At 44.9% G+C, this 144,179-nt stretch overlaps 1 long non-coding RNA gene across 2 annotated transcripts; it reads left to right on the top strand.

The window, feature by feature from the left end:
* The first annotated feature begins 37,105 nt into the window (after positions 1 to 37,105).
* Positions 37,106 to 111,684, top strand: LOC115092521. 2 transcript variants are annotated; one of them, XR_003857017.1, is made up of 3 exons: positions 37,106 to 37,250; positions 77,243 to 77,373; positions 111,597 to 111,684. It is a non-coding gene; the product is annotated as an uncharacterized LOC115092521 (long non-coding RNA). The 2 variants fall into 2 exon arrangements; XR_003857016.1 differs by lacking the exon at positions 111,597 to 111,684 and adding an exon at positions 94,999 to 95,119.
* The last annotated feature ends 32,495 nt before the right edge of the window (positions 111,685 to 144,179 follow it).

The raw sequence follows: 144,179 nt of genomic DNA, 5'->3' as shown, positions 1-144,179 counted from the left end.
GACTCTGATATCAATGTTAGCATCCATCTAGAGACCAATGACCTCGCTAGAAATGGTATCCATAAAGTACAGAATGACTTCCGAAATCTATGGAAAAAGATCAAACATATGGCAAAAACTATTGCCTTTTCAGAAGTATTACCTGTTCATAGAAAAGGATAGGCCATATAGATAATTCTAATTCCTGGCTCAAAACCTGGTGTAAAGAAAGTGGTTTTTGTTACGATCGTGGATCCTTGGGCCAGGTAGAAGGTGATGATGTAGCGCTGGGAGAATCTCACAGTGGAGTTGTAGCCGGGAGGCAGACTTGTAGAAGAGATCTGAGAGTTGAAGCAGAGATCCGAGGGAGTCTTCTCCACTGGAAGCTCGCAGTCCCCCCAGGAGGAGCCCATGAGGACCCGAGCTGCTTGGACTTAGGCGCAAAGAAGAAATTGAAGCCGGGAGATCAACAGGAAGTTCACCACTGGAAGCCCATGGTCCCCCCGGGAGGAGCCCGTGAGGACCCGAGCCGCTTGGACTTAGGAGCGGTCTCTGAAGGACGAAGAGAGAGAAATACTCCAAATCAAGGCGGGCTGCAGAGATGCCAGAAGCAAGGTCAGGCCAAGGATCAGGGCAGGCAGCGGACAGCAGAAGCCAAGGACGAGCCGAAGTCAGGAACCGGGAAGACGATCTGAAATCAAAGTCAGGAGACAAGCCAGGGTCAGAAGCCAGGAAGACACAGGAAGGAAGAGAAGACAGCAACTAAGCAACTCAGGAGAGTGGAACCTCGTTGCAAGGCAAGGGAGAGGACAGCCAGGCAGGTTTAAATACCGGCAGCGTCTGACGTCATCCTGGAGGTGGAGCTGTCCTTTCCCGTGCTGTTCACTTTAAATTTCAGAGCCCCTGCGCGCGTGTGTGCCTAGGGGGGTGGGGCCGGCTGCCAAGCGTCGGTGGTGTCTCAATGAGGGAAGCCACGGAAAGGGCCTAGTGATGCCAGACGGAGTGCTGCGGTCCCCGGAACGGCCTTGGGGTGAGTGATGGGGCAGACCACAGACCTCCATGGGCTGGACCGCAACAGTACCCCCCCCCCCTTACGCCCCTCTTCCTGGGGGCCTGGGTTTTGCAGGATGGTCTAAGTGAAACTGGCAAAGAAGGGTTTTATCCAAGATGTTGGAGGCTGGCTCCCAATTATTCTCCTCGGAGCCATACCCTTCCCAGGAGAGATGATACTCCCATCTTCTATGAAGGAACCGAACATCCAAGACTTCCTTCACTTGATAGATGACGTCTTGTTCAGCTGCTGGTTTAGAGGGGTCTGGAGGTTTATCGTGGAAGACCGACAGAATCAAAGGCTTGAGTAAGGACACGTGGAAGATGTTGTGGATCTTTAATGTGGACGGAAGGCATAGACGGTAGGAGACAGTGCCCACTCGCTCCGCAATGGCAAACGGGCCGATATACCGAGGAGTCAAGCGCATGGAGGGAATCCGCAATCAAATGTTCTTGGTGCTCAACCACACCTTATCTCCAGGGCGAAATACAGGAGCAGGATGTCGCAGTTTGTCTGCATGTTTCTTTAAGGTAGCAGCGGTCTGCCGTAATTTCTCTAGAGTTGACTTCCAAAGATCACGTAGCTGTCGGGCTGTGAGTTGCGCTGCAGGAGACGGAAGTGTCAGAGACAAGGGCAAGGGAGGTCTGGGTTGTTTTCCATAGACCAAGTGGAAAGGGGACCTATTGGTGGCAGAATGTTGATGGAAATTATAAGAAAATTCTGCCCACGGCAGTAGAGCCACCCAGTCGTTTTGTTGGTCCCCTACAAAGGCTTGAAGGAATGCTTTCAAGGTTCGGTTCGTATGTTCTACTTGGCCGTTGCCTTGCAGGTGAAAGGCCATGGTGAAGTCTAGCTGGTCCCCGAATCTCTTGCAGAGTGCTCTCCAATATTTGGCCATGAACTGCGGACCTCTGTCCGAGGTGACATGGAGAGGGAATCCGTGTAGGCGAAAGATATGCTGAGTAAAGAGTTGCGCAAGTTCAGGTGTGGTCGGTAATTTGGTAAGAGGCATAAAGTGAGCCATTTTCGAAAATCTGTCAACCGTGACCCATATCATGGTTTTTTCCTCCAACAGGGGCAAGTCCACTATGAAATCCGTGGAGAGATGAGTTCATGGCTCAGTTGGAATGAGTAATGGTTGGAGGAGACCCCAGGGGTGGCCAAGCAAGGGTTTTTGTCGAGCACAGGTAGGACAAGAATTAACATACAGATGTACATCTTTCTTTATTTGAGGCCACCAATAGTATTCAGTCAACAGTTCTAAGGTCCGGGCGACTCCAGGATGACCTGCGGTTAAAGAGTCATGAGCCCACGATAATACTTTCTTGCACAGGCACTACCGTCTTGCCTAGGGGTACTACCTCTGAAGCTGCAAGGAGGACTTTGGCAGGGTCTAAGATGTATTGAGGCAGATTGGGGGTATCTTCAGTTTCTGCAGTGTGAGAGAGGGCATCTGCCCAAACATTTTTACATGCTTGTCTGTAGTGGAGGAGAAAGTTGAACCGGTTGAAAAATAGAGACCAGTGAGCTTGCCAGGGGTTGAGGCGTTGGGCCCAGCACAGAAACTCTAAGTTCTTGTGATCTGTATAAACAATTATGGGATGTTGGGCCCCTTCAAGCCACTGGCGCCACTCTTCAAATGCCAGCTTAATAGCCAACAGCTCCTTGTCCCCGATATTGTAATTCTTCTCGGTGGGTGAGAACTTCCGAGAGAAGTAGGAGCATGGCAAGGATTTACCTCCACAGGATACTTGGCTTAGGACCGCTCCTACCACAATGTCGGATGCGTCCACCTCAACTACAAACTGACATTGTGGGTCTGGGTGATGAAGGCATACATCCCGAAGAAAAGCTCTCTTTAGCTCCTGGAAGGCTTCTTGCGCCACCTGAGACCAATTTCTGGCATCTGCTCCTTTTTTGGTAAGAGCAGTGAGCGAAGCCACTATCCGGGAGTAATGCGGTATAAACTGGCGGTAGAAGTTGGCGAAGCCTAAGAAGCATTGAAGGGCCTTCACCTCCATTGGGCAAGGCCAATCCTTAATAGCCGCTACCTTATCCGGATCCATATGGAAGCCTGTGGAGGATACAATGTACCCAAGGAATGGCAGAGATTCTTGCTTGAACTGGCACTTCTCTAGTTTGGCAAAGAGACAGTTGTCTCGTAGTTTTTGTAACACTTGTCGAACATGCAAGTGGTGCGTGGCCAGATCCTTGGAGTAAATCAGGACATCATCTAGATATACGATGATCGAAGTATGCAACATATCCCTCAACACTTCATTCATAAGGTTTTGAAAAACCGCCGGGGCATTATACAAGCCGAAGGGCATGACCAAATATTCATAATGTCCGTCTCTCGTGTTGAAGGCGGTTTTCCACTCATCACCGGGTCGTATCCTTACCAGGTTGTACGCACCCCAAAGGTCCAATTTGGAGAAAATATGGGCTCCTTGCAGTCGGTCTAGGAGTTCTGGAATCAGCGGCAAAGGATACCTGTCTCATCTTGTAATGGCGTTGAGGGCACGATAGTCGATACAGGGTTTGAGAGATCCATCTTAGCTACAAAAAAGAACCCGGCTCCGGCCAGAGATTTGGAGGGTCGGATGAAGCCACAATCTAAGTCTTCTTGAATGTAGCTAGACATAGCCCGGGTCTCCAGAAGTGATAAAGGGTATACACGCCCCCTGGGGGGTATGGTACCTGGCATCAGGTCTATGAAACAATCGAAGGGCCGGTGTTCTGGGAGGAGCTCGGCTTTTTCCTTAGAAAAAACGTCCATGTAGTCCCGGTAGGGTTGGGGTACAGACACTGAGGTGGTCAAGAGCGGAACACAGGGCCGTGAGACTGTGGCCAGGCAGGAGTTAAAACAGGAAAGACTCCAAGATGCAATTTGAAGAGTATCCCAGTGGATAACTGGGGAATGTTTCTGAAGCCAGGGCAGACCCAAAACGATCGGATGAATGGCTCTCTCCAGTATAAGAAACGATATTTCTTCTGTGTGCAGGAGGCCCATGCGGAGAATTAAGGGCTTGGTGGTGGTGGAAATACTCCCCGGGAGAGGGGTTCCCTGGATAGAAGAAACCCGGAGCGGTGGGTGAAGTGGCTGTACAGCTAGCTGTAATTGCTGGACAAGATCATAGAGAATAAAATTCCCTCCAGCTACGGAGTCCACAAATGCTAACGTACGAAGGAACTGCCAGGGTATTCTAAAGTTACCAATACGATGCATTGGGAAGCGATATTCGTGTTTCCTAGGGTCAGCTCCCCGATGAAACCTAGGACCTGGTGTTTCCCGGCCGTTCGCCACATTGAGCCAAAAAGTGTCCCTTGTTGCCGCAATATAAACAGAGGCCTAGGGAACGCCGGCGTCTTTTTTCCTCCTGAGAGAGGGGACCTCATCCCAACTGCATGGGTTCCGGCCCTTGGCTACCTGAAGGCTTTGGAGGGGACGCCATCAGGTGTGAAAATGCGGGTGCTAAGTTAGTCGGTCTTCAGGTAGATCTCCCCTCATGGACGCATAGTTGGAGTCGACGGTCGATTCTTCCTGCCAGGTCAATCATTCCATCTAAGTCATCGGGAAGGTCTCTTGCCGCCAGCTCGTCTCTGAGGCATGGAGACAAACCTTCCAAGAATATCCCGTGAAGGCTGTCCTCCCTCCAGTCTAGCTCGGTGGCCAAAGTGCAGAATTCAACCGCGTATTCGGCTAGCGAACGGGCACCCTGTTATAACCATAGTAATTCCGTAACCGCCGTAGACTTTCAAGCGGGCTCATCAAAAATCTGTCTAAAGGTAGACACAAATTGTTCCAAGTCTCCTAGGATGGGGTCCTTACGTTCCCATAATGGTGAGGCCCAGGCTAGGGCCCTGCCCTCCAACAGGGAAATGATATAGCTGGTCTTAACCAGATCCGACGGAAACTGTGATGGAAGCAGGGTGAAGCGTACGAAGCATTGGTTGAGGAAACCACGGCACTGTTTGGCCTCCCCCGAATACCTGGGCAGGGCTGGCAGCTGCGTGGAGGTCACAGGTCCAAGGCTTTGCATCTGAACAGGAGCAGGCGGTGTTACCGGGGGCGTAGCATCCAGACGGGTTGCCAGTCTCTCTACTGTGGCTGTCAGGACATCTAAGCAATGTTGCTGCTGTTGTAACCGCTAAGTGATACCAGGAATGGTCTGGAGGCCAGCAAGGTCCGCCGGGTCCATGGCCTTGCAAACTGTTACGATCATGGACCCTTGGGCAGGCTAGAAGGTGATGATGAGGTGCTGGTAGAATCTCACAACGGAGTTGTAGCCGGGAGGCGGACTTGCAGAAGAGATCCGAGAGTTGAAGCAGAGATCCGAGAGAGTCTTCACCACTGGAAGCCCGCAGTCCCCCCGGAAGGAGCCCATGAGGACCCGAGCCGCTTGGACTTAGGAGCGGTCTCCGAAGGACGAAGAGAGAGAAGTACTCCAAATCAAGGTGGGCTGCAGAGATGCCAGAAGCAAGGTCAGGCCAAGGGTCAGGCAGGCGGTGGACAGCAGAAGCCAAGGACGAGCCAAAGTCAGGAACTGGGAAGACGATCTGAAATCAGTCAGGAGACAAACCGGGGTCAGAAGCCAGGAAGACAATCCGAAGTCAAAGTCAGGAGACAAGCTGGGGTCAGAAGCCAGGAAGACGCAGGAAGGAAGAGAAGACAGCAACTAAGCAACTCAGGAGAGTGGAACCTCGTTGCAAGGGAGAAGACAGCCACGCAGGTTTAAATACCGGCAGCATCTGACGTCATCCTGGAGGTGGAGCTGTCCTTTTCCGCGCTGGTCCCTTTAAATTACAGAGCCCCTGCGCGCATGCGGCACGACTAGGGGGGTGGGGCAGGCTGCCGAGCATCGGCGGCATCTCAACGAGGGAGGCTGCGGAAAGGGCCTATGAGGCCCAGACTGAGCACCGCGGTCCCTGGAACGGCCTTGGGGTGAGTGAGGGGGCTGACCGCGGACCTCCGTGGGCCGGACTGCAATAGTTTTGGATACACTGGAGGCTTGTATGGAGCAGTAAAAGGTTATATGGTAAGGAGGATGGCCTACATTTGTCTGTCAAATCAAATACCAGATCACTCCAATCACCTGCAAATCCTTAGTAAACCAGGACTATACTAAATTTCTTCAGCTATTTCACATTGTATTGTATTGTGACCACCTACTTCCTACCTCTTACAATTTATTTGAACATTATTTCAAAATTGCAGCCAATATTCAGCAAATCATTAAATTTTAAAAATTTTATAAATCTAATTTTAAGAAAAAGGGGTTGTTGGAGATTGGCAGTTAATGATTACAAGAAACAAAAAAATTAATTGTCGTGGGACAAGTATAAACATATGAAATCAACAACCCCTTCTTCATAAAATTAGATTTATAAAATTTATAAAATTTAGTGATTTGCTGAATATTGCCTACAATTTTGAAATAATGTTCAAATAAATTGGTAGAGGTAGCAAGTAGTTGGTCACAACACAATACAATGTGAAATAGCTGAAGAAGCTTGGTATAGTCCTGGTTTAATAAGGATTTGCCGGTGACTGGAGTGGTCCGGTATTTGATTTGATTTATATAAAATCACCTGGGTGTTGGATTTTAAATATAGGTTTGTCACGTAGATTGCTACATTTGTCTGTGGCAGGAAAGAGGATGCTAAATGAGAAAGTCAGATCATACATTATCAGGCATTTAAACTAGAGACCGGGGGATGACAGGAGGTGGCCAGTGAAATAGGGAGGTCACCCCCAAAAAATACAAGAAGTGGAAAGAGACAGTAACAAAATCAATCTGATTAAAAAAATCAGAAAAGGTGACTAGGTGTAGCAGCTGGAAAGCTATGACTACAAATGCTCATAGTCTTGGAGGTAAAATGCCAAGAACTGCAAACCCTAATGGTGAAGGTAGACTTGGACATTGCTGCTGTTATGGAGACATGGTTCATTGACTTTCATGATTGGGATATGGCCATCCTGGGCTATTACTTGTTTAGGAAGGACAGAGAGGACAGAAAGGGTGAAGGAGTATTTTTAATGTCAAAAACAATATCCAAGCAACTGAATTGCAAGGGACATGGGATAGAGAAGAAGTATTATGGACCGTCCTAAAAAAAGAAATGATGCTTCCATTTTTACTGACGTGATCTACAGGACTTCTTCTCAAACAGAAGACCTGGATTGCGATCTGATCAAAGACATCCAAAAGGTGGGAAAGAAGGGAGAATTGTTGCTCCTTGGAGATTTTAATCTGCCAGATATGGAATGGAATATCCCTTCTGCGGAATTTACAAGAAGTATAGAGATAGTAGATGTCCTTCAAGGGGCTCTGCTCAAACAAATGATAATGGAACCAGTGAGGGAGAGTGATATATTCAACCTAGTGCTCACTAATGGGGATAATATCACTAATGTCCAGTCAAGTGCCTACCTAAGCACCAATGATCATCAGACAATATGGTTTGATATTGCAAAAAGGATATATAGAAGTCACATGAAGAAGACCCAAGTTTTGAATTTCACAAATACAGACTTTGTCAAAATGGGGATAACCAGGAATAAGAACTGGAAAACTGGAAGAAAATGGGTGAGGTGAGGTGGAACAATAGTGGGCCAAATTAAAAGGAGCTATTACAAAAGCAACAAATCTATAGGTTAGAAAAGTAAGAGAAAAAAGAAACCAATCTAGTTCTCAAAGGAGGTGGTTGACAAAATAAAGGCAAAAAGAAGAAGTATGAAGAATCCCAAAAAGAGGAACACACAGAAGAATATCTGGTGAAGCTGAGGGAGATGAAGAAAGAAATCAGGAAAGCAAAAGATCATGTGGAAGAAAGGATTGCCAAAGAGGTAAAGCGAGATGACAAAACATTGTCATCCTGAAGTGGTATAGTGAAACTATACCTGAAGTGGTATAGTGAAACTGAGAGGTGATGAAGAGCAATGGATGGAGAGAAATGAGGAGAATGGCAGAAATATTAAACAAATACTTCAGTTCAGTGTCACTAAAGAAGACCCTAGGGAAGGACCATTGTTGGTTGACAAGACCATAGATGGGGATGGGGTAGACAAAACACCTTTACACATGGATTACAAACTGGTTGACTGATAGGAGACAGCATGTAATGATAAATAGAACCTAACTGAAGAGAGAGCCATGTTAAGCATTGTACCACAGGAATCAGTTTTGGGATTGGTTCTGTTCAATATTTTTGTGAATGATATTGTAGAAGAGATAGAAGATAAAGTTTGTCTATTTGCAGATGACACTAAGATCTGCAACAGAATTGACATACCTGAAGGAGTATACTAGAGAGAATGAAAAGTGATTTAAGAAAGCTTGAAGAATAATCAAAGATTTGGTAGCTGAGATTCAATGCCAAGAAGTGCAGAGTCATGCATCTGGGTTGTGGTAATCCAAAAGAGCACAAACCAAGCGAGAGACCATGGGGTAATAGCATCAGGCAATCTGAAGACAGTGAAGCAATGTGACAAGATGATAGTTAAAGCCAGAAGAATGCTGGACTGCATAGAGAGAGGAATAACCAACAAGAAAAAAGAGGTGATAATGCCCTTGTACAGGCCCTTGGTGAAGCTTCACCTGGAGTACTCTATACAGTTCTGGAGACCATATCACAGAAAGGATAGAGGTGGTCCAGAGAAGAGCGACCATAATGATGTGGGGCCTGTATCGGAAGACACATGAGGAGAGTCTGATGCATCTAAATATGTATATCCTGGAAGAGATGAGGTGCAATGGAGATATGATACAAACCTTCAGATACCTGAAGGGTTTTAATGATGCACAAACTTCGAACCTTTTCCGTCGGAAAGGAAACAGTAGAATTAAGGGTTACAAAATGAAACTCCAGGGGGGACAACTCATCATTGAGAGTATGGCGGATGTTTGGAATGCCTTTCCGGAGGAAGTGGTAAAGAATAAAACAATCAATGAATTCAAAGGGACATGGGCTAAACACTATGGATCCCTAAAATCTAGAGGATGGAAATGAAGAAGAGGGTGTCTGGGATAACCTGCATGAAGCGGCAGTTACTACTCTTAACAGAAGGTATGGAGTTTACTACCCTCAATCAATAGCCTTGATGCTTTTGACGCAACTGCAACATCACTCCCTCTTTGATGGGGGGGTGGGAGGGAGGGGAACTGGATAGAGACAACATGAGCCCTGACTTTTACGGTCTGGGGTACTGACATGCAGATATAAGGGAAAAAGCATAGGATGGCTTCTATGCAGTGGCGTAGCCAGAATTGATTTTTTGGGTGGGCACAAGGTTGACATGGGTGGGCTGTAGGCATGCAGGTCTACTAGTTGTTTTTTTACTGATAAATAATGCCATATACTGCATCCTAGAATGGCTTTCTAAGTAATTTGCAACAGCCATTATGCATCATGTATGAAACTTTAAAATAATTTACTTCAATTATTTCTAGCACTTACCAGCATTAAAAATTCCTTATTAATCAGAATTTATTTTATATGTATTGCAGTTTATAAATGCACAAGTATAGAAAACAATCAGATCCAATCATGTAATAAAACAAAAATTAATGTATTCTTTCATGAACCATCTTTGCAGAAAACCAGAAATCTTCATAAATACAATAAAATATAATTAATCATTAGAATAGGTGCAGCGCAGAGCTAGGGCAATTCACATTACAACTAACATGAAAAGAAAATTCAAATTCTGGTGTCACCTCAGCAAAAAATAACCCTCCACTGCTATTTTGTGAAGTAACACAAACTCTTGCAAAGAAAGAGGCATCTAGAACCTTGCCATACAGTCACAGCACTGACTCTCAGGATTCAAACAGCAACCTTATGAAAAAGCAGCAATGCAAATACTACACCAGGCCCTAGAACATTAATACATCACCTACTGGAATAACAGAACAAGCTGGACTACTACTACAGAGAAACTACTCGCTAGCAGAAATACTGCATTTCAGTCACACGCACAGGCAAAACAGAGACCGATCTTTACCTAATATAGAAATGAGACCACAAATTAGAAACAGAAACATGCAGATAAAACCAAAATAGAAAGCCTGAGAAACTAAAATTTCTGAACAGTGGAATACTTAAGAGAGCAAAATACAAAAATATAAGAAAATAAGAAATACACATTCCCAAAGATGACATATTTAAATTGCTTGTAATAATAAGGCTAAAGTACAACAGATTATCAACAAGACAAATCACAATGAATTACGTTTTTTTGTATCATTAAGTAGACATCATACATAGTTGTAGATGTGAATGCTATTCTGCATAACGTTTTACACCAGTAGTATATTCATGGGTCAGAAATGAATTTTATATGCTTAGAGAGTCCAAAGTGAAAAGAATTCAAAGTTGATGTAGCATGACATTTCTCATTGTATTAATTGTTGCAGAATTTCTTAATGCATCATAGTAATGACAACATTCAATTTCTTAAGATAATGTAGGAATGTGAAGAAACGCATTACTTCCATATTGGTGAAAATGCCACGAAAATCATCTCACATACATTCGGCTCCTTGATGAAGGCAGACGCCGAAACACGGTCCGTGTTGGGCTAGTACACCTCGAGCCTTGTAACATCTTTAACTCTCAGGCGTTTCTTCACATGCAAAAAAAGCTAAGTAGCTACATTATCTTAAGAAATTGAATGTTGTCAATACTATGATGAATTAAGAAATTCTGCAACAATGAATACAATGGGAAATGTCATGCTCATCAACTTTGAATTCTTTTCACTTTGGACTCACTGAGCATATAAAATTCTTTTCTGAACCATGATTATACTACTGGTGTAAAACGTTATGCAGAATAGCATTCACATTTACGCCTAAGTATGAGGTCTACTTAATGATACAAACATAATTCACGGTGATTTGTGGTACTTTAGCCTTCTTATTATTACGATTTTATACACGGCTACTACCTGTCCATAAATTTTGAGAGAGCGGTTGTGTTGCTTTTATTTAAATTGCTAATATCTCAAAATAATTTTTTTTTTTTACCTTTGTTGTCTGATCTTTGTATTTTTCTAATCAGTTGGTCCTGGTCTCTTTTTCCCATTTTTTCCCTTGTCGCTCATTTCCTAATTCCTTTTCAGTGTCTTTCTTCTATTACTGTCTTCTTCCCTTACACACACACACACACACACACACACACACACACACACACATACACGTTTTCTCTCACAAACTCCCCCTCACACACTCACGCTCTCACTCTCATATGCTCTCCCACACACACACACAAGCTCACATTCTCTGCAGACACACATACAAGCTCTCACTTTCTCACCCCTCCCCAGGCTTATATTCTTATGCACACACAGATGCACATCCAGGCACCCATTTTCACCCACACACATAAACCCAGGCTCCCATTCTCACCCACAAATCCATGCTCCCAGTCTCACCCACACACACACATATTCAAGTTCCCATTCTCACCCATACATATACACATTTAAGGTCCCATTCTCACCCATACATACACACATTTAAGGTCCCATTCTCACCCACACATACACACATTTAAGGTCCCATTCTCACCCACATATTCAAGCTTCCATTCTCACAAACCCAGGCTCCCATTCTCACCCATATATACACACATTCAAGCTCCCATTCTCACCCATACACAAACCCAGATTCCCATTCTCACCCACACATACACATATTCAAGCTCCCATTCTCACCCACACACAAACCCAGGCTCCCATTCTCACCCACACATACACACATTCAAGCTCCCATTCACCCACATATTCAAGCTTCCATTCTCACCCACACACACCCACCCAGACTCCCATTCTCATCCACATATACACATTCAAGCATGTGCACAGCTTCTGCTTCCTCCCCCCAAAGCAGGAAGATCAGCTGGCCTCTCCTGCTGCCACCGGCCTCCTGCTATCTTCGGGGTCGGGCCGTATGGCCTGCCGATCTTCCTGCTTGGGGGGGGCTTGGGGGGGAGGGGGAGGAAGCGGAAGTTGTGCGCTGCACTTCCACTCCCCCCCCCAAACAGGACGTTCGGCGGGCCGTATGGCAGGAGAAGCCAGCTGATCTTCCTGCTTTTGGGGGAGGAAGCGGAAGCTGTGCACAGCGCTTCCGCTCCCCCCCCCCCCCCCCAAACAGGAAGATCGGCAGCGCTTCCCCATGTGTGCAGTGATGGCGCGCGAGGCGTGGGTTCTCTTGTTCGTAGTCACGAGGATGGGATCCCGCAACAGCCTTGCAGTTCCGGTGCCAGTTGGGTGGGCCTGGGTCTAAGTTGGGTGGGCAGCTGCCCACCCGTGGCTACGCCACTGCTTCTATGGCCAAGTTCCAAAGCAAAGCACATTCAAGCAGCATTGTATGAATTATCAAGAAGGCTGCTCGCCCAGTAAAAATGTTGCTAGCAGTAATTTTATGGGTTTGAAAGTTGTTTGATTTTGATTGATTGTAAATATTACTACTCTTATCATAAGGCTTGGGGGTAAATGCACAGAGAGGCATTTACTACCCTTGAGAGAAACATAAGGTATCCTGCACGGAGCGGCAGATGTTACCATAAGAAGCTTGCTGGGCAGATTGGATGAGCCATTTCATCATTTTCTACCATCATTACTGTGTTACTATGTTACTATGATTGCTTTATATTACTTGGCTATTGAATCCTGCCAGTGGGTGGCAGAAGACATGATGGCATTAGTCCTCTTGTCTCTTGATATATAATCTCATTTGCAGGTTTCATGGTGGCCTACATGCCTGGTTATATCCACCAGTACTCATGAATTCAGCAGAAGAAATTGCCAGTGCAAAAGTAAGCCTCTATAGCATTTCCATTGCTAACCTTATGGTGAGTTAACATTTTTTATCGTTAATTATTTAGCAAATTATTGTACTGTTGTATTGCTGTTGTGATTTGCTTTGGACTTTTAAGGGGTCAATGTTCAAAGCCGTCTACGTGGTTTCATGCACGTAAATGGCAATACTGAAATTGCCCGGTGTTGAGTGGGTATAAAAGTATACACATAACCCAGTTACACGTTCCAGGGGGCAGAGTTGGGGCTGTCTTGTTACTCATAGCATACTTTTTAATTTTAAAAAGCATGCATGTATAAGTGTTCACATGCATAAGATATGCCCTCCAAATAGGAGGTGTAAGTTTATGCACATGAATGTGTGTGCTTGTATTCGACCAATTATTTGAGAATTATCAAAGGGAATTCATGCACATTAGTTTGCTTTGATAAAACCTGGTAAAGTCTGGGAAAGGCTGAAGAGGTTAGGGCTGTTCAGCTTGGAGAAGAGACGGCTGAGGGGGGATATGATAGAGGTCTTTAAGATCATGAGAGGTCTTGAACGAGTAGATGTGAATCAGTTATTTACACTTTCGAATAATGGAAGGACTAGGGGGCATTCCATGAAGTTAGCAAGTAGCACATTTAAGACTAATCGTAGAAAATTCTTTTTCACTCAACGCACAATAAAGCTCTGGAATTTGTTGCCAGAGGATGTGGTTAGAGCAGTTAGTGTAGCTGGGTACAAAAAAGGTTTGGATAAGTTCTTGGAGAAGTCCATTAACGGCTATTAATTAAATTTACTTAGGGAATAGCCACTACTATTAATTGCATCAGTGGCATGGGATCTTCTTAGTGTTTGGGTAATTGCCAGGTTCTTGTGGCCTAGTTTGGCCTCTGTTGGAAACAGGATGCTAGCTTGATGGACCCTTGGTCTGACCCAGCATGGCAATTTCTTATGTTCTTAGGTTCTTAAGCTGAACAGCGATAACCTCTTCAGCCTTTCCTCATAGGGAAGTTGCTCCATCTCCTTTATCATTTTGGTTGCCCTTCTATGTATCTTCTCCATTGCAACTAATTCTTTTTTGAGATGCGGCGACCAGAATTATACACAGTATTCAAGGTGCGGTCTCACCATGGAGCGATACAGAGGCATTATGACATTTTCCATTTTATTAACCATTTCCTTTCTAATAATTCCTAACATTCTGTTTGCTTTTTTGACTGCTGCAGAACACTGAGCCGATGATTTCAAAGTAATATCCACTATGATGCCTAGATCTTTTTCCTGGGTGGTAGCTCCTAATATGGAACCTAACATCATGTAACTACAGCAAGGGTTATTTTTCCCTATATGCAACACCTTGCACTTGTCCACATTAAATTTCATCTGCCATTTGAATGCCCAATCTTCAAGTCTCACAAGGTCCTCATTTAATGTATCACAATCTACTTGTGATTTAACTACTCTGAATAATTGTATATCATCCACAAATTTGATTACTTCACTTGTCTTATTCCTTTCCAGATCATTTTTAAATATATTGAAAAGCACTGGTCCAAGTACAGATCCCTGAGGCACTCCACTGTTTACCATTTTCCACTGAGAAAATTGACCATTTAATCCTACTCTCTGTTTCCTGTCTTTAACCAGTTTGTAGTCCACAAAAGGACATCGCCTCCTATCCCATGACTTTTTAGTTTTCTTAGAAGCCTCTCATGAGGGACTTTGTCAAAAGCCTTCTGAAAATCCAAATACACTATATCTACCGGTTCATCTTTAGCCACATGTGTATTAACCCCTTCAAAAAAATGAAGCAGATTTGTTAGACAAGACTTCCCTTGGGTAAATCCATGTTGACTGAGTTCCATTTAACCATGTCTTTCTATATGCTCTATACGATTTTGATCTTTAGAATAGTTTTCACTATTTTTCCCAGCACTGAAGTCAAGCTCTATAATTTCCCGGATCGCCCCTGGAGCCCTTTTTAAATATTGGGTTACATTGGCCACCTTCCATTCAGTTACAATGGATGATTTTAATGATAGATTACAAATTTTAACTAATATGTCAGAAATTTCATTTTTTAGTTCCTTCAGTACCCTAGGATGCATACCATCTGGTCCAGGTGATTTGCTACTCTTTAGTTTGTCAATTTGGCCTACTACATCTTCCAGGTTCATAGTAATTTGATTCAGTTCGCCTGACTCATCACCCTTGAAAACCATCTCCAGAACTAGTATATCCCCAACATCCTCATTAGTAAACATGGAAGCAAAGAATTCATTTAGTCCTTCTGCAATGGCCTTATCTTCCCTAAGAGCCCCTTTAACCCCTCGGTCATCTAATGGTCCAACCAACTCCCTCACAGGTTTCTTGCTTTGGATATATTTTAAAAAGATTTTATTATGAGTTTTTGCCTCTACAGCCAACTTCATTTCAAATTCTCTCTTTGCCTGTCATATCAATGTTTTACATTTAACTTGACAATGCTTATGTTTTGAAAGGATTTTTCCATTCTGTGTCTATCACAAAATTCCTTTGAAAACAAAGGTCCTCTAAATTCACAGTGTTGTCAGTCAGAAACCTTTCACAAGCACTAAATTCTGTACAAGATAAAAGAACAAAAATGTCTTCTGTTGTTGTAGGGTCTTACAGGGTTAAAGGTAGGAGTGGGGTGGGACTCCATGCTCTGAATCTGATGTAGCTGCTTGGCCAGCTAGGTGAAAGCACTCGATTTCCACCCAGGCTGCTGGTGGAGGAAGGCTCGTCATGCTATGGCTGTGAGAGCATCCATTTGTACTGACATCAGAAACTGCTTTAATCCCACAGCAGGGAGGGCTTTCTGACATCACCGATTTACCTGTCACCGACTGCTTAGTGGATGCTTCTAGCTTGAGACATGTGCAGGTTGCATTGACCAATCCAGGTCAGCGTGAGAATGGATTACTAGGTAAGTGTAAAACCTCTTTTGTTATGTAGATGAGCCCTATAGATTTTTCACCGAATCTGTTCTTGGGCTTTATACGAAATGCATTCCTTTAAGTAGGAGAAAAGAAGTAAAACATTGAAAAACTGATAGATTGTATATATAAACACATATACATAAAGAAGCCAACATTTTAAAATGACTGCGTACTAAACTCAATAAAAAATAAAATTACCATGCCCTGGACACAGTGAAGGAGTTTTTCAATATTGCAACCTGCTCTTCACAGGTCTACTATTGAGCCATCTCTCTCCACTACAAACTACCCAAAATTCAGCTGTACGACTTATCTTTTGCCAAAGTTGCTACACCCATATAAGCCCTCTTTTCAAATCACTGCATTAGCTCTCTGTTCTCTCCCGCATACAGTTCAAGCTCCTCTTACTCACCTACAACTGCCATCACTCTGCAGATCCTCACTGTCTCTCCTCTCTTATCTCTCTCCACACCCCTCTCCTTGAGCACTCTGCTCATCAAGGAAGTACCTCCTATCTATGTCCTTCTCCTCTACTGCCAATTCCCAACCCTGTGCTTTCCACCTGGCTACACCATGTGCTTGGAACAGACTTCCTGAGCTGGGACCTCATGCTCCCTCTCTCACCTTGTTTAATTCCCATCTACAGACCCACCTTTTTAAGCCTGCTTTTACATCTTCATTTGTTTTACCTTCAACCTCATTAACTAATTTTAACAATTGTCTGTTGACCTGTATGTTTGTCTTGATTAGACAGTAAGCTGTACTGAGAAGGGACTGTCTTTTGTGTATACTTTGTAAAGCTCAGCATAGGTTGAGTAGTGTTATAGAAGTATTAAGTAGTAGTAGTAGTATAGAAGCCAACCTTTTTTAAATGTCTGGGGGTGCTAAACTTAATAATTTAATTACCTCTCCCTGGCACAGTGAAGGAGTCTCTTCAATATTGGGGGTATGTAAACACCCACTGCACACAGAGCTGGCATCTATGTGTATATGTATGCAATTTATATATATATATGTGTTTGTGTGTGTATATATATATATATACACACACACACACATAAATCATGTCCTACTTAAATTGTCAGATAAGGAGGAGTCAAGCACCAGGGACTTTGCTTGTTAAGAATGACATTATCAATCACTGTAATATAAATATATAAAACCCCTAGCTCAGAGCTGCTTATATTTAAGGTGCATAGCAACCATAATGGCAACCTTTGATATTGCATTCAACTGCAAACTCTATTCTGCAGCATTTCATGCCGAAGACGCTGGAATCAATTCAGAAATTTCTCACTTGCACCTCATTCTCACCTAAGCCTGTCCGAGTTCCAGCAATTGCCAAATTGGTCAGTTAGCTTGACCAACTGGGCTATTTACAGTCCTTGAATTTCCTCTGTGGTGGAGCGGGTCAATATCTGAATAGGAACTGCTGTGCTGGAATAAGGAGGATCCACGTGGCCCTCTACGAGCAGTGTTTCTCACCCACCATCCTGTGGACTGGCAGCATTCTGACAGACCTCAGAACAACGGTGAATGCAGGAGAATCAGGAGAAAGCAAGACCTGCTCTGAACCCTGCCCCCCAGCCAGCACCCCGTGGACCTTTTGTTTCCAGTTGGGGGCCAGTTCCCATCTCTGAGAGGGGAGCAGCAGCTGCTGAATGTTAATGAGCTGGCATGAGACTGGGTCAGGCCTGCTCTGCTTTGCTTTACTTCAATAAGGGCGGGCAGGGAAAGGGCGACGGGCAAAAAAGGTGTGTTTTAATAAGTGCGTCGAGTATTAAGGGAGCGCTTCAGAAAGGCGTGCCTTAATAAGAGCGACATGCCGCCTTTTTGACATTGCCCTCCACCTGCCCCCCCCTGTTAATGTAGCTTCACGGGGGGCAGAGGGGCGGTGCCCCCCCCCCACCTGCCTCACTCGGCAATCTAGGAGGGCATCTAAGTCTGGCACATCAGCCCCCCCCACCGGCCCTCTCGAACTGAGGAAAGGTTGCAGGCTGGGGAAAGGGGGGGATGGGCTTTCTGTCTGGGTTTGTGTCTGGAACGGCGGCGAGCAGTAAAGGGCGGCGGGCGGACCCTTCTCAATCCCGCCTCCGTTAAGGCGAGACTTTTTTTGTGGCGCACCCTCATAAATCGCACCCTTTTTTTGGCACGCCTTCTTTCTCCGGGCCTTACAAAGGTTTCTTGGATTCACGAATTATTATAGGAGCTTTAAAGCCAACTACTCTACATTAGCTGCTCCACTCACTGCAATGACCAAGAAAGGAACCAATCTCCGGGTTTAAAGCCCCCAAGCTCAATCAGCCTTCCATGCATTAAAGGAAGCATTCTGCTCTGGTCCCTGATTATGAAACCCTGATCCAAGCCGCCTATTTGTTTTTGAGGTCGACTCATCCGCTATCGGAGTCGGTGCGGTGCTAAGCCAGTACTCCTCCAAGGATACACTGGTACCGTGCTCTTTTTATTCTCATAAATTTTCGCCTGCAGAGCAGAACTACACCATCGGTGATTGTGAACTCCTAGCCGTTAAACTAGCACTCTAGGAGTGGCGCCCTCGGCTGGAAGGCGCCCAACACAGATTTACTATATTCACAGATCGCAAGAATCTGGAGCACCTCAAAGAGGTGCAATTATTAAATCTTAGACAAGCCTCAAAAAACCTTTGCGCAGACGCACTTTCACGCTCTCTTGAGCCTGAGGACTCCCCAGACATCCCAAAACACATCACTGATCCGGCCTGTGTGTCCCTTGCAGTAATTACAACAGTACCTGCTGGTAAAACGTTCGTCTCACGTCAACTATATGAACGCGTACTCCTCTGGACCCATGATTCAAAACTAGCTGGACATCCTGGTCGAGCACGAACTCTGGAAATGCTGAGACGTTTTTACGGGTGGCCCAGCATGGTAACAGACTCTCGCAACTACGTGGACTTATGTCCAATATGTGCACAACAAAAGCCACCTACCAGCCGGCCATTGGGACTTCTCCAGCCACTCCCAGCACCCACTGAACCATGGGCCAGCATATCTATGGATTTCATCACTGACCTTCTTCTATCTCAAAATAACACTGTCATCTGGGTCATCATCGACCACTTTTCCAAGATGGGACATTTCATCCCACTCCAGAGCCTTCCATCGGCCTCTGAACTCACCAAGCTGTTCTTGAGGCATATCTTCCGCCTACATGGGATACCTAAAGAAATCGTATCAGACAGAGGTCCACAGTTCGCCGCGAAGTACTGGCGATCCTTATGTCAAAAATTTAACATTCAGTTAAGTTTCACCTCAGCATACCGTCCTCAGGCAAACGGCCAAGACGAAAGAACTAACCGGACCCTGAAGGCCTTACTAAGATCTTATGTAAATGACCAACGGGACAATTGGGCCGATTTACTCCCCTGGGCTGAATTATCATATAATCCACATCTTGCTGCTGCCACAGATGTCTCCCCATTCTCTGTGGTATTTGGACGCCAACCACGACCACCCTTGCCTTACCACTTTCTGTGCCTTCGCCAGCAGTGCAGCTCACGGTGCAAAGAATCCGTAACGTGCAGAATCAAGTAAAAGAACGACTCACCCAAGTCGCAGAACGTTCAAAGAGAATCGCTGATGCTCATAGACTGTCAGCTCCACTCTTTAGACCCGGTCAAAAGGTATGGTTAAGTACCAAGCACATTAGACTGCGACTCCCCTCACATTGTCTGGCACCAAAATATATTGGATCTTTTCCTATCCTCCGGAGAGTGGGAGCAGTTATCTACCATCTACAGTTGCCATGATCCATGGGTATCCACAATACCTTCCACGCTTCTCTACTGAAGCTACTCATGCTCTCCTGGACTTCCCGCAAAGATCCTCCTCCGCCACAAGTGTCCACCAAGTCAGATCACACCCTCCAGGTAAGAGAGGTCCTCGACGTACGGCGACGTCAAGGCCATTGGGTATACCTTCTCTCCTGGGAAGGGTATGGGGCCGAGGAGAACTCCTGGGAGCCCTCGCAAAATATTCTGGATAAAGACCTCCTAAAGGCTTCCATAGGGCACATCCAGACAAGCTTCGTCCAAGGAGGGGGAGGCCTAGAAGGGGGGGGTACGGTTGCGTGTCCTGTTCATGCTCAGCCCACGCCCGGGCCTGCTCTCCTCTCTAAAACCTCCGCGGATCCCAGGTCAGCCTCTCCAGCAGTGGCAGCGAATCCTGCCAGGCCTCGGCGTCCCGCAGCAGCAGTCGCCGGGCCTTCCTCTTCCAGCCAAGCCTCAGGGCGGGGCTCGGCATCCTCCATGGCGTTGGACCTGCCCCTTAAAGGGCCAGGGGCGGGTCCCAGCTCTGTGGCATGCCCTGATTAGCTCCAGCTTAAAAGGAAGTTCCTGCCAGCACTTCCTTGCCTTGGCAATCGGGTTGATCACCTCATGATTTCTAGTTTGCCTCTGCGTTTCCAGTCTGTGTTCCAGTCTCGTTCCAGCCTTGTTCCAGTCTCACCAGTCTCACCAGTCTCACCAGCCTCACCAGCCTAAACCTCGTACTCAATGCTTCGAAAACGGAATTCCTGCTCATATCACCGGAAAACAATAACTCACTTCCAAAACCACCCACACTCCTTCAAACAACCCACGTAAGAGATCTAGGAGCTATCTTAGACAATCGTCTCAACCTCAAAACATTCATTAACCAAACCACCAAAGATTGCTTCTACAAATTACATATTCTGAAAAGAATTAAACCACTTTTCCACGCTCAAGACTTTAGAACAATCTTGCAAGCAATAATCTTTTCTAAACTAGATTATTGCAACTCATTACTACTAGGCCTCCCAGCTTCTTATACCAAACCCCTTCAAATGGTTCAGAACTCTGCAGCCAGAGTGCTTACAAATTCCAGGAAAATTGACCACATCTCCCCCATCCTCAAAAACCTCCATTGGTTACCTATCCACTATAGAATCATGTACAAATCCATCAACATCATATACAAGACCATTAACCAACACACACAACTCGATCTACAAATACCACTTAAAAAATACACTTCCGTCAGACCCATCAGGGAATACTACAAAGAGTCACTCCAAATTCCAAATGCCAAAACCTTCCAACATAAATCCTTGAGTCTCAGAGCCTTCTCTTCAGCAGGTCCATCTCTTTGGAACTCTATCCCACCGGATTTGAGACAGGAACCATGCTCTCTAACATTTAGAAAAAGACTAAAAACTTGGCTTTTCAAAAAAGCATTTCCAAGCCTTGAATAAAACCTCCACTCTTCAACACAAACTCGCATGCAATAACTGGATCTAAATAAGAATCCAACTACCATAAACTTACGCACATCATTACCTGCGGAGTTTTATCATATTATTATCATTCACTACTGTGTCATATTTATTCTCTTGGTTACTTATTTTACCGTTTCATATTTATGTACTGTCCCATTTATTCACATAGGCTTATTTATTCACTCCGCTATACTACTACACTAATTGGCTGAAATGTAAATATTGCATTGTTCAATCTCTCCCCTCTTCCAGCTCCAAGTTAATTTTCCCTGTTTTATTGTTTTATTGTAACTTTCTCACCCTTCAATTGATTCTCTGTATTTAAAGTTCACAGTTCTATTGGGAATATTGTTATCACGTTACCTTATGCTTTTCACACATTGTTAATTGTAAACCGGGTTGATGTGATGCCAGTCATGAAACTCGGTATAACAAAAACAATAAATAAATAAATAAATAAATTCCAGTCCTGTTCCAGTCTCGTTCTAGTCCTGTTCCAGCAACCTTCTATTCCAGCGTCCTTCTGTCTCCTCGTCTCCCCAGGTAGTACCTCTCGAACTGTCTTCTCGGTACTGACCTCGGCCTGTTCTTGACTACGTTGATCGCTGCCTGCCTCTGACCTTGTGCCTGTTTCTACGACCACGTCTGCATGCTGCCTGGAACTGATCTCTTCCTGAATTCGACCACATCGGACTGCTTCCTGGAACTTGACCTCTGCTTTGGCTGACTACCCACGGACTGACTTCTGGTATTTGACCTCTGCTTTGGCTGACTATCCACGGACTGATCACTGGCCCTGACCCTTGCATTGACTAACCATGGTACCTTGACTCTGGCCTTGATACTAGCCTTTCATTCAGAGACTCTCTTCTGTCCTTCTCAGGTACCCTGGACTTCTGGCCTGAAATCGACCATGCACCCTTGATCGTGGTCAGCACACCTCTGAACTTTCTCTCAAGGAGATCCTGCGAGGCCCACCTAAGACCAGACGGCCCGGGTAACCAAGGACTCAACTCAAGGGAACCCCGAGTTGCTAGTGGTGAAGATCCAGCTAGCCTTTGTCTCCTCCTGTGCTCCACCTCCTGGTGGCAGGCGCTTTCTGGGTCCGACCAGGGAGCCTACCAATCCTGCACTAGGCCAAGGGTCCACCTCCCAGCGCATCAACCACCTGTTAAAACCTGTTGAAGATGATTAATATCCCCGCTCGAACCAAAAAGAAAAGTTTTTGGACTGTGAACCAGGCTGAAAATCTAAATTCCCCTTTATGGGTAAAAAAGGCGTGCAAGAAGTTGATAACTGCAGTTTTCTCATCAATGTTTTCCATGCCCATCTAAGAGGAGAGACCAACAGATTAGAAACAAGAGCAAAAGGAAGGTGGCTAGAAGAAGCATGTAAAACATAGCACAGATTGAGATTATGAACAACCAACTAATCACTATCTAGAGCAGTGAAAAGAGGGCCCCCATTTAACCAATCCTTCACTAACCTTAAAAGACATGCCAAGTTATATCCACCCATATCAGGAAGGCCCATGCCCCCTTGCGACCAAGGTGCTTTCAGTCAAGCTAAAGCAACTCAAACTTTTTTGCCCGCCCTTAAAAAGCACAGAAGCAACTTGTCTAAAGCACGAATATCTTTCCCCATCAGATGAAGAGGCAACATCTGCAAAACATAAAGCCACTTAGGGAATAGAATCTTCTTAAAAAGATGTACCTGAACTCTCAGGGATAGTGGCAGAGTATGCCAAACATTTATTTTATCTTTAGTAAGAGTGAGCAAAGGAGAAACATTAAGAGTATATAAACGGTCCAAATTCTGGGAAACAAAAATTCCTAGATAACGAAAAAACCTTTCCACCCATTTCAAGGGAAAAATGCCCACCCATTGCTCCCAAAGTGTATTTGGGTATGCCATAGCTTCAGACTTGTCTTTATTTAATTTAAATCCAGAGAATTCCCCAAAGACCTGGAAAAGCTGCAGAAGTTGTGAAAGAGAGGACATCGGATTACAAAAGAAAACCAATAGATCATTTGCAAAGGTTGCATATTTAAAAATAGTGGAACCCAGTGGAAATCCCTGAATCCTCACAGAATTCTGGATGGTCATCAATAACGGTTTCAGAGATAACAGAAATAACAGAGGTGAAAGGGGGCAGCCTTGCCTTGTGCCTCTGTACATAGCAAACGCAGAAGACAACTCCCCATTAACTATGATGGCCACCATGAATCCCCTTAAATTAAAAAAAATAAACACATTTAAACCCATGTATTGGAGCATCATAAATAAATACTGCCATTTCACTCTATTGAATGCTTTTTCCGCGTCGAAGCTGACTACCAGAAAAGGCAAGTTACTTGTAGTACAAAGGAAAATGGCAGCTAATAACTTATGGACATTAGCCATGGCATACCGCCCCCACACAAACCCTATTTGACCTACCCCAATATAATCAGGCAAGATTAACACCAATCTATCTGTCAAAACTTTTGCCAGCAATTTCTGATCAAAATTTAGCAAAGAAATAGGGTGATCGGATGCAACAAAGTGGGATCTTTCCCGGTTTAGGAAGCACAGTAATAACCGCCTTATTCATATCAGCTGGAAATTGTCCACTACCCATCAAAGCCTCAAAAGTATTACTGAGTAGTGGAGGAACATCATCCACTAAAATGTTATAAAATTCTGCAATAAAACCATCAAGACCGGGAGCCTTTAAAGGCTTCGCTGTCTGAATACCCACTCTAATCTCACTAATAGGGCGATTTAAATGCTGTAGGTGACTTTTCTCAAATGACTTGAGACCCAATGTTGACAAAAATCCCCTGCACTTGGCATCATCAAAACCCCTAGAGGAATATAACTTGGCATAATATTCTACAAACTGTTGTAAAATGTCCTTAGTAGAATAAAATACGTTCCCCCCCCTGTCCACGTACATGAGATACACCTATCTCCCTTAATCGGACATGCCAACTTCCCCGATTTATTAGCATGATGATAAAGCTTATACTTATAAAATAAAAGACTCTTTTTTTTGCTCTCTGATGTAAAAGAGTATTCAAAGCAGCTTGAGTGGAAAGATAAGCCTCCCTATGGACAACAGTATTTTTAGAGAGTAAAGATTGTTTACATTTGGTCAGAGTGGCTTCAAGAAGCAAAATCTGCTTATCTACCCGGCAGCACTGCCTTGGTATTATAGCAAGAGAGGACCGGAGTATTATCAACGTGAATCCCATTGGTAGCTACATAATCCGCCCACTTTTGCTTCACATAAGACTGAAAGGCATTTTCATTTAATTTATTAAAATTTATTAATCACCTAACACTTAAAAGGCCTAGGCGATATACAAAGATACATACATAATAAAAGCAAAAATAAAATACAGACAATAAATTTTAGCTTCACAGAAACCAAAGAGCAAAATACCAAATGTTGATGGTACATAAAGGATCATGTTTTAGACATCAGAGCATAATTCCGAAAATGGAATCTCAATTATTGGGTCGTCATATTTACATTAACAAGCAGATTGAGAACATTTGTACCGCTTCATTAATCATTAAACGCAAGATGAAGCAGATATTCCTTGAATGACGTTTTGAATGAAGAAGGTCTCTCTCCTAACCTAGTTAATCTAAGCCAAATAGGAGCAAGATTGGAGATTTTAATATAACAATACCAGTGTCATCAACCTGAGAAAGATGATCCCTAGAGACCAAGAAATAGTCTATACGGGAGAGGGTGGCATGCACTCTGGACAAGTGTGTAAAGTCCTTTTCCAGAGGATGTAATGTACGTCACACATCTAGTAACTGCAACTAGACCACACATGAGTTGAGATTTATCCAAGGAAGGGTCTACCACTAAATTAAAGTACCCCTTACAACCATTAACCCTCTCCTAAGAGATAGTAATCTTTGAGTTACCTAAAGAAAAAAAAAATTATACACATTAGGGGCGTAAAGATTACAAAGGGTAACCTGCTCCCCCCCATCTTCATTACCAAAATGAGAAAACGCCCATGTGGGTCCTTAAATTCTTAGAGAACCGTCATGGTCACATTTTTATGCACTAAGAGGGTCATTTATCAAAGTGCTATATGGCGTTTTCTCCATAACGCATGGTGTGATGCAAATTAGGAAAAGGGGAGGGATTGGTGAATTAGGCTGGCTTCATAATTTGTGTTATTGCACTTTGTGATGTTTTTGCAAATAGCATTTTAAGTGGCTGGAGAGCCAGCCTAGCTGAGAGAGAGAGAGAGAGAGAGACTGACTAGCTATAAGGCCCTCATAGTAGATAGGTATTTATACTTCTATATGAGGCTCACCTAGTTACGCGAGGTGAGGTTTAGGTAGGAGTGTAGGGGTTAGAGGCCACTTTGACATTCAAAGTGAGATCTACAAACAGAACAGTGCTCTCTTGTGAAGATTTGCTGACCTTCGGAGTGAGGAAACTCCTACACTCCTACCTAAACCTCACCTCGAGTAACTAGGTGGGCCTCATATAGAGGTATAAATACCTATCTACTATGAGGGCCTTATAGCTAGTCAGTCTCTCTCTCTCTCTCTCTCTCTCTCTCTCTCTCTCTCTCTCTCTCTCTCTCTCTCTCTCTCTCTCTCTCTCTCTCTCTCGGAATATAACAATTCTGGCACTTATCACAAAGTGTGAAAAAGTTATCACAGTTTGTGCTACTACCTTTGCAAGCGCACTTTGCGATAAACTGCCTATTACCATAAAACATGCCCCTTTTCTGATCACATGTGATATTTAGTGTATTTTGATAAATCCAGGCCTAAGATAGCTATCCCTACAGACCTAGTAGAGGCAGAGGCATAAAAAATGTGCCCTACCCAATCCTTCTTAAGCTTTTGGTGTTCCCTATCATTAAGATGGGTTTCTTGAAGAAAACCAGTATCTCCTTCCTGTTGTTTCAATGAAGCCAAAATGTTGTTTCCTCTTAATGGGAGTTCCAGTACCATAAATATTCCAAGACACCAACTTCAGAGAAAGTTTGCCCAGGATATAATCGAAGAATGAGAAAATGCCAAAGGAAAACAGGACCCAGCCAGCTTTTCTTAGCAACCTATAATACAATAAAGCCCAATTTATAAAAAAGAAGACCCCACCCAATACATACCCCCCAAACCCCTCCCCCCCAACTCTCGCCATACCCCAAACCAGCCATCATTGGACAAAGGATCACCTAAGATACCCTCTCCTTCCCCTCCTGCCACAACCCACCTCCAAAAGCCCTGAGAGACAGAAACAAATAACCAAAAAATCCTGCCGCCCAGTACAAATCCCTCATCAAGGGGATAACTAAGATCAATACTCCCCATCCACAGGTCAGTAGACTCGAAACAGAAAAGACATCATTGTCACTGTGAAATATAGGCACCCTGCGTTCCCGCTATAGAGTGAAGCAGTCTCATGGCCGATCAAATAAAAGAAAAATGAAACTGGAAGATGTCCCCCATAGGGCCACGAACCCCCAACCAATGTAAGGGGGGAAAGAAAAAATAAAAAAAACCCAAATCAGAAGCAATCAAAGTCAGCATGCAGGCAGAACTTATTGAGATATCTCTAAGCAATCTACCAAAGAGGTAGCCTCTGCTGCAGATTGAAGCCATTTTACCCCCTCAGGGAGAGTGACTTGAAGCTTGGCTGGATATAGAAGCATGAATCGCAGGCCCAGTTTGTGTAGTCTCGCGCATGCCGGGGAAAACTCTCCGAATCGCTGACAGTTTCGAAGAATAGTCTTGAAAAACCAAAACAGGTTTATTATTATAAGAAAGTCTTTTACCAGATCGCAGCCCTTGTAGAATTGCGACTTTATAAGCAAAGTCTAGCAGTTGCACAATAACAATACAAGGCTTCTCAGCACGTTCCCGCCACGGACCCAACCGGTGAGCTCTCTCGATGCGCATCGGGTCCCTGGACACATCTAGGCCCAGTTCTGCCACTAGCCATGGCTCCAAAAATGAGGCTAAAGTAGAATCAATCAATATCTCTGGGAGCCCTACGAACCGCAAATTATTATGGCGTAACCTGTTCTCCAGCTCCTCTAAGTGAGCCTCCTGTCTCTGAAGTGCTGTATTTAAACTATTCAATTTGGCGTTGGCGGTGATGACTGCGTCATTATTATCCGAAATTCGCTGCTCCATTTCCCCCATGCGTGAGTCACAAGAAGCCATGTGCGTTGTTACCGCTTCAATTTTGTTGCACATTTTCTTGAATTCTGGTTCCAAAGCTCCGAAATCATTGCGCTGGTAAGAGTTCATATCAGCGGCTGGCGAGGCGTCCACCATCTTGCCTGAACTGGGATGGGGTTTCTCTCTCTTTCTCTTTCTCTCGCTTAGGGAGACGAGCAGACATACCATGAAAAAAGAGTTCAAGATGAGAAACAAATCAAGGATTTGCAGATGAGATGAAACAGCATCAAAAAACTCGAGTTGGAGGTAGATGTGGCAGGAGGTAGCACAGAGCCGAGCAAAACATGTCTCACGCGGTACAAGGCATCACGTGACTCCCGCCAAGAATCTCTTTTATGTTTTGGACAATGGGTGTAGTTATAGATTCATTTTTATTTTTTGTTGCTGAGAGATAACATGGAAAACAAATTTTCAAAAAGAGAGAAAACCATAAAAATACTTAAAATTATATTCCGGATCATTAAAAACACAGCCTACGACCAGCAACAGACTTTCTGCCCTTGTTTTGTACTAATGTAGCAAGCTACTATAAAACAGATTCCTTCTCCCATGAGCTTATCATGCGTTGGAGCCTTCCAATATGGATCAAGCTGTATCTGGATCTTAGTGATGTGTTTTGAACTTGTCAAAAAGGGGTTTTCAACCCTGCAGAGACTGCAAACTTCCGCAGCCAAGGTGAAGGAATATAAAAATATGTCCAATCCCCTGTGTGCTCTCCTGTGAATGACAAATGTTCTACACTCACAGTGTTAACAAATTGGGAAAGGGGCTGTATTATTTAACCTGCCCAGAGAACAGCACCACATAGCCAGCAGGGGAGGAAGCCAAAGGAATGCTGGGAGACCATTTAAGATAGAAAAGGCAGAATTTTGTTGGCTCAGTTTGTGTGTGCAGGGCAGGTATGGCTGGGAATTGGAGCCAGGAGCCAGGAAGAGAAGAGTGCCTCTGGCAGCCCTGCAATATGTTCTTCTCCTGAAAAGCTAATTATCAAGAGGGAGAGACAGAAGTCTGTGCGTGATGAAACAGACAGACAGCTATTTTTGCTTTATAGCTGAGCTTCATGTAAAACAAGAGTTAGAGTAGCCAAGAGCTGAGAGACTTCTTTTCCAGAGATATCCAGGCCCCAGAGCACATAACTGGATCACCTTCCTAAGAGATGGAGTTAAATAATCTAAACTTTGTACAGAGAGTATTTTAGCAGAGGAGGGAGAAGGTTTATTTCCTTGCCTTTGATCCCCTTTTATTCAGTAACTCATCTAAATTGCTTTAGCCTTTCAGCCAAAGTAGAAAATAAACCCTTGTAGGCAGGTACTGGAAAGAAAAACTGGTAGACCATGGTTTTTCTGTAAGAGAATGAAACCGGGCCAGCTTTCTGTTCAGTACCAAGTAAACCATTTGGGGAAGCTCCCCAGGAAAGAGAGACCTTCCACATACTGCAGTGCTTATCTATTTGGTTTATCGTTTAGCCAGCTCCACCATCAAGAGAGACTTCTTCATATTCTTAATTTTTTTTTTCATGTAATTTTCTATTTGGGCAGGGTGCACTCTTTACAAACTGGTGACATTGGGGTGGATCTGTTTCTTCCCCTCCCCTTTTGAATACTCAGGGATAAAGACAATTTCTGAAAGCTGTGTACGTCACTGCTTTTCCCCCCAACCTTTTATCTATTAGTGTTCCTTATTGTTTTTACTATCCATATGAGTATGTTGGTTGCCCTGGCTAACAGGCCATACCCAGTGTTATTTCTGCATTGCTTGATATAAAATAGGAAAACTGCAAGTTTATATTATACTTCACTACTGTACTTTTCCCATTTAATGATCTGGTTGGATTTACTGTCTACTTACACAATATTAGTAAAAGGGTTAATTACTGTTTGAGTCTGGTGTGATGATTTTATCTGGGCTGTGGTGCCACAAGTGAGGGGACGTTTGGGAAGGGCACAGAATTGTGGTATCGGAGTCACGGGGACCCTGTCTCATCCCCCACACAGGGTAAGAACCTGAAGATAAATCCTATTAGTAAATATAATTTCTCATGTGGTACTAACCACCCCAAGCATAGGGGTAATTCATAGTCAGGATCAAAGGGGGGGCACACTAATATTACAAGTGGGGAAAGTATACAGACTCCTTAGGCAGACTGCTTCTTCGGTGAGCTGCCTTTTCTTTCTGCGTAAGATCTGAATAAATCCATTAACGATATCAAATATTGCTACTGGCAGTTAGAAGAGGAAAAGCAATAGCGTTCTTCTTTTAATACATATAATAGAAACCGGGATAGCAATACACTCCCAGAAACTGGTCAGTAACCAGATATAGCTCTGCGGGTACTTCTGGCTCCTTTTTCTCACAGCTAAGAGCCAGAAGGGGAGAAGCTCAGAGGGCGCAGTGCGGAGCCCACGGACAAAGGCAGAATGAACCTGATTTTTCTTGTAATACCTTCTCTAGGATACCGAACCGGAATACATTACATTGAAAGGACACATTCAGACCACGATGTGTATAGAGACCAAGGGAATATAATAAATTTCCTAATCATAGTGGGGAAGGGGGGGGGGGGGAGAGAAAAGCAGTGCACACAGGAACTGTTCAAGGCATAAACCTGGGCCCTAGGTGTTGGAATCAGGGGTGCTGGTGGGGGGCGGGGGTTGCAGCTCCCCCTGAGAGTGCAGGGCTTCAATTAGACACCAGTATCCCCCTCCCCCCCCCCCCACATTATAAAAGTTCCAGCTCCTCTGTAAATAAGGGCTGCTGAAGAACTGAGGCTGATAAAAGCTTGCTACCTTTTTTTATTTTTTTTTCATACTCTTTATTTAACAATTTCATTCAAAACAAATATCAAAGCAAAAGACTTACAGCATAGGCAAACAAAGGACATACAATATAGAAGCAGCTCGGTTTACCCCGAGCAAACACATCCTTCGCCCTCAGTTCGCGTTCTCCAGTTCCAATAAGGATCCCAGGCCGTAGCATATTTCATTGGATTTCCTCGAACTGCAAAGGTAATACATCCATAAGGGCAATATCTGCAATACAGTTCTTCCAGAACACCGGTGACAGGAATGATTTCCAGTGGTGGGCAATAGTCAGTTGTGCAACATGTAAAAGGTGAGTGAACAGCTGTTTAGTATGTTTAACCAGGTCCACATTTTCCCAAAAGACACAGTAAAGGCATGTAGGAAATGCTCCTCTGCACAATCAGTTGTAAATTGTGCTGCATCAGTGCCCAAAATCACCACATGCGAACATGCATACCCACTTCTCCACATCCCCTCTAACAAACACGGCTAACAATTTACTAAATTTTGCAAAAAACACAGGACATCGATATGTATGATGTAATAACTTGAATCAATAGCTCACTCTTTTTGTTACAGAGACCTCCAATATTGAAATCTAGATCTGCCAATCTTCCTCATCCAACGCTAAATAAAGATCAATATTCCATTTGTTAATCATGTTTCCTTTCGTTTCAGGTTCGTTTATGGTATGCAATAAAAAATATATACAAGACATGATTTTCAAGATCGGAGGTGGCTGGGTAGAATATTTTCAAACCCATTTCTGTGCCGCAGCGAGCCCTATCTCTCTAACCATTTAGCTATATCTCTGAGAATTTGCAAGTATCTGTAGTGTGTGTGCATATCTAAATTATATTTCTAACAAAAGGTCCTCAAAAGATATAAAACTCGTACCCTCCCAAATTTGTCCCAAAAAGATTCAGCCCTGCTGCTCACCAGGCAAGCAAGTCCGATGAATGAAAATGTGACCAGTGAGAGCTTAGCATTATTAATAATAGGCAATAAGGAAGATAAAGCTCCTTTGGCACTACCACTATTTTATTGATTGCTTGCCAAACCTTTAGAGTATGCGCAATAATTGTTTTTTTCTACATGCCCCATTTATAGTTGGTGAATTTGCAGGATAAGTAATCAAGAATACCATGTTATTTCCCATGGCCTGCAAACCTTCTAATGTGTACCAAAAGCATCCTTCTACATCCTCCAACCACCACTGTATGCCTATGACTCTAGCCACTAGGAAATAATAATATAAATTAGGCAATTCAAACCCACCATGATCTTTAGGCATATTCTTCAGTATATTCTAACTAGTATGATGTTAATTTGAATAATAGCTTGCTCTTTTTGTTATGGACAGAGACGAGGAGTTTTATCTCTCCAAACAAAAGAGGAGATAGCTGCCCCCCGCCCCCCCAGAGAGAATGAAACACTGAAATTGGTATATTGCAGGACAGATGCTGAAATAAATATAATAAGTGAGGAATAACCATCATTTTAACCAGGCTGACCTACCCAACAAAACAGAGGGAGAGATCCCCAGCTGTCCAAATCTTATTATCTTCTGGATGACTGAGGGATAGTTGACGTTATACAAATGTGCAAAATCAGATGTAACATTAATCCCTAAATATTTAATCCCATTATGGAGAAATGAGCCAGATGCTGAGGTATTTTCACTTTAGGCCTCACACAAAAAAACTACAGCTTTAGTATAGTGGAGGAGTAGCCTAGTGGTTAGCATAGCAGGCTATAACCCAGGGTAAACCAGCATTCAATTCCCCCTGCTGCTTCATGTGACCTTCAGCAAGTCACTTTACCCTCTGTTGCTTCAGGTACCGAAAAGCAGAATATAAATAGTTAATTTTATAGCTTGAGCATTTATAGTAAATTCAGTAATTCTGGAGCTGCCCTTGAAGCTTCTATAAGAAAAAAAAGTATGTGACGTCTGCATGCAAGGTCGTTTTGTAAGAAGAATCCTGAATTGTAAAACCAGAAATTCTCTTTTCTCCCTGAATCAGAACTGCCAACGCTTCTATTGCTAAATGAAAAAGAAGGGGGAGGAAGAGGGCCAACCCTGCCTGATCCCCCTAAAAATGTGAAGAAAAAAAATCAGAAAGCCCTTCATTCACTAAAATCTGAGCCCTCAGATAGCGCTTTAATCCAAAATATACGTTTGTCTGGGAGGCCAAACCTCCAGCACGCTGACAGTAGGAACCTGTGATAAATGTGGTGGAGGGCCCTGTCTGCCTCTGAGACGGTCGGCCCAGGAATCTCGAACTGTTTTGTTTTGGGTTTTTTTTACTTGAATTATTTATATGGGTACCTTTGTATTGCTTTTACTCTGCTTATCGTACATCGCTTTTATTTTTATGTAAGAAATATGATCAATCAAATTAAATAAACTAACTACGCTCCCTCCTTTTTTGGGTGCCTCGTTTCTTCAAACAGGTTTCCGTGAGGACACACACAAAGGGGTTCCTCTAGATTTTGTACATATCTACACCTGGAAAGAGTGTGCCAAGGCTCTGGAAGTCAAAATGATGAAAACAATGCGCTCTCTATCCCCCTCCCAGGAAACACAGGTTTGAAAGTTAGTATAAATGCGTCCTGTTATTTCTTTGGCATTTAATGCATGAAGTCTGCCTGCTGTATCTTTGGGGATGGAGATATCCCAGGGGTTACAAACTTTGTGGCTGAAGGGGGTGCCCCTGCCAGGTGTGCAGTGGTGGGGGGGGGGGGTTTTATGTGTTCCTGCGGCAGGAAAAGGGAGAGAGGAGGAGGGAAGGTGTCTGGCTGCAGGGGAGGGAGAGAGGGCAGGGTGAATGCTGGGAGTGGGGGGGGGGGGGGAGGGGGGCGAGGCAGAAGAAAAGGTGGTGGTTGCATGATTACGGGGAGAGGAAAAGTCGAAGGGGTGCGACTGTCGCATCCAGTTCCGATTTACACTCTGGTGTCCCTGGACTCCCGAGTTTCCCTATGGAAAGCAGGATTAAAAGTCCATCGATGCATACCACAGGTCAGAGCCAGGACTGCGTTCGCCTAGCAGGGGTGGCCTGGGTCAGGAGGCAACGCTAAGTGTGACTATGGGAAGGGGGAGTGGGTGGGAAGGTAACTGCGGGAGAAGGGAGAGGGAAGGTGGGCATTGTAGGACTGTGGGAAGGGAATGCCTGTGGGTGAGGGGTGGGGGGGGTGGGGGGGGGGGTGGGGAGAGAGGAGAAACAGCGACTACAGCAGTAAAATCTGTGGGATCCTGCCAGCAGGCCAGAAATGAAACCTGACCAGGGAAACTACGGACCAGCACCAAAACCTGAGACACGATGTCCCTGATATTGTATTTTCCCTAACCAGTAATTTTGCTTTACTGTTATTTAGTATTATTATTATTGTGTAAGTTTTTCATCACTTTCCTTCCTCTTTTATATTATTGATCCTATATATTTCTCTGGCAATGCATGTAAAAATGTCATGCCAATAAAGTTATCTGAATCTCCGGCAGGGAGTGGGAGAGAGAGCTCGGAGGTGTGTGAGACCGCAGAGAGGGGGGAGGAGAAAGTGGGAGTTGAGGATAGGAGAGTGTAGAGAGGGGGAGGTCGATGATGCAGGGATGTGGGAGACAGACGGGGAGAAACTGCTGTCACTGTGGGCACTGTGGAGGAGACAGAGAGAGAAAGAGGGGGGAGAGAGACCAGCAGCGTGGGTACTACGAAGAGGAGGGGGTGGAAAGCAGGTGGGGTGAGTACTATGAAGAAGGGGAAAGGAAAGCGGGCTGTGTGGGTCTACAGGAGTTAACGGGCTTCCTCCTATCCCTGCGCTGACAGGAGGAAGCCTCCATACAGGGATGTGTAGCAGCTATGGGTTCTCACCTGTCTCTGCCCCACCGTGTGCCAGAGGTGTGGGCTCCCTCCTGCCCCCTGCCTGTCTCTCAATGTGCTGAAGACGCAGGCTCCATCCTGCCCCTGTAGGATCCACAGGGGCAGGATGGAGTCTGCTCTCTCTTGCCCCTGTCCCTCTCTATATGATCATGAGGTGCAGGCTCACTTCTGCCCCTCCCCCTCTCTAAATGTGCTGGAGGTGCAGGCGACATCCTGTCCGTACCTCTGCCCCTCTCTCTGTGTCGGAGGTGTGAGTTTCCTCTTGCCCCTGCCCCTCTCTCCAGGGCCGATGCAATAAAGGGCGCCCAGCCTAGTGCACGGGTTTACATGTGGTTGGGCGTGCAAGATTAGCACACAATGCAGTAAGGAGATTAGCACACCCAAAACGTGCGCCATAACAAACGCGAATCTGACAGCGCCCAATGCATGCAAATTCCATTACCTCCAGATGCAGGAAAGTGCTGGGCACCCAAAGCACACCTTTTAACGTAGGGAATTTGACTCTAGCCCCAAAAGTGGCGTAAAGTCAACTCACATTCAAGGGCTCATGAGAAACATTACAGAATATGGTCCTCTGTACTGCGATGAGTCTGTCATTCTTAGTATTATCCAGGCTCTTGAATTTATTGTTTGCAGTGGTGAAAAATATATGCAAATTGATTGGCTCAAAAAGAAGCACACGTTTCTTATCAGCACACAATTTAGATGCTCGTAGCAATGGGCGCCTGATATAATAAACCGCAGCACTGAAATCGGCACCTCAGCAAAATAACCAAATCGAGCGCAATCAAAACGGATGCTCGTATTGAGATCCCACTGCAGTCGTGGACGCCCGATACAATAACCTCTTTTTGAAAGCCAGAGATGCCCATTCTCCCATTGCGCGCCCTTTTTTTTTTTTTATGCTTCTTCTCATTTACATATTGCATCGGGGGGGCGCACAGGGATGTGGTTGCCCGCGCGTTATTTTCAGCACGCCTCTTATTGCATCGGCCCCCCTCAATGTGCTGAAGCTGTGGGCTCCTTCCTAGCCCCTGCCCCTCTGTGTATGTGGCCTCCCTCCTGCCTTTGCCTCTTTCTATGCGAGGCTGAATTTAAGATTTTGGCACCCTTATGTGGAATGCAGTGGTGCCCGTCCCTTTGAAGCTGGGCTAGTGCATGATCCTAAGGCAGGCAGAAACAGGCTCTGACCTGAATATCAGCAGGCCTTCAAAACCTTAGCACCCTGGGCAGTTGCTTGTGCCTAAATGCAGGCCTGTCTGTGTGCGTGCCGGAGATGCAGGCTCCCTCCTGCTCATGCCCCAATCTCTATGTCAAAATACTTCCTAAACTTTCAAGCCCAAAGGCACCCCCCTACATTAGCCAAAATGTTATGCAGCACAGCAGCCTCAATGGAGCAGGCACGGTGCAGACATGGAGAGGGATCGTATGGTCATGCATATCCCGAGACTGCAGCATTTCGGCACTCCTATGCGCCTGCACCAGGGGAATGTCTCTAACAAACGTCTCTTCAATCTGGCCTCCCAAGCTGACACTCACACTTGGCTGCAATGGAGGAATACTGACGTGGACACCTGGTTACATCGGAGGAATCCAACTGCAGCATGGCGGTATCACGATGGCAATTGCTGATGAAAGGTGACCGCAAACTATTTATGAAAAGCAAAGTGTGAGCCACAGCGTCGGGAAAGAGTTTCGTAGAACATTAAGATGGTCGAGATATTGAACAATTAGGCGTAGTGGGCTATAGCCACTATTTCAATCTTTGGAGCATGGAAAAGTGCCCTCACCGATGTTTATGGCACAAGTCTGGGTTTAGCAGACCGTTCTCCTGGTTTTGGAAATATGATTATCCTATTTTACAATAAGTTAAGTATCAGCCAGTTCGGAACTATTTAATAACTGCCAAAGTTTTTCTAATGGTAATAATACTAAAGATCTCCTGTAACCATTGCCCACATGCTGGTATTAGCAACACAGAGGAAGATTATTGTTATGTTCAATTATTGGTAGTATAATTTATTGAATGAGTGAGGTGGATGTGTGGTGTGAATGTTAGGGATTTTGTGTGTTTTTATGTATTGGAATGGTGTGAGAAATTAATGAATTTAGCGAATTTTCAGTCTCAACTGAATTTTGCTATAACAGTTTTAACAAAATAATTTTTGCCATGTGATATTTGTTGTGATATTATGAATACATTAGATATATTAAAGTTTCTATTTAATATTTATAGATTGCACTTATTGAAACTGTTCGTTTCGTATAGCATTGTGGTTTTCTGACCACATATCAAACAGTGCAGGGTGGTCGGGGTAGTCTTGTTTTGCCACATGTGGCTGCCAGAGCCCCTCCACTGCTGTTATTGCCAACACTCAAGAGTGAGTCACATCCAGTGCTTAGTGCACGCTCTCCCTGTCTCACTCAGCCTGCGAGTAAGACGGAGGCTGGAAGGACTCAAGGAGGCCCAAGATGAGGAGGTGCTGTGTGCAACGTATGCGCTGCACAAAGCGGCTGCCCATTAATTGCCACCCTCCGGGGCTCATATGGCAGCTAAGAAGAGGAAGAGGGGGCATGCATGATTACACGTGTTCTCAGAAAGAAGCCATTGCATGTTTAAGAGGCACTGCTGGTGTCTCTTGTTGCTCCAAGGTGCTGAGAGCAGATCACAGGTGCTGGCCTGGATCTGAGCATCAGGCAGTGGTGACTTTTCCGTGGCGCAGCTGATCAGGTCTGAACAGAGTGCCATGGTGCACTGGCTGAGATGCTCTATGGGCCAGAAGTGCCCCACCCCTGTCTGAATAATCTGGAGGTGTGGGGTCCCCTTCTGCCCCTGTCTCTCTCTCTCTGTGTGTGCTGGAGGTGCAGGCTACATTCTGCCCCTCTTTCTATGTGCCAGAGGTGTGGGGTCTCTTTTGCCCCTGCCTCTCTCTCTCTCTCTCTCTCTCTCTGTGTGCTGGAGGTGTGGGCTCCCTCCTGCCCCTCTCTCTGTATGCGCCGGCTCCCTCTTCTCCGCCTTCCCTGGGCTCCCGGGGAGGGAGGACGGGGGCAGTGGCCTCCAGTCTCCGCCTCTCTCCAGGATTAGGCTGGAGCAGCCGGTGCAAGCGGCAGCTGCAGCTTCATCCTGCGGCTGGGGGGTGGGGAAGCACCCGGAGCAGGGATGGCTCGAGCGGATCGGCCGGGTCCTGGTCCCGGGGAGGGCTCTGCCTGCAACAGCTGGATCTCCAGCTGCGGCGTCTCCGGCCGGACTGCCTCCAGGACGGACCGCTGCGCTCGCTCAGCATTCGGTAACCATTTTACAGCTTCTAATTCTTGCATTGTTAATTGCATTAAAAAAAAAAATTTATGGCCGTTTCTTCATTGACAAACGTACAATAATTATTTTTTTTTTTTTACGTGTAGAGAGAACTTAGCCTATGGTTTATTACACAGCGAGGAAAAAAATGGAATGAGGTGATAAATGGGTCTAGTTACAAGTGTGCATTGTATTTATGTATTTATTTATTTGGAGGGGGAGAAGCAAGCAGGCAGGCATTTGCTACCTTGAATTCCGCTCCGTGGCTTTCCTAATATCCAAGGCAGACTCGGCATGCAGCAGCCTTTGCAGGGAGGTGCTCTGCTGTACAGATGTGCATTCCGCCTGCTCTGCGGAGCCCTGGCAGCAGCGGTGACTTGATTTGCAAGGGGGGGGGGGAGGGGGTGAGGGGAATTCCCCCTAAGTGCACGAGAGCTTGGACGAGATCCAGAGCGTAGCTTTTCTGCGGTCCTGGCAGATGAATGTGCATGCACAGGTAATTAATCAAAGCCCTGCAACCTGATCTAGGTGAAATACTCCACGCTTTTTATTTTGCGAGACAAAAATCTGCTTGCCTTGGCAGCAGGGAGAGAGGATGACCCGAGAGACGGGGGTGGGGGAGCCCGCACGATCCTTCGGGTCCTTGCAAACAGGTGGTGGTGGGGGATCCCTTGTTCTGCAAAATTGTTAAAAATAAATAAAGGGGCAGCCTTCTGGATCTTCCCAGACATCTAGACTGCTCTGCTCGCTGTAGGTCAGCTAGGGTTGTAATTGAAAAAGAAAAAAAATAATGAAATCAAATAAAGCTGGGAAAATCATATTTCTAACACTGCTCTCTCCTTCCGAGGGCGAGTTTGCTGAAACAGGGAATACATTATTTCATATCTTTTTACATGAAAAAATGATAACATAGGATGAACCATTGTGGTCTTTATCTGCCGTCATTTCCTATGTTAAGTTATGGGACTCGGTATGCAGTGGGGAAAACGCTTTTCTCACATATTGGTTGATTTAAAATGTGCAGTTTCAGTTTGGGCTCTGCATTCGCCCTGTTAAGTGTATGCAATCTGTCAGGGCATATTTGCAGTGTATATGAAAAATACATGTTTAGTTCTTCTCTATAAACACGTGATCATGGATAAATGATTTAGCATGTTTCTTCTTCCCAAGCTCCTCCAAAATAGGAAGTCTTTTGCACACCCCAATTGCTTTGGCATTTTGCCACGTAAGCAATAACTTCATCTTTCAAACCGATGCTTGCTTCCCATCCTTCAGTCTTAAGGTGTCTGCCAAGCAGCACTGCAGACAAGAGGCTGAATTTCTCCTGCCGCCCTACTCCTAAAACGTCTTGTCTTCCGTGGACTCGGATTTCCGAGGAGCAAGAATGCGGATCTTTAGGAATTCCAGATCTGATGCGAGCACTTCATCTCGCATACAAATTCCTCTAATCCAAAAAAATCCGTCGCACTCCTCAGTCCTGGCGGGCCTCCAGGAAAGAAAAAAAAAAAAAAAGGGCGCTGACGTTTCCTCTCTTGGCCTGCAGGTGGCAGAGTAGAGCCCGAGAGCGGCGAGCCGCGTTTCTAGCCGAACGTGCAGAGCCTGGAGGCGGAGGTACCGTCCGAGACCACCGACACCCCCCCCCCCCCCCCCATGCGCGAAAGCTTGGCTATGTGTGCGGGGACCACCTCTGTGCTGCTGAGGATGACCGCGGCAGAGTGCCTTGCTCAGAGCTTCCTGCACGCTTAATGTGGCATGCGTGCTCCTTAGCGCCAACAGAGATCGTGAAATGCGACGGGCACGAGCTCTTAAACGGCTTGATCTTCGCCGAAAAAGTATAACGCAGCCTATTCCGTTTGGACCTGTAGCTAGGTGTAGAGGGCCCGGTGTGGAAAGGATCACTGCAAACCCTGGCTGCTGTTGCCACCGGGACTTTGCAAGGCACTAGATTTCATTAGTGCATTTTTGCTGTAGGTTTCCCTTTTATGGGCCCCTCCCTCCTGCACGTTTCCCTTTATGGCCCCCTCCCTGGATGTTTAGGGACAGCCGCTGTCATTTTGCAGGAAAAGGAAGGTTGATAGCTGCCAAAAAAAAAAAAAAGAGGAAAGCCAGTTCTGCCATGAGTTGTTTATTCTCAAACCGTAACAGGCCGATGCAATATCGGTGCACGTTAGCGCCTGCTTCCTTAACGCACGCCGATTCACCTCTTCAGGGCGCCCAGTGCTAAATGCAAATGGGCTGTTGCTGTAAAAAGGAGGCGCTGGGGGAAATTGCGTGCCCTATGGCCTCCTGGTCAGTGGGCGCCCAGGAGAGGTGACTGTCAGACACTTAGAAAAATGGATGCTGTAAAATTGAGTGTCCGTTTTCCTAACCTGACCCTTGACACTTTTTTTTTTTTTTTGGGGGGGGGGGGGTGCATTTCTTCGGAGGAAGTACAGAAAAGCAAGATTTTCTGCTTTTCTGTACACTTTTTGGGCTCCTCAAGACTTATCGTCAGCGCACATTTTTTTTTTTTTTTTGCATGGAGGGGGATTTGATAATAGCCTCATCAACATGCATTTGCATATGATGAGTGCTATTACCTATGCGCACATTTTGGACTCGCTAACCCCTGTTTTGAGTCGGGGGATATGGACACTTGTTCAAAATGTGCCAATGCTATACCGTGTAGCCAGCGCATGGTATAGCATCGGCCTGTAAGTGCATTGAATCTGTGTCAGTTTTCCTTGTTAAACATTTAGGGGGTACTGCAGCATCACACTGTTCACTGTAACCTGCCCATGTAGCCTATTTTGCTCTGCTTCTGACCCTCGGAGAGATAGGATACTCCCTATTACCTTCTCTAGTTACCTTCCTCAAAACACCTGGCCCTGCTGCTCACCGCTGCACAAATAAGAGGCTTATTTGAGGATAGTTGTTGTAAGTGTAAACAGATGACAATGTGCCACTGCGCCGTGGCCTGAGCCACGTGTCCTCTCTTTTTATTGCGATGCACACTCCGCGTTACTATAAGAAATTGGGGGATGGTCAGTGGGGTTTGCTCAGCCCCTTTTCCAGATATACATAATGTAAATGGCTGGAGGGGAAGGAGGTACATACTATGTGATGCAGGGTTCCCTGAATCTGGTCCTTTTGGGGGCTGGAAATGGTCAGCTTTTCAGGATTTCCACAATGCATATGCATGAGATATGTTTGCATGCCTTGTCTCCATTGTAGGCAATTATATTTTGCTTATTCAAAAAACAGATTGATTTGTGGCCCTCAAGGACTAGATTTGGGAACCTCTGCTTGAGCAAAGAATTGTAGTTGCTGTGTTAATCCACTGGGATACATGGAATTAAGGGTCAACGAATAGGTTGAGGGTGATATTTTTTTATTGGAGTAACTTAATATGTCTGTGACAAACTTTTGAGAGTTCTCCTCTGCCCATCAGGATAGTAAAGGAAGGAAATGGAGAAATGTCATCGATAATGTGGTCAAGGACAGGGGTCGGGCTTGTAAGCCACATACAAATGCCACTCTCTTGCCTTATTCAAGTCCAGTGGTAAAATCTCAGCTTTTTGAGGTTGCTTTTAAATTTGAATCCCAGTTAGCCCGATTACAGCCTTCTTGATTATAATCATTGTCTTAATAAATGAAATTCCCAAAGTTTCTTTTGCTCTGTATGTGTGTCTTGCTTGGATTGTAGGGATGCTCTCTTGTGTGTTTTTATATAGGGCTGCATACATTGAATAGCGCTATAGAAGTGATAAGTAGTAGTACCTCAAGGTCCAGACAACTTTGATGGTTTTCTTTTTGAAATAAACTGGCTGTGAACCAATGTATTTAATGTAGAAAGAGGGTTCACTAATGCAGAGCTTAATTTCTCCAGTACGTAGTGTTACAAAAGAATAAGATTGGGAGGGTAGTGCTGTATTGTCCATTGCTAGCAAGTTATGGAGACTAAATAGTTCCAGCGGAAGGCTGTTACTTTGGGTTTCTTGTGGTTTTCACCAATGAATGCCATTCTTTAGCTTAGTTTTTACACTTTTGGCTTTTCTGTTTTTATTTATGACCTTGTTCTGTTGAGAGAATCCAGCCATTTCAGATTACAGCGTCAAGAGCAAGGGTGATGACATTTTGTTGATGTTGGCATTCAAAGGTTGGGTGGGTTATCAAGAAGGTGCATCACTTGCTGATTGTTTTTTGCATGTAGAACGAATATTTTGGGTGGACAATAGCCTGATGAAGTCCTGCTTACGAGACTGAAACATTGCTTGTTTGGAAAACAATGTAAGAAAGCATTGTGTTATACTATGCAATTTCAAACGGAGTGCTTGGATCATTGTAAAAAAGGGCACACCTTTTATTCTAAAACATGGTAAAGATCTGAGAAATAAAATATATTAATACAAGAAAAACAAGAGCCCTACGAATAAGACCAAAAGAGCAAACATCAGAGCCAAGAAACAGACACATTTACAGTTGTGCTCATAAGTTTACATACCCCTGACCGAATTTGTAAGATGCGTATCATTTTAAGAAAACATGAGTGATCAGACAAAACATGTATTTCTAATGTGTTTCAAATTAAACTATTTTGAATCACAGAATAGCACAATCATTAAACAAACCATAGCAATAAGGGAAATAATAAAATGGTCTTGTTCAAAAGTTTGCATGCCCTTAGTTCTTAATATTGTGTAGTGCCTGCTTTTGCATCAGTGACGACTTGCAGTCTTTGGTGATAGTTATGGATGAGGCCCTTTATTTTCTCATGTGGTAAAGCTGCCCATTCCTCTTGGCAAAAAGCCTCCAGATCATGCATGTTTGAGGCACTTTGGGAAGAACTCAATGATATAGAGATCAGGAGACTGTGATGGCCATGCCAGAACCTTCACTTACTTCTGCCGCAGCCTCTGAAAGGTCAACTTGGCTTTAAGTATCGAATCATTGTCAAGTTGGAAAGTCCAAGTGGGCCTCATGTGCAGTTTCCTGGCTAATGAATGCAAATTCTCCTTTAATATTTTCTGATAAGATGCTGCATTTATCCTGCCATCAATTTTGACTAAATCCCCTCTGCTGCTGTAGCTCACACCCCCCTCAAAACAGCAGAGATCCACCTCCATGCTTCACTGTAGGGATGGTGTGCTTCTCTTCATAGGCCTTGTTGGCTCCTCTCCAAACATAGCATTTATGGTTGTGACCAAAAAAATTCAATTTTGGTCTCATTCCAAATTATTTTGTTCAAGACGTTTTCAGGCTTCTTTTGGTGCTGCTTGGTTTATTGTAAGTGGGCTGTTTTGTGGTGGTGCAGCAATGACTTTTTTCTGGCAACTCTACCATGCAGCCCATTTTTGTGCAAGTATCTCCTTATTGTGCATGCTGAAACACCCACACCACTTTGTTTCAGAGAAGCCTGTGTTTCAATAGAAGTTGCTTGTGGGTTTTTCTTTGCATCCCATCAAATTTTCCTGGTAGTTGTATCTGAAATTTTTCTTGGTCTACCTGATCATGGCTTGGTATTAACAGAACCCATAATTTTCCACTTCTTGATCAGAGTTTGAACTGTATTGATTGGCATTTTCAAACCTTTGGATATCTTTTTATATCCTTTTCCCAATTTATAAAGTTGAACTACTTTTGCTCGCAGATTCTTTGGCAGCCCTGGATTAAATGTATAAAGGTTTCTGAAGAGCTAAGAAACTATTTATACACAGACACTAATTGCAATCAAACAAGGCACAAGTGTGGATATCTACTTTTCATTGCCATCTCAACCTGTGTGTGACAACTTGAGAGTATATTATCAACCCAATCATTCAAGGGTATGCAAACTTTTCAAAAGGACCATTTTATTATTTCCTTTATTGCTATGGTTTGTTTAATGAGTGTGCTATTCAAGAATGCATAATAGTTTAATTTGCAACATTAAAAATAAGACGCGCTTTGTCTGATCACTCATGTTTTATTAAAATGCTACACATTTTACAAATTCTGCCAGGGGTATGTAAACGTATGATCACAACTGTATAATTTTGGAGATGTCAGTTAATGCTGCTGCTTTAATGAAAATGTTTGCTTTCACAATTTCAGGTTTGCAAACAAATACCCATTTTTTTTCACACACTGTACTTCACGAGGGGAGATATGATAAAGGTCTATAAAATAATGAGTGGATTGGAATGGGTAAATGCAAATCAGTTGTTTACTCTTTAAAAAAATGCAAAGACTAGGGGACATTCAATGAAGACAAGTAAGAGAAAATATTTTTTTACTCCATGCATAATTAAACTGTGGAGTTTATTGCCGGAGGATGTGGTGAAAGCTGTTAGTGAGCTGGGTTTAAAAAAAGGTTTAGATAAGTTCCTGGAAGAAAAATAGTGGAAACTATTCTCAAGATCAAAATCGTAGAGCATATAGAAAGACATGGTTTAATGGAAAAAGTCAACATGGATTTACCCAAGGGACCTCTTGCCTAACAAATCTGCTTCATATTTTTGAAGGGGTTAATAAACATGTGGATAAAGGTGAACCGGTAGATGTAGTGTATTTGGATTTTCAGAAGGCATTTGACAAAATCCCTCAAGAGAGACTTCTAAGAAAACTAAAAAGTCATGGGATAGGAGGCGATGTCTTTTCGTGGATTACAAACTGGTAAGAAGACAGAAAACAGAGAGTAGGATTAAATGGTCAATTTTCTCAGTGGAAAAGGGTAAACAGTGGAGTGTCTCAGGGATCTGTACTTGGACCGGTGCTTTTCAATATGTATATATAAATGATCTGGAAAGGAATACGAGTGAGGTTATCAAATTTGCGGATGATACAAAATTATTCAGAGTAGTTAAATCACAAGCAGATTGTGATACATTACAGGAGGACCTTGCAAGACTGGAAGATTGGGCATCCAAATGGCAGATGAAATTTAGTGAACAAGTGCAAGGTGTTGAATATAGGGAAAAATAACCCTTGCTGTAGTTACATGATGTTAGGTTCCATATTAGGAGCTACCACCCAGAAAAAAGATCTAGGCATTATAGTGGATAATACTTTAAAATCATCGGCTCAGTGTGCTGCAGCAATCAAAAAAGCAAACAATATTAGGAATTATTAGGAAGGGAATGATTAATAAAATGGAAAATGTCATAATGCCTCTATATCGCTCCATGGTGAGACTGCACCTTGAATACTGTGTACAATTCTGGTTGCTGCATCTCAAAAAAGATATAGTTGCGATGGAGAAGGTACAGAGAAGGCCAACCAAAATGATAAAGGGGATGGAACAGCTCCGCTATGAGGAAAGGCTGAAGAGGTTAGGGCTGTTCAGCTTGGAGAATAGACGGCTGAGGGGGGATATGATAGAGGTCTTTAAGATCATGAGAGGTCTTGAACGAGTAGATGTGAATCGGTTATTTACACTTTCGGATAATAGAAGGACTAGGGGGCATTCCATGAAGTTAGCAAGTAGCACATTTAAGACTTTTCTCCGATAATTCTTTTTCACTCAATGCACAATAAAGCTCTGGAATTTGTTGCCAGAGGACGTGGTTAGTGCAATTAGTATAGCTGGGTTCAAAAAAGGTTTGGATAAGTTCTTGGAGGAGAAGTCCAGTAACGGCTATTAATCAAATTTACTTACGGGTAGATTTTCAAACAGCGCGATTTGGCGTACTTTTGTTGGTGCATCAGGTGCCAACAAAAGTACGCTGGAGATACGCGCGTAGCCGCTAAAATCCTGGATCGGCGCACGCAAGGCTACCAATTCTGTATAGCCGGCGCGCGCCGAGCCGCGCAGCCTACCTCCGTTCCCCGCCCGGCCCTGTCTAAACCCCCCCCTTACCTTTGTCTGGTCCGGAGGGCGCGGCCACGCCCCCGGACCGCCCCGGGCCGTAACCACGCCCCCGCGCCCGCCTCCGAAACGCTACATCCCGCCCCGAAAATGCCGCGCGGATCGGGCCCGCCCCCGACACGCCCCCCTCGGAAAACCCCGGGACTTACGCGAGTCCCGGGGTCTGCGCGATGGTGCGCCTATTGAACATAGGCGCACTGGCGCGCAGGGCCCTGCTCGCGTAAATCCGGGCAGATTTACGCGAGCAGGGCTCTTAAAATCCGCCCCTTAGGGAATAGCCACTGCTATTAATTGCATCAATGGCATGGGATCTTCTCAGTGTTTGGGTAATTGCCAGGTTCTTGTGGCCTGGTTTGGCCTCTGTTGGAAACAGGATGCTGGGCTTGATGGACCCTTCGTCTGACCCAGCATGGCAATTTCTTATGCTCTTATGTTCTTAATTATGAGTTGAGTGAAAAATAACTCTCTCTGATTTGTTTTAAAAGAGCTACTTGCTAACTTCATGGAGTGCCCCCTAGACCTTGTATTATCTGAAACAGTAAATAACTGATTCACATTTACTTGCTCAAGTCCTTTCATGATTTTGTAGACCTCTATCATATCCCCCCCTCGGCCGTCTCTTCAAGCTGAACAGCCCTAACCTCTTTAGCCTTTCCTCACAGAGGAGCTGTTCCATCCCCTTTATCATTTTAGTTGCTTTTATCTGTACTTTTTCCAGTGCAACTATATCTTTTTTGGGATGCAGTGACCAGAATTGCGCACAGTATTCATTCGCCATTTTATTCGCCATTCTCTTCCTAATAATTCCTAAAATTCTGTTTGCTTTTTTGACCGCTTCAGCACATTGAGCTGATGATTTCAATGTAATATCCACTATGACACTTAGATCTCTTTCCTGGGTGATAATTCGTAATGTGGAACCTAACATCATGTAACCACAGCAAGGGTTATTTTTCCCTATATGCAACATCTTGCACTTGTCCACATTAAATTTCATCTGCCAGTTGGATGCTCAATCTTCCAGTCTCACAAGGTCCTCCTGCAATTTATTACAATCCGCTTGAGATTTAACTTCACTGCATAATTCTGTGTCATCTGCAAATTTAAGCACCTCACTCATTGTGCCCCTTTTCAGATCATTTATAAGTATATTAAAAAGCACTGGTCCTAGTACAGATCACTGAGGCACTCCACTGTTTACCTTTTTCCAATGTGTGCGGATCATGTCAGTATTTAATCCTACTCTGTTTCCTGTCTTTTAACCAGTTTGTAATCTATGAAAGGACATCGCCTCCTATTCCATGACTTTTTAGTTTTCTTAGAAGCCTCTCATGAGGGACTTTGTCAAACGCCTTCTGAAAATCCAAATATACTACCTCTACTGGTTCACCTTTATCCACTTGTTTATTAACTCCTTCAAAAAAGTGAAGCAGATTTGTTAGGCAAGACTTCCCGTGGGTAAATCCATGCTGACTGTGTCCCATTAAACCATGTCTAGCTATACGCTCTGTAATTTTATTCTGTATAACAGTTTCCATGATTTTTCCTGGCACTGAAAGACTCACTGGTCTATAGTTTCCCGGATCTCCCTTGGAGCCCTTTTTAAAGCCAGACAAATGCATTAATTAGGTGGATCACTGCGGGTAATGCTGGGTTGAATTGTTTCCTGGCTACAGACCCTCCTGAAGAATCCATATGGCGAAACCTGGCTGTAGTTACGCAATGTTAGGGTCCATATTAGGAGCTACCACCCAGGAAAGATCTAGGCGTCATAGTGGATAATACATTGAAATAGTCGGCTCAGTGTGCTGCAGCAGTCAAAAAAGCAAACAGAATGTTAGGAATTATTAGGAAAGAAATGGTTAATAAAACAGAAAATGTCATAATGCCTCTGTATCGCTCCATGGTGAGACCACACCTTGAGTACTGTGAACAGTTCTGGTAGCCGAAACTCAAAAAAGATATAGTTGCGATGGAGAAGGTACAGAGAAGGGCAACCAAAATGATAAAGGAAAGGTTGAAGAGTTTAGGACTGTTCAGCTTGGAGAAGAGATGGCTCAGGGGGGATATAATAGAGGTCTTTAAGATCATGAGAGGTCTTGAACCGGTTAATGTGAATCGGTTATTTACTCTCATATAATAGAAGGATTAGGGGGAACTCCATGAAGTTAGCTAGCAGCACATTTAAGACTAATCAGAGAAAATTATTTTTCACTCAACGCACAATTAAGCTCTGGAATTTGTTGCCAGAGGATGTGGTTAGTGCAGTTAGTGCAGCTGGGTTCAAAAAAGGTTGGATAAGTTCTTGGAGGAGAAGTCCATTAATGGCTATTAATCAATTATACTTAGGGAATAGCCACTGCTATTAATTGCATCAGAAGCATGGGATCTTCTTAGTGTTTGGGTAATTGCCAGGTTCTTGTGGCCTGGTTTGGCCTCTGTTGGAAACAGGATGCTGGGCTTGATGGACCCTTGGTCTGACCCAGCATGGCAATTTCTTATGTTGGGGGACCATAATGTTAAATAAGCTTATATGAAACACAGTGACAATACAAATCTTGCTACTGAAACTTATATTTGAAATAAAATTATATAAAGATGAAGAGAAGCTTCTGGATATATGTTTATTGACTTTGAGTATAAAGAACACCGTTCCTCACAATTTTTGATGATTTTAATTAGGGAACGTGCAAAGTTGAACTCGAGTTCCCCTAGCAGATTTTAAAAGCCGCCAAGATGCACATCTTGAAAGTTTTCAAAAAGGAGCATAGACTGGGTGTGGGAAGAGCATGGGCATTTCGGGGCGTAAACCTAAAACGTGCACGTAAATACTGACCTGATCTGCGCACTGAGACCCCCTGACACGTAACTTTCCTTCTGCTGTGGATGCCGAGTAAGTTAAAATTTAAAGAAACTAGGCAGATCTGCGGGGTTTGTAAGGATTGGGACTATCTGGGGGGAGTGAAAGCTATTAAACCCGGGGGTGGAAGACCTCTCTCTCAACTGGGTGAATTGGGGATGACTGGTAAAACTGGGAACGGTGTCAGCGCGCGCCCCTTTTAAAATCCCTCAGTTTACAAGGTAGAAGCAGGATTTGCACACGCGTGCGTTCACATAAAATTTGGTGCACGTGTGTACGGCCAGGCTAATTTATAATATGCACACCTATGTTATAAAAATGACCAGAAATCTTAGAGCAGTGATTCCCAGCGCATTCTAGGAGACACTGCTAACTGATAATGAATATGCATGAGATAAGTTTTCAGTGCCTTGGAAATGTAGCGTATGCAAATAAATCTTATGCGTATTCATTGTGGCCATCCAGAAAACCAGACCAGTTAGGTGTGCCTCTAGGACTGGGTTGGGAAGCAGGGCTTCTCAAACATGTTCTGGTTACCCCACAGCCATTCGGGGTTTCAAAATATCCGTGTTCAATATGCGCGAGTTAAATTTGCACATCAAGAGATACCAGTGTATGCAGGTTGATGTCGTGTATATTCATTCTGGATATTCTGATAATCCAAAAGCTTTAGGGTCACCAGGAGGGGGTCTGGGAAATCCTGCCCTAGAATAGTGGCCCTCAGCCCAATCCACGGGGACTGCCTCGCCAGTCTGGTTTTCAGGATGTCCACAATGAAGAGGCGCGAGACTGGATTTGCATGCACTGCTTGTAGGCCAGGGCATCTTATGCATATTCATTGTGAATGTCCTGAGATCTGAACTGGCTGAGCGAGTCCTGAGGACCAGGCTAAGAACCACTGCCCCGTTTAGGAAGAGAACATGTACCTGTGGGTTGAGCAATCATAAAACTCAGTCATTGCAAAGGGGGGTTTTGCATTATTAATTACTCATAATCTTAACTTTATAAGTTCAATGTGTGAAAACAAAATTGAGGAAAGAATGCTTTTACATACCTGAAACTGAGAACTTTTTTTTTTTTTTAATTAAAGCAGCAGCATTAGGTAGCACCTCGTATAATTATACATATGTCATTTTAGATTTTTAGCCTGCCTTTCCAGTTAATGCTCGGGGTAGCTTACAGGATTATTAGAACTGTATTTAGGTACAAGTGCCATATGCCAGGAGCTTCTAATCTGTGGGTACCGAAGCGATAGGAGATAGTGACTTGCCCGAGGTCAAAGGGCCTCAGCATGGAAGCGGGTTTTGAACCTTGCTTCTTAGCTCATTGCTCTAACCCTGTTGCTTCCTGTTGCCTCACTCCTAGAGCTCTTGTCCTTTTTTGTATTAATATATTTTATTTCTCATATCTTGCAGTGTTTTAGAATAAAGGTTGCTCCCTTTTCATTATGATCCAGGCATTCCTTTTGAAAGACTATGATACGAAAAAAATATATATTCTTAAGTTGCCTGCCAAACAAGCAATGTTTTTGGTCTCATAATCAAGTCTTTCTCAGGCTATTGTCCACACAAAAATATTGTGAATGAACACCAAAAAAAAAAGCAAGTGACCTCCTTGCTTTGAAACTATCCTGGGTAGGAGAGAGATTGTACAAGTGGCCATTATCTGTTGTTGGGAGCTGGGAATACATCCTTTGCAGCGTGAGCAGGATAGAATGGCTGACTGGTCTTTTTCTGCCTTCGGGTACCTTGTGCCTACGTAGATTTGAATACTACATACTTCAGAAAATTGCTTGAAGTGTTTTGGTCACTGAAACCTTTCCTGGTTTAACGTTGTCAGGTTCTCTCAGATTTGGAAATGTACTAATCCGGAAGGAGTTTAGCACATGGCAAATCAGGAGTCGTGTCCTGCTTCTGAATGTGGATTCTAACTGGGGGGAGGGATTGCCTTATTGACCCTCACTTTCTCCTGGGAGGATTCCAGGCCACCGAGAAGCAAGCACCCCTGCCTTTCCATCTTACTTCTCCTCTGATCCTTCAGGGGTACCATTCTGAGAACCGTGGTCTGCCAAAGACTAGGGTCCTCCCTATACTAGATTCCTTGCTTGACATCATCTGTGCCACTGGTCGTCTGCCTTCTGGGTAACATTTACTATAGCATGGCATTTCCCCCCCCCCCCCCCTCCTGGAGGCACACCTAACCAATTGGGTTTTCAGGATATCCATAATGCACACGCGTGGGATAGATTTGCATGCATTGGAGACCCAGGTTATGCAAATCTACCTCGTGCTTATTCAATGTGGCAATTCTGAAAACCCGACCTATAGGTGCACCTCCGGGAGAGGGCTGGGAATCACTGGTTATAGGTCATGGTCTTTCTATCTAATGGTACATTATTAGATGGAGGTGATAAAGATAACTACCAGATAGTGTGGGTTTTGTTTTGTTTTGTTTTTTTAGTAATAATATTTTTCTTTAATCTGTCAAGGTTATTTTTCCAGTTAGAGTTATGCCCTTGAAAGATATTTAATGAGTCTTTATGTCATTATTCCCTTTATGGTTTCACCTACAAGGATACTAAACCCAAAGATGGCACTCATTTTTCCCCATTTCACCTAATGGATGGATGTTAGCTGTTGAAAGTGCAGTAATTTAAGTGTGCTGTTTTAAAGAGGCACTTTACTTGCTAAGTTGAAACACTGAAATACAGCACTGTGCGGTCTGCGAGCGAGAAAAGAACTTTTGGGTTAGAAATTAACCTCTCTGCAATCCTGGTGCTTTTATTTGGGGGTTCCATCCAGCCAGCTGAGCCCAGAAGGACATCGTTGCAGGCGTGTGCTGTCCCTGATAGGCTCCACGGGAGGTGGAAGTGTCAGTGGGGCGATAAAAGATGTTATCTAGGTGTGTTCCAAACCCCAACTGATGGGGGAAAAAATGTAACTCCTACATTTGAAACTATTTTTTATGTGACTAGTGCTAATTTTTAAAAAGATGTATTTATCAAATTTAATTTTTCAAATTCAAGACACAACCATTTCAAATGGCAGACACAGAAGGAAACATTTGGTTTTTTTTATGTCTTTATTGTTTTCTCCTGCCTTACACAATAGTGCTCTAGGTAAGTTGCAGTCAAGGTCAAATAAAACATTAAGGATAAGAACCTATAGAATTACATATATACAATAAACATAACACAAACAGCAGCACATACCGTAATAATCATCTTGACACACACTTAGGCAGCCTAATCAGCAAGATAAAACATTCCATCAGTCTTTAATACAGCATAAAATACTAAAGATATATATTTCTCTTCTACAGCTTCTCAACCCCCAATGCACTACCCAACCCCATTATCCACTTCCCATTCCTCCCCTCAATTCTGCCCATCTGCCTACCCAAACATCCCTGACATAAGAACCTCTCCCACCCATCCAAATCTACAAATTCCCAACTCCTTCCCTCCAGCACTGCATATTCTAATAAGTCTCCAGCAGCATACAAGTCCCGTTAACCCTAAATATCATCTTCATAGCAGACTGTTCAGAGTACATATAACTACAGTTTCTCACGCCTTGAATTTAGCACATAAATGGCCTTTTAAAAATTTACCCAAGGGCATTGTGTGTGTAAGAAAACAATGTCATGCATATTTTTACATGTGGAGATATAAGGTATAAGCTCATAAAGTGAGGTGCTACTGGGAGTAGGCACAATATTAATTTTTTCCAATGTATTTTTTTTAACAAAAGCAGATAAGTGCTCAGGTAAAAAAAAAAAAAAAAAAAGAAATGCTACATTAACCATTAATATACATTGAAAGGGAAAGTTTAATATAAAAAATTCCAAATTCTAAAATTCTGCACTTCAACTCACGTAATTTTCTCCTAAACTGAGCGAACAAGCAAGATCAGGAAAAAGATGAATCTTTTATAATTAAGGAAGGTGTGATCCTATTCCTGCAGAACAAGCGGTAACACACAGTTCCTGTCTGGATCAAAGCACAAAAGTTATCAGCCATGCAGCCTTTCCAGTAACCGGATGTATTAGAAAGATTTAATTCTGAGAGAGGACTTCCATATCTTGTTACCAGCCACAGTAAAGGCTCAGTTTGCTAATGGTTTTGCACACCTTTAGTAAATAGAGTGTTAAATTGCCAAGTAAAACCCAGTGGCCGATTTTAATGCATAGTAACTCCACCTCTTAGTTAAAGCTGCGAGAAGAGGATTAGTTTTCCATGCAGCAGCTTCGATTTGAGTGTTTTGGATTTATCTGTTTTTCCCTTCTTAGAATGCAAAATTGTGTTTAAGTTCATTTGTTAGTGACTTTTGGAATCCCTTTTTTGGGCTGGAGTTTGAAAAGCTAAGAATATTTTTCACATTCAGGGTAGGCTTATGGTTGAGTTTAGACTCTATTTTGACCCTTTTGGCATGCTGCTAGCAAGGAAAGGCGATGTAAAATATTCAGCAGTCCATGCACCATACTAAGGCTCCTACGCAGTAAACTGCCAACATTTCCAAACATTGTAATAACAATTTATAGAGCATCTTCAGCATACACAACACTGTGCAAGAGAAGGAAGATAAAAATAAGCAAATTTTACAAGACAGAGTTTTATGGGGAAGAGAAAAATCTACAGAAGGGTGAAAGACTGTGTCTTCAGAAGCGATGGCCAAGCATTACTGCCTCTGCAACAAAGAAGGCAAACTAGAAATGCACTTAAGCTGGATTTGGGACTAGCGATGCTTTCATAGGCTGGGGTGGGGATCAGCAGCAGAACATAAGGTTAGGGATAGATATAGTGGCATTGAGCTCAAATTCCACACTGCCATGGAAAAATTTGAGGTCTCCCAGCGTGGAGGAGAGGGGATCCTTCCTTCAGCACTTCCAAGCTCTGAGAGTGGAGACGGGCACCCCCTTCGTTTGTCTTCTTCCTTGTACCTGCCCAGTTACTTCCCGGGTCTTCTCATTCCTCCCTCTTCCCCCATAGCTCCTTTCCAGGGCCCCCCCCAATATGAATCCCTCTCCTCACCTCACTTCATTTGGCTAGTTCTGGTTCTGGAGGTGGACATCTTCAGGCAGCAGAGGAAACAGCAATAAGAGGGAAAAACCAACATGGAAGCTGTGTTTATGCCCAATTTAGATTTTATAGGTTCTGCTTGGTTCAACATTTTAAAGCAAGCAAAGTTCTTTAATACCGCCTGGCTCCAATTCTCACCAAGTATGGGGTGGAAGGAGGAGGTAGGCAAGAATGTATCTTATGTTCTAAACATCTCTCTCCACTTGACCCATGATCTTTACCAGCCATCTCAGATCCCTATGGCATCAAGTGAGCATACAGGTCATTACTATCCTTGTCTTGGACTGGACGATCCAGATCAAAAAGGCAAATCTGTTGAGGTACAGTTGGCTTGGATCTTGGGAGCTGCACAGGTTTGAATTCAGTGTGTGCCACTTTGAGTCAGTTGGTTGCAGTCCGCATAATCTCAATTGACACCATGTTCTTCCACTGCCAATCCTGAAGAGGGTTCAGATTTAAACCTTTACCCATTGTTGATGTACATATAGAGTAGTCCTACAACCCCTCTTTAACTATGTGGGACCAGGTATCTAGCCTGATCCACCTTTAAAGCTGTAGAGGGAAAGAGCTCTAGGGGAAGAGGTAACATAGCCAGAAAAGCCAACTAAGGAATCCAGGCCATGCAGAGAAGTGAATGGGTACAGCTGGTTGCTGAAATACACAAGATTGCGGCAGAGATGGACCAAATACTGCTCGAGCTGTGTTACATAAAAACCTGGAGTGGAGATTAGTGAACATACTGCTGGCACAACTGGCAAAAGAGAAGCCAGAGTTGCAAGGTCAGGCATAGTTGACCGTAAGAAAAAAGAATGAAAATCAGGTGAATGAACCTGCAGCGAATGTGGCTTGTGTGCAAGACAGAGCAGGTTGGAACTTCACAGACTGGCCTGAGGAAGGTAGTACACAGTGGCCAGATGGAGGCACTGCAGAATGGCTAGAGGAGGTGCTGCAGATGGAGACGGCGCAGAGAAGACAGAAGACACCAGGAGAAATGTTGGAAAAGAGAGAGAGCCTGTCACAGTGAGAAGTGAAGGAATGCAAGTTGTAGAGCGAGTGGAAGAGAGGCCACAACTGGAACACCCAAGTGAAGACAAGAGAGTCCTGGAGGAGGAGTGGAACTTAGAGCTGCAAACGGTAGCATATGAAGGACTGTGGGTTGACACTGGGCAAAAGGTGCAGTGGGTGGTTGTGGTAATTTAGGTTTGGTTAAGGGTAACCCTAATGAGAGGGATCCAGAAGGGAGCACATGAGAAAGAAAAATGACTTCCCTGGATGGGACTCAGGGTGAGTAAGGGTGCTTGTCCCAACATGTTTGAGCTGAGGGGGAGGGCATGTAAAGGAGTGCCTCTACAATCCCTCTTTAATCTGTGTGGGGTCAGGCATCCTGCCTGGTCCACCTTAAAAGCCATAGAGAGAGAAAGAGAGCTCTGTGGGCAGGTCCCCTGAAAGGAGGAATAAGAATGTGAACCCAGCTGGGAACAGAGAGGCCCCACATCTCCAGGAGAAGGCAGCACCTGACACAACTGTGCCCTAAGGTAAAGCTGTGAGTACATTGCTGGAGGTAAGCAGTCTACATATTGTGAATGCTGGTGTGATTAATAAAGTAGATCCTATTAAGAAAGAAGGCTGGAGTCCGTGGGGATTGTGTCTCCAGCCTGAAGTCTACCCGGCTATCCCATAAGAGGTCAATTGAATGTTTTCAGAGTTGCAGAGGTTCTAGACAACTGAACACAGACATCAGAATTTTTATATTTGCAAATAATGTGAGTAACCATTCTGGTTGAAAAAAAAACCATATAATTTTAGATTTTTATTATTATTGCTGTGTGCTTTCATTTTAAGCATTGCAAGGAATATGGCAGGTAATGCCATGACTTCATCAGGCATGATGCAGAAATCTTTGGTATTTATAATTTATATCGGTTCTATAATTTCTCCCATCTCATTCAGTTATCAATTTGAGCTTGTGGAGATCCTTTCCCTTCTTACTGCTCCTCAGGTCAGGCCACATGTGAAGATCAAAGGAGCTCCCGGCTCCATTAACGTACAATGTGGGACACCTGCCCATCCCCTGACAAAAAAAAAAAAAAAAAGAACCTTATGTTGAATCTAACACCGTCCTATAGTGTGTTTATAACACAGAAAACACAGTAGATGGAAGAAAAATAAATTAGGTGTGCTCCCCCCCGCTGAATCTGGCCTGCTGAAAGCCAGAAGTTGTTCAGTCATGCATGTTTTTCTTGAAGACACAAAGACAGGATTAGAGACTAGTGGCACCACAGACCTTCCACTTTTAAACATGTGAACCTTGAACCCAGCCAGGGGCGGATTGGCCTATCGGGGGATCGGGCATCCCCCGGTGGGCCGATCGCTCCAGTCACGTGGTCTGCCGTGTGCAGCCGTGACCGAGCCGCGCTCAGCAGACCACGTGATGTGTCCTGGGCCGGCCTGGGCGGCGAATACCCGGGCCGGTCCGACATCGTGAATCCGCCGCTGTACCCAGCTAAAAATAAATGTCCTTTCATAAGGGTCGTTTACCTTTAGTATTCAGTTAAAATCCTTCCCAGGTCCTCGGTGACACCTTTGTTGGCAGGACAGCCAGGGTGACCTATCCCATATTTTAGGGAAGACGGAAAGGCCAGTGGAGGCAGGGTGGCGGGAGAGAATGCGGGCATTGTCGCTGTTTTTTAGATTTGTTTTTTTTAAATTCTGTGACTGAGCAAGCCAGGAGAATAAAGTGCAGCGCTTGCAATCAAAGGAGCCTGGTGTCTAAGTATGTGTGCGAAATCTGTGTAATGCGCCCTCAAAACAGGGACTCGGCAGCGTCAAATCAAGAAACCCAGGAACCCCATCAGTAAAACATAAAACAAATACTTCAAAAAGAATGCAAAAGCAATATAGGACTAAATTGAACACTGGGTAGGAACAGGACAATCCAGAACAGGTATTTTTGTCTATCATCTCTAACTTCTGGCAAAGGTTTGTTCTCCTTATTACTTCAAACTGACATTCTAGTAGTTTTACAAGCTCCTAGTGCCTCTGCTGTCTGAGTTCAAACTGTCAGCTCATAACAGATGCTGAGTTCCAGAAAAACTGTTTTGGCTATTTGCTCCGTCTTTCAGAGTTTTCCAAGTCCGGATCCTCGTGGTCTCTGTATGTATGTGCAGCAGCCATCCTGAGTGTGGCATGTGTGAAGGCCTGCAGCAACCTCTAGAAGCAGCCATCTTGAGTGTGGCATACAGATCCTTGGTCTTTCTACAACTCAACTTAAACGACTTCAATTGGCACAAAATACAGCTGCTAAAGTCATTTTTCACAAATCTAAACATGATCATGTCACCCCTCTGCTATTTAATTTACATTGGCTTCCAGTATCTTTCACTCAACGCACAATTAAACTCTGGAATTTGTTGCCAGAGGATGTGGTTAGTACAGTTAATGTATCTGGGTTTAAAAAAGGATTGGATAAGTTCTTGGAGGAGAAGTCCATTACCTGCTATTAATCAAGTTGACTTAGAAAATAGCCACTGCTATTACTAGCATCAGTAACATGGGATAGACTTAGTTTTTGGGTACTTGCCAGGTTCTTGTGGCCTGGATTGGCCACTGTTGGAAACAGTATGCTGGGCTTGATGGACCTTTGGTCTGACCCAGTATGGCAACTTCTTATGTTCTTATGTTAAAATTGAATGCCTTACTTTTAAGGCTTTGAGGTAGGGAATTCCTTATCCTTTCTCTGCAATTTCTCCCTATCTTCCTTCTCGTCAATTACAGTCTTCACAACAAGAACTTTTAGTGCTACGTTCTATTTGTAATATTTATTTTGAAAACTTACGTGTAATTTGTTTTTCTTACCTATCTCCTCACCTTTGGAATTCTTTACCTCTTAATATTTGTCTTGAGAAAGATTTTTTAAAATTTAGAAAGGCACTAAAATCTTATTTGTACAGGCTTTTTCACAATGGAAATCAGCCAGTATATGTTTGACAATTTTTTATTTGAATTTTATCTGTATTTAGTTGCTTTTTTAATTGTATTTTTTTTTAGATTTGATTTGTAGCTTTTTGTTTGAATATGTTTATTAGATTAACAAGAAAAGGATTGCATGTTCCATCATAATCCAGCAACATAATCCTGAAACATTAACAGCAGCATGCATGATATTATACTGTTCATGAGTAAACCTATCACTTCCTCCCTACCCCTTCCCCCTCGATCTAGGGGGTCCATCCAAGCAAAAATAAATCATATACAAATGGCGACTAGAGAATTGCATTATACATCCGTGAACCTAAAGTAAGCTACCACGATAGGTGAGATAACAAAGAAAGGCACAGAAACAAAGTATATATAACACAGTTAACCACAGACAAACTAGAAAGTCACCTAGTCGTACACTCCTTATGGAGAGATAGATAATTGGTGAGTGGACACTAAATTTGCTGAAGGTGAGCTTTTGTCTTCATCAGTTCTTCCCGAACTAGAGTGGTCTCTAATAAGTGAATGTAAGTGAACAATACTTTCCACATCTCTAAGGAGACCCTAATGGCTGCAGCCAGTAACGTAAGATCAAACGCAGAGCAACTAAACAACTTTTAATGAGCAGCAAAGTATTGGTGCAAAACAAATGTATCAAAAAGCAGACCCAAAAGGCACAAGGCTGGGAACCAGAGATCGCAGGAACCTGCGTGGTATCAAAGAAAATGTTTACAGATTCCCAAAATTGATGTACAGCAGTACACTCCCATAAACAGTGAAAGAGAGATGCTGATGAGCATCCATATTTCAAACAACTGGAATGAGATAGGTATGCTGCATGAGCCTTGCTAGGCCAAAAAAATCATCTTAAGCAATATTTTGAAATGAATTTCCCAAAGAGCCACATCTTTCATAGCTTGGCCAATTAAATTATCACTGTCTTCAGATCCTCCGCCGTTAGAGTAATGTTGAAATCGTTCACCCACTTTGCTGCTAATAGATAGTATTATGCAGAAATTTATTCAGTGGAGTGGAGGAGTAGCCTAGTGGTTAGGGCTACAAACCCGGAGACCAGGGTTCAAGTCCCACTGTCGCTCCTTGTGACCTGGGCAAGTCACGTTACCCTCCATTGCCTCAGGTACAAATTTAGATTGTAAGCCATCTGGGGATAGGGAAATACCTACAGTACCTGAATGTAATCCACTATGAAGCGCTGTGAAAAGCGGAATATAAAAATCTAAATAAATAAAATGTATAGAGCTTTGATATAGATACCAGAGGCTTAGATAATAAAAAATGCTGAAATGGGCCATTTATAATACGTGCTAAACCCTCTGACAAAAGTCCACCCTACATGTGTGAAATGCAGGTGTTCTATACAATAAGCAAAAGATTGAAAAGACCCCCACCTCAAATCAATGAAAAGAGAGAGAAATAATCAATTTCCCAAACCTGGTGGGAAGTTCGGGTTCCCCTCCAAAGGCAGACATGGCTGCCATCTTAAACCTAGATGTGTTCTGAGTGTCTTCCACGCCCATCTCATAGCTTGTATCAGGACCGATAGAAGTCGGAAGTTCTTCTGAACGTGCATGAAGAACATATTTCAAACTAAAAGGATAGACAAATGCGCTTTCTAAGTCTGCAATTGATCCAGGAATTGGAGTACTCAACCAGTCACCAAGTACTACCAGCAGACAAGCAAGATTATATTTACGTACGTCTGCAAAACCCAACCCACCATCGCCCTTAGGGATAATTAATATTGAGAATTTCATGTGTGTTCAACAGCCTGCAAAGGGTGAACATTTGCCGCAGTAAATTAATATTTTTACTTGAAAGAATAAAGGAAAACATTTGCAATTTATATAAAAATTTGGGTATTAACACCATTTTTACAAGAGCCCACTAACAACAAAGGAAATGTCAACCAACTATTTAATTTTTGTTTAAATTCCCAAATTAGAGGGTGAAAGTTAGCTGAATACCAATGCTTAGGAAACCTATGAACCTTAATACCCCAGAGTTTGATAATGTCAGAAGCCCAGCTTAAGGGAAAATTTGGCCAATTTAATACCAAATTCCCTCCAATGTCCAGAGCTTCAGATTTCTGAAGACTTAACTTTAAGTCGGAAAAACTACCAAAAATCTTTGTCCAGTCTAGTACTTTGGGAAGTGTGAACTTTGCGTTCGTTAATATCAGTAGCATATCATCTGCAAAAAGCATCAGTTTCAATTTGGTGGGCTCAACTTCCACTCCAGTAATAGTACTATTGTTTTTCAGTGTCTGAATTAAAGGCTCTAATGATAAAATATAGAGCAGAGGAGAAAGAGAAGCATCCTTGCCTCATGCCTCTTTGCAGCGTAAACATAGGAGATGAGGAGTTAACACAAATGAACGCTTTTGGATGTTTATATGAGTCAAATTGCCTACAAAATAGATACTTCAAAACCAAATATTTCTAACACTGTCAAGAGATATGACCACTCCACCTTGCAAAAGCTTTGTCTGCATCAAAGCTAATTACTAGTGCATCAATTGGATGGTTTTTATGACAAGACTTTAGAGCCAAAAGCAGTCGTCTAATATTTGTATTGGGTTTGTGGCCCATTACAAACACAGTCTGTTCAGGAGATATAAGAAAGGGTAACAACCTCTTAAGTCTATTAGTGATAACTTTAGCATAAATTTTTACATCTTGGTTTAGGAGTGAGAGAGGTCTGTAAGACCCTGGATCAGTCGTATCCCTCCCTGGCTTAGGTAATACAATAACAGCCGCTTCGGACATGGAGTTCGGAATATGTTCCTCAGCCACTATGTGATTAAATAAAGCCACAAGTGATAGTATAATATGTGGTTACAGAGTTTTATAAAATAAAGAATTAAGACCATCAGGATCTGGTGATTTATGTAACACTAACTCCTTAACGACACAGGCAATTTCCAGTTCGGAAAAAGGTCTATTCAAACCATCTAATTGGGCCGTAGTCAATTTTGGTAACTGCAGATTCTGGAGGAAAATTCGCTTATTATGCACATTAGCATTTTCAGAAGTATATAAAGTTTGATATTATTCTTTAAAAACTTCCCCTATATGTGAAGTTGATGTGGCTAAAGTCCCATCTCTTCTGCGTATTTTACCTATAAATCTGGAAGATCGTCGAGTCTTGGTCAAATTTGCTAACAGTTTGTTCCCATAATGATAAAGTTTCTGCCTAAACATAAAGATGGCATCCTGGGCTTTCTGATGCAGTAAATTGTTCAGAAAACACTGGGTGGCCAGAAATCTATCCCTCCAGAGGATCAGTTTGAATTTATTCCATTGATCCTTATAATAAGTCAATTGTTGCCCAAGCACCAATATTTTTTTATTCCTGGATTTCCTTTTGAAGGCTACAAAGCTGATGATTTCCCCTCGAAGAAAAGATTTGGCTGCTTCCCAGAAAAGGCTAGGGTCTGCATGGTATAAAACATTATCCCTTTCATAAAGCTGCCATTTCTCAATCAAAAAATCCCGGAAGTCATGGTCTAAGCTCAGCCATTCTGGCATATGCGCCATTGAAATAAACCAAGAGGCCCATCCAAGACCGCCTATTGGCATAATACCAGGCAGTGATCTGAAATAGGGAACTTGCTTATTTCAGCTGAGATGACAATATTGAAGAGGGATTCAGAGAGGAGGATAAAATCTATTCTAGATTTGGTCGGGTGAGCTTTAGCATAACGAGTAAAATCTCACTGCTCAGGATGTAAAGCCCTCCAAACATCTACTAAAGAGAGATTATCACATAAAAATTGGACTCCTTTGTGTTTCCCTGTCTTAGGAGCTTTAGTGGAACACCACCTATCCAAATTTGGATCTAGGACAAAATTAAGATCACCACCCAAAATCACAGCTCCACCTCCTAATATGAATATCCCTTCACAATATTCGTAAAAAAGGAGTGATCAAATTGATTGGGTGCATACACAGAAATCAAAATCATTTCCCTTCCAAATAGAGTACCCTTCACCATAATTGTTCTCCCCTCCTTATCACTCCAAGAATCCAGAAATAAAAAAAGAGATCTGAATGTGTATTAAGATTGCCACCCCCTTTTTCTTGATAGTTCCAGAGGAATAAAAAAACTTGGGAATAGCATCCCCTATGCAATTTACCATGCTCTGTCAGACATGTAGGTCTCCTGAAGGAAAATAATCTCCCCTTTAGACCTCTGTATATGGGAAAGAACTGTTTCACATTTAATTGGGGATCATAAACCATCTGTGTTCCAACTTATATAGTGAATTTGCTTTGCCAAGAATTCTCATAAATCGCAAATAGAGGTACTCACATAATAAAGAGGGGAAAAATACTCCGTGGAAGCCCCAGCCAATAAGAATGAAAGAGTAGAAAAACCTGTGAAAGCCAGCATCATTTAGCATACCACACTTCCGGACCCCTGCTGGACCCCCAGGGATTTTTGGCCAGCTTGGGGGGGCCTCCTGACCCCCACAAGACTTGCCAAAAGTCCAGCGGGGGTCCGGGAGCGACCTCTTGCACTCGTTGCAAGAGGTTGCTCCCAAATACGGCAATACGGCCGGCGCCATTTTGCAATACGGCAACGAGTGCAAGAGGTCGCTCCCGGACCCCCGCTGGACTTTTGGCAAGTCTTGTGGGGGTCAGGAGGCCCCCCCAAGCTGGCCAAAAGTCCCTGGGGGTCCAGCGGGGGTCCGGGAGCGATCTCCTGCGCTCGTGACGTCGGGGGACAGGAACCAAAATGGCGCCGGCGCTACCTTTGCCCTGTCATATGACAGGGCAAAGGTAGCGCCGGCGCCATTTCTATTAACGCAGCTGTGGCCCGAGAGCAGAAGATCACACCGGGACCCCCCCACTGGACCCCAGGTAATTTAAAACATTTTGGGGGGGTTCGGGAGGGTGGGGGATTTATTTTAAAAGGTCGGGTGGGTTTTAGGGTTGTTTTAGTGTGCCGGTTTTCCCACCCTCCCCCTTCCCCCAATTTACGATTTTTTGACGATAAATCGGGGGAATTCCTATTGTATCGCGCCTCTAACTATTTTTTATGATTTAAAATATATCGGACGATATTTTAAATCGTCAAAAAAAACGATTCACATCCCTACTAATTTCTTTACATTTTCTAGCTGTCTCACATTTGCCAGGCTATCGCCCTCCACTGAGGAAATGTGGCCTTCAAGCAGCTCCATCCTAGGACCAAATTCAGATAGAGAATGTGTCGGTTCAGATAATTGTGCCGATATATAGTGTCCAGCTTTACATTAAGTACTGTAGTGATTGCTTGTGGGATCGCACTCACCACCGATTCATCAAGGGCAGCCTGCTGGACCCTGTCCGCTGCCGCGGCCATTTTGGAGTCCCCAGGTTTTGCCTTTGCTTTGACCCGTTTTGCGGGTTTCACCAGCATACCCATCGGAGATTTCAACATATACATGTCAGTGCTCATGTGCTCTACAAAATAATATGTTTGCCTAAACTTTTAAAAATAGAGGTCAGCTTAGATGTAGTAGATTGGGGCAGGAACACCCGAAGCCTGCAAGGAAAACGTCTTCACCAGAACATCTTTGTAGTTTTTAATACTAATTTTATTTATCCATTTATTGCTTTGTTAGCTTTGTCTATTTTATTTGTACAACACTTTGTTAGTTTTGCTTACTTTTTTGTGTGTATATTACTTTGTTTTACATTTGTAATTAATTGCGGTTAATCAAGTATTAATAAAAATAAACCCGGCTACTTAAAGGAACCTTAGCACAAAACAACACAGCTTTATAGTTTAAAATATCAGTTTTAAAAAAAATTAATTTACAACATACTCCCACACATTCCAGAATTTTCTATTCGTGAATCTCGTGGCATTCCCGGACTGAAGTAGAAATTTTGACTTGAAAATTGGAAAATCTGTTTCTTGCTTTGAAGAAAAATTCTGACCCTACCAAGCAGACAATATGTTGCTACATTTTGCAGGAAGTAAAGTGCGTCATATTTTCAAAATCCTACCAGACCAAATCAGCCCTCATAAACGGGCCGATACAGTAAGGACGTGTAAGAAAGAGTGCGGCAGTGCCGGGCGCACCCTCGTTTGCCGCTCGCATATTTTGGTTCACATACCGCTCGATTCAGTATTCAAATTAGACGCAAATCCAAGTGGCGTCCAAAGCGCGTCAATGAAGTGGTAGGCATGCGCAATCCATCTTACTGTATACAGCGGTATACAGCGCCTATACAGTATCCAGGGTGCGCTGGTACCTGTCATTTCAAATGTCATTCCACCAGGTAAGTGGATGGTTCTTTCCTACAGACCCCGCTGCCGTGAGCGCCCGGCTGGACGTCCAAGCCGGACATCTGAGGTCACGGCTTGGACATCCAGCCAGGCGCTCAAGGCAGCGTGAAGGTCCATGAACGTCTGGGTGGGTCCGCTCTCCCTGCACGGAGTCACCTGGTAGCGGAGCTGGAACTTGTGCAGCGTGGCCGATCCTCGGTCGGGATGGGGGCAGCGGCGACGGCTGCTCCGGCCGGGGTGGCGACTTGTGCCGGCACGCGTCCCTGAAGTCGGGCAGGACGGGCTCCTCCGGTAACCTGGAGCCCAGCAGGGAGGTGCAGGGTGAGGACAGCGGCAGCTCTGGGTACATCCTCAGGGAGCCCCTGGAGCTGCAGCTGGAGATGCTGGAGCGCGGGCTCAGCACTCAGGGGTTGCCGGACGTCAGAGGTCATGGCTTGGACGTACAGCCGGGCACTCAAGGCAGTGGGAAGCTGACTGAACACCACACTAACGCCAGGGTCAGGGTAGGCGGTAAATATGCAGGTTAAAGACTCGGCAAATAAGCTGGTTAAAAAGGCGATAATCTGGGCGCACTTTACTGTATCGGAGAGAATAGCTAAATCAATCATTATCATATACATGCGGCGGGCGGAAACGGATATGCGTCCATTTCGGCAAGCGGTAAGGACGCGTAAAACTGGATACTGAATTGTGGGTTCGCCTTACGCGTCCAAATTGTGCGTCCAAAGTGGGTTAGAAACAGGGTAACCGCGGCTGCGCTTTACTGTATCGGCCCGAAAGTATTTTAAGTCATATAAGAACATAAACTTTGAGCAGTATACACTGAGGCAAGCACACCGGCAGGAGAGAGTAAAAAATGGATGATTAACATACCCAACTGCACCACCATGCAAGATCATGTGAATTTGCTGACAAGAATCAAAGATAAGAGGACAGATTATACAAGGTTGTTCCTCATCTAAACCAAGACCCCCAGGTGATGTCTCTCTCCAAACTACTGGACATTGCATGAGCAAATGAAATTTGCAGAATGTCATGCTCACAAAATATAGTCCAGAAGTGTGGCAGTAGACTGCTCATGCACGCCACAAGAAATATCCTTCCTGCAACCAATCGTCGTGACTCCCTGGTAGCAGTCAACTTCAGAAAACTCAGTGCCCAGTCAGCAAGACGATAACTGTGGCATGCTACAGTTTCCTGTCCACACAAAGGCAATTACCCTGCCAGAGGCAATCATTTGTCACAGATGTGGGAAAATAAGCCACTGTGCAAAAGCCAGCAGCTCTACAAATGCAACTGAATTTACAGGATGATGGAACACCTCCGCATCTGATAGCCCTTACGTTTTTACAGTCTTTCCCACAAACCAGCTCTACTAAGTGAAAAGCTGAATCGTGATGACATTCATACAGGGACATAAGACAGATTTTAATTGAATGTGATGGCTCAGCATATGCACTATGCCATGCCACAGAAATCATCTCTCCGGAGAACTATAGAGATTATGACAAGTCGCTCATCTGTGCCCTGACTGGGGCAGCTGCCTGTTAGTCCAAAACACTCACAACTGTAGTCAAATGCTCTGAAATAGGCTTTATTTCCCAGTCTATTATGCCACAGGCCAATTACGGTTCTGTTTCTACAGAAACCTGCAATATCTAAAGCATACATTCTGGTGGAGGTAGACCTCCTGCTCCCCAAAACAGAAAAGAAAGGAACAGCAGATTGTCTCCAAGATTGTATCCCAATATGCTGTGGCCAGCCTTGAACTGCAGATCTACTGGCTTCCTTCATGCTTCTGGGCCTTTTGGTAATGGTGGCTGTGTCCTCACCATGTTCCTGACCCGTTCTTGCTTCTCTGCCACACACTGGCCACCTTTTGGCCAGCACTTCCCAGGATATAGCTTGCTGCTCTGGGGTCATCATTGAGCTGCAGCTGCTACTGGGTCCCTTCTGGCTCACTTGACTCTCAGTAAAGGTCACTTTTTGCCTGTATGACGGGCCCTAACTCCACTGGTTTCATAACTTCCCTAGCACTACCTTCCTCGGCATCTGCCCTGTTCCAACTTATCCCAAGGCTTCTGTTTCTCTGGAAAAACCTTGTTAATCAGTCACCCCTGTATGCAATCATTACACTCCCCCAGAGCTGAATCTGCCCCACCCTTTTCGGACTACACTACCCAGAAGTCTGCTGTTCCTTCTTTTTTCCCTTTCTCCCTCAATGACTGCACCCTGTCTTCATGTACAGTGTCACCTGCAGCTCTAGATGGCCAGCCTCTGTATATCTCCTGGTTGTTGATAAGCTCACCTCATGACAAGATATATATCAGTGGAAATTTGGAGCCACTAAGTACTATGTGAAGTATTCTCAGTTCATTTTTGTTTCAAAGACCTCTCTGTTTCTGGCCCAGTGAATGTGGTGATTTCTGTTACAACTGCTTTGATCAGCTAAAGCACAGCCCAGGTACTTTATCTATTCAGATGATCCATACAGTGCAGTCTAATAGGTGAGAATGAGTCTTTTAATGCCCATCAGAGTTTGTTCCACAGAACAGTTAAGTCCTAAGGAAAGCAAGCGAAACCACACATTGATGATATTAATGTTGGAGTTGTATCATTAGTGAAAGTATCAGGCTTATTGGTTAAAGGTGGTAACCACTGCATTAAGCAAGTTACCCCCTTGCTTGTGTACCCAGACTGTACACCTTAATGTCTGTGTTGGTTGTTGTCTGAATGTAAACCCTCTTTTCCACATTTCCCCTTGCCGTTGAAGCAGAGAGCAATGTTGGCGTTGAATTAACCATATGAAAGCTTATTGGATAAGGGTAGTAACCACCATTCCCCCCCCCCCCCATGCCTCTTTTCTTCATTCCTATCCTCTAGCCTTTAGGGATCCACAGGGGTTTCCTATGCCCCTTTGAAATCCTTCACAGTTTTAGTCTTCACCACTTCTTCCGGAAGGGCATTCCAGGCATCCATCACCCTTCTCTGTGAAGAAATATTTCCTGACATTGGTTCTGAGTCTTCCTCTCTGGAGTTTCAAATTGTGACCCCTAGTTCTACTGATTCTTTCCAACGGAAAAGGTTTATTATTGACCATGGATCATTAAAACCTTTCAAGTATCTGAAAGTCTGTATCATATCACCTCTGCTCCTCCTTTCCTCCAGGGTATACATATTTAGGTTCTTCAATCTCCCCTCATAAGTCATTTTATGAAGACCATCCACCTTTTTGGTCGCCCTTCTCTGGACCGCCTCCATCCTGTCTCTGTCCCTTCGGAGATACGGTCTCCAGAACTGAGCACAGTACTCCAGGTGAGGCCTCACCAGGGACCTGTACAAGGGAATTATCACTTCCTTTTTTTTTTTTTTTTAAGGAGGCCCTGCCTCTTGAGGCAAGGGCCGTAGAACTGGGCAGACAGAGGGGGTGGGGGCACAGCCCAAGGGCTGGGCTAGGTGGGGAAAGGGGCGGACAATAGGATTAGTGGGGCCAGTTCAAACCTGAGCATGAGCCAAGGAGACAAAGAAGGCGGCGTCTCTGAGCTCAGGTACTTAGAGGTAGGGCGGGGTGGGGGGAGCACACTACTTTGGCGGGGGCCCTCACCGGAGCATAAGGGGATGTCTCGCTGCATAGGGGGGAAGTTTTTGGTGTTGGGGGAGGGGGAAGGGGAGGAGCACAGCACCAAGGACTTTGCATAGGGGGAAAGCGGGGGCATGGACATAACTAAGCATGGCGGAGACCGAGATAATGGCCGGTCTGGGGGTGGCCCAATGAAGGCCTGGCATAAGCAAGAACCGCGGCCCGCAAGGCCAGGGGTGGGAGGAGGCGGCAGAATACTGCACGGAGCGGCAGTAGCCACGGAGGCGTTCACGGAGCGGGATGCCAGTGGCGGGTGTTCCCCTTCACAGAGCGGAAGGCGGGATTGGCATTCACGGAGCGGGGTGCCAATGGTATACCACCTTCACGGAGCGGAAGGATGGAGGGCTGCCGTCTCCAAAAAAGCATTGGGGTGGGAAGAACAAGGAAGGTACCGGTGAGGGCGTTGGCTTTAGTTAATGCCAATTGCGTTTAAGCTGCTGCAATATAAAGTAATAATGTTTTAATGCTATTTTTGGCTGTGGCCGTTTCTTCCACTCAATAAAGGTTATCTTGGTTTACCTACTCTGTTGTCATGTGGTCAAGGGTGGGAGGGGCGGTCGTCTGTAAGCTACGGCGTGCCCGAGTTAAAGATATTCCTCTCTCTATGCAGCCCAGCATTCTGGCTTTAGCTATCGCCTTATCACATTGTTTCGCCGACTTCAGATCGTTAGGCGCTATCACCCCAAGGTCTCTCTCCTGCTCCATGCACATCAGCCCTTCACCCCCTATCACATACAGTTTTTTTGGATTGCTGCACCACAGATGCATGACTCTGCGCTTCTTGGCATTGAATCCCAGCTGCCATATCTTCGACCACTCTTTCAGCTTCCTTAAATCTCATCTCATTCTCTCTACTCATGTTCAGCTGTTGGCCCTGCCGCAACTGTATGTTCCTTTTTCATGTTAAGACAACTGGTAGAGGAAGAGTTGGCATCCCTGGAAGAACTTGACACTATAGAAAACCCCACATCATGGATGTACTCAATAGTAGTTTCTCTTAAGTCAAAGCAACCAGGATAAATCTGGATATGTGTTGACAGGCACCTACCAAATCAGGTTATTAAATGTGAATGGCAAATCACTCCTACTATGGATAGCATCACTGGAGCACAGGTGTTTTTTTTTTCCAAAGTTTGACCTCCCAGTAGGATACCATCAACTTAAATTTCACCCTGAGTCAACGTACATAACTACATTTATGATTCATGTTGGCCTTCATCAATACAAATCCCTAGGTTTTGGCTTGTCTTCAGCTGCAGAAATGTTTTTAAGTGCTCTCCAAGAGATGTTAGCTGGGCTCCCTAGCGTTCTGAATGCGAGTCATTACACATTAGTGTTTGGAACCACATCCAGTTGATTTGCAGCATTGTTACAGTGACATCATCAGCATAATCTCACACTGAGCATTCTAAAATGTTGAGCACAGCAACCCACATTACAGTTTTTTGGATATCTATATTCAAAGGTTGGGGTGCTGGATATCCAAAATGTGCCTGCACACACAAATCCAACAGAAGTTCACAGCCTGCCAGTGCTTGCCAGCTACTGTGACAGATTCACACTACAATTACATAGCTTCCTCAACATCTGACCATGGGCATGGGCAGACATATACTGGCATGTTTTTGCTGCGCTAAAAAAAAATCTCTTGCAGTAATGCTGTCATAGACTAAGATGCCTGACTGTTGATTTAGGTGGTGTCCTCACACAAGGGATTAAACAGGGTCCAAGTCCATACTGTTGATGCCAACAAGGCTCCGTCACCAGCTGATTAGACAGAGGTAGTCTCAAACTGAAAGAGAAGCATTTGCAGTAGCTTTGGGATGTTCTTATTTCTATTTGTGCCTATATGGATGTCCTTTTACAGTTATATCACATCACATCACAGGTCTCATGTTCAAAAATTCTTTTTGTCCACCAGTTCGCATTGGATGCTCAAACTGCATGGCTATCACTACAAGGCCATCTATTGGCCAGGCTAAGATAATCCATCTAATTGTTTTTGTGGGCACCCAGTTCTGATCCTGTTACTAGTCACAGCCTCACTGAGAAAATAGAGATACATATCAATATTCTTCTCTATCATGATCTTCAAAGCAATTTTTGTAAGACAAATTTAAGACTGTGGCAAGTTCTGATGCCTGCCTCTAGATCAGAGCTTTCCAAACTTTTCATGTTGGTGACACACTTTTTAGACAAACATAATTTCAGGACACAGTAATTCAGTCTACTAGTAAACCAGAGGTTAAAGGTTAAACGAACGAAACATATTTCGACAATTTATGTATGTTTCCTTAAATATATACATAAATAAAATGTTTCACGACACAACCTATCTCATGAAAACCTTAAATTTATATTAAAAATATATATTCCAAGATTCATGTTATTGTTATAATTTATGAGAAACAATAATAAAACAAATTCTGTCCCCCACACACTCATCTCTCTCCTCCCCCCAGCACATGTCTGTACCTCACACACTCATATCTCTCCCCCTCAAGCACATGTCTGACCCCCACACACTCATTTCTCTCCCCCCAGCACATGTCTGTACCCCACACACTCATATCTCTCCCCCTCAAGCACATGTCTGTCCCCCCAGCACGTTTGCCCACCACTCACTCATCTCTCTCCCCCCAGCACATGTCTGGCCCCCACACTCATGTACCTCGTCTTTTTGATTGTTGCCAGTTAAGTGCTTCACTCCCTTCCATGAAAACCAGACACTGCTGCTTGCAGTCAGTACTCTTCATGGCCAGGCCTCATCGGCAGCAGCAGCCAATGCAAGGATGGCTGGGCTCGTTCCACCCACCAAGCCCCCCCCAAAAAACGCAATTGACAGCAAAAATCACCCAATAATAAGCAACCCATAAACTGAAAAAAAAAAGTGAATCTCTAGAAAAAAAAAAGCCCAAACTCGCATCAGAGTTGACCAGGCTTGCGCGACACACCTGCACACTGCAGGCGACACACTAATGTGTCCCGACACATAGTTTGGAAAGCTCTGCTCTAGATGATCATCAAATCTGTTCAAAATGGCCAGTGGTAACAGCTTTTGAGTGTCTTGTACCACCTCACCCTTGAAGCTGAAAATATCTGTCATTTGCCCATATTAAAGGGGACCACACTATCACATGGGATAATCTCCTTCGAGACACAAGTCTTGTACATTCCACACGGTCTATGGCATCACACCAGAGATCTGGCTCATGAAGGTTACCAAAGGAGTGGTCAAAACAAAATCCCTGCTTAGGAAAATAAGCCTGGCTCCCTGAGCTTGAGAAGCTTGCTGAAAAATTACTATGTATACAGAAACTCCCTCAGACTACCTTAAAGGACTGGGCACAGCTGTCTTGCCAAGTCCTCCTTAAAATACAAACTCACAGTAGGGGTGTGCATTCGTTTGCAACGTATTGGCAATCCACAATGTATATGCCATATTCGTTGTATTCGTGGGGGTCACGAAATGTATGGTGAACCCCCACGAATACAACATATCACTAACGAATAAACCCCCACCCTCCTGACTCCCCCCCCCCCCAATACTTGCCAAAAGTCCCTGGTGGTCCAGCGGGGGTCCTCGAGTGATCTCCTGCACTCGGGCTGTTGGCTGCCGGTATTCAAAATGACATTGATAGCCTTTGCCCTTACTATGTCACAGCGGCCGACCAATGGCACCAGTAGCCCCTGTGACATAGTAAGGGCAAAGGCTATCGGCGCCATTTTGAATACCGGCAGCCGACGGCCTGAGTGCAGGAGATCGCTCCAGGACTCCTGCTGGACCACCAGGGACTTTTGGCAAGTCTTGGGGGGGGGGGGGTCAGGAGGGTCGGAGGTTGTAGTAAATTAAATTTAAAGGGTTGGGATGGGGTTTTTTTGGGAAACAAATACATATGTAACTAATGAATGGATCGGGATCCCCCGAGAACGGATGCAATGGATTTGGATCCCGACGAATACGAATACCGAATGGGACAAATCTGTCCCTGCTGCACATCCCTAACCCACAGGAAATCTTGGGTGAAGGGAGGAGCCCCTCACCAGAGTTTAAGAACTCTGGGGCCTGGAAGGTTTAGAGAGGCCCCAGGGAGCAGGCAGGGACCCACCATACACTAAGACCTGCTATGTTTAAGGACTGTGAGTTACCTGAAGTTAAGGTGAGCTGCATTCTTTTGTTTTGGATTTGTTCACTGTAAATAAATTACACAAAAGGGAAACAGCCAGAGTCTGCATCCTTATTCTTCCTGGCTGTTTTTCAAGCCCCTGTCACTCACGTTACCACATATGATGGCAGCAGTGGGATCTCTTGCCTAAGTGGTAAGTACAGGTAAGGTCCCACAACTGTAGCAGCAGAGGAAAAAAAAACCCTGTATTTTTTTTCTTTGTCCTTGGGCCTCCCAGTTCCACTCACTCTCCTTTCGTACAACAGGCAAAGGGGGCTAGCCCCACCTGTACAGTCAGGGTTCAAGAAGTGAGTTAAGGCCAGACAGGCCAACAGGTTTTTTCCCTCCCCCTCTCCTTTCCCCAGAATGTGACCTAGTTTGGGAGGAAGCTTGGAAAAAGTGGAGATGGAGCAAGTAATCAAGGTCCTTGCTACAGGGCAGCAACTGCAGAAAGCCCTGAAAACCCAGATTCATCAGCAGCAGGCGCTGCAAGAACAGGTGACGCAGCAACATACGGTGCTAACACAGATAGCACAAGCTGTTCAAACTGCAGTAACCAGTCCAGTTCCTGTGTCATCAACACTGCTTAAGCTGACATCAGGAGAAGACCCTAATGGTTTCCTAAAAAAAATTGAACACACAGACTGGCAGGCTGGCCAGAGGACAGGTAGGCTACCTACCTAGGGAGTAGTTAAGATGCTTTCCAAACTTTCAATCCAGAAGGGAGAGCCACACACCAGGAAGTCAAAACCACCATTCTAGAGCAAGCAGGGCTCACCCTGGAAGCCTACAGACAGCAGTTTTGGCGGGGACTTCTTCAAGCTGGTGAAAACCCAAGAAACTTGTTCCACAAGTTCAAGGATATCACTTGGAAGTGACTCTGCCCAGAACGAAAGACCGGAGTGAAGGTAGCCAAAGCTGTTCTGCTAGAACAGTTCCTAGACAGCCTGGAACGGCTTATGCAACAGTGGGTCTGCCGTCATCCGAACCTTACACTGGAAAAGACGCTGGAAATGGCAGAGGCATATTACCAGGCTCAGACTGTGCCGGAGTCACCACGGTTCCCAAAGAACCCACTTGACCCAGGGAAAGGACCACAGAGTTTTAAGAGCCAGAGGCCCTGACAACCAGTAGTGCAGACTTGGTAGGACTTTAAATCTCAAGCAAAAACCTCAGCCGGGCTGCCTTGTCTCAGCTGTGGAGAAAGGAGCTATTTTGCCAGAGACTGTCCCTGCAGGGAAGATGAACCCAAGGAAGATGGCCCCACACATTTGTAATTTCGTGGATGTCTCCAGCCAGGGAGTTTCTACTTTTGTGATTGCGGTTGAGCTAGATGGCATTAGCCAATCCAAGCATTGGTAGACTCTAGGAGTGTGAAAACGCTCATCTGAAAAGTGCTACTAAAGTGAGACCAGATTGACTTTGAAAGAGTAATGACCCTGGCATGCATCCACGGGTACCAAAAACAGTATCCAATAAGCCAAATACAACTAAAGACATTGGTCAGCCGAGAACAAATTGAGCTGGGACTTCTCCCTTGGCTACTCTACCCTGTGGTGATTGGACTGGACTGTCCAAACTTCAAGAGCCTATGAAACAGGCTCACAATGGGCTTGTCCAATCAAAATACTGAAGAATTGGATTTTCCAAAGCTCTTTCATTTGGAGGATCCTGATCTGTATCATAGGGACTCTTAAGTCCTGGAGGCATTGCCGACAGGACAAATACATTTATGTTGCTAATTTAGAGACAGCCAAGGGAACAGAGTCAGAGACAGAGGAAGAACAGCAACACAACCAGAGTGTCTTATCTGGCCCCTTTGAGTGGGAACAGGGGATTGACCCATGGAGCTTCAGGCAGGCTCAGAGGGAGGATGAGTCCTTTAAGTGGGCCCAGGAACATATACAGAAAGTGGATGGAAAGGTCGTCCTTGGAGTGCAGCTTACAGACCCTAGTTCTCCTTATCTTCTGATGAAAGGGGATCTACTTTACAGAGTCACAAAGGGAAGTCTGGAGGGGAAATTGATAGAACAACTCCTAGTTCCCCAAACTGTATCATCAGAAGGTCATGCAACTAGCACACAGCCACTAGCACTAGCACCAGGGGGGTCAGCTGAGTAAGGAAAAGACCCAGAAGAAAATATTGGACCAGTTCTATTGATCAGGTCTACATAAACAGGTCCAGTTTAATTGTTGGTCCTGCCCTACCTGCTAACTCAGAAAGCCTGCTGGCATATGGGCTGCACTTCTCATACCAATGCCCATAATCAAGATCCGTTTCGAAAGAGTGGACATGGATCTTGTGGGGCTACAAGAGAGATCTACTCGAGGAAATAAGTACATCTTTGTTATTCTGGACTATGCCACAAGATATCCAGAGGCAGTATTGTTACAGAATATGAAGACCCCCGATGGTGGCAACCATCCTAATGTAGGTTACTTCATGACTTGGCCTGCCCAAGGATATCCTGATGGACCAGGGAATCCCGTTCATCTCAAAGGTAATGAAACAACTCTGCACACCTCAATGTATCACTCGCAGACTGATGACCTGGTTGAGCTCTTCAATCAGATGCTCAAATAAATGTTGTGGAAATTTGTGGATGAAGATGGCGAGAACTGGGATGTATTGCTACCCTATGTGCTGTTCGCAATCTGCGAAGTACCACAGAGCTCAATGGGGTTTTCCCCTTTTGAGTTACTGTATGGGAAGAGACCAAGAGGAGTCTAGGACACAGCTCAAGAGACATGGGAAGATGAAGGGAACCCTGGGCAGAACCTTGTGGACCACATTACATTCTCAGAGTACAGCATCACCTAAAAAAGGCTGGGGAGGCATCCTGCCTATGTCTAGAAAAGATTCAGGGTACCCAAGCCAGAGCTTACAATCGTCCCACAGTGCAAATAATATTCCAGCTGGGGGACTGCATCCTTGTCCTCCTCCCATCTTCAGAAAGTGAGCTAGCAGCCCATTGGCAAGGACCCTATGAAGCTTTGGAGAAAACAGGGCCCGTGGATTACAAAATAGCCCAGTCAGATAAATGAAAGAAAACAAATCTACCATGTCAACCTCCTAAAGAAGTGGGTTGTACAGAAGTGTGGCGAGGTATAGGAGGGAGAGGTTGGTCCTGAAGTGGATCGAGCCCAAGTTCCTTTTGGAGAGCAGCTGTCCATTGTACAGACAACAGACTTAAAGCAGCTGGTAGAGCAAAACAAAGTGATTTTCTCGAACCTGCCCAGTCAAACTTACCCAATACAGCATGACATCATTACACCTCCTTGAGTGATGGTACGGCAACGACCCTATCGGATTCCCAAGGCCAGGTGCTGCGTCATCGAGATCAAAGTAAAGGAGATGCTCCAGCTTGGGGTTATTGAGGAGTCCTCACCCATAGTGTTGGCCCCGAAGCCAGATGGGAGCATAAGGTTCTACATTAACTTTAAAAAGGACAATGAGGTCTCAAACTCAACATGTACCTGATGCCATGAGTGGATGAAATGATTGAGCATCTGGAATCAGCCCAGTTCATCTCCACCCTGGACCTTACAAAAGGGTTGGCAGGTGCTTTGCATGCCAACAGCAAAGGACAAGACTGCATTCTTGACAGCAGATGATTTTTCTAGTTCACCGTCCTGCTTTTTGGATTCCACGGCACCCTCACAACATTTCTTCGCTTGGTCAACTGCCTGCCCCATCCACATCATGGGTATGCAGCCACCTACTTGGATGACATAGTGATGTACAGCCCAGATTGGAAGACACATCTAACCCAAATCCAGGTCGTGCTAACTAGTCTGAGGAAAGCAAGACTAACGGCTAATCTCAAGAAGTGTTTGCTGGGAGGAAAAGTAGTCCAGTATCTTGGCTACACCCTGGGGAAGGGCAAGGTCCATCTGCAGACCAGGAAGATCGAGGTGATCACCCGGGTGCCAGTCCTACAAACATAAGCGAAAGTGAGAGCATTCCTAGGGGTTTATCCCCAATTACTCAGAGAAAGCGGAACTTTTCACAAGGCTGTTGAAGGAAACACCTGAGATGATGTTTCCTTTGAAAGAGAGGCAATATGCTCCGAACTGGTCCTGATAAGACCAGACTTCACCAAACCCTTCACAGTGCAGACTGATGCCTCAGAAGTAGACTTGGGAGCAGTCTTAGCCCAGGAGAAAAATGGCCAAGAATATCCTGTGGTTTACATTTGCTGGAAGCTGATGCCATGGGAGAGGTGTTACTCAGCAGTTGAGGAGGCGGCCTTGGCAGTCAAGTGGGCCTTAGAGGCCTTGCACTATTACCTGCTGGGATGGCAGTTCACACTCATAACTGACCACCAGCCACTCCTGTGGATGAGATGGTTCCTGTCCCTACAGCCCTTCAACTATTAAATACACCAAAGGGCAGGCAGGGAAAACACCAATACAGATTTCCTAATTAGAGAGGTGTCCCCAGTGCAGGCAGGCGCTCATCCCAACAAGGCTGAGCTGAGGGGGAGGGTATATGAGGGAGTATACAGAAAACTCCCTCAGACTACCTTAAAGAACCGGGCTCAACTGATTCGCTCAGTCCTTCTTAAAATACAAACACACAAGGATGTCTGGGTGAAGGAAGGAGCCCTTCATCAGAGTTTAAGGACTTAAGGCCTGAGAGGTTGAGAGGCCCCAGTGAGCAGGCAGGGACCTACCATATGCTACAGGGGTGGGCAAGTCCAGTCCTCGAGGGCTGCAAACCAGTCGGGTTTTCAGGATACCCCTAATGAATAAGCATGAAATAGATTTGCATACAACTGAGGCAGTGTGTATGCAGGTCTCTCTCATGCATATTCATTAAGGATATCCTGAAAACCCGACTGGTTTGCAGCCCTCGAGGACCGGAATTGCCCACCCCTGTAAGACCTACTACGTTTAAAGACTGTGATTTATCTGAAGTTAAGATGAGCTGCACACAGCCCTCAAAAGTTACTCATAAAAATACAAAATATTTTACAAAACTGACTCAAAGCCTAGAGAAATAAATAAAAAACAAGGTTTTGTCTACCCAGCACAATTCCCTTCTACTCCAGCTAACTAAGCCTTTCACTGCACTCATAGCTGATAATTCCATCCATATCCATACTCTAGTGAACTTTCAGTTTTTCTTATGCAATACATTTTTTTTTAAAAATGAGAACCACATTACACCAACTTTGCATTCCCTTCACTGGCTACCCATAAAATTCAGGATAAAATATAAAATACTTACTATCATTCATAAGAACATAAGAAAATGCCATGCTGGGTCAGACCAAGGGTCTATCAAGCCCAGCATCCTGTTTCCAACAGTGGCCAATCCAGGCCATAAGAACCTGGCAAGTACCCAAAAACTAATGGTTTAATACACAATTCTTCTTCTACTTGGCTCTGTTCTATGCTCCGTATCTATAAACCCGCTCGACATTTAAGATCACTAACACAAAATCTATTAGACATTCCATCACCACGACTGGCAAGACTAGACATTACCAGAAGGAGAGCGTTCTCTGTAGCAGGACCCTCCCTCTGGAATTCTTTACCGAATCCACTCCGTCTATTAGCAAATCCACTTCACTTAAAAACATCTCTGAAAACTTATCTGTTTCAATTAGCATTCAATGCTTCATCAGATACACAATAATCATGCAACCCCTCCTCCCCCCTTTATAGTATTTTTTTCCTCTGTGACCCATTATAACATTACAAAATGTATTCATCCTTCCCCCCCTTCAGTTACTTTCTCACCCCCCCCTCCCATTCCCCCCCCCCCCTTACTCTTATAGGGCGTTTGATGGCACAACTTTTTCTATTAAGATTCTCTGATTTAAAAAAAAATCTTTATTCTATTGTTTATATACCAATTTGTGTAATTTTTATTCTTTTTAATTTATTTTCTAATCTCTTATTTTATATTACTTTTTGTAAACCGTTTTGATAAAACTTACTACGCGCGTATCTTATAAAATCCAGTGTACCCTTTTTTAAAATGTACCTACATGGTTTTAGACAAGAGTTTAGTACTAAAATATTGTTGCTCTCCTCTTGTGATACCATCCTCTGAGGATTTGACTCTAATAGTGACATTTTGGTGCTGCTCGATATAACAGAGACCTTTGATATTCTTGATCACAGGATACTTCTAATGCGCCTGCAATCAATTGGAATCACAGGTTCACTTCATACTTTACTGACAGAACTCAGCAAGTGAAATCTGGGACTCAATTCTTAAATTGGAATGCATTGACAACTGGTGTTCCACAAAGGTCAGTGCTCTCTGCTACCTTAGTCAACATTTACTTATCACCTCTTTGTCAGTTATTAGCATGTTTAGGTATCAATTATCAAATCTGTGCAGACATTCAATTTTTAATACTGTAAACAACTTCATGGTCTGATACCTTGACCTAGGTGTCACTTTACATAAATTCCATTAAATGTTGGTTATCCCACATCAGATTAAAACTTAATACTGCCAGAACAGAAACAATATTCCTCTCTAGCATTAAATCCCCTTCCTACGATGTTCCAACCTCCTTTTTAATTTTCAAGGACAATGTAAACCTGTCACTCCTAAGGCAAGGAATTTGGGTATCATATCTGATTTAAACCTATGAAGTCTCACATTTACATCTACTGAATCATCTATTTATTTATTTATTTTTAATTTTTATATGCCGACATTCTTACATCCGATGTAAATCATACCGGTTTACATTAAACAGAATAGCAGGAAATAAATTTCCATAGTCTAATACAAAGAACATTTCTAATTAAAATTATTAACAAGCGAAAAGAAAAGGTAAAGAATTGGAATAAAGTTTAAATAAAAGAAAAATATAAAAGATTTAAAAAAAAAAAAAAAAACTACAAACACATGATTTCTGTTTAGTTCTACAATCGTTAATATCCAACAATCTAGATTACCTCAATTCCTTATACCTAGGCCTCCCTGCATGCACAATTCATCTTCTACAAAAAATTCTAAATTTAGCTGCACGTCTTTTGACCGGTGCTAAGTCCAGAGATCATATTACCGCAGTTCTGATTTCCCTACACTGGGTCCCCTGTGGCATTTCATATTCAGTATAAAGTTCTAATGTTGATATTTAAATTATCCCACAATTCCTCCATGTGGTTAAGTACTGTGCTCCAAATTTATAAGCCATCAAGACAACTTTGATCGTAAAATAAGAACCTGCTGGAAATACCCAGCCTAAAGTAGAAAGACTGGACGTTACCGGAAACAGGCTTTTTCAGTCAGCAGGCCTAGCCTTTGGAACTTTTCACCAGGTGCTGTACAAAACATTCCCATCATAAAAAAAAAGCTTTAAGTCTTAAAAACTACATTATTTAAAATGGCATTCCAATGAAGCTTCCCAATTTAACTGGCCTCCAATATCTTGCTTGTTATGAGCTCCCCGAATTGTAGGCAGACTTCCATTACGCCAATATTGTTTTATTAATTTTATTTGTTCTGTTTATGTATTTGGTTTTGATTATGTATGTTTTCATATGAAAACTGCCTCAGGCACTCTTTAATAGAGTGCGATATATACACCTCTTTAAATAAAGTAAATAAATAAATCTGTGTAATGCTTGTGTGGAATATGAAATATATTCGCACAAATAAACAGTGGCTCCTAAGGGAATGGGAAGCTTTCCTGTAGGTTGTATTGACTGGGTGGCCTATGCCACCTTTGTTTGAATTGTGAAGCCCTGATTGTTTCGTTTTGGTTAGAGTTGGGTTAGTCGGGCGGGAAGAGTTTGATTTATAGCTTCCGTATCCGTTGTGCTGTGGTCATCTATGAAGTATGGAACGGTGAAGTTGTCAGAGTTATAATTGTATTTTGTTTTAGTAATGAACTCCCAGTGTGAGAAGATGTGTTTTAAGTGTGCTTTGTGAGAATTGTTTCCAGCCGCCTTCGTTTTTTGAAAGTTTTGATGCACTAATGTATCAATGTTTCTGGTGCTACAAGTACTGACTTTTGAAACATTTGAATTTTTAGCTGGATGCTTCAAATATTGATACATTTAAACAACTTGGATTTTTATTGAAGCCGTGGGGGAAGTGAAAAAGTACTTTTTGGAAATAGACTCTGTTGATTCTAATTTAAAACATTTGTACTGCATAAGAAAAAGAAAAATTGAAAGTTCACTGAAGTGGAGATATGGATGGAATTATCAGCAGTGAGTGTAATATATGGCTCAGTTAGAGGAGTAGAAGTGAATTCTGCCAAGTGGACAAAACCTTTGGTTTTGTCTCTAGGCTTTGCGTCTGTTTTATAAAAGATTTTGTATTTTTATGAATAATTTTTGAGGGATGTGTTCCGTGTGTGTGTGTGTGTTCGTTCCTTGTGTGTGTGTGTTCGTGTGTGTGTGTGTGTGTGTGTGTGTGTGTATAAAATCTTTCCCTGGATCTTCAGTGAGAATTTTGTTACCAGAGGGTTGGAGGGGCAGACAGGAGGTAGCTGGCAGATAGATGTTTTTCTGTATCTGTGCACGTGAGGAGAACAATTTAATTTAATGTGGATAAGTGCAAGGTGATGCATATAGGGAAAGTAATCCATGCTGTAGTTACACAATGTTAGGTTCCCTATTAGGAGTTACCACCCAAGAAAAAAATCTAGGCATCATAATGGGTAATACACTGAAGTCATCGGCTAAGTGTGCTGCAGTGGTCAAAAAAGCAAAATGTTAGGAATTATTAGGATGAGAATGATCAATAAAATGGAGAATATCACAATGCCTCTGAATTGTGAGACCACACCTTGAGCACTGTATGCAATTCTGGTTGCTGCATCTAAAAACAAATATATAGTTGCACTGGAGAAGGTACAGAGAAGGGCAACCAAATGATAAAGGGGATGGAACAATGAGGAAAGGCTCAGCTTGAAGAAGAGACAGCTGAGCGGGGATATGATAGAGATCTATAAAATCATGAGAGGACGAGAACAGGTAAATGTGAATCAGTTTTTTTCAGATAATAGAAGGACCAGGGGGCACATTTAAAACAAGTAAAAAAAATTATTTTTTACTCACCGCACAAATAAATTCTGGAATTCAATGCCGAAGGATGTGGTTAGGGCAGTTAGTGTAGCTGGGTTTAAAAAAATGTTTGGATAAGTTCCTGGAGAAGTCCATAAACTGCTATTAATCAAACTGACTTAGGGAATAGCCACTAATTTTTGCTGGCATTAATAGTATGGGATCTATTAAATGTTTGGGTACTTGCCAGATAAATGTGACTTAGATTGGCCACGGTTGAAAACAGGATGCTGGGCTTGATGGACCCTTGGTCTGACCCACTATGGCAACTTCTTATGTTCTTAAAGTGTAATTGAAAGAGTCTGGTTCTTGTGTATGAAATCTACATACTGCACCCTCAAAATAGGAATAAAAGAGTGGTACCAGAGACCTTGCACTTTTAAACATGTGAACCTTTGTGCATGGCTAAAAATAAATGTCCTTTCACACAGATCATTAACCTTTAACAAGTTTTGCAATCTCTGCCGCAAGTTTTCATATATCGATCTGACACAATGTGGAAGCTAAACTCAGAAATGGCTCACCCGGTAGCCATGGGAAAGGAAGGTATGATGAAAGAGAAGAGAGCAGCCCGCCTCGTGGTATACACACAAGCCTCATACAAGGTGGACATCGATCTGCATCCATAAAGGGGCTCAGTACATTCAGAATATCCAGGGAGGAAGGTGGCTGTCTATTGATTTAGTCCCCTTTTCTCCCAGCACTGATTACACAGTTGCAGATTCACCAAATGCATCAGAATGCCAGGCTGGGTTCTGACCTGGCCTGGCAGCTCAGCAGCGGTGTTTCCAGGTCAGGTTTTGCGCTACGTTCACCTCTCAGGCAGATTCTGTAAAGATTGCAGGAGAACGCATGCTCGGTGTCGAGCACGTGCTCTCCAGACACACGTCCAGCCACCTCTCCTGGGCGCAGGATCCTATATTTAAATGAGGGGTGTCACGCTAAAAGGAAGTGCTATGGGCGATTATACGCCCCTAACGCTCCTTGGCCCAGGAGAGATGGCTCTGTCAGCGGATTTAGGAAACTGATCCTCAATTTTACGAGCGTCGGTTTTCCGAAACCAGCTAGTGATCAGTTAGGAAAACGGACACTAGTAAAACGGAGCATCCATTCTCCTGACTGGCCAGCACTTTAAAAACAATTTTTTTTTTTACATTTTTGGTTCCTCCGACTTATCACCAAGATATTAAATCGGCAGGTGTACAGAAAAGCAGTAATTTCCGGTTGCTCATAAATTAACACCCTTCAGTGGAGTGAATGAGTAATAGCCTCAGTCACATGCATTTGCATGTGACGAGCACTATTAATTTCGGGGGGTTGGCTGCGCGTTTCCACGCACTTTCACCCCTTACAGGGGCTGATGCAATACAGTGAGCTCAGCCGAGTGCACTGTATAACCCACAGTCGGACGTGGGTTAAACAGGCGCCAATCCACCCCCTAATGCAATAGGGGGATTAGCGTCTATTTAACGTGCTTTTGATGCAGAGTAAATGAGATAGCACTCATCACATGCAAATGCATGTGAATGAGGCTATTACTCAGTCACTCCGCATTCAAAAAAATAAATGTGCGTCTCAGACGCACATTTATCGCCCAGATATCAACGCATGCCTGGAGCAGGCGTTAATAGCTGAGCGCATTGAAAAAAGTACAGAAAAGCAGAAAAAACTGCTTTTCTGTACTTCTTTAAAAGTTTAAACAAAAAAAAACAACCCTCTGCCAGCCGGTTTGAAGGCCATCGCTGGAATGCTCGGCGTCTGTGTTCATAACCGGCAGACCGCGGGGTCGCGTTAGCAAGGAGGCGCTAAGGTCACGCTTTCCGCGCTTTTTATTGCATCGGCCCCCTAGAGAGAGGCGGAATTACCAGGCCAAAAGAAGAAAAATAAAAGCCCAAAAGGAAGCTCACGCATCGCATCGCCTGTGGGTAATTCTTATCGTGCTACGCAAAACTGTTTTGGCTGAGTGGACAAGAATCATTTTAGAACAGTATCCCCCCTCCCCCGAAGAAAATAATTTTTGAGGACATTATTTTTTACCCATGTGAGAATTGCCCGCTCTCGCTGCGGTGAAAGGTCGGGACAACATTTTAGCAGCTTTCAGGCCGATTCAGTAAAGTCCCCGGGAGAGCGGGCACACAGGCCACTCGTCTGTGCGCGCGATACAGTATTTAAATGAAGCCCGGCGGTAGAAAAGGGCAAAAGGAGGCGTTAGGGACACTAGCGCTTCCCTAGCGCCTCGTTTTTGACAGGAGCGGCGGCTGTCAGCGGGTTTGATAGCCGACGCTCAATTTTGCCAGTGTCTGTTCTCGAGCCTGCTGACAGCCACGGGCTTGGAAACCGGACGCCGGCAAAACTGAGCGTCCGGTTTTTGACCCGACAGCCGCCGGCCTACTTCCAATTTTTTTTTTACTCTTCAGGACCTCCAACTTAATATTGCCATGATATTAAGTCAGAGGGTGCACAGAAAAACAGTTTTTACTGCTTTTCTGTGCACTTTCCCGGTGCCCGGAGAAATTAGCACCTACCTTTGGGTAGGCGCTAATTTCTGAAAGTAAAATGTGCGGCTTGGCTGCACATTTTACTTTCTGAATCACACGGGAATAACTAATAAGGCCATCAACATGCATTTGCATGTTGCGGGCGCTATTAGGTTCGGCGGGTTGGACGTGCGTTTTCTGCCCCTTACTGAATAAGTAGTAAGGGAAAATGTGCGTCCAATGGCAGGTAAACAGTGCGCTCCGTCGCAGTGCACTGTACTGTAGCGGCCTGTTTGTGAGGAGTTGTGTCCTGGGGAGGGGGGCAAAGGACCGCGGGCACCGGTCCCGAGCTGCGGGGCAAAATTTTAAAAGGAAAAAGTACATGCATCCTTCCGCTTTGAAATTTAGGGCATAAGTCTGGGGGACGGGGGAAAGGGGGGGGGGGGAGAGAAAGTACCTGCAGGTTTCGTCCGGAAACTCACACTTTGAACATTGCTTCCCCTCCCCGAGAAACCTTAAAAGATCTTGTTATTAAAGAAAATGCTAGAGGCAATACGGGCTTTTTCTTGCAGCTGGGAAATTTATGTAAATGTCGGTGTGCCCGCCTACATAAGAAGACTTGAAAATTTCCCGTTACCTTCCCAGCAGTAGAGTACCAGCCAGCTCCTTGTGTGTGTGTGTGCGTCTCTCTCTCTCTGTTTCAGAATTATTGTTGATATTTTAGTTTATCAGAATGACTGTCGCGTTTGAGTGAAAGGCTGTGGTGGATCAGGTGAACTCCCCGCCATGGCTTAAGTCATTTCCTGCTCTCATCAGGGGGTTTGATATTTTCAGACCGAGAGGAGCGTTAGAAACCCCAGTAGCAGACAGTGATTCATAAGATTGGGAAAGCAATGATCATCTGCAGCGTTTTTCTCTCGCTCTCTTTGCAAGGGAGAGAGGGGGATTCAGTTTCCCCGGCATGTTCACTCCCCTTTGCCACCGCTCAGTCTAAAGGGCATTCTGTGAATTAATGAATGAATAAGAAGTAAAGGAGAAATGTTTGTAATCTCTTTAGTGTGCTACTAGTTTGGTCCTTTTTTTTCAGTTCTGTAGTTTATATGAAAATCTATTTTTTAATTTTAATTTTTTGCTTTAAGACATCACAAGAACAGTACAAACATTGTTCGATACATTTGGAGACTACAGCGTTCATTATGCAGTGCACTTAGGAGCCTATTTATTGAAAAAAAAAACATTAACAGAAATCTGCAGCGCATTTGGGGGGAGGGATCATTTTCAAAAACATTTACACGCAAGAAACACGAGTTTAAAAATTGCCTGGGGTTTGCGCTTACTTCTATGCACGCATTAAAAGGGGGCGGGGAGTTTTATTTGTGCGCACACTTTTGGTTTGTAAAAGAGAAGAGCGTAAATGAGTGCACGCAAGCGACACCCTTCAAAGAGCGGGCGCAGCTTTGCACGGGCGAGTTTGTGTGCATTTTTTATCATACGATGCACGTATGTTCGCTTTGAAAATTGGAGGAGCTTCTGTGTTTTTGCAATGTGCAAGTTCCACAGGTTGTTGTAAAATGAGCCTCTCAGAGGGTGATTTTTATAATGGTCTCTACAGATAATAAACATTTTTACCTGCAGAAATCCAACTGCCTGAAAATTGCCCTCCCTGTAAGTGGGCAAAACTGTGCGTGGCATCCCACACTGCATGCGCTTTCCCTCGCATGGTAGTGGAGGTATTCCTGGGGCAGACTTTAATGGCAACCTCTTTGGGTACATTCTCCTTTGGCAATTTTCAAAATGAAAGCGTGCGTGCACTCTCACTTTGAAAATTGGTGCAGAGTCAGAAGGTGGCTAAGCAGTGTGACGAGGTGGTGGCTGAGGCCAGAGGGATATAACCAGCAGGAAAAAGGAGGTGATAATGCCCCTGTGCGGGTCACTGGTGAGGCCTCACCTGGAGTACTGGATTCGGTTCTGGAAACCTTATTTAAAAAACTTTTAAGGACAGAATGGAAGCAGTCCAGTGAAAGACGACCAAAATGTGTGTGGGATTCGCACAGAAAGCCATATGAGATGAGACCGTTTACCCTGAAAGAGAGGAGAGTGCACGCATGCTTTCATTTTGAAAATTGCCAAAGGAAAAATGTACCCAGCAGAGACATGAAACAGACCTTCAAATACCTAAGAGGAATGAAGGATGCACGAAAATCAAATCTTTTCACTGGAAATAAAGCAGCAAAACTAGGGGAGCTCACAATACAAAACTCCAAGGAGAAGATGCAGGAGCAGTGTCAGGAACTATTTCTTCCTGTGCATCCACCGCAGAAAGAGCGGCGGATACATGGAATGGTGAAGGTGAGAACAGTAATGGAATTCAAAAGGGTGTGGGACAAACACAGAGGATCCCAACTGGCTGGAGAATGGAAATGAAGAAAGGGGGTAACTTTTCCATTACACCGTGGGGGGGTAGCGGTTGCTGCTACCCAAAAATAAACTTGCTGGGCAGACAGGATGGACCACGTTGGTCTTTATCTGCCGTCTTCCGCTATTTTACTCTGTAACTCGCAGACTTGGCAGCAAGAGGCCAGGTTGAAAAGTGCCCTCTGAGGAGATAAAATTTCTCGCTGTCCTCACCGGTGCAAAGTTTGCAGGTACTTTTTACCCTTGAACCGTCCACTAAATTTTCAAAAGGAAAGTATGCTGCACATTTCCCCCTTTGAAAATGATTCCAGAAAAACTAACCATACATGTTTACACCTGCTAGAAAATGCTTGAAGGCTTGCTTTTTTTCTCAAAATATTTTCTCAATCTATTTCTATATTTTATTCTTCTGGAATTTCTCACTGTTTTATAAATTGTACAAGTGATGGGTAGTTTGTTTTGAGTGTTCTTTTATTATTCTTTGTATAGTTTAAATTTTTATTGGTATTTTATAATTTCATTTGTAAATCACCTTGATTTGTGCTACAGAAGAGTGATCAAGAAAATTCAATCAACTAAGCTAAGCCCTTGCCCGAAAAAAGAATTGCATGCATGCTTTTGGAAAATCCAACGTGCATGTGTAAAAAAAAAAAAATGCAGATTTTGCTCCAGTGTCGCCCCCTGGAACACCTCCTCCTGCTGCGGATAGAAGTAGATGCCCAGAGACTCTGTGTGGGTGGTCTCTTACCTGCATATGGTGCAACTCCAACGTTACTCTCTGCATCAACGGCAGAGGATGGCAGGAAATTCAGATCAAACAGTTACCAACAAGGGCCCTGAACTTGGTGGTCGGTGAAACAGATAAGTGTGGGAGCTTGCTGAGCAGACTGGATGGGCCGTTTGGTCATTGTCTGCCTTCATTTCTTTGTATTTCTGCAGCTAAAGCACCATTTTGTACCTTGGAAATGCCCTTGAAAATTATCCTCCCTGTGAGATTCACTGAAGGGCAAAAAGTGGGATGAAGCCTCCCATTACCCTCTCCCCATCCATCTTCCCCCCCGCCTCTAAGATTCAGGAAGCAAACGATGGGGGTAGGAGAGAACATTCCTCTGACTTCCCCTGCTGGCACTGATGGACAAAATGGTGCCGGGGGATTTCATGCCCTCTTTTGCCTCGCAGGGCAGAGGTGTGGCTTAACAAATAGGCTTAACACAAAGCATCAGTGCTGAGGAGATTTGCATTAACTTATTTTAACATTACCGAGTTGCTTTGCGTGAATTTGCATGCGATGCATAAAGTGATTTTATTTTCTGCTTTAGCAGTAACACAAGTGAGTGCCTTACTATTAACACATTAACGCGGCCATCTGCTGCACGTTAAATGCTTTTTTATAAACAGGCCCCTTAATGTAGGTTTGGAGATCACTGTCCTTTTATCTGCTGGTCCATCCCTCAACCCCTACCCCAGCTCCAGCAGCAGCAGCAGCAGCAGCAGCAGCCAGGGATCCAGAGAGGGGATCCCGCCTGACATTGGAGGTGTGGAGGCACTTTACACTCATGGAGGATCAGCATTTTGCAGAATGCGTTCACTTTCAAAAGACTATCAGTCGAAGGAAGGTACTGGTCCAGCTTTCAAAGAATGGCGTTTGCCGTCATTTGCAAAAACTCCTGTCAGTGTCAGTTTCAAGGAAGGCTGGTACTAATTTCGGGATCCCGCCATCCACTTAAAGGAGCAGGAAAGCAAAGCAAAGGGGGAAATTCACCTAAGCTGACCATTTGGCACCCTTGCTGCAGCTGGCAGTAAGGGATTCCCTAGAGAGCCAAGGAAGGTGGGAGATTTGTGCTGTAGGAACTGATAGAAAAGGTCAGGGAAACAGTGGGGGCCTTTTAATCAGAGCATGAAGAGTGGGGCAACAGATCCGTGCGAAGCAAGAAGCAGTTGGGGCACCTGTTCACCAGTTTGTTCAGGATATAGGCAGGCACTAGGTGAACTTCCACCTATCTGATGATGTAGGGGTTAATGGAGCAACAGGCACCCCTTCATGAGTTGTCTTGGATGCCAAGACTGAAGTGGATTGCCACCTATGGCATCAGGATTGGTCATACATAATAGAGAGGTAGAACGAGGATGCCACGGAGAATTTGGGTTCAACAACAGCCACCTTGGGTGAGATCATGCCTCATAAACTGTATCCTGGTAGAGAAGACACAGGATTCCTAGCAGGAACAGACTCCACCACCAGAAGTGGTGGTGCTTGTGGACTCCTTACGCAGCTGCAATGCCAAATCGGCTCAAACTCCTCGCCCAGCCGGACATTTACATGCTGGCCACTCTGTGTGACCCACAGGCAAAAGGAAGCATTGCCCTGCAGTCCAACAGTCTGACTTTACTGGAAGGAGAAACTGGTGGCTAGGGTTTAAGAATGTCAGCGCCAAAGACAGAGAGGGACTGTGCGGGTGGAGACGAAAGAAGGAGTGGGCTCCCCATGCGGTGGCATCAGCAGTAACCTGAAAGACATCACTTCTTCCCCAACCTTTATCCGCCACTCCCCTGTGACCACCACATGAAAAGCTCTCCTGCCACAGATTATAGCTTCAGCAGCTGAAAACGGAGACCGCTATTTTTCCCCACACCTCACCCCACCCTAGCAGCAGAGACCTCTGTAAAAATTGGTATCTTGGAGAGCCATCATGGACACAACGACCTGTTGTCTTACTTGGCAAACAAGGTTGTGGTCTGGTCACACTTCACCACGCTGGCCCAGCATTTATTTTCCTACCCTCCAACCAGCACATCTAGTGAACGGGCATTCTCAATGGCTAGGGACATCTTTTACCCTTGGCACCAGAGTTGATGTAAAAGTTGGTCTTCCTTAAGACACTCCTCCTCCTCCTGCTAGATTTCCCTGAATTTGCATGCAAGTGGCAGGAGGACTGCATGCACAGCGACACTAAACTGATGCCTATACTTTTCAGTCTTGCCATCTTTATTGTTGTCATTTGCTGCTCCTACCACTGCTACCTGGGCCTGCTCTTCATACTTTGCCTCTTTGTGTGGGTCAACGCCTTGCTGTGGTGTTGGATCACCTGTTCCTGTCCAGCCTGTTCCCCCATGGTGCCTGTCTCCTGGTTTATACTAGGGCATTTTGCTCACCCCACAAAAATCCTCTATAAGTCTTCTCCTATCCTGCCCTTCTCTGGCTTCCTTGGGATCTTGGAGTCTTGTTGCTGCTGCCCAGCCTATTCCTTCTGCTCTGCCTCTCGCTTGGTTCATTGCCTGACTGTACTGATGCCTGTCCTCTTACTGCCTTACTGCATGCAGAGCCTGGGGGGTGCTGATGCCATGTCTCTTGATGCCTTACCCCTCTCTCAGTGTCAGGGTGTAGATGCCACTGTGCTTGTTGCTATACCCCTCCTTGTATGCCTTGGGGTCTTCATGCCACTACTGATGCCTTTTACCCATCCCATGGTGCCTTGGGTGTTGTTCATGCCATTGATGTTATGCCCTCTGCCACGTTTTTGGTGGCTTGGGCTGATCATGCCACTGCTGGTGCCACTTTTTCCCCACTCTTGGAGTGCAGTTCACTTTGCAGTTGATGTTTGCCTGCATGTTTTATTAAACTTGATAGAAAACCCCAATGTTAATGTACAAAACAGGACACATTGCTACTCCCATTGACTTTAGTGGAAACAAATGAAACGTAACAAATGAACTTGGAAACCGAAACAAAATAAAATGACAACTGGATCAAAATAGCAAACCAAACATTTTTTCCATACATATCCCTACAGGGTAGTAGACACTAATTACTTGGGATGCTCACACAAAATATTTTGTTTTTGTTTTGGGGTTTTTTGGTTTTTTTTTGGGGGGGGGGGGGATTTTCCTTTGTTTAATGTTTGTTTATGGCCATAAAACAATATGTCACCAGATGCCACTATATGACTGGAGCCTGCAGAGGAAGGAGTGACAAGTACAAATCTAATTGATTAGACCTAAAAGAGCTACGATTAACAAATGGAGAACACTGTTTTAAATTTTAGACAAAGTATCAATCATAATTCATGGAATGCCATTCAATCAATGCATTCTTTGTGAAATGCAAGGCAGTTTTACAGCAGCACGCAGCATTTGAATACCTCACCCATATTTCCTACAAACACTTTTAAAAATCGGGCCAAAAGGGCCACACATGTCAAAACTGGGGGTTATTCGTGTGGCTGGGCCTTGTGCACGCTGCGTGCGTTTCAGAACGGGCCCAGCCATGCACGTAACCCCCGTTATGCACAGAAGTGCCAGGCCTTGCAAAAGGGCAGGCTGGGACAGCGCCAGTAGCCACTTTCCTGGGGCAGCGCACGCTGGTAGCTGGCTGGCGCGCGGAAATTACTACTGCTCAAAGGAGCAGGTTAGTTCAAAAATAAAAAAAAAATAGATTAGTTAGGGTAGGTTTAGGGGTCGGGGAGGAAAGGGGAAGAGGTAGGAAGAGTAAGTTTAGAGCTAGGAAAGTTCCCTCCCAGTCTGCTCCTTAATTAGAGCGGACTGGGAGGGAACGGGGGGGGGGGGGGCCCAATTGCGTGGCTGTGTGTATTTTCCTGGGGCAGCGCACGCTGGTAGCTGGCTGGCGCGCGGAAATTACTACTGCTCAAAGGAGCAGGTTAGTTCAAAAATAAAAAAAAAAATAGATTAGTTAGGGTAGGTTTAGGGGTCGGGGAGGAAAGGGGAAGAGGTAGGAAGAGTAAGTTTAGAGCTAGGAAAGTTCCCTCCCAGTCTGCTCCTTAATTAGAGCGGACTGGGAGGGAACGGGGGGGGGGAGGCCCAATTGCGTGGCTGTGTGTATTTTTCTAAACCCCCCCCCCCCCCCCGCACGTGGAGCAGGCCACATCCAGCGCACACGTGTGTGCTGCTGCATGCATGTTATAAAATAGCTGTGTTCGTGTGCTGGGAACCGCAAGCATATTTTTTTTTTTAAATCTACCTTTTTATGAATTCTGCAAAATGATCCTATGCAAGTCCTGAAATTAAATAAATGTGGCAGTTGACCTATTTAAGTTAAGTTAGGACACGGCTTATTTTGCATGCTTCCTTTAACCATTTTTCAACCAATTTCTTTGAAGTTGCACTAAATGTGGCAAGTCTGTAATTGAAGAGCTCCCTACATTTCTCCAGTCATATGGCAAGGTTATACATTTTCCTTATTTGTTGCTGGATTGGGTTCTTACAGTCAGGTTCTTGGTAGCAGGCATTCGGAATACGGTGAATTTAATTTTCAAGAGGACCTTCGTGGGTAAAACAGTAAGATTGCCTGCCCAATGTTAGGGTAAACTTCCATACATATGACGCATTCGCATGTTACTTTACCCAGACAGATCAGAGGCATTCCTGGGAATGGGATTGGGGAAGGGTTTGGATTTACACACATACTTTTGGATTTTAAAAGGCCTGCACGTAAGTGTTCCCAGTTCATTTGTGTAGATGTTTTAGCAAGTGCAGCATGTGTGAGCAGATTTGGTGAGCTGACTTTAAAAGCAGAGAAGTCGGCTTGGACAATTGGTATGAATTACACGTGTTTTTGCTGACTTTTTTTTTTTACACATGCAAAAGGACTTTTGAAAATTGCTACTTTTAGGCACATAAACTCTCTGAAATTCACTCCATTATGCTGACTGGTCGAAAGGCTTGAGGCACGTAAATGGGCTTTTTAAAATTGCTACTTTTATGCCCGCAACTCCTTTGAAAATTGCTTCCATTATGTTTAGTGATACTAAATGAGAGCAGGCAGTAGCTTAGTCTAATCCTTGATAATAATGTATGTAGAGTTGAAAATACAATCTACATGCATGATTTTCCTTCCTCAGGAACATTGCTAACCCGCAGCTAAAAATATACACGTTGTGCAACAATGCATGTACTTTCACACATTGCGGGGAACAGTGCATGCACTTTTAGCTATACCGTAACCGTATTAGGGCAGTTTTCAGTTTACTTGCGGAAATTGCTAGTTACCCACAAAATGACTTTAAAAATTGCCCTTGTAGTCAATTACTCAAGGGAATGCCTGAACCTTTAATGAGATGGTCTGTTGGATGGTGTAATGGATTTCAGATAGATCAAACTAAACAAAGGAGACTTTGATTTCTGCGACTACTAGTAAATCCAAAGAATAGTAGCTACTCAGCAGGAGTGGTTCCAAACTGGTCTGAGATTATTTACAAGGCAATAGTTAAGCGGGTTGCATTCCACAGGAAACAATGAGTTGTAACAGCTCTCTATTTCTATAATAAGCGTTTGTACTTTGATTCAAAAATGTAGTAATGGACTCTTCTAGTAGTTATCTTCCTTCCACATCAGAACCTAGGACAGTTCACTGTAATGGAGGGAACAGGGAAATCTGAATAGGAGTGTGAAAGGAATATGTGGGACTTTTTTTCCCTTCTTGTTTCAATTCGTTTCGTTTACTGAACTGAAATAAAATAACACACTAAAACTGGCCCAAACTACCCTTCCTGGATCCCACCCCTGCCTCTTGAGGCCTTCGCCATAAGCTTCTACTCACCCCACCCCAGAAGTCTCGGGTTCCTGTGTAAGTAATCAGACCATGGATATATGACAGTTTCTAAAGCACATGAAGTGATCAGAATTGTAAGAGCAGAAAAGGAGACACAAAGTCTTGCAATACATATTGTGAATTTTAAATTAGGATCTCTAGAATTAGACCAGTCCAGGAGATGTTGTAACTGCTCTTTAGTACTACTGCAAAATAAAATCTATGTATCCTTTCCACTAGTTCAGGCCTTCTCAAACCATTCCTTGGGGATACCTACCTAGTCAGGTTTTCAGAATATCCATAATGAATATGCATGAGAGAGATCTGAATACAACAGAGGTGGTGCATGCAAATCTCTCTCATGCATATTCCGAAAATCTGACTGACTAGGTGTACCCTGAGGACTGGGTTGAAAAGTACTGCACTAGAGCAGACCATTTTTATTTATATTCTTGAAGAAAAGATGCCACTGATTGGCTTGCATAATGACTCATTATGTCAGAAATCATGGTGATCCAATAACAAAGCCTTTAGCTTGCAAAGAAACACCCCTTAATTTCAAACATAAAAAATATTAGTTAAACCCAGGGATGTCAGTTCATACAAAAATGAATTAAGATGGATATAATTTGTAACTACTCTTTGTCAAAGTAGTCCTACTGAGTTTGTAATTGTGGAATATCAGTGAACAAGGATTCTAGGTCAAAATTCAATAGTAACTAGAATTTAATCCTGAAAATGTACGGTTGGGTCACCATCCAACCATCCACAATAGTAGTAAATCTGTTTAAAAAAAAAACCCCCAAAAAAACCTTTTTCCTTTCCATTTGGAACATAAGAACATAAGAAATTGCCATGCTGGGTCAGACCAAGGGTCCATCAAGCCCAGCATCCTGTTTCCAACAGAGGCCAAACCAGGCCACAAGAACCTGGCAAGTACCCAAACACTAAGAAGATCCCATGCTACTGATGCAATTAATAGCAGTGGCTATTCCCTAAGTAAACTTGATTAATAGCCGTTAATGGACTTCTCCAAGAACTTATCCAAACCTTTTTTGAACCCAGCTACACTAACTGCACTAACCACATCCTCTGGCAACAAATTCCAGAGCTTTATTGTGCAATGAGTGAAAAAGAATTTTCTCCGATTAGTCTTAAATGTGCTACTTACTAACTTCATGGAATGCCCCCTAGTCCTTCTATTATTCGAAAGTGTAAATAACAGATTCACATCTACTCGTTCAAGACCTCTCATGATCTTAAAGACCTCTATCATATCCCCCCTCAGCCGTCTCTTCTCCAAGCTGAACAGCCCTAACCTCTTCAGCCTTTCCTTATAGGGGAGCTGTTCCATCCCCTTTATCATTTGGTTGCCCTTCTCTGTTCCTTCTCCATCACATCACAGAAAGGGTCTAGCATCCTACCCTTAAAAATTTGCAAAACATTAATGCAGAAGTTAAAACAAATATGTTTTTTGTTTTCTAAAAATGGAGAGTTTATACCATTTTTGGTTTCTAATCAATCTTCAACCATCCATCAGGCTGAGATGATCCTTTAATTGTTGCATATAATCAAGAAGTGGTACACAACTGTAAGGAAATAGGCATCCATGTTTTGGGAATCTGTATACATAGACGTTGAAGGCTCTGAAGAAAGACGATGCTCTTGTGATCAAGGCCTTGGGCAGAGGAGGCGCTGCTATTGAATGAATTAAAAAATATAATAGAACCGAAGAATACGGCAAAATTGGAATTTAAACAGCAGGCATTAGTAATATCCAAGAGATGTGAAAGAAGAGGATATCCTCAGAAATGTGTAAAGAGAGCATATAAAAGCACCCTTTCTTTGTGCAAGGATATGAGACTGCACACATTTATCCAATATTGATTCTAAACGGACATGCATGTGACAGTATTTTACATTTGTGAAACAAGTACACTGTATTATCCTTTCAATGCTGGAACATTCTTTAGTCAAGAGGAGGAGATGGACAGCATGAATCAGGTCAGTTAGATCAACAATTAATCTATTGTTTGAATACAGTGAAGCCAATGGATTTGAATGCAGAACAAGATTTTAATGTTTTTCCTGTAAGGAAATCTTTCTGTACAGTGTAATTTATAGATTTAGTTTTGTTGTATGTATTTTTGTGTATTGGACAGTACAGCAGAGGTAAATGAAACAGGATAATCTCTGATCCAGTTAGTAAACAGACTTCATACACCTCATTGCAGACAGAATATCTTCTGATTCGTGATTGCTCTTGCAATATGATGGCTTGACATTTTGGGATGGTTATTGGTTTAGCATGATCATGTAACTCTAGAGGCCATTTTTTTTTTAAAGTACTGAAACCCTGTCCTTTCACCACTGACCTTCTTGATGCCAAAAATAGTGAAAAGGTGCAACTTCAGAAGGTTTTACTATTATCATAGAGAAATATTCTAGTTGTAAGAATTCCCCTTGATGCAGATACTCTGTCTTCCATCAGAACATGGGGTGCAGGAATGGGAATTGATTTATTGATTCATACCACATTTATTTTTTTTTTCACCCTTTTTTCCATGGTTTTTATAAAATAAAATAAGAGTCAGTGTTTAATGTGTGAGATAATCGTTTCAACCTCCTAGCTCCTTTTTGAAACCCCTCATCAAGTAATATGTGATTCTAGTCTGCATAAAAACTATTGAGCGACACCCTTGCTTTCAGGGCTGAACACACTGCATATTTCTTACAGGTCCTTTTGAGAAAAGACCACCCAGACCCTTTTTCACCACCTTGAAGTGGCAAAAAAACAATCGTGCCTAGAATTAATGGTAAATGATCACAAACTCCTACACCTGTTTAGTGAATGGGTGCAGAATACTTAGTTTGACAGTACAGTGAAATGTATTGCCAGTCATTTCAATGAAATTTTAAATATCACACGTAAAATTGGCAGTTCCGACTAAAATACGACTTGTCATGCAATATTTTTGACTTCTCTGTTAGTGAAGAGGATGATGCTGGTTTTGTTCGAAACTCACGTTTAAACCCAACCCCCTCCCTCCCCTCAAAACATTTTCACCCTTCGGTGAATAGACTAAATAGCTTTTCTAGGAAGGATTCTTGCTTTTGTAAGATGAAATCTGTTTGGAGGACCGAGTGTATGTGTGTGGGGGGGGGGGGGGGGGGGGAGAGGGGAGAAGGGTCACAATGGAGCTGACATTTTGAAAAGAAAGACTGAAGACACAAACATTCCAAGGGGCAGAGCGGATTTTCTGCCAGGTCACGCCAGGTCACTGACTTGGAAGCTTTGTGAACTGCAGCAAATTACTTCCTTTTCCCCCCACTGCTGCTGGACTGGAAGGCAGAGGCTGCCACCGCTGGCCCTGACCCAACATTTCTTTCTTTTTTTTTTTTTTCAGAAAATCACCACCGTCAAGGCGAATAATTCAAAAGGGATTGATACAGTGCATTCCAACCAATCACACTGCTTGGGATCTAATATTCTCTTCATTTTTATAATTTAAAATCATGACCTGCTGAATTTGGGTTACCAAATGGCTTTAGTTTGGGTTTTTTTTTAGGATATGCTAGCCCAGCCTTGGTTTTACTCATCTGCGTGCATGGACTTGTATTTCTGATTGTATAAAATGGCTTATGCAGCGAGGTATCAAGGTGATGGCTCATGGAATGCTGCAAAATATTTTAATCGTGAGATCTCCGCAGTGAGTAGATTTCTAATTGGTTACCGCATGCAAATTTCAGTCTTGAGTAACTTTACATAAAAGCTGAGATCGCCAAGGTGTCGGTGACGAAAGCTAAAGTTTTATAATGAGCGCATTGAGCCAGGAAGGGTTATGGTTAGGCCCAACTGAAAAAGGAACCATGAAACTCTGGGTTTCCAGATGCAAACCCCTCCCCCCACCCCCCACCCTCAATTTCTCACCGGAAAAAAATGTCAAGACTGAGCTACATAAACTTTACCCAGTGCAGACCCTCATATCCCAGTTCTCTTTGACCTCCGGCGTTGTGAAGTCAGGGTCACACTGAATCTTCTTGTCTTTCTGGGAGGTAGTAGAACAAAGGCTAGCACTTGGATGCCGAAAGGCGTGAGAGAAAGCAGGAGAGGTTCCCACTGCTGCCACTGAAATGCATTCAAGGAAGAAATAGCTCAAAGCAGCAGACCAAAGACAAATCAGTAATAATTTGGCCAAAATAGAAAACTATGTACGCGTGTGTCGGACATTTGCAGGCCCATGCAATATGGGCACGCTAAAAACGAGTGCTCATATTGAGCGCCCATTTTGCTAACGCGCACCCATCCACCACTCCTGGGTGCGTGATGTAACAGGGAAGTTAGCTGCCGCGTTAAAAAGGAGGCGCTAGGGGAAATTGTGCGTCCCTATCGCCTCCTCGGCGACGGGCGCCCGGGAGAGGTGGCTATAAGTGTGGGTTACAAAAACAGACTCTCGATACGAGCGTTCGTTTTCTCCCGCTACCGGTGCAATATACACAGCCGGGACCTTGTATATTGTTCATGTATATTGTGTGCCCTGAAAGCTTTTGTTTTCCTGGTCAAGCCTTTTTTTTTTCTCTATGGTTCCTCCTACTTCACATCATGATGATACTTTGTAGGAGGGATCACAGAAAGCATTTTTTTTCCCCATGTTAAACAGGGCGAATTTATTTTATTTATTTATTTGTGTTTTTCTATACCGGCATTCACGGAAGTTCGTATCATGTCGGTTTACATAAAACAAGGGGTGAGCAATACATTATAACGTACATAACTAAAACATAAGAGTATACATTACATAATAATAACAAGTGCATGGAAGAAAAAGTTACAATAAAACAGGGGTTATTCTAACTGGGAGTAGAGTAAGAGGAAAGATAAAAGTTTAACAAGAAGTAAACGTTGTAGTGATTGGTTGGTAGTGTCTGGTTCAGTTTAAAAGGTTTTTTGCATCCCGGGGTAATGGCTAATAGCCTCATCTACGTAAATTTACATGTGATAAGCGCTATTAGCTAAAACGCTCGATTGGACGTGTGGTTTGGACACGCTAATCCCATTATTACATTGGGTATTAGCTTATGCGTCCAAAACACACGTCCAATACTGAGTTCAACCAGTGCGCTGGCCCAAGCACCCAATATTGCATCGGCCTGTTGGTCGCATCCACCAACAAGGGGATGAATTAGCTCAAGTTACAAGCTGCTGACAAGTTTCACATTTGTGCAAATTTAACCAGTTTGGGAGGCATTCGTCAAATCCGTTCATGTGCTTAAAACCTGTTTTCATGTATGTAAAGGACTGCACTGAACCTCCCCAGGACTGAGTGTATGTGACCTGGTCACAAGCGTACTTTTCCATGCAGTGAGCGACAGGTTTTCCGGGGAGCAGAGTCAGCATTCACACGCACGCTTTTTTTTTTTATTATTATTTAAAAATGGCATGCACCTAAACGGATGTGTTTAAGTTACACCCTTCAAATAGGGAGCGTAACTTTAGGCAAGTGAATGTATGTGAGTACTCAGCCAATTACCCGAGTATAATGCTGATAACTTTTAAACAGCCGTGTGGGCAGTGACGCAATAACATAGTGAATGTTGGCAGATAAAGAACATTTGACCTAGCAAAATCTGCTCACTCCAGATTCCTCCTCTCCGGTTCTCTACCACTTTGGGAAGATGAGCGGGCTCGCTGGAAAGGGTGAGCATGGCAGGCGGCTGCCCAGGGCACCAGGCCGGGAGGGGGAGGGGGGGTGCCAGCAGACTGAGCTGTGGCACAGTGGCATTGCTGCACGCCGTGCCATTAGCAGAGCAATAGGAACCCAGACGGATACGACATCTGAGAGGGGGGGGATCTCCCTCCACAACCTTCTAACCCTTATGGTCCTGAAGATGAGCATGTAACTCCCATGCTTATGTTTCCAGCTCCACCCACCGCCCTGTCTTTTCCTCGACCTCTCAACCCTGTTTTTTTTTTACCACTGCTCCTCTATACCTGTCCCAAGCATGTCCAAATTCTGTCCTCCACCTGCCTTGTCATCTTCCTCTTTTTCTTACAAAATCAATACTTAATCCAACACCAAGGCCCTCTCTCCAATGTCTTACCACCAAGTTTTGTAACAAATCCACGCATCCACATTCCCCACCCACTCTCCCTGCACTGATCAGCCAGTAAGCAATGCATAGAAGGAATGGCCCGGGACACTTTAACCTGCAAGCCGGCCACCAGGAGGAACAGGACGTAACTTGAGGCACCACCATGCTCCTCCTCCTCCTGGCCCCCGCCGATCTCAGGGAGGGTGAGAATTAGGAAAATCAGGAGGGAGAAGAACTGCAAGTGTAGAAAAATGCTGGGAGAATAGGTGGGAGGAGGCTGCTGAGGAAGGGTATAGGCGACAAGTGGTGTATGAGATAGGGGATGGGTCAGTGCCAGGGTGTGTGTTTGTGTGGGAGGGGAAAAGAGAGGGAATCTTCCTTCCCCCAATCCCAGATCCCCCCCTTTCCTTTCCCACTCTGATCCTCCATTTCCTATCTCCAATCCTTCCCCTCCTCCTCTCCATGTCTGACTCTATACTCTCTCTCCCTCATCCCCTTCTCCTCCCATCCCTATGCTGGTCCCTCTTCCTTCTTTTCCACACCCAAAAATAACCTGAAAAAAAAATAAATAAATTACCTAGATACATGAGAAGTCCAGAAAATAACTTTACTTTTATACAGTAAAAATAAAAATTTTACATTACATGGAATGCCAATCTATGCAAATTTCTGCTAATATGCCACAGCATTGTCACTGACTTGTAGAAGCTTTGCATGAAATATTCTAATTCTTCCTGCAGAATCAATCTCTGAGCTGCTGCACAAACCCGGGGGCTATGCCGAAGACCATTCAAAGTTTTATGAATACCAACCCCACTGCATTCCACAAACCCCTAAAAGTGTAGAGATCAGTCACCTGCAGCTCCAGCAATGGGCTGCACCTCCTCCAGTGCAAGAAATAACCCAGCAAAGGATAGTGGGAGAGACCAAATAGGCCCTCCAGACTAGGATGAACCCTTTCATTATATCCTTGGCCTCGAGTGAAACGTGGGATAGTAATATGCAGTTTTCCAGCAGAAATCCCCTCTCCCTGCAGAATCTCTGTTTCTAATGCCCAGCCCAGGGAAAGACACGACCACCACCACCTCCCGCCCTGTGCCTGCCCTGGAGAAATTCTCTGACGCTGCTTCCCACCCTGCGTGGCCCTGCCCGTGAAAGATTCCCCCTCTGGGGAAAAAAAAAAAGTCCATAAATTGCCTCCTATTTCGGTCTGGCCCCAGAGAAAGGCTCTGTTGCTGCCTCCTGCTCTGGGTCTGGCCAGGGAAAGATTCCACCAGTGCCTCTCAGCCTGGTCCAGCTCATGAAAAGAGTCCGCTACTCACTGCTGCTGGGCTCAGAAAAAAGCCTCCTCTGCTGCCTTTTTTTGCTTGAGTCCATGCTCGCTGCCACTGCTTCCAGCCCAGGGAAAGACTCCACAACTGTCTCCTGCCCCTGACCCGGCCCAGAGGAAATATGTAGTGGTGAGAGTGAAGCTGGAAGGTGAAAATCTAGAAAGAGAAGACGTTAGGATGACTGGAGGGGAGGGAAGAAGTTTGCAAACAAGAAAAAAAAAAAAAGCAAAAATAATAAATAAAAAAAAATACCAAAATTAGAAACTAATCCCCCAAAAAAACAGAACAAACGAAAGTTTTAAAAACATCATTTTAGGTTGAGGAATTTTCAACGCTGGGTTACAAAAACCTTTGAAGCTTTTCCGCAGAAGAATTGGGTCCTTACATACCAGCACAGCACTTCTCCCAGCCGGGGCGCTCGGTTGCCAACTCACCCACACTGGGCTACAAGAGCATGGTGAAAAAAAATGCTTGGGAACCAAAATACATTCACCTCTGAGATTAAAGCAACAAGCAACTTAACCCTAAAAGGTGAATTTTAAAAGAGAGGCGTGCACATCTAAGCACATGTGCATCTCCGCCCAATTTTATAAACCTGCCACATACGCACACAAGCACCGGTGCACGAATATCTCGCATCGAGTAAGAATGGGGCGGAACCAAGAGATATGCGCGTATGTAGTGCAGCAGATGCAGCGAGCGTCCAGTTCATTTCTGTGCAAAATGTAGTCCTGCTCTAGATCAGGTTTAAGCCTGAATAAAAGTATTTCTAGCCATGTATGAAGTGTGTGAGGGGTCTGGGTAAACTGGGGAGAGTACAGGCTAAAGAACCAGGGGGGTCTTGATGACCTAGATATAGACTGGGCAAATTGGTGGATGAGCTGGTTAAGCTGGCTCTTTCCTTCACACTCGCATGTTTTAAAATGTCCTCACTCGTGCGTGTAAATGTTGACTATTCCCTACTGTACGTGTAAATGCTTAAAATGAGGAGCACACGTACCCGCCCTAAGCCTATTTTATAACGTGTGTGTACTTGCACGCGGGATATAAGATATCAGCACATGTTGCCGCGTGACCATATACACTTATATACGGGCATCCACGCACTCGTTTGAAAGTTACCATCTAAGGTACTTGAGGGGGGATGCAGTTTTCACACGGCTCACGTGGTTGCAAGGGAGGTGGGTGCATTCATTGTATGTACCTGTGGATAATTATCAAAGAGAAAACGCCTGGGTAGTGCCTCTTTTGAAAATTCCATGTACGCCATGCCCACCCCCGACCTAGACACCCCTCTCCCCTGGAAACACCTCCTCCTAACGCGGCTGAAGGCACACACCTTGTAGAACCTCATGCATACTTTTTGCCCGGTGGAGGAAGGGAGGGTCCAAGCAAGCTGTTATACCCTGGGGTAAATCTGCTCTTAACCTGTTGAATAGTTTTAAAAATTGACCTTCCGGGTCTGAGTGTCAATGTGGGAGGCAATAATATCTTCTGCTCTCAGTCCTGATAGGCCTGGATTTAGACACAAGCAACTGCCCTCCGGCACCAAAATTTATTTTTTTTCTATAGGCACTGGGGCATCACTGAGGCTGCCATGCTGGTGCCCAGCCCAGCCACCGTGCCGCTGGCCCTGCAGTAGCAAAATCGGAGAAACTCAGCACGGTGTCTCCTATAGCCTTTGTCCCCCCTCCCCCCATGGGCCCTGTAGTGCCCCACCCCTTGCATGGGTTTCCATGGTAACAGAAAACTGGCGAAGGAGGAGGGGGCAGGGCGCGGCTGGGCCTGCACGCATGTAACAGTTATAGGAGTCCCTGCACTCAACGGCGGTTCCCAAAATTCTTACATGGGGGGAGGGGGAGGGGAGGAGGGCATAGACAGGGCATGATGAATTTCAGAGTGGGCAAGCACAGAGTGCCTTTCCATCCAACCAAAGTGGTCCAGCCAGGTTTAGGGACGGGGGGGGGGGGGGGGGTGTCCCTGAGCCACCCCTGCCTGCACGGAATTTCTGTGGTTGCTGTTGCGGGGTCAACGCCAGATCTTAGAGGTGAGGAGGGGAGACGAGGAAGCCTGCCCTAAGACGAGAGGATTTGAGCAGGTGCAATCAGGGGGAAGGGTTGTCACCCTGCCTTTTGCCCCCCCCCCCAATATTGTCTGTGGGTACATCCGACTTGAATCTGGCCCTGAGTCCTGATGAGGCCTTAACCTTAACACCCCGTTCACAAGAAAACTAACCCCTATTTGTCTCTAACCGGTGCTACTTCCAATTTCCTCGGCACACCTCACCCTGTGCCCTCCCATCCACAACATTCCCCTAGATATAAAACATGTTCTTCCCAAGCTCTCAGTCACGTCTGAAAGTGAGGTCTCGAAAGCGCAATATATTTTTTGTTGGTCTCTGTCACAGATATCACCGCTACAGAACAGTGCGCTCCAGTGGAGCGCACTGTTAACCCGCGTTTAGACGCGCGTTTTCGACACGCTAGCTTTACCCCTTATTCAGTAAGGGGTAATAGCGCGTCGAAAATGCGCTGCCAACCCCCCCGAAACTAATAGCACCCGCAACATGCAAATGCATGTTGATGGCCCTATTAGTTATTCCTGCACGATTCAGAAAGTAAAATGTGCAGCCAAGCTGCACATTTTACTTTCAGAAATTAGCGCCTACCAAAAGGTAGGCGTTAATTTCTGCCAGCACCGGGAAAGTGTACAGAAAAGCAGTAAAAACTGCTTTTCTGTGCACTCTCTGACTTAATATCATGGCGATATTAAGTTGGAGGTCCCAAAAGTAAAAAATTTAAAAAAAAAAATTTAAAATCAGCCCACGGGTTGAAAACCGGACACTCAATTTTGCCGGCGTCCGGTTTCTGAACCCGTGGCTGACAGCGGGTTTGAGAACAGACGCCAGCAAAATTGAGCGTCGGCTGTCAAACCCGCTGACAACAGCCGTTCTTGTCAAAAAAGAGGCGCTAGGGAAGCACTAGTGTCCCTAGAGCCTCTTTTTACCGCGGGACCCTCATTTGAATACTAAATCACGCGCACAGGAGAGTGGCCTGTGCGTGTACCAGGAGAGCAGGCGCTCGCCCGCTCTCCCGCAACCTTTACTGTATCAGCTTGAAAGACTTTAAACTTAACACACATAGAAATAAGGGTCAACAAGATGTAGTTGGTAACCTTTTAATCTCTGACTAACTTTTGGGCTCTGTGCTCCAGTCATCAGCTCAATGAAAAATCTTATGGCTAGATCAATGGAACCTGAAGGCAGAAACACGAATGACCTACTAGAGGGGCCACTGGCTTACCTCCATGGACTACCGCTAGACCATCCGTTACAGAATCTTTTAAGAACATAAGAACATAAGAAAATGCCATACTGGGTCAGACCAAGGTCCATCAAGCCCAGCATTCTGTTTCCAACAGTGGCCAATCCAGGCCAAAAGAACCTGGCAAGTACCCAAAAACTAAGTCTATTCCATGATACCATTGCTAATGGCAGTGGCTATTCTCTAAGTGAACTTAATAGCAGGTAATGGACTTTTCCTCCAAGAACTTATCCAATCCTTTTTTAAACACAGCTATACTAACTGCACTAACCACATTCTCTGGCAACAAATTCCAGAGTTTAATTGTGCGTTGAGTAAAAAAGAACTTTCTCCGATTAGTTTTAAATGTGCCCCATGCTAACTTCATGGAGTGCCCCCTAGTCTTTCTACTATCCGAAAGAGTAAATAACCGATTCACATCTACCCGTTCTAGACCTCTCATGATTTTAAACACCTCTATCATATCCCTCCTCAGCCGTCTCTTCTCCAAGCTGAAAAGTCCTAACCTCTTTAGTCTTTCCTCATAGGGGAGTTGTTCCATTCCCCTTATCATTTTGGTAGCCCTTCTCTGTACCTTCTCCATCGCAATTATATCTTTTTTGAGATGCGGCGACCAGAATTGTACACAGTATTCAAGGTGCGGTCTCACCATGGAGCGATAGAGGCATTATGACATTTTCTGTTTTATTCACCATTCCTTTTCTAATAATTCCCAACATTCTGTTTGCTTTTTTGACTGCCGCAGCACACTGTACCGACGATTTCAATGTGTTATCCACTATGACACCTAGATCTCTTTCTTGGGTTGTAGCACCTAATATGGAACCCAACATTGTGTAATTATAGCATGGGTTATTTTTCCCTATATGCATCACCTTGCACTTATCCACATTAAATTTCATCTGTCATTTGGATGCCCAATTTTCCAGTCTCACAAGGTCTTCCTGCAATTTATCACAATCTGCTTGTGATTTAACTACTCTGAACAATTTTGTGTCATCTGCAAATTTGATTATCTTACTCGTCGTATTTCTTTCCAGATTATTTATAAATATATTGAACAGTAAGGGTCCCAATACAGATCCCTGAGGCACTCCACTGTCCACTCCCTTCCACTGAGAAAATTGCCCATTTAATCCTACTCTCCGTTTCCTGTCTTTTAGCCAGTTTGTAATCCACAAAAGGACATCGCCACCTATCCCATGACTTTTTACTTTTCCTAGAAACCTCTCATGAGGACCTTTGTCAAATGCCTTCTGAAAATCCAAGTATACTACATCTACCGGTTCACCTTTATCCACATGTTTATTAACTCCTTCAAAAAAGTGAAGCAGATTTGTGAGGCAAGACTTGCCCTGGGTAAAGCCAAGCTGACTTTGTTCCATTAAACCATGTCTTTCTATATGTTCTGTGATTTTGATGTTTAGAACACTTTCCACTATTTTTCCTGGCACTGAAGTCAGGCTAACCGGTCTGTAGTTTCCCGGATCGCCCCTGGAGCCCTTTTTAAATATTGGGGTTACATTTGCTATCCTCCAGTCTTCAGGTACAATGGATGATTTTAATGATAAGTTACAAATTTTTACTAATAGGTCTGAAATTTCATTTTTTAGTTCCTTCAGAACTCTGGGGTGTATACCATCCGGTCCGGGTGATTTACTACTCTTCAGTTTGTCAATCAGGCCTACCACATCTTCTAGGTTCACCGTGATTTGAATCAGTCCATCTGAATCATTACCCATGAAAACCTTCTCCATTATGGGTACCTCCCCAACATCCTCTTCAGTAAACACCGAAGCAAAGAAATCATTTAATCTTTCTGCGATGGCCTTATCTTCTCTAAGTGCCCCTTTAACCCCTCGATCATCTAACGGTCCAACTGACTCCCTCACAGGCTTTCTGCTTCGGATATATTTTAAAAAGTTTTTACTGTGAGTTTTTGCCTCTACAGCCAACTTCTTTTCAAATTCTCTCTTAGCCTGTCTTATCAATGTCTTACATTTAACTTGCCAGTGTTTATGCTTTATCCTATTTTCTTCTGTTGGATCCTTCTTCCAATTTTTGAATGAAGATCTTTTGGCTAAAATAGCTTCTTTCACCTCCCCTTTTAACCATGCCGGTAATCGTTTTGCCTTCTTTCCACCTTCCTTAATGTGTGGAATACATCTGGACTGTGCTTCTAGAATGGTATTTTTTAACAATGACCACGCCTCTTGGACATTTTTTACTTTTGTAGCTGCTCCTTTCAGTTTTTTTCTAACAATTTTTCTCATTTTATCAAAGTTTCCCTTTTGAAAGTTTAGCACGAGAGCCTTGGATTTGTACACTGTTCCTTTTCCAGCCATTAAATCAAATTTGATCATATTATGATCACTATTGCCAAGCGGCCCCACCACCGTTACCTCTCTCACCAAGTCCTGTGCTCCACTGAGCGTTTCAGCTCTGCGTGATCTCACGCCAGCTTTTAGGCAATGGGTGGAAAGGAGAGAATCTCTGGGTCTGATCCGTATTTCCTGCAGATGAGTCTGAAAAAAATCAAACCACCCCTTCACCGTTTTAGTTACGTAGCCCTTCGTCTCTTTGTGACCGTGAAAGCAGGAAGCAACCTCAGTACCAGGACTTTCCTCATACACAGTCCCGCTAAAGCCTGGCCTGGATTCTCCGAAAGAGGAGGAGAATGAATCTCCAAGACTCTAGGCCCTTATAAATCTTTTTTCTGTGGGTATAAGTTCAAACTTTGTATCTCTGCCATTTCCCAGTGCCAAGAAACAGTCTGGACACATATGTGGTGTTCCAAAAAACTAAAAAGTTTACTGTTCAGCTGGTACAGTGGAAATAAATTGGCACCAAGTATATTTGCTCCTGGTCACATCCATAATCGCAGCAATAAATCAAATCCCAAATAATCTGTGTCAGTAGTCCCTTGATCTTTTCCCAGGGTCTCTTTTCTACCTGTTAGTGGAACATAAGGCTGTGTGGTTTGCACTGGAAAAGGTTCTCCTATCCCCTAACGATCTCCCTTGCACAATACCTGTGGTCCACTGCTGATCATTCTTTCTCCAAATCTCTTCTCCTGGCTGAAACTCCTATAGTGGGTCCCAGTTTCCTCCTTTCTCCTTCCAGCTCTGGAGTCCAGTTGGTATCCACTCCGCTCCTTCTCAATTCTCTTAGATGATGCAGGCATAACACCCAAGGTGATGTCATCCAACACAGCCTAGCGTGCAAAGCTCATTAAAACCATGGGGTTCATTTTTGAAAGGATTGACATGCTTAAAATTAGGTTTTACACATGTAAATGCACTTTACGCATGTATGTGGGCTTTGTAAAATTGCTACAATATATGCCATTGAATATATGCCAATGGTTTTACAATCAGAAGTGTAATTTTAAGCACTTAAATGGGCTTTTGAAAATTGGTATGATGTGTTACATCTACACATGCAACTTCTTTGAAAATACCTCCTTACTGAGCATGTGCAGGAGTTCCCACATGCACACACTTCCGCATAAGCCCCTACAGTCTTTCGTCATCTGAGCTACTGCATCGACATATCCCAGTCTCTTTCTTAAAATATTTTGGTTTCTGGCCTTAGTGTTACTTTTACTCCCTCATTGCGTCTTCTATTTTTTCTGCAACTGCCGCCCCTCAAAAGAGAAGTTTTAAGAACATAAGAAATTGCCCTGCTGGGTCAGACCAAGGGTCCATCAAGCCCAGCATCCTGTTTCCAACAGAGGCCAAACCAGGCCACAAGAACCTGGCAATTACCCAAACACTAAGAAGATCCCAAGCTACTGATGCAATTAATAGCAGTGGCTATTCCCTAAGTAAACTTGATTAATAGCCATTAATGGACTTCTCCTCCAAGAAGTTATCCAAACCTTTTTTGAACCCAGCTACACTAACTGCACTAACCACATCCTCTGGCAACAAATTCCAGAGCTTTGTTCTTAAAACAAAAATAAAAAGATTATTTAGATGAGCATGGAAAAGCCCAAGGCCAAGAAGCCCCTGGTCAGCAGCCTCAAGGCCTGCATCAGGGGGCTCTGGATGTCCATCATGGATACACACTCCGTCTGCTATCACTGCTTGGGCCAGGACCATGACGCCTTCAACTGCCTCAGCTGTGGTTGGATGCCCCCTGGGGCACAGCCAGACTGCACCGGGAAGATGAAGGCTCTAAGGAAATCACTGGCAGGTAAAAGCCCAACATTTGGGTGCAAGGCTGAGAAGTGCAGCTACTCCTTATCCAGGAGGGAGGTGTCAAGTTGGACCTTTGGCATAGGACGTCAAGGTGGGAATCTTCCCCTTTCATTCCCACAAGCAGGGGAAAGCTCTCTCCGTCCCATGGTGCCAGTTCCTGGATCCATCTCGGGTCAGGGGTTGGGTGTGGTGTGGAAGCTCATGACACCGAAAAGAGCGCCTAAACGACGTGAAGGACCCTCATTGGGACCATTACCCTTGGAGCCAAAGGAAAGATTGGTTTCATTGGCACAGGGCTCCCCCATAGCGGGCCCCTCCTCAGTGCCCAGGCTGGAGATAGCCTCATTGTTACAAGTTCCATCATCTTTCAGGATGTGGAAGATCCCCTTGGTAGTGAGCCATTTATTTTAACTTAGGGCCGACATGGACACCATCCATGGCATTAGTGTGAAGCTTGCATTCTAGGGTGCAGTCGTCACATTTGGCACAGCATGCCAGGGTGCTTTGGCACATAAGCCCAAGAGTCCCGCTGTGGTGTGGAAGGAGACCGTGCCAGCACCATCCATGGACCAAAGTGTTGTTCAATGGAAGATGCAGTAGATGCAACTGCTACAGTGCCGAGTTTTCCCTTGGCTTTGCGGGCAGCCCTTAGTAAGGATAAGTTGATCTGGATTTCTGACGAGGAAGAATTTCCTCCAACTCCGGCACAGAAAGTCTCCTAGGCTTTGGGAGCATAGCTATCAGAGCTAATGAAGAACGTATTTGCTTTCTTAAGCCATTGAGATCAGAGAGGCTGATTGAAACCTCTCCTGTCCAAGATGGAGGAAGTTTTCTCGCATAGTGGGGCCATTCAAGGTCCCACAGCAGTTATCTACCTGACCTCAAGAGCTACCATGGGTTAGGAGCAAGCAGAGGTGGATTGCAGGAAACTTTTGGCCTAGGGGATTTTTTCAAAACCGGCCCATGGAGTATCTGGCACCCTCATGCACGTTCCCTGCGGCACATGTGTCAACAGCTCCCAAAAGCACACTAAGTCAACCCTGGAACCCAGTAGAATTGAGCCAAAATAAACTTCATCTTTCCTAAATAACTAAGAAGTTAAACACATTCTAGACCAGGGGTGAGCAGAGCTGCAGCCCCCGTTCCATCCATGCAAATTGGTTGGGCCCCCCTGCACATCTGCTTATATCTTTTATAGAGATGTATCCTAGATTCCAGGTCTGGTTCTTGAACCAGTTGCAAATAAATGACACTGCCAGCCAATGCCAGACACACACACACACACACACTCAGTCACAAACAGATTTTTTAGATTGCAGAAACTTTATTGGCACATACACACTAACACCCACAAAACACATACTCTTTCTCAGACACAAAGACACACCCACACACAGAGAGTGTGTGTCTGTGTCAGAGACAGATACCCACACACACACACTCTCTCTCACAGACAAAGTGTGTGTGGGTGTGTGTGTCTCTCTCACTCTCTTTGACACAGTACTTTTGCTTATGTGTTCACACAGCAAGGGCCCCCCGTCCAGCATTGCTACATCATGGTGTAAAGTTCTTGCTTGCCGTCAGCCCTTCCCCATTCTGTAGCAGTCCCCTCCCTTTCCCAATCTCATTCTCTAGGGAGCTCACTTGTTCTTCAGCCAGTTGCTTCTCTCAGAGCTCAGTACAGTCACCTCAGACAGAAGCTTCCCCAACACTGCACAGGCACTTCCCTCCTGGCTTAACTCCTTCCCTCCTGTGCCTGTAGGTTGCCTCCACTTCTCTGCAACCCTCCCACCACTCCAGTGCATTCCCTACCGACTTCAGGCTACATGGGCTGCTGCTTTCATGGTTCCCCAGGCTCTGCTCTGCCTACCAACTCCAGGGGAGGGGTACCAGAAGTGACCAATACTGTTCCCTGGGTTTATAAAAAGAGAAAATTAACCGTTGGCTGAGACTGGGGAGAGCCACTAACCCAAAGTAGCACAGCTCCAGATGGAATCCTGCTTTCTCTTGTGGAGTCAGTGCAGCCAGAGCTGGTGCAAGGGTATTTGGTGTCAGAAGTGACCCTTACAGCCTTTCACACACTCCTGGCCCCACCCTTCCCACAAATAATTTTAAAATATCCATTTATAGTAACAGATTTTACATGAAAAAGAATATTCTGTGTTTTAAGTTAAAAATATCACTTATAACTTGTGTGATTACATGCACTGCTGCGGTACCAACCAGAAAATGCCATAAAAGGCACCTGCAGCCATATTGTATTGGGACTATTGTAAAGCATGTCGGCCATCAGAAAGCTTTAAGTAAACTTAATTACAATATAGTAAACCTCTCATATGAAAACAGCACTAACTGCCAGCACTCAAATAGTAACAACCTAACTATGAAAAGGCAACACTGCAACTATTACACCAGGCCCTAAAACATGAATACACCTGATATTAGGAAGACAGAACAAGCCAAGCTGTTATAGATCCTTACACAGAGACTACATGCTAGCAAAATACCTCACCTCAGTCACACATGCAGAACACAGAGAGACCGTAACCAAATACAGAATAAAGACACAAAGTATAACTAGAAACATGCAGACAAAAGCTGAATTGGAAACTGTAACGAGACAGACTCCATATGCAGTACAAAAATGGAAAAACAGAAACATCACCGTTCCTCATTAAACATCAAACAATACGGGTCCAGAACTGATCACAGTACTCCAGGTGAGGCCTCATCAATGACTTGTACAAGGGGATTATCACCTCCTTTTTCCTGCTGGTTATTTCCCTCTCTATGCAGCCCAGCATTCTTCTGGCTTTAGCTACTGCTTTGTCACATTGCTTCACCGTCTTCAGATCGCCAGACACTATTACCTCAAGGTCTCTCTCTTGGTCCATGCACATCAGTCTTTCACCCTCTATCATATACAACACTTTTGGATTACCGCACCCCAGATGCCGTGACTCTGCATTTCTTGGCATTGAATCCCAGCTGCCAAATCTTCAACCACTCTTCAAGCTTTCTTAAATCACTTTTCATTCTCTCTGCTCCTTCAGGCGTGTCCACTCTGTTGCAGTTCAAAAAGGCATGGGATAAACATGGAGAATCCCTAGTAGCTAAAGGATGGAACTGAAGAAAACGGGTAACCTAGGTTAACTGGGGTAACCTGCATGGAGTGGCAGTTACTATGCAAAACAGAAGGCATTGGGGGTAACCTGCATAAAGCATACCCCAGGCTGCACCCTGCAGTTTTCAGACAGGTTCTAGGCCACTAACCACAGAGTCAGACGGCTGGATCCCTCATGTGAACATGGACTAAATAAAGCCCTGACGTTTAGCTGCTTTACAGGTAGGCATTCCCGGGGGGGGGGGGGGGGGGAACGGGGAGAGAAAAATATGCATGTAGAATAAAAATGAATAATAGAAGGACTAGGGGGCATTCCATGAAGTTAGCAAGTAGCACATTTAAGACTAATCGGAGAAAATTCTTTTTCACTCAATGCACAATAAAGCTCTGGAATTTGTTGCCAGAGGATGTGGTTAGTGCAGTTAGTGTAGCTGGGTTCAAAAAAGGTTTGGATAAGTTCTTGGAGGAGAAATCCATTAATGGCTATTAATCAAATTTACTTAGGGAATAGCCACTGCTATTAATTGCATCAGTCTACAACATACACCAATTTCATCAGTAGCATGGGATCTTCTTAGTGTTTGGGTAATTGCCAGGTTCTTGTGGCCTGGTTTGGCCTCTGCTGGGCTTGATGGACCCTTGGTCTGACCCAGCATGGCAAATTTCTTATGTTCTTATCACCTGGGCGCCTGCAGTTGCTTCCCCGGAAACTCAGCCCCACGACCAGCGAGAGCGAAGTGTGGAGATACTTACACCTTCAGGTACTACGAGCATGCGGGCGCTTTGCTGCTCGGCACGGGCATCGTCATTTTCCCCTTGACGTCCTCCACGCACGCCGTTTTTTAAAGTTAAAGGGCACATGGTTCTTTTACAATCATGGGATATAGAGCAAGAGTGCTCCTCCTCCCCGGGTTTCAGACCTCGGTCATATTATATAGAATTTTCCGGCTAAAATTGTTTCTGTACCGTGCCACAAGAATTTTCCCAAAGCCATCTGCCTGGGTAAATCCCGATTTACCTGGGAGGAAAAAAAAACAACTTTTTTTTTTTTTTTTTTGCTCGCCCTCCTCAACCCACGTACGTACGTATTACCCGCTTTGCGCGGAGGTGTTCCCGGGGCGGAGCTAATAACGCTCTGTCGGTAGCGCACGCGTGTGGACGCGGAAAAGGTAACCCCCGCCGGGAAAGCAGTGGAAATCTGGGTGGCTCCTTTGACCCGGGACGAGTTTTGAAAGCCGAGCACGCGTGCAGAATCCACGGGTACAAATAAAGAAGGACGTCGCAAGCGTGCGGGCATATATGAAGGCTCCCCACCCCCCTCCTATGTACTTGACTAGGTGTAGACTTCAAAGGAGGGCATTAACTACTTTTTTTTTTTGGGGTTGTGATGAAACACACTTTAAGCTTAACCGCAGAACCCACAGAGAAGCTGCACAGGAATCATGCAGCAGGCGGAAAAGTGGTTCTCTTCTATGTAATGTCAGGCTTTCGAAGTCAAAGCCAGGACTTTCCCGGCTAGAGCCGCAGATCTGCCCGGGTAGCAGGGAGGGTGCCCTCGGGGACGGTCCCTCTGCGGAGCGGGGAATTCAGGGCCAGGCCGGCCGCTGGTGGAGGGGAGGAGACTGGGAGGGGAGGAGGAGGGAGAGTTGTGTGCCTGTGGCTATAGTGAATGGACCACGGCATGTGCGGCAGAAGTCGTCTCGGAGGAGCTGGCATCCACTGACTCCGGGTACGGGCGCCACTGAAATGTCTGTTGGCCACTGATTGGGAGGGGGGATAAGTAGGGCGAACCCGGGGCTTAGGTGGAGGGAGGGATGAGGTCATCTGGATCAGGAGCCAGGTTTTATGTTGAAATATTGTCTTTATTTTGTGCATTTTTTTTTGTTGTTGTTCTTTTAAATCTTGTCTATTTTTTTATTTCGTTTCTTCCAGCTCCCGAGCCGTCGAGTTACTCCCGGTGCCGAAAAGGCAAGCTGAAGTGGGATCTAAGTGCGGCGCTGCCGGAGGCACTCACTGCAAGGTTAGAAGAGGGGAAGGAGGATAATGTCCTTTAGGGGCACGGGATTGCTTCCCCAGACCTCGGGGCTTCCTGGGAGTCCCGAGCCAGCACCTGTTTTAAGCTGTGGTTTATTTCACTTTCTAACATAAGAGTTCCTTCCTAACTGGCTCCCTATTTGCTCGGGACAGGCCTGATCCACGCCTGGTTTTTATCCCGTTGCATGCATGGAATTGTAGTTCGCCTGCTTACCTTGAGCCAAGTCAATGGGTAAATTAGAGCTACAGGTCCTTGCGTGCAGTGGGGGGTGGGATGGGAGGGGGGGGGGTGAGCCTAGGACTGGATCAACCTGCTCTTCTGATTAGCTGGACCCTTCTCTGACTAAGCTGCCGCTTCGGGTAAGTGGTGGCTTTTATTTCATGGTGGCCGAGGGTGGCTGGGGTGAAAAGGGGGGGGGGGGTGTTGCGGCCCCCTTTCTTGCCACGGCTCAGCCGGAGTGAGCCTGGAAGTGGTACAAAGTGTGTGGTCCTCCCAGCTCTGACTAATGCATCTCTGTTCTGTGAACTGGGGAATGCCTGACAGCCTGCCAGGACTGACTGAGAGCTGAGGAATGCGCTGCTTTTTCTCTCCGTCTCCCTCTTCTGTCCTTTCTGCCTCCCTCCCCCTTAAAGAAACCCCCGCTTTGGAAGGAGAAGTGGGGGCCAGGCAGCCTGTTGCAAGGCACGGAGATGCTTTTTTTTTTTTTTTTTTTTTGCACGTTGAGTTCCCTGCCGGGACCCCCTCAGTCTCTAAACAGTTAAGAGAGAGAGGAAAATGAGGGGGGGGGGGGGGAGAGAGAGAAGGAAGGGGTGGGAACGAGGGGCCCAGTTCCCCCTCTTTTTTTTTTTTTTTTTTTTTTTTCTGAAGCAATGACAGCTGCTTCAGTCCTGGCTCACATGATAAAGTGCTATGGAGACAAGCAATTAAACTGAAGCCAGCTAGCAAGGGTGGTCAGCTGATTTTTTTTTTTTTCTTTCATTAGTCAGGTGATCAGCTGATGTTGACTAAATCATTCAGCCCACTGTGGCGATATACAGAACACAGGTAGGAGGGGGAGCCATCTGCCCCGAGGAAGCAGGCATTCAGAACCTCAGAGTCATCTGTTGGAGCCTTTATAGTTTATCCTCAGGGCTAATGCTGTAACTCTGTTTTAAGAACTCTCTCATAATTTTGTAATAATCTCTTGATATGATTTCGGGCCAGCCGGAGCGCTCTACACAAAACCCTTCCAGCTTTCTAGGTACCGCGCGAGAGTGCTAAGCGACGTTAAGCCCGGTGACACAGCTCTGTGCAGAGGAAGTCAGAAGTGCCGGGGAATTCCCTTGCAGACAGATGACATTTTAATGTTGACTCATTTGTTATAAATACATAAATTTAAAAAAAACAAAAAAAAAACTTGATATCAACTTTATCCCCCCCCCCCCCCAAAAAAGTCCTGCCCCCTCCTTTAAGCCAAGTACTGGGTCTTTCTGGGTTGACCCTGATGGAGCATGCCTTCTTAATGGATGGCGCGCTTCCGGGAGCTCCTGCAGGGTGGTCTTAGGGGGGGATGGAGATAAGTCCCCCTGGAGGCACGGTGCAAAAAAAAAAAAATGGTGGGGAGGGGGGGAGAGTTTCCCATGGAGCCTACGAGCCTGATTGACTAAAGTTTTTCCCCATAGAGATGGAATGGGGGATGCCTTAGTACATCAGACCCATGGGTGGGGGGGGGGGGGGGGAGTTAGGCGGAACTGCTCAGGCTTTAGCTAAGGCAGAGGGGATGGGGAGGGAAGGGTGAGAAGGCCATGAAGGATTTAAAAAGCACAGATTGTTAGGCGGGCGGGGGCTCGCCTGCATCATCTTGGCCCCTCCAGGCGCTTTTTCCTGCCATTCCTGATTTAAGGTGTGCGAGGAGTCGAGCCTTCTCCAGGTCACTGTGGATAAGAGGGGTTTTTCCCTGAGCTGCTACTAAGCCACAGGAGGAGGCTGAGAGATATAGTGGCTTGTTTCTAACCGAATCGCTTCAGTTACCTTAAAAGAAAGCGATGCTTGTGCTCCTTGAACTTCTCTGACCAAATCTGTGTTGTAAATGTAACAGAAAAGAGTTTGTGAGACTTGCCCCAGACTATTCCATGCTCAGCCCTGTGCATTAATCTCTTGCTAACTCACTTTCCACGGCTTCCTTTTGCTCTGTTACAGTTCCACAAAATTGTCCACAAGATTGGGGAGGGGTGGGGGGCAAAAATGACAGGCTCTTTCTGATTTCCTTACGGAAAGGGGCTTTCTCATGATCTCCCACCCAGTGACAGCTTTACCCACGCATCTTTGGAGATTTCCCCCCCGGGGTGGGATTAGGTTGGGAGAGGCACTTACACAGGTACTATTCAATAATAAAAGCGACCCACATGGTTTTTCCTAAAAAAGAATAAATAAAGTGCCCACTCCAAAAATGGGCACAAATTTGTGTGGGCAAAAATTAAATCAACTATTTCATCAAACCCCCCCCCCAGGTTAAAATACCTGCAGGGCATGCCTGGGCTGTGGGTAGTTTGATTATCTATTATTTAAATGTGTGTGTGTGTAATATTGTGGATTAAGAGTACTCGGCAAAACAAGTGATTCCATTGATTAATATACGACGTGGTTAAAGCTACGGGAGGAGCAAATGTCAATTCCTTTTTCAAAACAGAAGTCAAAAAGGCTCAGAGAAGGCTAAGGAATGATTGAGACAGGGTTTACCAGATGAACAGAGAGCGTTAATTCTGCCACTTCCCAAATCCGTGGCGTGCTGCCCACCTCTGGAGTGCGGCGTGCCGTTCTGGTCGCAGCCTCTCAAACAGGGGCGGAGCACGCTTAGGAGAGGTAGTGAGGTGTATGGAACAAGGAGCTTGGAAAAGAGAGGACTGAAGGGAGAGAGATGAAAGGTGCTGCAGAGACAGTAAATAGTTCCCTATTATATATTCACTGTGGGGGTTGGTGTACTAAAGGGCTTTCCCCGTGTTGTCTGTGGGGAAAATGCTCAGTGAATTTGGCACCCATATCTCATTATCATATCTGGGAACTTTAGAGATGTGGTCACCCTGAGATTGGTGTTCATTGAAGGGTGGGAGGGACAGAGAGCTTTGCACATCCTTCTCCTTTTTCCATCCCACCCCAGCTAATCTACACTCCCTCCCCCACACACTCTTTCTCTCTCTCTCTCTCTCTTTTTCCACTCTCCTCCCTCAAAGGATGACCCCCCAGCAGTCTCTCTGCCATAAATCACTCACAGCTCCCTGACTTGTGCTCTGAGGGGCTGTCTTCTTCCTTCCCCTCCACTCTGTTCTCTGCTGCGTCCAAAGTCCTAGGATCACAGAGAGCTGCAGGCTGCTCTGTCTGCTTCAGCCCCATCCCTTTCTGTTTCTCCTCACTTCCTTACCTGTTGACTGGAGGGGTTGAGGCCGGAGCTGACTGAGGAGAGCAGAAAAAGATTGCTCTGCTCTCTTCTTCAGCCCCTCTCCTCCTGTTCCCTGCACGCTGCTTGAAGAGGAGGAGCTGGAGCAATAAACAGTGAAATCCCACCCAGAGACCCTGCTATTTATGCAAAGTCCTGGAGTTTCCAGGTAAGAACATAAGAAGTTGCCATGCTGGGTCAGACCAAGGGTCCATCAAGCCCAGCATCCTGTCTCCAGCAGTGGCCAATCCAGGCCATAAGAACCTGGCAAGTACCCAAACATTAGATCCCCAAGATACTAATCTGATATTTAGCCCTAATCTGATAATAAGCTGTTTGCTATTCCCTAAATCAGCGTGACTAATAGTTTATGGACTTCTCCAGGAACTTGTCCAAACCTTTTTTAGACCCAACTAAGCTAACTGGCCTAACCCAGAAAGTTCCGGAGAATACTCATAATGCATGAATCTGGGGGTGAAAGGGTCGTGGGGGGGGGGGGGGGAAACGCAATGAAGCTACCAGATAGCAGGTTTAAAACAAACCCAAGGAAGACCACCTTCACATGACTCGGAGGTAACTGGTGGAATTCATTTCCCATAAAAATGTTCTGGAGGCAAATAATTTAACTGGATTCAAAGAGGTATTAGACAAATTAATGGAGGCTATATCCATAACCGATTATTTAACATAATGGTCAGGGAGGTCACCCTGGGTTCAGGGCATCCTTTAACAATGACTGCTGGAAATTGGGAGGCGGTTTATTTATTATTTTTATTTCCAACACTTCAAGGTGAAAGGTCAAGGAAATTTACAAACTGATAAAAAGAGAGAACAGATTAACCAAGTGGCTATGGAGCAGAGCAGTTTAGGGATTGTGAAAGGCAAGACTGAAGAAGTGGTCCTGGGGGCCAGCCCGCTGGCCCAGCAGTGAAGCCGTGCACTGCCCTATGAAGACCCTGACTTCGATTCTCAAGCCAGATCTCCCATTCCCCACATCCACCAGGGCCGGAGATGCTACCCCAGGGGTCCCAGCCCTTGCACAGGGGTAGCATCTCATTGCTGGACTTAGGCCCCACAAATGCAGGGCTCCAGAGGGAGCCCTGGTCTATGTTCCCTGGCAGAGGAGTGTCGCTGCAATGAACGGGCTACTTGAGTTTGGGAACGGGATATAAAAACTGGGGGGGGGGGGGCAGGGAATCCCTGGTTAGTTGCAGAGGGAGGCTCAAGTTCCTGGATCCCAGCCCTGCTTCCAATTGACCTGGGAGCCGAAAATAAAAGACGAAGGCGCCGGGTCAAAAAAAAAAAAGTCTCATCTTTAACCAAGACCGGAACCCAGAGTGGGAGCCTCTTGGATATCAGAAAGGCCGTTGGTTCCAGTGGAAGGGAGAAAAGCCTGTTCACAGCACCCTTCAGCAACCCCCTCATACTGACCAAAGAGGAGCAAACTATCGGTGAGCCAAAAGAGAAAGGTGAGGACGATGTGAGCCAAGACTGCACTTCTTCGTGAGAACCAGATGTTTACAAGAGAGCGGCATCTGACAGGGAGCCAGTGGAGGGAAGCAAGAAGAAGACGTGTGCGAGTATCAAGGAAGGTGACAGAGAGAGAGGCCTAGCTGCAGAGTTCTGGTGGCGTTGTTGTAGATGGCAGAGAGGATATTTGGGAAGGCCAGCTAGGAAGCGGTTTCCGTAGTCATGTATCTCAAAAGAAGGCAAGCTTTTAAGAGGAGGCAACAGGCATTGGATGTCAGGGAGCAGCGGGAAAAGAAAGGAAGTGCCTAGGATGGTTGTCAGAGGAAAGGATTAGGGTTTGGTAGTATATATCCTTTTTAGCATGTGCCAAGGCAGAGACAAAGAGGAGATCGAGGGGAGTTGAATGCACAATAGTCTTGGCAGTTCCTAAGTTTTCTTTCACCATGATTCAGCCTGACTGAGTCGGCTCCCTTGGAGCTGGAGGGAGGAGTTCAGTCAGGGTTGGGGAATTGGGTCTGTTACAGCTGAGAGGATAAATGTACGCAGGGGATCCAAAGAGAAAAGACAAAGCTAAGTTAGTCACATAGCTGAAATTCAGAAGGAGTAGAGCATGAAGGTGAAAAGTGAGTTGACCCAAGTCCCAGATGAGATGACAGTGGAACAGAAGGAGTGGCTTAAACACAGAAGAAAACATCAAAGTAGATGACAGAGTGAATGGACAGGGGGGGTAGGAGAGACGGAGAGATAGCGAGCATGATCTAAAGAGGACGAGATCGAGATAGGGACCACCGGCATTATGAGTTGGAGGAATAGGAAGACAGAGGGACTGAAAAGATGTGGTGCTGTCTGAGGTATCCAGTGTATATTAAAGTCACCAAATCTAATAGTAAGAATTAATAGTTTGAGAAGAGAAGTAAAAAAAAAGATACCAGGATCATCTAGGTAAGAACAAAGTGAAACTGGAGGTGGAAAACCACACTAACCAGCAAGGGGAGGGTAAAGAAGAAGAGTATTGATACTGTAAAGAAGGTAACGGAAGTGAGCGAGAGGCACTGCAAGAAGGAAGACGCAGAAGGAAATGGAAAGAGAGCCAGTTCCTCCCCTTAGCATCCCTGGGCTGCAGACATTGCTGCTGATGATACTTGGCGATCTGACATAGCTCTCAGGTGTCTCTCCTGGTTCCTAGAGGAGCAGAGCTTGCTGGGAGGTGCAGCCCCGGCCAGCTTAGTCGGCAGCCCAGAGCAGGGAAGGAGCAGTGAAATTGGGGAGGGAATAGTATGGTGGCAGATGGACAGTTTTGCTTCTTCGTAGGCACCTTCTTGCCACTGTCAAAGGCATGATGATGGGCCCTTGGTCTGATCCAATTTAGCAGTTCTTATGTTCTACGGGTTTTGCTACTCTCTGCCTGTAAAAACAAGGGAAAGAAGAATCAGAAGTGGAATTGAAAGGGTATTGCAGCCATCTTCACCCACTGCAGCACTTCTGTTTCTACACTGCCTTTCATTGCTTTAGTCCTGGGTGCAGCCCAACCTCAGTGATACCGATGCTACTACATCCTCTTCCTCTGTTCTCCTTTGTGCTGCTGCAGGACCTTTTCTCCTGTTGCTGTTGCTACTACCGCAGACTCCCCATAGCTATCCGTGGCTGCTCTAAGAAGTCTCCACAGAAGCAGCCAGATTCAAACAGGTTACTCTTAAAATGGAGAACACGTTTGTGGCCTTGGAGCAGGCATTTGAGCTAACAACTTACACAGCTGAGACTCGGGTTGTACCCTTTACAACCTCTTCCTCTAGTGTGAGAGGACCCTCAGCTGGGAATTACTCCTCCTGCCTAGACCTGGAAGCACCTACCTCGTGTGCATCAAGACCTTCCCATCTGCAGTACTCTGAGCAACGTCAAGATACGCCGAGACCTATAATTTCTGCTGGAAAAGAGATTGGTCTCACTCGCACACATGGGGTCCATTGCGTAACTAAAGGAAAGCATTCAGTTGAGGCCTAAATTAAGGCACCATTTGGCTCTGGTAACATTGTGGGAATGACCAAGACTTGGGAAAGCCATGCTTTTCTTGAAGAAGCTGACTGTGAGCTAGAAGGCATTAGTGAGAGTTATAGTGTAGATAGTATTTTCCACCAGTTGTATTCTCTCGAAGGGTCAGAGATCAGAGTAGTATTGATAACCCAGATTACATGCTGAGGACATTTGAGTGCCCCAAGAGAGTTAGTTGATAATCATTATCATTATTCCTCTGGAGTGCAAGGACAAGATATTAAAATATGTCTTGGGCTTCTGACTGCAGGTAACAGCAGAGCAGTCACTGCAGGCAGGTGCCTGCCTGGGGTGCCAAGTCAGGAGGAGGTGCAGGAGGATGGCGGCAAGAGGGCAAGCCATATACCACATTCTTTATACTACTCCCCCCCCCCCCCCCCCACCCCCAAGTTTTTCTGTTCTGATTTAATATACCACATGTCTGCACACTCCTCAGGCTGGCCAGTAGTGGCCAAGCCTACATCAAAGGAAGATACCCATGTCAGAAGTGATATTTAAAAGTGACAACACAGAGGAGCTGAAACAAATCTCAGTGAAATCTGCAAGATGTTTTAAGGCAAACTGACAAACTAAAAAGTAGCAAATCATCTAGACCAGATGGTATGCATCCCAGAGTATTGAAAGAATTGAAAAATGAAATTGCAAGCATACTATTAGTAATTTGTAAACTAGCTTTAGAATTATCTATGGTATCTGAAGGTTGGAGGGTTTCCAATGTAATGCCAGTTTTTAAGAAGGGTTCTAGGGGTGATCTAGGAAACTACAGACCTATCAGTGCCGGGCAAAATGGTAGTAACTATCATAAAGAACAAAATTACTGTTGTGGGAGTCTCAGTTTAGTGGACCCTTGGGCCAACCTGCTGGAGACTAGGAAGGGATGGACAATGCCTCTGATAAACAGCAGGCCGGGAGGCAGATGTTCAGGCAGGACATAGATGCTCTTCAACCTGCAAGCTGGTGCTCCCCCGGGAGGAGCCCGTAGGGGCCCGGCCACTGGGACTTAGGTGACTTCACCCTTGGAAGCCGAAGCCCCCCCGGGAGGAGCCTGTAGGGGCCCGGCTGCTGGGATTTAGGCGGTTGTGGATCAGGACGGGTAACTGGAACCAGACTAGAACAGTAGAGATACTGTAACTGGGCTCGGGTTCTGGAACCAGGCAGGAACTGTAGCAAGCAGGCAGGAACCAAGCAGGTACTGAAGCAGGAACGGAGTGATGTAGCCAAACGGGTCACTCCGGGGCACAACGCAACAGGAAACCAGAATGCTAACCTGTTGCAAGGCAAAGGCTGGATGGCCGCGGCATCTGATGTCAGGTATTGGGCGGAGTCAGCACTGGCGGGAAAAGGGTTACAAAGGCGCCCAAGTGGCGCGCACGTGCGCCTAGAGCAGGGCATCCACTGGCAGCTTCACGGCGGCGCTGCCCCAGCGGGGCAGCGCCGCCAAACAGGCTGCAGGCCAGGACTCCGGAGGCGGGAGCAGGTCTGGGAATCAAGAGGTAAGGGCCTGGCTACGGTGCTCACGGCCAGGACTGCAAAAATTACTGAACATATAGTCATTTAATGGGACAAAGCCAACATGGATTTAGCCCAGAGAAGTACGTTTTTGAAGGCATAAACAAACATGTGGATAAAGGTTGATATAGTGCATCTGGATTTCCAGAAAACATTTGACAAAGTCCCCCATGAGACACTTCTGAAGAAATAAAAAAGTCATGGGACAGAAGGCAATGTCTTATTGTGGATTGTGAACTGGTTAAAAGATAGAAAACAGAGAAGGGCTAAATGGTCAATTGTTTCAATGGAGAAAGATAAATACTGGCGTACCCTAGGGATCTGCTCTGGAACCACTGCTTTTAACATATTTATGAATGACTTGGAAATAGGAAAAATGAGTGAGATGATCAAATTTGCAGATGATGCAAAATTATTCACAGTTATTAAATCACAAGATTGTACAAATTACAAGAAGACCTCACAAGACTGGGAGGCTTGGCATGCAAATGGCAGATGACATTTAATATGGACAACTGCAAAGTGATGCTCTTAGGGAAGACCAATCTAAATTATAGCTACACAATGCAATATTCTACATTAGGGATGTGCAGAGGGACGCCATACGTTGGCATTCGTGATTCGGATTTGGCGGGGAGCAGATACGTTGCATTCGGCCGTATGACGTCCCGATGCATTAATACGGCGATTTCTATTCGTGTCCCAGCTAAAATTAAAATTAACTACTACCCCCCTACCCTCCTGACCCCCCCCAAGACTTACCAAAACTCCCTGGTGGTCCAGCGGGAGTCCGGGAGCCATCCCCTGCACTCTCACACCCTCTGTGCCAGTTTCATCATGGCACCGATAGCCTTTGTCACAGGGGCTACCGGTGCCATTGGTCAGGCCCCTGTCATATGGGCATCGGTGCCATCTTGTGCTCCTACCATGCCCCTGTGACATAGTATGGGCAAAGGCTATCTGTGTCATTTTGGGTACTGGCATCGGACGGCCAGCGTGCAGGAGGTTGCTCCAGGACACCCGTTGGACCCCCAGGGACTTTTGGCCAGCTTGGGGGGCCTCCTGACCCCCACAAGACTTGCCAAAAGTCCAGCGGGGGTCCGGGAGCAACCTCCTGCACGCCGGCCGTCCAATGCCAGGACTCAAAATGGCGCCGATAGCCTTTGCCCATACTATGTCATAGGGGGGCTACCGGTGCCATTGGTCAGCCCCTGTCACATGGTAGGAGCACAAGATGGCACCGATGACCATGTGACAGGGGCTGACCAATGGCACCGGTAGCCCCTGTGACAAAGGCTATCGGCGCCATGATGAAACCGGCACCGAGGGTGAGAGTGCAGGGGATGGCTCCCGGACCCCCCGCTGGACCACCAGGGAGTTTTGGTAAGTCAGGAGGGTGGGGGGTTTTGTTTAAATTTTTATTTAGGTGGCCGTATAATTCGGCGAAGATTTGTGTATTCGTGGGGAATCGTGATACGTTTCGCTTCCCCATGAATACTACGAATAGTGTAATATACGTTGCGGATCGCCAATACGGCGAAAATGAATGCACACCCCTATTCTATATTAGGAGTCTCCAATCAGGAAAAGGATCTAGACATCATCATGGATAATATGTTGAAATCCTCTGCTTGGTTTGCAGCAGTAGCCAAGAAAGTAAATAGAATGCTAGGAATTATTAGGAAAGGAATGGAGAATAAAATAGATATCATAATGCCTCTGTATCGCTCCATGGTGTGACCACATCTTGAGTATTGTGTGCAGTTCTAGTCACTGTATCTCAAGAAAGATACAGCAGAATTAGAAAAGGTACAGAGAAGGGCAAGCAAAATGATAAAAGGGATGGAATGATTCCCCTATGAGGAAAGGCTAAAGAGGTTAGGGCTCCTCAGCTTGGAGAAGAGACAGCTGAGGGGAGATATGATAGAGGTCTATAAAATAATGAGGGAAATGCAACGGATAAATGCAAACCAATTGTTTACTCTTTCAAAACAAAATTTTTTTTACTCAATGTATAATTGAGCTGTGGAATTCATTGCCAGAGGATGTGGTGAAAGCTATTGGTGTAGCTGGGTTTAAAAAAGGTTTGGACAGATTCCTGGAGGAAAAGTCCATATGCTAATTATTAAGGTGGATTTGTGGAAATCCACTGCTTGTCCTTGGGATAAGCAACATGGAATCTACCTATCCTTTGGGATCCTGCCAGGTACTTGTGACCTGGATTGGCCACTGCTGGAAACAGGATACTGGGCTTGATTGGACTTTAGGTCTGACCCAGTATGGCAAGTCTTATGTTCTAATGCGGGAGCAATTATAACTAACAAAAGAGCTGCAAAAATCCCGGGAGCGTAAACAATCAAAAACAGGGAAAAATTAATCCAATCAATAAACCTAGGGTTCTGCGCAATTGTTTTGGCAGAAAATAGAGAGATTAGGGGTGTCAGCAAGCCAGACAGTGCGCCCTGTAAAACCCGGTCTTATCATTCATTCACTCTGAGAGCTCAAAAGCGGAGAATTTGTTGTTTTGTTGTTTTTTTTAATATTTCTCAAGCAAATAAATAAAGGCCAGCAGTTCCCAAGAGAAGTTACTAAGAAGCCTAGAGCCCAAATGTGGGGGCAGCCATGGAAAGCATGCAGCTAGCCAGTCAGGGCAAATAAAGCTGGGGGCGGGGCGGGGAAAGCACCTACAGCAAACCGAGCCTGAAACAGCATTTTCCCAACAGTAATCCTGGGTAACTATGATGGCGCCTCAAGGACAGGAGAAGACAGGGGTGGGGGTTACATCCCCCCCCCTCAAGAAATCCATATACAAAGGGCACTATAGCTGGGGAACCTTCATTTTCAGTTTAAACCGATGTTCACCCTAATTGGCAGGCGCGGGAAGCAGGGCGTTTCCAGGGGCTCTGGGTAACAGGCGCAGCAAAATCGAAGCCTTTGACCCTATCGCAACCTCATGTCCCCCTGGCGACTGTTGCCGCTGCCCCTGCCCCTCCCCTGATCCTGGCCACTCCCGGTGCTGACCTTGCAGAGCCTCGGTCCCTCTCTCTGCTCCATGGCCCTGGTCGGCGCCTGAATGACATCATCAGGAAGAGACCCGAGGCCTTGCAAGGCTGTGGTTCTTTAGGAGGTGGGTGACGGCATTACGGCAGCACCTGGAGCGGGGGTGATTGGGTGAGAAGGATGTGGGGAGGAGGGAGTGAAGAGATTATGGGAGTAGAAGTAAAAATGGGTGGGGGAGTCAGAGTTAAGAGATGAGGGAATTGTGGAGGTGTGAGCGAGGGTGGGGGGGAAAGGGAGATGGAGGCAAGGGAAGAGAGCAAGTTTGGTGGGGGAGAGCTGGGCTGCTGGAGAGGGTGCTGGGGGTAGGAAGAAAGGAGGGGGGGCTGAGAAGAGAGGCCTGGTCACTGTTTTTTATTGGGGAGCTCCCCACTACTCCTATCTGTACCCATACCTCTGCCCACCAAAGACAAAACCACAAAGGGCCCCGTAGGTCACTCATAATACTGTAAATTATGTTGAGGCCACAGAACGTTCATTGCTTTTCTCAGGGACAGACCTTTCTTCCTGGACCCCAGACCTCTCCTCTTTCTCATCTCATCTCTCTTCCCATGTCCCTCTTCAGTAACCTGCATCTCTTTCCCCATCTTCCCTTTCTTCTCCATTTCCCTGTCCTCGCTTTTCTGTCCAGCAAACTGAGGCTCCAATATTCACCCAGAAAATGATTACATTTTTCCACTGATTTTTCTCCCACTTTCACCAGGAAAAAAATAATAAATAAATAAAAACAAAAAATGAAGGTCCCTAACAAACTTAAGAGGCTTCTAAGGAAACTAAAAAGTCAAGGGATAGGAGGCGATGTCCTTTTGTGGATTGCAAAGTGATTGAAGGCAGGAAACAGAAAGCAGGATTAAAAGGTCAATTTTCTCAGTGGAAAAGGTAAACAGTGGAGTGCCTCAGGGATCTGTACTTGGACCGGTGCTTTTCAGTATGGTTTATAAAGGATCTGGAAAGGAATACGACGCGGGAGGAAATCAAATTTGCAGACGATACAAAATTATTCAGAGTAGTTAAATCACAAGCGGATTGTGAAATTGCAGGAGGACCTTGCAGGACTGGAAGATTGGGCATTCAAATGGCAGATGAAATTTAATGTGGATAAGTGCAAGGTGTTGCATAAAGGGAAAAGTAACCCTTGCTGCAGTTACACAATGTTAGATTCCATATTAGGAGCTACCACCCAAGGAAAAGATCTAGGCATCATAGTGGATAATACTTTAAAATCGTCGGCTCAGTGTGCTGCAGCAGTCAAAAAAGCAAACGAAATGTTAGGAATTATTAGGAAGGGAATGGTTAATAAAATGGAAAATGTCATAATGCCTCTGTATCACTCCATGGTGAGACCGCACCTGGAGTACTGTGTACAATTCTGATCGCTGCATCTCAAAAAAGATATAGTTGCGATGGAGAAGGTACAGAGACGGGCGACCAAAATGATAAAGGGGATGGAACAGCTCCCCTGCGAGGAAAGGCTAAAGAGGTTAGGGCTGTTTCAGCTTTGAGAAGAGATGGCTGAGGGAGAATATGATAGAGGTGTTTAAAATCATGAGAGATCTAGAACAGGTAAATGTGAATCGGTTATTTACTCGTTTTGGATAATAGAAGGACTAGGGGGCAGTCCATGAAGTTAGCAAGTAGCACATTTAAAACTAATCAGAGAAAATTATTTTTCACTCAATGCACAATTAAACTGTGGAATTTGCCAGAGGATGTGGTTAGTGCAATTAGTGTAGCTGGGTGTAAAAAAAGGTTTGCATGAGTTCAGGAAGCAGAAGTCCATTAACTGCTATTAATCAAGTTGTCTTAGAGAATAGCCACTGCTATTACTGGCATCAGTAGCATCAAATCTACTTAGTGTTTGAGTAATTGCCAGGTTTCTTGTAGCCTGGATTGGCCGCTGTTGGAAACAGGATGGCTGGGCATGATGGACCCTTAGTCTGACCTAGTATGGCAATTACTTATGTTCTTATGCACTCACCTTTCAGTATTAAGATTACAGCCTCAAAAAAACATTGGTGTATCTCTGCTAAGCACAGAGAAATAAATGAAAACAATATTGTAAATATTCAGCCTCCATCAGCGACGGATTCCTGAGGAATTCCCGGCCCAGGGATTTGCTGCCCAGGCTGGCCCAGGACATATCACGTGGTCTGCCGAGCGCGGCTCTGTCACGGCCGCGTACGGCAGACCACATGACTGGAGCGACCGGCCCACCGGGGGATGCCCGATCCCCCGATAGGCCAATCCGCCCCTGGCCTCCATGTATAGCTGTACCAGATTGTACACATGGGGGGAAATGCTTCTGCCCTAAACTGCTTTGATTCTAAGGGCCCAGTTCACTAAGTTTTTCTCCAATAGACACACAGCCTTAGTGAATCTGGCCCTAAGAGCACAGGCAGGTTACGGGATTTGCTCATGGTCACACCATAGTCAAGCATAGGTGCATAGGCCATGCTGGGTATCTAGCTATAGGAAATAAGTAGTGATGAGATGTAGTAATAGCATCAAGATAGAAGCGCAAGAGAGGATCCACAAGCTAAACTGAATCGCTCAGCTTCAACAGTCCTTAGCCCTGGAGCAGCATGCAACTTTGATGGACCTGAACAGTACTGTTTGGTGCTTGAACAATGGTTTAACTTAAAGGTCGTCTTCCGTGTTCTAGGCCTGTTCTTGTAGACCTGTAAGGGAGCGGCGTTCCTATCTTTTAACTACTGCTGCTTGTCAAGCTGCCACATTCAAGTCAATAGGATGCCCTCTAGTGGAGGATCTGCATTATTGCATCATATGGACGCATTGGATAGTGACTCAAAGCACCATTTGGGCAGTGTGCTCATGCTTCTCCCAGGAGTAAATAGCCTGCTTTTATAGCATCATTTAGCCTTCAGAGGCAAAATAACTTTAAATGCACTCAATTCTTGTGTATTTTCAGGGTTAGAGCATATTAGTAGTACTTCTTTTCCAGGAAGATTTTGGCCGCCTCCTTTCAATCAGGTGCTGTATCGGGAGCATACGCTGGGTAAGCTGCTCTCTAGTGGTCTCAGAAGAAGGGCCATAGGGCAAGTGGCCGTGCAGCACCCAGAAGAAACTGAAATTATGAGGATGCATGCTCACATTTGACTGACACAGTCTATGACCTCACGCCTTTCAGAGGATCTCCTTGCTCCTGTGGGTCCTGGGAATAGAAGGCCCTGCAGTAAATAAGAACATAAGATATGCCATCCGGGGTCAGACCAAGGGTCCTTCAAGCCCATTATCCTGTTTCCAACAGTGGCCAATCCAAATCATAAGTACCTGGCAAGTACCCAAACATGAAATAGATCCCAAGCTACTGATGCTGGTAACAAGCCGTGGAACACAATAATAACGAATATTCCTGGGAGGCTAGCAGCTTGGCATCCTAAACTGGGAGCTGAGCAGCAGTTGGAGAAGAAGGATCTGGCATTACAGTGATAGCACTGGACAGGCCGAGTGGTGCGGCCACCCCTCTTTCTAACTGCCGCTCACTAGGAAGAGGTTACAAAAAGCAAGCAAACCTTGTAAGGTGGTGGTAAACAAGTTTTTTGGAAGTAAGGGACTACAGGAAAGTTTTTCCTGGCATGAGACGGGACCTTTTTCACAGCTTTGGTGGTTGTGGCTTTAAACTTATCCCTTCGGTGCATGTGTTGAGATTACGAAGCTCAGGAAAGCCAGCAGACGTTTAGATGATAGTGTGCTATGATTTCTAAGTTTTATTTTATGTCTTTTCTCATAGCTCTCGTCTTTCATTCACACAGGCCAAGTCACTTACAAATTGTGAAAGCATAATACAAACCTAATAGCAAATCAAAAAAAGTCAGAGAAAAAAAAAAACCCATAGTACAATATGACAGTATAAAATAGTTCAGTAAAATGAGAGACCACTGTTCCCCAAAAAAACAGGATTCTGATCTCCAAAAGTATTACAGAACAGAAGCGCAAGTCAGCCCCAAGATTCATCGAGCTGTATATATTATCTGACTTTGGTAAGACGCTTCTCTGCGAGCCCAGAATGCTGTCCCCGACAGTGACCAGTTCAGGTCACAAAGTACCCGCAGATCCCCAATAGTTGATCTATTTCTTGTACTCACTCCCAGGGACAAGCGCTGGCTTTCCCTCTGCCTGGCCAATAACTGTTTATGGACTTTTCTTTTGTCCAGTCCTCTTTTGAACTCCACTTCGTCAGTGGCCTTGTCTCATGTTCTCCAGCAATAGATTCCCATAGATTGATTGTGCGCTGAGTGAAAAAATTTCTTCATGCGCTTTGTTTTAATTGGCTATTTTCTAGTTCATAGAGTGTTCCCACTAGTCCTAGTGGTGTTTGAAAGGGTAAATAAACCGTTCCTTCCCTATCTACCTGTTCCACCATGTTCATTATTTTTATCATCTCAATCATATCTCCTCTGTCATCACTTTTCCATGCTAAAGAGCCCAAATCTGTTTAGCCTTTTCTATTCCATTTTGGTTGCCCTTCTCTGTACTTTTTCTCTGTCTGCTTTCTCTTTTGAGATAGGGCAACAGAATTGCACACAGTCCTCAAGGTACAAAGTATTTATGACATTCTCCGTTTTATTCTCTGTTCCGTTCCAAATAATTCCTATCATTCTGTTGTCCTTTTTGACTGCCACCACGCACTGAGCCTAAGATTTCAAGGTATTGTCCACAAGGACTCCAAAGTCCTTTTTCCTGCCTAAGCAGAACCCAGCACTGTACCTGTAGTTGAGATTGTTGTCTCTGCATTCATTACTTTTGTACTTGTCCACATTAAATAGCATCTGCATTCAGATGTCTAGTCTCCTGGTGTCACAAATTCCTTCTGTAGTTCCTCACAATCCACTGCTGTTATGACTCTACACCATTTGTGTCATATGAAAATTTGGTCATTTTGCTTGTTGTTTTCTCCAAATTATTTATGAATGTGCTAAATAACAGGTTTCCAGTTCAGACCCCTGGGGCACTCCACTATTGATCTTTCTCCATTTGTTTCTTCTCTCTTTATCTAGTACCCAATCCACAATAGTACACTGCCTCTGAGTCCCCATTGAGCTCCCCAATTTTCTGAGGAGTATTTCATGAGGGACTTTGTCAAATGTCTTCTGAAAATCCAAATACACTATATCAACCGACTCACCTTTATCTGCATGTTTATTTACACCTTCAAAAAATCTGGTTAAGGCAAGGACTTCCATTGCAAAACCGTATTGACTCTCTCCCATCTTTGTGGTTAGTAGTTTTGTTTTTAGAAAGCTCCTCCCATTTTGCCTGGCACCAACATCAGGCTCATCGCCTGTAATTTTCGCTCTGGAGCCCTTTTAAAAGTTAGCATCACATTGGCCACCCTCCAGTCTTCTGGTACCATGACTGTTTTAAATTTATAGGTTGAAAATCACCAGAAACAGGTGTGCAATTTCATATTTGAGTGAATACCATCCGGTCCTGGTGATTTGTTACTCCTTTAGTCTGTCAAGCTGATATATTACATCTTCCAGTTTCATAGTGATTTTCTTTAGTCACACAGTCATCATCATCAAAAAATGTTTCTGGTGTGGGTATGAGCCCAACATCCTCCTCAGTAATAACAGAGGCAAATAATAAATCCAGTTCTTCTGCTTTTTGGTTACATCCCCCCACCCCACTCCTGATCACTCCTTTTGCCCCTCAGTCATCTAGTGGCCTATCTGATTCAGTCAGGCTTTTCCTTTGAGGGTACTTGAAAAAGTTATTACTTGTGTTTACCTCTGTGGCATGCTTCTTTTCATACTCTTGGCCTGTTTAATTACTTTTTTTACATCTAACTTGGTTATGCAGTTCCATGTTTTCTAAATTCTTTGAGGATCCCATGCAAAATTAAATTTCCATGTACAAAGTAAAGTAGAACAGGTCATCTTGGATTGAAAAATAACTCTTCCAGAGTCTAAAATGAGTGTGATATCGCACCTACAGCAGGTTTCTGTACAGTACACATTTTTAGAAGGGTGATGGTAATGGCAGGTACAAACAGTCCACGTATAGAAGAATAGATGTATCAAACCCCAAGAAAGTAATGCAATATTGTTTTGGGCCCAACATGGCTTACTGGTTGTAATGTGCACTCCCGTGCAGAAGGTCCTTGGTCCCTGGTTTTCTCCCACAATGGCTGGGGCTGGAAATGTTACGTAGGCAATGTTTCAACAGCTCTGATGGAGGGGAGGGAATTGTGGGTATCACTCACGGGTTGAGACCTGTTTGGTCTGAGTCATGGCCCATGATTGCAGGGTACCAGAAGAAGCCTGGTGCATGGTCCTTGGCCCAGAACCTGAACTGGAATAACCAGGCTACATACATAGGGTGAGGGGGTGAGAGAGAGATAAAATAGGGGAAAGATCCCTGAAGATTGCAAATTAAAGCTTGTGGCACCAGGATTCCAGCCGTGGTTGCACGTTAGGTTCCATTTTAGAAGTTACCGCTCAGGAAAAAGATCTGGGCATTCATAGTGAATAAAACATTGAAAATCATTGGCTCAGTGTACTGCATCTGTCAACAAAAGCAACAGAATGTTAGGAATTATAGGAAGGAATGGTGAATAAAACGGAGAATGTCCTAATGCCTCTGTATCACTCCATGGTGAGACCACACCTCAATACTGTGTACAATTCTGGCTGCCGCATCTCAAAAAGATTAGTGCACTGGAGAAGGTACAGAGAAGGGCAACCAAAATGATAAAGGGGATGGAAAGCTCCCCTATGAAGAAAGGCTGAAGAGGTTAGGGCTGTTCAGCTTGGAGAAGAGACGGCTGAGGGGGGGATATGATAAAGATCAACAAAATCATGAAACAGGTAAATGTGAATCTGTTAAGTACTCTTTCAGATAATACAAGGACTAAGGAGCACTCCATAAATTAGCAAGTAACACATTTAAAACAATCGGAGGAAAGATTTTCACTCAATGTACAATTAAGCTGTGGAAATCATTACTAGAGCATGTGATTAAGGCAGTTGGCATAGCTGGGTTTAAAAAAATAGTTTGGTCAAATTCCTGGAGGAGAAGTCCAATAAACTGCTATTAATCAAGTTGACTTGGGGAATAGCCTCTGCTGCTACTACTGGCATCAGTAGCATGGGATCTTATTAGTTTTTGGGTACTTGCCAGGTTCTTGTAGCCTGGCTTGGCCACTGTTGGAAACAGGATGCTGGGCTTGATGGACCCTTGGTCTGACCCAGTATGGCAATTTCTTATGATTCCCAAGGCTGCTTTAACCACTCAAGGGGCCCTGAACTTAACTCTTTTGGATGAGCCCCCTTTTTATTTTTCCATATTAACTGCTACCCTCCCTCTCCTCTCCTCTCCTCTCCTTCCCTTCCCTCCCCTCATCCTGTTTAATCTGATGCTGCTGGACTCCAGCTGTAGCTTTCCTCTTCTGTGCTTGGATGATTGGGAGGGTACCCACATGTCACCACTGCTTCCTCCCTCAGACCTCCATGGGATGACTTGAGCACGCCTCTATCTACTTCTGGTGTGTGTGGGCTGGCACAAATGCAGTGTTAAGGACTTTGTACTATGGGCAGGGTTGGTGGCAAGGGTATGAGGCACCTAAGTGAGCCTTCAGCCTTGCACCCCCTGAGATTTTGATAATTAAACTCAGTTATGACCCCAACCCTATCTTTCCCAGAACAATCCTGTAAAACATGTAATTGATTGCACATCATACTTTTAAATATTTTTTTCATATATATATATATAATATATGTTTCATAAATCAAGCACAGCTTCGGATGAATGTGTTAACTGTGATTTTTGGGTGTATACTGCAAAAATAAATCAAGAAATACATTTATAAATTAAAAGAAATCCATACTGCAAAGTCTGAAGGCAACGTCTGAATTGGCTGGCTGGGCTGAATGAGGATATTTCCCCTTATTACTCACCGTAGAAAATGTAGCCCTCTTCTAGTGATACCTGTGAATGCAGGAGGCACTCTCAGTACCAGGGCTCAGTCCATGCACAGTCCCACCAAACCCTGGCATGGACTCTTCAAAGGGGGGTCAGAGCAGGGGAGGATAAGTCTCCAAAGCATAGTGTAACTTGCTCTTTCTAAGGGTGCAAGCTCAAACTCTGTGTTTTTGTAACTTTCCAGTGCCAAGAAACAAGGCTGGATACATAAGCAGGGTGTTCCAAAACAAAACTTTACCATTCAACTTGTTCAGTGGAAATTAATTTGGCACCAGGTATAATTTGCTCCTCATCACATCCCTAGTCATAGCAATAACTCAAGTCTAGAATGCTCGGTGTCTGTGGTCCCTTCATCTTTTCCCAGGGTTTCCATAGATAGAATGTAGGCCGCTTGGGTTTCACTGGACACAGTTCTCCTATTCCTTGTACAATACCTGGGGCTTCACTGCTTGATTCTTCTCCATACCTCTCCTGTTCTCCTGGTTGAAACTGTGGTGTGAGGGTCCCAGTTTCCTCCTGTCTCTTAGCTCTGGATTCCAGTTGGAATCCAATCCCTTTCTTCACGGTTCTCTTACATGGCACAGGGATCTTTTGGAGCTGAAGGTCCAAAAAATACAGGAAAATATCCTTCTTCCCCACTCCTCTTTGTTCAGGAAGAGTGGCCAAAAAAAACTTCTTCCCAACACAAATCACAAACATTTAATTAAAAATCACAGAGATTGCCTTCACCAACCACAGAGACCCTAGATCATTCCTTGAGTTTCATTAGATCCTCCTTATATTTTCCACACCTTCCGGAAAGTCCAACCTGTTAGATTTTGGTATAGTCAGACAAACCTTTCCCAACAATCCTTCCACAGTGTCACTCTCGAAAATGTGAAAAGAACCAATCCCGTAATGCCACCCTCCTCTGAGTGAGCTCCCACTGCCCTTTGTCACCTCCTACTCAACCAGTTTCTAACCCATTCAGTCACTCTAGGTCCCTTATCAAGGGCACTCAATTTATTTATAAGTCTCCTGTGTGGAACCATATCCAAGATCTTACTGAAATTCAAGTACACTACATCTAGTGCTCTCCCTTGATCCAACTCTCTGGTCACCCAGTCAAAGAGATGATTCGGATATGTCTGATAAGATCTACCTCTGGTAAAAACTATGCTGGTATCATATTTTGCAATCTCAATAGGCAGTCACAATTGACTCTTTTTTTTTTTTAATTTCATTTACTGTGTATTTTCAATGCTGTCTTACTGTGTTCGACTATGCCTCCTACGGCTTAAAACACAGTCACGTCACCCTCGATGGGAGTCTAAGGCTCTGGGGACCTGAGAAGGCTGTTGGATTGCTATCTCACCCTCAAGTCAGTCTGAACAGGGCTGGGCTTGCCCCCCATTGCATTCGGGCATGCATAGTCTTACTTTTTATAGGGAGCACAGAGCTACAACTAGCGGCAGGCAAAGGGGCACAACCGGGACTGAGCTAGCCTGTTAAGGTTGCCACCTCATTTAGGTCATTCAGTTGTCCACCATGCTTGCTGTCACCATTTCATTGCTCTTTGAGTGTTACTTTTTTTTTTTTTCACTCACAACATCATTCAGAAGATTATCAAAATATCCAAGCAATCTAAAACCAGAGGGTAAGGATTTTTTTTATTTGTACGCCATGTTGTTGAAGGCCACTTCCCTCTGGATCTCTGCAAGGCTCACAGCCTGTAGTCTGGTGTGTTGGGAAAACAGCGTAGCTTGCTCCGTCTAGTTCTCATTACAATCCTAAGGGGAATAGTGGCATGATAATACAATGCTGTCACTTTTTTCTTTCTGACGGCATCAGTTCCCTTGATTGCACACACACTGGACTCTTTATCGCCTCCCTCGCTGTTGTAAAGCACACATTTTGTCCCTGTCCAGGGTTTCGCTGTTGAAATGGTAGAGAAGACTATTAAGGAACTTGGTGACATGAGGCCCGGCTAAATAGAAAGGGAGGTGGGAGATGCCGTTTGCTCTTTTCCTTGAGATTTGTGATGAAAAATTGGAAGACAGACACACGCGTCACGAAGACTAGCTCGCTAGCCTTTGAGGTGTTTATATGTCTATCGGAAACCTATGATTGATTCAAGCAGCAACATCTCAAAAAGAGTCACGGGAGAAGGGGCATTGAAAGAGAGGAAATTGCCCGGCTGAAGTCTTCTGCTCTCCAGATTGGCAGGGGTTCGGGGCTGATGCTGTGGAGACGGCGTTTGCAGCCCCTTGGGGAGGGAACCCCAGGTCATTACCCAGCCGCAACACGTAGCAGCCATATCGGTCCCGTGATTGCAGAAAAGAGCACAGGTGCCTGGCCGCTGGCGGAGGATTGCGGCGATGACGGGGCTAGAGAGGGGTTGGAAAGGGGTGTAGAAATGCATTCTCAAGAGGTTGCCAGCAAAGGCTCAAGGTGGCAGATCCCAGCCACCGTTCTGACTGAGCTGGAAGCTCAAAGGAGCCAGGAGGAAATGCGAGGATCTCCCTCTCCCTCCCCCCCCCACCCCAAAAAAAAGGAAATTTCACAGTAAGGATCAATCTTATTGCCCACCCCCTCCTACATGTCCGGTCATCTCTTTCCCTGCCCTTCCCGCCATCTGTCACTGTCCTTCACCCTCTGAAAGTGCTTGCTTCTCCCCCCCCCCCCTCCCTCCATAAGGCTGTGAAGTCAGGTGTCGCCTTATTGTGAAAACTGCTTCCTTTTAATGCTGTGGTCTCTTCCCCCTTGCCCTTCCTTCTTACTGTAATTTCAGTCATCAAGATCTTGCCACTTCTGGTACCCTATCCTCAGCTTAAAGAGAAGACAAAGGGCAGATAAAGAAAACACAGCTTAGTGATGCGACAGCCCATGGAGTAACAGGGTTGCTACCAGCAGGCTACAATTGCCCAGAAACCAACCGGGTCAGTGCCAGCAGATGGGGGGTGGCCAGGTTCTCCACAAGCAAGGTGATAGGGCGATAACTAGGGGAAGATGATGAGGAAAATGCAACCTCTGGCCCTAGCAAGTGACCAGTCCCCTAAAGCCAGCAGGGTCAATGCTTGCAGGTTGTTGGTGGCCGGGTACCGGGCAGAATGATCACAGGGACCTAGGTGGCTAGATATTTGGGCAACAGCCTCACTAGTTTGACATCTATTTAGATGATTGCAAAAAAATTGGTAGTAAGATGGGAGGGGATTAAATTAAGTATGAGAACTTGCACATCATCTGCCCAAGATGAGAGCGAGAGAGAAGCAAACAGCAAAATAGCAAAATCTGACTGGGATAAGCTGCAATATCCTGCAAGTACTCCAGCTTCTGTGGCTGTCAGTTGTGATCTATCCTTAGCAGTGTGGACAGGAATAACTGGGCAGACTAGGTGAGACCAAGTGATCTTTTTCTGTCGTCATTATTCAGCGGCCTGGTGAGCAGGAATGTAACCCGGGTAAGTCAGTAGAGCACATAACCCGGTTAAGTCCTGCAGAGTATACTTGGTTACAGTTGCCTGAGGACTGGTTTCTCCAACCAGATGTAACCAGCTAACTTCAGCTGGGATAGCACTGAATATCAGCTGAATATAGTCAAGTAACATTAAGCCATGCCCTTTTCCCCAGGTCATGACTTACCCAGTTAAAATGTAACCACTGAGCAGGGTGGGAAATTCAAGTCTCCAGGTTTTGTCCCGGTAACTCGAACAATTACCCAGACAAACCCTTTGAATATGAGCCACCCCGTGGCAATGTGTGTGTGTGTTAGTCAATTAGGAAAGTATTCCTGGGTCATCCTGTGAAAGTTCAATTAGGTTACGATCATATTGCAAAGAGGGGGGGGGGGGGGGTGTCCTTTCGGTTCTCTGCAAAACCCATCGCATTAGACAGTTATAACGACAGAGGTTTGCGACCCTCTTTCCCTCTGCTGTCACATCTGCACCAGTAGCCGTTCTCTGCAAGGCAGTGCTTCCAGGGCACAGACAAAATAAAACGCCGCCCCTGGGCGCAGGAGCCCTAGGCAGTCAGAGTGCTGCCAGAGAATGGGGGGGGGGCCTTTCTCCCTGGCTCGGGGATGGGGGAGAGAAGCTTTGCCCGTCTGAAAGATTCTTTTGCTTCACTGGTTACTTGAGAAGCATTTTCAGGAGGGTCTTTTATAGGAAGCAGGGAGGCTGAGGCTCCGGCGCTGAGCAGCTTAAATGGTTAAAGGTGTTAGCAGGGGAGGAGGATTATTGAGAGCTGTGTGGTTTGGGAGGGGGCGCAGGAAACCCCATTGGTGTGAGAGGAGAATGGAATGTGTGTGGGGGTGGTGGGGGGGGGGGGGCGTTTGGAGCTTGCAGGATGAGGGCGGCTGCTGTGGGAAGCACTGACTCCATTAGCACCCCCTCCCCCCTCCTCCCGCCTACTCACAGGATGCGGGGGGGGGGGGGGGGGGAGCGTGAGCAAGTGGGCAGAGTTCACAGAACTGCTGCCTGGTGGGCTGGCCAGCGACTCCCGGGGGCCACTGTGGTCGTGCAGGCTGACTTTCCATTGCCTGCTGGCACGGCTTTTCAGAGAAGGGCGGCCCCCGCAGGATGCTCGAGGGTGGGGGGCACGTAGGCTGCTCTCAACCAGCCGTGGGTGGAGATTGCTGCCATGTAGCTGGCTTTCCTCGGACACCTTTGAAAGATACGGCCCACGGTGCCCCGCTCGGAGGTGGGGAGGTCTGTGGGTGGGTGGCAAACCCTGGCACCCAATCTTCAGACCTGCACCTCGTCACTGGAAGGAAATGTCGGTGCAGACCCCAGGCTCTGGGTTAGGGCTTGGTGCAAACATGCTTAGAAAGATCTTTTTGCTTTTTCTCTGTTGCCGACAGCAGGAAAGACTGATTTGAAATGCACGCTGTCCCTTTCCAGCCGGCAGATGCCTTTTTCAGGCTGAACTGTGAAAAAGCACTTTTGAAAGGGGCTGTGGTAGCATTGAGGCCTATAGAGGAACGATTATCCAGCTCCCTCCTGACTTGTTTGCAGGTCTACTGCTTTCCGAAGGTCTGAGTGCTCTTGTTATGTGTTGCTCTTCTATGCTCCGTATTAATGCAGACGTGTTGGCGTTGACGGAGACATTTCATGTTGTTTAACAAGGAACTATAAAGGCTGCCACACTGGTGCAAGCCAAAGGCCTCTCTAGCCCAGCATCCTCTCTCTCTCCTGCCTAGTAGCAGGACCTTCTTGGAGATATGTAAAGAACAGGGCGTGTGTTGTAGGGTGCTCCATCCCTTATTTACATCCCTCCCACTCTGCCTTTCATTTTTAATTTTTTTTTTTTAATTGGTGGGTTTTGATCACTTGCCCAGGTTCCTTACTTCATTAATAACGGCTTCTCTCTCCCGCTGGACCCCACGCTCTCCTTCACTGGTTTTCAAAATACAAGATAGCTGTTCTTATCTGAAATGAAGCCGCCAGCAGCAACCAGAGCGTCGGGCGGGTCTCTGGTCCCTGGCTGCCGTTACTGCGGGACCCGCCCAGCTCGTAGGATTAGCGCGTGTGCTTCCTACGTCCTCCAGGGCGCAACCTGTACTGCACCGGATCCGACAGGAGGAGGGACCCGCTAACGCTACAAACCGGACATGTCCGCACAGGGCTGGGGTTAAGGCAGGCTGAGGCCCTAAACTATATCCAGCTTTTCGGAATTTTTTTGGGGATTTAAAATCCCCTTCATCATATGAGGGCATAAACTGTAGTTTAGACAGCTTGTGCCTCAATCCAGCACTACATCCGCAACTTGACCTCCCAGCCCACCCCAGACTCATTACCTGATGCTCCCTAAATTTATTTGAAAGACGATTTTGCAACCTTCTCAACTTAATTGCCTGATTGGCCAACTGTGACTTTGATTGTTTTGCTCAATGAGGTGTAACGCCTTCTTCCAAAGCACCATGGATTCAGACGTGTTCACGTGGTATTTTGGTAGGTGATGCCATGAGAGATGTTCCATGGGAAAGAGATCTTGGAAGAAAGCCCTTAAATTGAAAATCTGTGTTTGCAGTTACTCAGCACTACATTTTAGCGGTATACTAACATCATTTCAGACTAGTCAGTATTTTGGGCCAGATTTACTAAACTTCCCTCCCCTACACACACACACACACCACCTAGACGCTGAATTAAAGGTCAACCAGAAATATATTGGGTGATATCTTTTTATTGGACTAATTCATTCCTTCACTAGCTTTCAGGTCAAGGGAAAAGATGATGTTGCCTGAATAGACGAGTGATTCACAGATTACGTTAGTGTTGGTTATGGCTTATTTTTGGTTGCACTCTTTCTGTGCATTTCGGTGCCAGCTACAGTGCATTTTCCACAGCGTTAGTAGTAATGGCGTCTTCAGAATATCAGCTGGATCTTTGTCAATATAGCTTTCTTTGTGGTCTTACTCCTAGGTCTCTCTTCTTTTCTGCTTACAGTCTGTTGTTAGTTTTCTTTTACTTTGGTTCCCACTCCCTGTCTGTATCGATAGCTGTCCTGCCAACACCAAGCCTCCCCACCCCCCTCTCTCCGCTTTACATAGATTCATAATGGTGGCAGTGGCTAAGTAGGACGAGCTTTCAAAAAAAACAAAAACCATAAAGCAGGACTCTCCCCTCTTTTTTTTTTTTTTTTTATATTTAGTTTCTTTCCCCAAAATTATAATAGAACCCGGTCAGCGCTCGCTGCAGAAGGCTGTGATTCTGGAAACCATACCGGTCTTTAGAAAATAATGGTCCTTTCCCAGGGCCAGCCTTTTTTTAGTGCCAGTGGCACCCTCCGCAGAGCCGGGCGTTCCCGCTTTCCCCAGAGTGCTGCACTCAGTGGCAGCTGCGCCACCGGGGGTGATGGCGCTCCATGCAGCTACACGGGTCGCACACCCTTAAAAGCCAGTACTGAGTCTTCCTTCGTTAGCTTTTTTTTTTTTTCCCAGCATGGGACTAGGGTTGTGGTTACCGGCTTTCTGATGGGACTGCCTGTGTGACATAGTGATATCAGACAGAACTGTGATATGTATGGAGGTCTCTTGCACACTGTGTATGTATGTATGTATATATATATATAATGCACTCCCACTGCTTTGTTGAATTTCATCTTTGCCTAGTCCTGGGAGGTTGAAGTTGTAAGGCGTTTCTATAACTTGAGATGTTTTCATGGCTGTCTCGTGGGTACTTTGGTTTCTGTGAGTTCCCTACTGCTCGGTTGACCTGGGATAACTCAGCGATGGGTTGTGGGAGGCGGGGGGGCTTGGGGGTATGGCAAAGGAAAACCACTTTCCTACCAGGGAGTATTGTTCAGTGTGGAACCAGTCAGTCATCTTGACAAGATGGGAAGTTCTGACTGAAATCTGAGACTCCCTTGGAATGGGGGCATGGAAGACGCAGAGCAGGGAGAATTAACTCGTGCTCTGCCTTTAAGTTCTTGGCAATGAGAGAGAAATATGTTTCTCTTATGTGTGTCGGGCAGCCTATTTGTGTGCATTATATTTTTCTAAATCTCTGCCACCCTTGGAATTCTAGTTTTATTATTTCATGGTACTTTCCTTTGAGCTGAAAGTATCTGTGTGTCAATGAGAATTTTTTTTCTTGGGTAGTCAGTGTTGCAGTAGTGGTTGATGCATAGAGTTGTGACCCGCGAGACCACAATGTCATGCCTATCTCCTTCACTCTCTGTGACCTCAAGCACGTTCCCCGACCTCCTTCTGCCCTAACTTGGACTCTTCTGGAGAAGCCGCAATCCCACCCTGAGAATCAGCATCCCGCAGACAGATTCTGCTCCATGACTAACAAATATCGTTCTTGTAGGCTGTGTCTGGCTAACAGGTTAGTCACAGACACCATGTAGGGCACTACTTATTTCTAAGGATTTCATGAGCAATCAAAACCGCTGGGTGTTAAATAGAGCAAGTGTGCAAGAGAGAAAATGGGATTCTATTTGTGTGAGATATTAGCACAGCAGGGAAAAAACAGAAAAAAAAAATAAAGTTCCCAGGAACATAATGTACAAAATGTTGTATAGTGAAGCATGGAAGCACTTAATCGTGGTGTGAGATTTTGCTTGCACAGATGAGCGACTATGGCTCTGCTCAGCAACTGCTACTCTCCCTCTTACTTCTGTGCTATCACTTTCCATCACTCCTGTTCAGAGGATGTAAAATTATGGAAGGTATAAACATTCAGATAATTTAGGGGGTGTCTGTTGTGGGGGGGGGGGGGGTTCAGGGTAACTGGAAATGAGATGGGGAGAGAATGTAAACGCAGAGCCTTATTTTGAACCATGGCTGGAAAATTCCCAGGCACTTGCTCATCTGGGCAACTAAAATTTTAACCCTCTGTGCCTCCCAAGAGATGGAATTTATCACGACTGCTCCAGCCAGCCCAAAGGGGAAAAAGACTATTGCTCACGCAGCCCTGGCAGGGGCTGCAGCAAGGAAGAGCCGAGGGCTCGGTGAAGCCCAACTGGGCTGTGGGGAGGAGGGATGCGATGATGATGGCGCCTTGTCCCGCTCACTGATCGCTAAAGGCAGGGATGCTTCTGGCCTGAGACGAGGAGAAGAGGCAAAAAGTAAACTTATTCCCTTCTCGTCCCCTCCCGCCCCTGCAAAAATGTAAACCACTAATTCAACAAAAAGGCCCACAACAATAGAACAAATAAAGAAACAAGTGAGCAAACACAGAATGTATTATAAAGGAAAGAATATTTACCCTGGCCCCACCTGACTTTTCTAAATATCTTTCTACCCTTGTTTAAATATTACTCTTATTAATATTACCCATTTTTCTGGGCAACAAACTGAAGTCCTATCCCTGAAAGTAACCCTGGTGAGCAGTGTTTGCCAAACCAACCCCAGTTCTGTACCCTTGCCAGATGGTTCTCCACCAGTTCAGTATAGAAAGGGACCAGTTTATGAGCAGTCTCGTTACCCCAGACATGTGGCAGCTTTTATACAACTCTTTCCCCCCCCCCCCCCCCCAACCCTGTATCCATGCTCAGGTGAGCAGACTTTCAACATAGAACAAAACGCTGCCAATCGGGAAATAAAGTGGAGAGGTTGGTTGTGAGCATGCCAGGATGAGGGGGTGTGGGAGGGGCAGGGCTTGAGATTTTGGGAATCCTCACCCTAGTTGGAGGCTGGATTACAAACAAGTCTTCCTACATCGGATGCCAGAAACAGTTCGGATGTTCAGTCAAAGTTGCAATTCAAGGTGGCCCAAGTTAAAAAGGCAGGCATTGGTGAAATGGTCTCTTGCTCCGTATGCAGAGCTGATTTATTGTATAGTGTGCGTACACTGATGCAGTGAAACATTATTTTCTTTCTATTTGGGGAAACTACAAGGTGCCTGGACCCAGAGCTGTTGCTCGATTTTATGGCCCTCCCTGGGATTTGGAGGGCAGGTGGGAGGATGGGCCCCCAAAGATGGAGGCAACTGACATTGATGTATCTTTGTTGAAGGGCAGCCCTAACATTCGGACAGGTGCCAGTCCCTTCCCAATAGGACACCATTCAAAAATGAGAGAATATCTCATGCTCTCCAGTAGGAGCAGTGCATGGTTTTGGCCCATTGCCTGGCCTACTGGGGCTTAAAGCAGTCCTTGGGGGGGGGGGGGGAGGAAGAAGAGACCTACTCGCCAGCATGTCATGGTCTCAAGCTATCCCTAAAGAATACACATAAAATATATTTGCATGGACTTGCAATGTATACAGATATATATCATGCTGATTTATTAGGGATAGCCTGCAACCCTGATTGGGTGGGATGGGGCAAAGACCGGTCTGAGCACCACTGCCTTAGTTTCCTGGACCGAACCAGGAAGCTTGATTCTAAAGCTGAGCTCCTCAGCATTGATATCCAGTCGGGAAGACCTAAACATAGCTAGACACAAGGTTTGTCTTTACATAGACGTGTGAAAGTTGTCCTTTCTCCCTCCTAAGTGTTTGTACTATGGTCGAATAACTGGAAAAGAAATAAGAACATAAGAAATTGCCATGCTGGGTCAGACCAAGGGTCCATCAAGCCCAGCATCCTGTTTCCAACAGAGGCCAAACCAGGCCACAAGAACCTGGCAATTATCCAAATACTAAGAAGATCCCATGCTACTGATGCAATTAATAGCAGTCCTCTTGCACACTTGTCAGGTAGTATGTCAGCTTAGCGAGCTGTCTGTTCTGTGGATCCTGCGGTCAAAGCATCCCATTTCCACATTTTGAAAAAGTGCAGACCTCGCTTGGATTCTATCAGCCCCACAGCTCATGCTATGCATCGTTCCATTTAATGGACTTCTTTATACAAGGAACGGTCACATTTCAGTTTAATAGATGTTAGTCTTAAAGGATTTATTAAGATCAGGAATTTACCTACAAGAAAAGTTTGCAAAGTGTATATTAGAAATAGCATGTTTGAATGTCACCCTCCAAGATAAAATGTCATAAAAGATGGGATGTTGGCTGTATGTGTGTAAAGCATATCTTATAACCTGCGCATTTTCAATTAAAATGAAGTCTAGAATTGCATGGCAACTTGAGAGTGCATTTTATGACTTCGTGACCACAGGTGTTTGCGTGTGTGTGTGTGTATGAGAGAGAGAAAATGTATATCTGATTACTACTATATCACTGTAACTTGCTTTGAACTCTCCTGTTGGAAAAGCATGCCATGAATAAAATGATGAGTAGTCAGTGTGTGTGTGTGTTTTACAGGGGCTCTAAGGGGTGGGAGAGTAGGTTTGTGTGTGTGAGTGAAGTAGGTATATGTATGTAGGAGGAGTGGATCAGAGGGGTGTGGGGAGAATTTTAGAGAGGGATGGGGAATGTGTGGGGGGTGAAAGTGTGTGAAGATGGGAGTGTATGGTGGGAGGTGATTGTGGGTATAGAGGGATTTGGGTAGGCAGAGTCTGCATTGCTGGTGATGGTGGAGTCCTCCTAGGCCCTGTGGGAGTGGTTGCTCCTCCTTCAAATGGCAGATTTGGGGAAACCCCCCACAGTCGTGCTGCTCCAGCCTCCCCCCTCCTCCCTTGGAGGGGGGGGTGTTCCTGCTTGTCTTCAACTGACAGGTTCTGTGGTACTCCAGCAGCCCTACTGGCCTGGCTAATAGCGGCTCCCCCACCAGCATTTAGGTTTTCAGTTTGTGCACCTGCCCCCTGCTACTCCCCCCGACTCCCCGTGGTATCTGTGTCACAGACAGACAAACCGAAAACACAAGTGCTGTGTTATTTCATAAAACGTGCCAAAAAAGCTTACTAAAGAACATTCAGACTGTTTCTCAAGCTGACTCCTCAGGAAATGCACCTGAGGAATTATTATAGTGGCCCTGCCTTCTGGTCTCTCAGAAATCTTTAGAGATTTCCCCCTACAGTCAACTAAGTAAGACCCAACTGACTGTAAAAATATCAGAGGGTTACAAACTTCACATCTGTTCGGTTCATCACGGGTGCCCCATGCTGGATACCAATCTCGCTTCATCCTGCAGCACCGAGAGGGTTAAATTTGCTTCCCCACTTTCGGCGTAAAGAATGCTGTAATTCTGTTTGAAGTTCAAAGAACACAGATATAGTACAATGTAAAAATAAATAGATAAATAACTTGTGTTCCTACTGGGTGCCAACTCTCCCGGCTTTTAAATCGGAGTTAATGAGTGAAAGAGAGAGGGCAGGGCTGTGATATGCTGTAGCGAGAACAGGGTGCAGTGCTTGGCAAATGCAGGCCTTACCAAAAGTCACATTTTCCTCCTAGGATGGCATTTTTTTTTTTTTTTTTTTTGTATCCTTCAAGTCTACTTCATTTGGCTTTAACGTTTTCAGCACCTTCCTTCTCCATTTTGCAGGAGCCCCTGACATTTTCAGCCATGGCTCTTTCTGCACGATTTTCCATTTGGTTCTCTGCTCTCTGCTATTTCGGTAATCTCCATTAGGATGTCCTAAAACGTCAGCCAGACATCCCGCCTGGCTCTGCAAGCCTTTTGGGGATGGGATGTTTGCTGGTTTTAAACTTGCCATGAGGCAGTGCATCTGCTCATCTTCGGGGTTTCGGGGTTTTTTTTTTCTTTTTTTCTTTCTGGGAATTGCTTGCAACTATTAATTCAGATTCGGACTTTTTCACCCTTTGGGTTTCTCTTGGCAGCTAGTGAAAATGTAAAGTTCCGAAAGAAGGGGGTCACTTCTTTCACTAAAACATGTCTCGGATTAAAGTCTTCGTCTGCACTTCTCACATCTTTTCTTACTTTGTTTCATCGTGGCTCCAGTAATATGCAGCGGTCAACAAGTTTAGATCCCGTTCTTTGCCTTTTTTTTTTTTTTTTTTTAAATTTTCGGGAATATTGCAACCCGGGTGACACCCCCCCCCCCCCCCTCCCGTCTTTTCTCCTGTGTTGTGACACCATCTTGTTCATGCGGGCACACGGGTGGATCTGACCTTCGTACCTCTCCCTTGAGCCCCCTTGACTCTGCACCGGAGCCCCCAACAGTCTCTGCTTTTCTGTGTCTGTGCCCCTGTGGCATCGGTGCTTTGCAGGCTTTTATTCAACTCAGATTTGGGTAAACAGATCAATCTTTTTAGTTGGCGGAGAGCGATCGAACACAACAGTGACTTCCCTCGTCTTTTGGGATTGCTACACCTAAACTGAGCACTGTCCCAAGTTACATTGCTTTATCTTTTCTTCTTTTTTTTTTTATCGGTATTTGAATGCTGCTGAGCGAAACTCCTTACTTAGAGCATCATCCTTATCTGTTTCTTGATGCAGTTTCTTCCTGGTCGGGTCTTATGCCCAGGCCCCCTTCCTCATTGGTCCTACTATAATGTATTTCTGTTTCTTTTGTTGCATTAATATGTTAGGGTTCTGTAGCTGTGAGAAGGTCCTTGCATACCTAAGGTAAAGATGTGTTGGGATTTGGATAAGACATCTAAAGTGTCTCAGCAGATGAAATGCTAGCAGGAGGTGCCTGCCCCACTGGCTGCTACACAGGGAACTGGAGCTTGACAAGGTCACAGTTCAGCCTAACAGAAGAGCAAGGGTTCAAAGCGTAGATACTTGGTGAAGGAGGACTGGGATGTTGCCTTG

This window comes from Rhinatrema bivittatum, chromosome 5, assembly GCF_901001135.1.
Source record: "Rhinatrema bivittatum chromosome 5, aRhiBiv1.1, whole genome shotgun sequence".
Taxonomy (NCBI): Eukaryota; Metazoa; Chordata; class Amphibia; order Gymnophiona; family Rhinatrematidae; genus Rhinatrema; species Rhinatrema bivittatum.
Note: the sequence above shows the minus strand (reverse complement) of the source record. Positions and strands in the feature narration are given on the sequence as shown.